Raw genomic sequence first — 144,179 nt, 5'->3', positions numbered from 1 at the left:
CAACTCGACCATTTACCGATGGCTACTGCAACTGGGGATCCGATATTTACCGATATCGAAGAAAACGGGGCCATTTATCGATGGCGGATAAAACTGGGCATTCAATATTTACCGATATCGAAGCATACAGGGCCATTTACCGATGGCGTCTCCACTTGGGGAGGAACAAAATCTTTGTGGTGTAATCAGACAAGACGTTTACCGACGACTTCTGGGGATCTTGATTTTATCAACAAGGAAACAAAGCATGACCAGACATTTACCGATGACTGGGATGAGACTCGACGTTTACCGACATCGAAAGATGATGTTTACCGACATCCAAAAACGACCAGACATTTACCGATGACTGGGGAACACTTCACTAAGGGAAAAAACAAATATTTGCAACTGGAAACCAGATAGGATATTTACCGATGACTCTACTGGGGATCTCTAGCTGGGGATTATCAGACATTTACCGATGACTGCAGAAAAGACTCGATGTTTACCGACATCGAAAGATGATGTTTACCGACATCAAAAAATGACCAGACATTTACCGATGACTGGGGAGAAACCCGATGTTTACAGACACCGAAACAATGGTGTTTACCGACACCAAAATGATGACCAGACATTTACCGATGACTGGGGAGAATACCCGATGTTTACAGACACCGAAACAATGGTGTTTACCGACACCAAACAAAGAAACACACGCGGGTGCTGGCATGACACTTACCGGTATCACAAGAACGTCATCTTAGATATGTCAAGGCAAGGTTGACCACTTGCTGGGTATCTCACTGGGGAGAAACAAACTTTCTGTCACCAACGGGTGAGGTAATAAACCTCTCTGGGGAATATCAATCCTGAGTGCTGTCAGGAGCCACTGTAGCAGGCGTGTTGCACCGATGTTGAACAAAATGATCCGCCTCTGCTGGGGATATTGTCTGATTGGGTTAACACATGAATGCATATGTTTGAATTTTTCTATGGCGTAATGCTCCATATTGAATGGGAATGCTACGCAGTTTGAGGATGCAATGATCACTAAAAATGCAAAAATGCAAAAATGATGAAAAACTCCGGCTGGGGAGCCAAAACTGATCGGGTACTCCAACTCTGCGGGGAGACTCTGCAGGGAGAGCAACGACTTCTCACTCATGTTGGAGAATAGCACTGCTGCTGGGGAAAGGTAAACTCCGCTGGGGATATCCTTCAGTCCACAAATAGGATAAATGCTGGAGATAAATTTCAATGAACCTGCCTCACTCGGGGAGGAAATCGGAAAATACAGGCCTGCTGGGGATAGGCAATCCTTAGATCTGTTGGGGAATAGAAGGCACTATCCACAGACGTCTCCGCAGGGGAACATAGCTCTGATAGCTTCCCAACTTACTTGGGGAGAATATCTGCTGAGGAAACGTCCTCACAGATGCCAACCTGAAAAACAGCACAACAAAATGCCCCCAGGGGATACATGGACAAGATACGCTCAAGTGTCCTCATCATTCAAAATGATTTTCAAATGTTTTGTCATCCTGCAAGCTATTGTTTAGCCTTCATGTTTTTATATGCAATGCTTATCAAAAATTCGGACATTTTGCAAACAAAAAAAATAAAAGCAAAAGAGCCATTTATCTGAATAACGACTTTTATTGATTGAAAATGTGCCTGAAAAGGCAAATACATTGGGAAGCAATTCCTAGAAAGAGGTAATTGCACGTAAAAGGAAAAATCTATCCTAATGGCAATGTGAACACGGCATCCACTATTTCCCAATTCTGTTATAACTCACAGATCATCAGTTTTCCTCCCAACTCCTTGCTTTCTGAGAAGAATGACTGGACGGATCACATCTTTCGAGATGGCAGACGACAAAGCTTGATGAAGTACAGACAACTCAGACTGTAGTCTTCGCTTTAATCCCTCTTTTGGCTGGATCAACCTTTCGGGTTTTCAATCCACCGGGATACCCATTTTTGCCTAAGCCGCCCTTGCGAGTTTTCGACTTACCGGGTGTACAAATTCTTTTTCATTTTATCCCTAATTTTTGCCCGAACCCTTTTTTTTCTGTTTTTGGTTCGCCGGGATGCCCATTTTTTGCCTGGACTCTTTTATTCTTTTTGTCCAGCGGGTCAATTTATGCGAAGTATTTTTTGACTACATCTGAGTTAACAGGAGACGGAAAGTCTTCACCATCCATAGTTGTAAGCATCAAGGCTCCACCGGAGAATACCTTTTTCACAACATATGGACCTTCATAATTAGGAGTCCACTTGCCCCTGTTATCTGTACCGGGAGGGAGGATCCTCTTCAAAACTAGATCACCGATCTGATAGCTTCGAGGACGCACTTTCTGATCAAAGGCTCGCTTCATCCTTCTCTGATACAACTGTCCATGACATACAGCTGCTAGCCGTCTCTCCTCGATAAGGCTCAACTCGTTAAACCTTGTTCGAATCCACTCGGCTTCGTCCAGCTTGACATCCAATAAAACTCTCAGAGAAGGAATCTCCACTTCAACAGGTAGGACAGCTTCCATACCATACACAAGGGAGTAAGGGGTTGCCCCGGTCGACGTACGTACTGAGGTACGGTACCCATGCAAAGCGAAAGGCAGCATCTCATGCCAATCCTTGTACGTAACGACCATCTTCTGCACAATCTTCTTGATATTCTTGTTCGCCGCTTCTACAGCACCATTCATCTTCGGTCTGTAAGGAGAAGAATTGTGATGTTCAATCTTGAAATCTTTACAAAGCTCTTTCATCATCTTGTTATTGAGATTCGAACCATTGTCAGTGATGATTCTCTCCGGAACTCCATAACGACAGATGATTTCTTTCTTGATGAACCGGGTAACCACTTGTTTGGTAACGTTAGCATAGGAAGCTGCTTCCACCCATTTGGTGAAATAGTCAATCGCAACCAAGATGAAGCGATGTCCATTCGAAGCAGTAGGCTCAATCTTTCCAATCATATCAATGCCCCACATGGCAAACGGCCAAGGTGAATTCATGACATTCAGAGGGCTTGGTGGTACATGCACCTTATCAGCATAGATTTGACACTTATGGCACTTCCGAGCATACTTGAAACAATCGGATTCCATAGTCATCCAGTAATAACCCGCTCTCAACAATTTCTTAGCCATTGCATGTCCGCCGGCATGAGTACCGAAGGAACCTTCATGAACTTCCTGCATTAACATGTCCGCCTCGGGTCTGTCCACGCATCTGAGCAAGACCATGTCAAAGTTTCTCTTATACAGCACATCATCCTGATTCAAATAGAAGCTTCCAGCTAGCCTTCTCAGGTTTTCTTGTCATTCTTCGACGCACCTTCAGGATACTCCTGAGTCTTGAGGAAGTTCTTGATGTCATAATACCACGGCTTCTCATCAATCACAACAGACTCGGCTGCAAACACATACGCAGGCCTCTCGAGTCGATTCACCGCAACATGTGGCACATGATTCCACCAATGAACTTTGATCATAGACGACAAAGTAGCCAAGGCATCAGCCATTTGATTCTCATCCCGGGGGACATGATACAACTTCACCTTCTTGAAGAACGTCAGTATTCTTCTGGTGTAATCTCTATACGGAATCAAATGCGGCTGATTCGTATTCCAATCTCCATTGACTTGATTGACCACTAGAGCGGAATCTCCATAAATGTCAAGCGTTTTGATCCTCAGATCAATGGCTTCTTCTATCCCCATGATACAAGCCTCATACTCAGCTTCGTTGTTGGTGACGTCAAACGTCAATCTGGCAGAAAAAGGTATATGAGCACCTTTAGGATTGATCAATACTGCCCCAACACCGTTACCGTTCATATTCACAGCCCCATCAAACATCAGTGTCCATTTGTCATCCGGATCCGGTCCTTCCTCGACAAGAGGCTCTTCGCAATCTTTCATCTTAAGATACATGATGTCTTCATCAGGGAATTCAAACATCATAGGCTGATAATCTTCAATCGGTTGCTCGGCGAGGTAGTCTGACAGAATACTACCTTTGATGGCCTTTTGTGACGTGTACTGAATATCATATTCTGTTAGAATCATCTGCCAACGAGCAACGCGTCCGGTGAGAGCCGGTTTCTCAAAGATGTACTTCACTGGATCCATCTTAGAAATCAATAAGGTAGTATGGTTCAACATATACTGCCTCAGTCGGCGAGCAGCCCAGGCCAAAGCACAGCAAGTTTTCTCGAGCAGTGAATATCTTGTTTCACAGTCGGTAAACTTTTTGCTAAGGTAGTATATGGCATGCTCTTTTCGACCAGACTCGTCATGCTGTCCCAATACACACCCCATCGAGTTCTCAGTCACTGACAGGTACATTATCAGAGGTCTCCCTGGAACTGGAGGTATAAGGATTGGAGGTTTCTGTAAATACTCCCTTATCTTGTCAAAAGCTTTCTGACAGTCATCATTCCACCTGATTGCTTGATTCTTTCTTAGCAATTTGAAAATTGGTTCACACGTGGCAGTTAGGTGAGATATGAACCTTGCAATGTAGTTCAATCTCCCTAAAAACCCACGGACTTGCTTCTCCGTTTTCGGTTCAGGCATCTCTTGAATAGCTTTGACTTTTGCTGGATCAACCTCAATCCCTTTCTCACTGACAATGAAGCCTAAAAGCTTCCCTGATCTCACCCCAAACGTACACTTGTTCGGATTCAACCTCAGCTTGAACTTTCTCAACCGATCAAACAGCTTCTGCAAATTAACCAAGTGCTCCTCTTCTGTCTGCGACTTCGCAATCATATCATCTACGTACACTTCAATTTCTTTGTGCATCATGTCATGAAAAGAGTCGTCATTGCCCTCTGATAGGTAGCACCAGCATTCTTTAGCCCAAATGGCATCACCTTATAGCAGAACGTGCCCCAAGGTGTAATGAATGTCGTCTTTTCCATGTCCTCTGGCGCCATCTTGATCTGATTATATCCAGAGAAACCATCCATGAAAGAGAATACCGAGGATTGAGCCGTATTATCAACCAATACATCAATGTGAGGTAATGGGAAATCATCTTTCGGACTCGCTCTATTCAAATCCCGGTAATCGACACACATTCTGACTTTGCCATCCTTCTTTGGCACAGGAACGATGTTGGCCACCCATGGGGGATAACTTGTAACAGCCAAAAACCCGCATCCCACTGCTTCTGAACCTCTTCCTTGATCTTAGTTGCCATATCAGGACTCGTTCTACGAAGCTTCTGCTTGACCGAAGGACATCCTTCTCTAAGAGGTAATCGATGCACCACAATGTCTGTATCCAACCCAGGCATATCTTGATATGACCAGGCGAATATCTCCACATATTCTCTCAGCATCTCAATCAGCCTCCTCTTGACAGAGTCCTCTAAAGCAGCCCCAATCTTGATTTCTCTTTTGGCGTCCTCAGTACCCAAATTAACAACCTCCAACTCCTCCTGATGAGGTTGGATGACCCTTTCCTCCTGCCTCAGCAATCTGACCAATTCTGCAGGGAGTTCACAGTCTTCCTCACTCTCCTCTTCAGCTTGGTAGATGGGATTGTCGAAATCATACTGAGCCATAACAGAACTGTTCATAGTGAATGCCATAAGATCGCTTCTGCATGTTTAATGCTTTGTTTTAGAAAAAGAGTTCAATAAAGTCACAAAAAACAAAAACATTGCCATTTTTATTGTTTTGAAAAAAGATGAAAACAAAAATAGAAAGACAGGGATCACAAAGTTTGATTGCAAAAAATGTCCTTCATTAATGATAATCATTAAAACATGATGAGGCCCTACAATGAATCACTACGCCTTGGGCAGATCGTAGGATTTTCATGCAAAATGAAAAAACAACAGAAAATTACTCTGTCAGAAGAGTAACTTGAACCACTTCTTCAGCCGTCCAGTTGTTGATAGACTCCCCTGGTGCACACGAGCGAACCCAGTTGTCCAAATCACAATCACTGTCACAGTCTTCACTACCGGTTGCAGAGACGTCGCCATGATTCATCAGCCCAGCGCTGGTAAAGGTACTCGGACCCGCTTGACCATTCTGCTCTGCTTGGAGAGGCTCATAACCAACGCCAAATTTGTCTTCTTTGACGGCAAGTCCACCATCTTGCCCCAGCCTTCAGCTTTGCCAGAATCAACAACCTCCTTAGCCTGCTTGTAAGAAGTAATTGAAGCACCTGGCTTCCTCTGCTCAGCGTACGCCACTTTCTCAAGAGCCACAGTCTCAAACGCCTGGCATAAGGTTTCGTGGATCTCGCCATCCACCTCAACATATTTGAACGAGGATAGATGACTCACCAGAATCTCTTCTTCACCGCACACGGTCACAATCTGACCGTTCCAGACATACTTGAGCTTTTGATGGAGAGTCGACGAGACTGCCCCTGCTGCATGAATCCATGGACGCCCCAATAAACAACTATAGGCGGGCTGGATGTCCATAACATAGAAGATGATATCGAATACCTCAGGACCTATCTTCACAGGCAAGGTAACTTCCCCACACACAGAACGTTTGGATCCGTCGAAAGCACGAACGATCAGGTCACTGGGAGTAAGCACAAACCCTTCCACATCAATCTTCTTCAGAATCTGCTTAGGCAACACATTCAGCGACGACCCGGTGTCTACCAATACGTGAGACAACACTGCCCCCTTGCACTCCATGGTGATGTGCAAGGCTTTGTTATGGTTCCGCCCTTCAGGCGGTAAGTCCAGGTTGGTGAATCCTACACCATGCCTGGTGCTCACATTGGCCATCACACCCTCCAGTTGATTGACAGAAATCTCCTGAGGCACGTAAGCCAGATTCAACATCTTCAGCAAGGCATTACGGTGTGCCTCAGAGCACAACAACAGTGAAAGTATAGAAATCTTGGACGGAGTTTGATTCAACTGATCTACAATCTTGTAGTCACTCTTCTTGATTATCTTCATAAACTCCTCCACGTCCTTCTCAAATGACCCCTCGGGCGCTTCCTTCTGGACAGGTTCTTCCTCAACCACAGCTTGCTTACCCTTTGCTTTGGCGAGAGCCTCAGCATTATTGTCCCTCAAAGGCTGCGGTGCGAACAGACGACCGCTTCTGGTAAAACCTCCTGGACCCCCTACATTATCCACAGCCGGACCAACAGTTGCAGGAACTCTATTCGGTAAACCAATTGTCACTGGAGCTTGATTCACTGGTCTCGTCTGACTTTCAGCCCTTCTGTTACTGCGGTAAGCATTATCATACTTCCACGGCACAGCTCTACTATTCTCAACAGCCCTTCTTCCAGACGCAACGATAGTAGTTGGAGCACTGATGGTTACAGGCACGGAAATGGTAACTGGGGTACCATTTGTTGCAGGTGCACTAACGACCCTTTGTCCACGTCCTTCAGACGGTTTAAAGTAAATGGTGATAGTTGACACTGTCCCACGATCTTTTACAGCCCTACTGAATTGCAAACAACCCTCATCCATCATACCCTGGATACCGGCCCTTAACTGGTCGCAACCATTCTCAAATTCTGCACAGCCCAAACAATCCTCATCACAGCCCAAGTAGACACCCCCATTCAGCAGACGGCCCTTCACAACTAGCAGAGAAGTCTGAACATCATCAACATTAACAACCAGATCTTCAGCTTCTTTCCCCTCAATATTGTTCACTATATGCCCACCATGCTGAGGCATAGGGTTGTTTACGACGTTAGGCACTGGAGCGAAGTTGATCGCCTTGGCATCGATCAAATCTTGGACCTTGTGCTGGAGAGCCCGACACTTCTCAGTATGATGCCCTGGTGCCCCAGAGTGAAAGTCACAACGGACGTTGGCGTCGTACCCAGGAGGCAATACTGTAGGCGGAGCCATTGTACGCAACTCAACCAACCCCAACCTGAGTAGTTCGGGCAGCAGTTCGGCGTACGACATGGGTAGCGAATCAAAACATCGATCAGGCATCCTTTGTCTGGGCTGATACGGACGTTGCTGTTGCTGTTGTTGTTGCGGTTGTTGAACTCTTTGTTGTTGTTGTTGACGAGGTTGAGGTGCCGGAATGGTCACTGCAGCAACCTGACAGCGTTGACTTCTGTTCTGATCTCTGCGGTATTGAACAGCATTAGTTTCACCCTCTCTTCGACGAGGTGCCCCAGCAAACGGCTTCTTAGAAGAAGAGGAACCAACATCTTGGATCTTCCCAGTTTTAATCAAGCTCTCAGTCCTCTCTCCACAAATGACAACATCAGAAAAACTACCGAATGGGCAGCTCCCCATCCGGTCCATAAACACACCCTGAAGAGTGCCGATAAACATATCTGTCAACTCCCTCTCCAGCATAGGGGGTTGAACTCTAGCAGCCAGTTCACGCCACCTCTGGGCGTACTCCTTGAAGCTCTCTCCGGATTTCTGACATAGACTCTGCAGCTGAGTCCGGCTAGGTGCCATGTCCATGTTATGTTTATATTGCCTCAAGAAGGCCTCACCCAGATCCCTCCAGCATCGGATCGAATCTCTCTTTAATTCCATGTACCAGTCCAAAGAAGCCCCAGATAGACTATCTTGGAAAATATACATCCACATCTTTTCATCATCGGTATACGCAGAGATTTTTCGATAATAAGCCTGCACATGGGTGCGAGGGCAAGAAGTACCGTTGTATTTATCGAAGGACGGTGCTTTGAACTTGTAAGGGATTCTCAAACCTTCCACCAACCCCATATTGGTAACATCAAAACCGAGAGAATTTTGACATTCCATAGCCCGGATCTTCTCAGCAAGGGCATCAACTTTACGATCCCTCTCGTCAACCCTTCCCAGAACGTCTTCGTCTTCACTGAGCAGAGTGAACATATCCTCTTGTCTGTCAACAATCGGAGCAGGATTACGGGCTGGGGCACAGACTGCTCTGGCATTAGCGGCATCTGGAGCAATAGGTTGACCGTTGATTCGAATACCCCCCAACTCATCACCTACAACATAGTTGTTGATGGGTACAGCAGCAGCAACATTATTATCATTGACCGGGCCTCCCTCTGGCGGAGCATGGTTGACCGGCGGAATTGCAGCCTCTTGTCTCTGAACCATGGCTCAAAGTTCTTCTTGACCTTGTGCAACCCCTTGCATCATATTCATAAACTGGGCCATGTTAGCCTTCATCTCAGCCAACTCAGCTTGAACTTGATCCATACCTCTCTGTTGATTCAGTCTTGTTGAGTAGCGGTGCGGACGTTGATCAGCTATCCTGCCTGAACAGGAACCAAGAGTGAGAAGTCACGACCAAGAACACCTGTTATGCAAAATGATATGAGTATGGTGCTAATGATGCGTATGATGCACATGATATGTTCATTCCTCAGGCATTCAAAGAGCCTGAGTCATCCTCAAAAGATGGCAACCTGCAGCAAGAACAACATAGAAGCACAGAAACAACATACACAAGAGTGATGAGTACAAGGTGAAACCAACAACCTCATCTATATGAGTAACAGGATCATACAACAAAGTCGACAAAGAAAATCCAAACAATCGGAGTACAACAATGAATCCCATCCAACAAGCCTGGAGGTGATTCTCAACATACATATCAAAGATACAAGCTAAGACAAACGGCCTCCCGGAATGAGAGTCTTCAAGTACTGACACTGGTCTATCAACAGGTCACATTCTGAACATTCTGGCAAAAGAGTGATCTTCTCCTTCAGTTGTCGTCTAAGCTCTACCACTTCTCCTCCAAGGTGGTTCTCTGATGCCTGTCTCAAGTCTACTTCCTTCTTCAACTGGATGTCTTTATCTCTGAGTTGCTTCTCCAAGTCTCTGATCTTCTTCTGATAGCTGGCCTCAACTCTCTGCAACCTCAAGCACTCCCGGTGTTCTGCATCTAACATGCTCTCCAACTCCTCGTAGGATCTCTTCTTGCTTCTCAGTCTGCTAGCATCTTCTTCTCGCACTCCTCTGAGTTGATGAGCCAAGTTCAACCTATCAGCTTTGGCTTTGTACAGCTCCATCTGGGTATCTTGCTCCTTCTCTCTCAAACGGCGATTCTCCATCAGGGCTTGCTTGTAGTGCTCCGCAGGCACACTCTCAGCAAGGATCAAAGGTGGTTGCTCCTGCAACGGCTCCATCCTATCGTAGGGTAACAACAAAGTTCCTACTCTCTCCTTGACCCAATCAGTGTAATCGGGCATAGCAACGGCAAACTTCTTCCCTAAGACAGATCCATCCTTCACACCAATAGACTTCCAAGCTCTCCCTATCTGCTCCAATCTGGCCGGGTCACTCTGCTTCTCAAAATACACACTTTCAGCTATCTCAGCCTCAAGTGGTCTTCCCTTCATCACAAACCCCAACTGGCGAAGAGAAAGAACCGGGTTGTAATTGATGCAACCCCTAGTCCCTACGAGTGGCACATTACGGAATCCTCCACAGCTCATAATGACGTTACGCACTGTTGGTGTAAGCCCTAGAGGCCAATACTTTTGGTACTTGTATCGAATTATTTATTAATAATAAAAGGCTTTTTCTTTATTACGTTTGTTTAGTAAAGTCCCTGGAATAGATAGTCCGTTTAATGTATTAAGTGTGACTTAATCATGAGAACACATTAAACATAAGGACATTATTCTTAAAGTATCCGTAGTCGAGCTTTAGTGTGAAGTGGGATAACATTAAAGCATTAAGACTATTATGTTTGTAGACTGATGATCACATCTCATGGATCATGGATAAAGAGTTATCAAGTCTTAAACATAGGTATGAATATTAGGAGTAATATTTATACCGGATTGACCCGCTATGAGAATACTATATAGAAAGTTATGCAAGGTGTCATAAGTTATTCTCATGGTGATAATAGTGTATTCCACTCTTCGACCTGAAACCACTATGGATCCTAGATTTAGAGTCGAGTGCTTTATTGCTGATCAAACGTTGTCCGTAACTGGATAACCATAAAGACAGTTGATGGGTACTCCACAAAGCATGCTGAGGGACATGAGTGCCCTAGATGGAATTTGCCCATCCTGCGTAACAGGATAAATGTCTATGGGCCCAATATTGAACTGGACAAGGATGACACGGTCTATACCTTGTGTTCAATATAGACATAAGGGCAAAAGGGTAATTATACACATAATTATTATCACAGAAGGAATTGTCAGATCACATGACATTTTCGTGTCTTGGGTAGCAGTGATGTGTTGCTAGATACCGCTCACTGTTTATTATGTTAAATACATGATTTAATATAATTGCCAACGCCGCGAAAACCTACAGGGTCACACACAAAGGACGGATTGATGAGAGATAGAGTAACTAAGGAATATCGTAAGGTACGGTACCCTTAAGTGAATTATAGAACATCGTAAGGTACGGTGTACTTGAGTAGAATACGAAATATGGTAAGGTACCATGGGCTTAAGTGATTTTGGGCATATTATAAGATATGGGCCAAAATACACTTAAGTGGGCTTTTTAGCTTGAAGCCCACACAAGTGGTTCTATAAATAGAACCCTTGTGCAGAAGCAAAAATTTGCGGTTGCATTATTCTCGTTTTCTATCACTCTCTCTCTCTCTCTCACTCAAAGCCTTCATTCGTACCAGCTAGCACTGAGATTGAAGGAACCCGTTCGTGTGGACTGAGTAGAGACGTTGTCATCGTTCGTGATCGCTTCGTGGATCTGCATCAAAGGTTTTGATCGTCACAAGAGATCTGCACCAAAGGTTTCAGTCGTCACAAGAGGTAAATATTCTATCACTGATCATGACCATTCGTAAGGATCTCTAAAGGAGAAATTTTTAATTTCCGCTGCGCTTTGGGTCGCAATTCTCCTTCACGCACATCCATCCGGTAAGATTGCCATCTGATATCATAGGAGGTAAGAGACATAACCTTCTGAGTCCACTTATGCGTGCTCTGAGCATCCACAAAAGGTCCGCTGACTGGCAGGAGAGACAAGAACCATCTGAGCAAAAGCGGGAGACAACACCTGATAGCCCCACCCTTACCATGCCTACTGTGAATGGCATAGTAAGTGTCAGCTAATAGAGTAGGAACTGGATTTCCTCCAATGAAAATACTGACTGCAGCATAGTCAACAAAATTGGGCATACTCGGAAACAGGACGATCCCATAGATCATGACGGCCAACTGAGCATGAAAGGCTTCCCAACTTCCCTTCTCTGCTTCTTCTCTAGCTACCCTCAATAGAAACTTCAAAGGCAATCCTACAACATCCCCACTGGACTTCCAACTATCACTGACTTCCTTGATACCCAAATGGAGAGCTCTGGCAACAACTCTGAAATCAACCTCCTTGGGCACATCCAAGAAAGGAACCTGATACCGGACCGAGACACTCAGCAGAATGGAGTACTCCTCAAGAGTAGGCGCCAACTGATAATCTTGAAAGGTGAAACAATGAAGCTCTGGGTCGTAGAACTGTAGAAGAGTCTGCAACGGCACCGGATCGACTACCATCTTCAACAGTGTCAGAATATCTCCATACTGGTCAACAAACCCCTTCTGGTTACCACTGGTCATAAGGTTGCTCAACTCAATCAGAGACGTCAAAGGTTCACGGTGAAAGCTGTATGAACAAGTCTTCCGCTTCAACTCTGGGACTATTGCCATCTCTATCAGTGAACAAGCTCTGGAATGTACCTGAGAAATGATATGCATGCAGGGATTAGTTTTTTTTCTTTTTTCTTTTTCTTTTCTTTTTTTTTTTGTATCCTTTTTTTATTGTGTTTCTTTTGAAAAATAAATATGCTATGATGCAAATGATGCAGACTGGACTGGTTGGCTGTGTCTCTCGGAACACAGGATCAAAGCTTCGGCTTGAACTCGGAACCACATATTCATCTGAAACCCAAAGTCATCTGAGACCCCAAACTTTTGAACCAATAGTCACCAACAGGATCACAAGTCACCAACAAGTCACCAACAAGTCACCAACTGTACCTGTAATAATGATCATTCCCTCCCCACTCACGGGTGTCATCTAGGCCAGGGTAAGGTCGAGAGAAACGCAGCATAAATAACCTTTCGCAGAATATCATCATATACACACCCGAAGTATGTAACGATAATATCCCACCAGGGTCTGAACTGCTCGTGATATCAATGTTCCGCTAAGTGGCGCAATACCACCCGCTTCCCATGAATCACTCTATTCCTAAGTATCCTAGATTTCACTCATGGCCTGGGTATTGGGCCTTTTACCTCATGTAACTCCCACCCCAACAGAGAGAAACAGACAACCAGCCAGGTGAACAGATGAATAAATGCAAACATTAATGCAGACAATAAATGCACACGATAAATGCACATATATACAAATGAATGCAATAAATAACAGCAAAAGCAACCAAACCCTATCCTAGAGAGCGCTAGGAGAGACTCGCTTAGGGAAGATGGACCAGCATAGGTCAACTTCTCTTATCTCCCCAGCAGAGTCGCCAGCTGTCGCATCACGCGAAAAACCGGCGGGAAAACAAGAACAACAGAGCCGCCACCGTGCGTTATTTATCCCAAAAGAGGGAAAGGAAACGCTCAGAGTAAACCTGGAAAAGACATGGTCTCGCGACCAAAGAGAATGGGATCGGGAGTCGGTTATGCGAAGGGAAGGTATTAGCACCCCTACGCATCCGTCGTACTCGACGGGATCCACGCACAAAAGGAAGGAAAAATGGTTGCTAAAAAACACTGCTCACATACACACAACTGGCTAAAAGAGACACAAGAAAACAAAAGAGACTGACTCGGCAGAATATCGCATCCTGGGCCTACTTAGTCTATCAGGCATAGACATCAGAGTCAAAGTAGTTCGGACTGGGGAAACGACACATGCTCGCTAGGATATCGCATCCTATGCATACGTATCTCCTCGGACGAGAGAAGAATCAGAGCATTCGTAGCTCGACTGACACGCACACAAACAAACACAGGCAAAGGCAAACGTGGAGCCTGAATGCCAATCACTGGACTTACATCAGCATCCGAACCAAACAAACCCACGATGGAACCCGAATGCCACTCGATGGACTTACATCAGCTTCCAAGCACACAACAAGACAAAACAAAGACACAGGCGCCCGGAGAGATCAGCTCATCTCCTGCCTACGTACCTCATCTGGTATGAGGATCAGGGCGACGTAGTTCCCCTACGGGGGGACAAAGGACTAGCCTAACCAGATAACAGAGGGAGACACAACACTAGGGAGACTACGACTCGAGCCTAGATGTTATCATGCAAAATCAACCCTAAGTTAAGGTTTCTAGCTAACTGGCACAGGGAGCCAGCCTATCCTAGACATGACTTGCACAGGAAGCAAGCCACACCTAACTTGCACAGGAAGCAAGTCAAACTAAACCTAACTTGCACAGGAAGCAAGCTAAAGCAATCACACAAGCACAAGTAGCACACACTATATGCAAGCAATGGGCTCAAACAAGGTCAGGTTTTAGTCGAGGGGTCATATCAACCTCAACAAACAAACCACTGGAACTGGGTAGTGTTAGCTCTTAACCTTGCCATTGAGGGGCTAAGGTGAAGCAGATGAAAGGTGAGTGAAGATGAGACTTCACAGCTCTTATCCCTGGCCTGGGAGAGCTTAAGACAAGAATGTGTGGGTTCAGAAAGTGGGAACCCTTCTACACATTTAAAATTGACTCAACTGTACAATTGTACAAGATCTTGGGTTTGTATCTGCAATGCATCAACACAGTGGTGTGAGCAAAGCAGATGACACACAGAATAGCAGGGGATAGATTGCATATCCCTTGGGTTCTGCCAATTGCCTCTTCACTTAGGAGGTCTTTGACTCTATACAAGGACAAATGTAAACAGTCACAAACATTGCCTCTTAAGGAGGACTTCAGACAGTTGCCTGGCCAAGTAACAGGCCAGGTCTTCCAGACTACATGAAGATAGAAAGGTACCTCAATGCAAATTGCTTATATAAGCAAAGCAAAGCAAAAGTTCACAAGGAACTGAGCAACTAAAAGCACCTGAAATAGTCAAGCAGACATTAGTATACAACTTCAAAACAAAGCAAAAGGAAACAGACATTAACAGTTAATCGTAAGCAAGTGAATGTGCAAGGCACAAGGCTCAAGGCATGTGAGCCAAGCCACCTACAAAACAAACAAGTTAATCAATGATATTCAAGCGAGCTCAATCAAAAAGAATTGGTCTCATTGGTCATTTGTTGGTCAACCTGAAAACATGAGCTCAAAGGTGAGTAACAGGACCACTAGGGCAAGCCTAGGGTCAAAAGAGAATGAAAAAGTTAAAACAGCAAAAGGCAAGTATCCAAAATCATGTTCAAACAATCAAGAAACAAAACCAATTGGTTTCCATTCATATCAATCATCATCATCATTTCATGAACAAATTAGGTCAAGACATGGCATATAGAAGCTCATAGAAGTCAACAGCAAGACTTAACTCAAAAGCAATCTCAAACATTTCCAAAAATCATCAAATAAATCATGATCAATCACAATCCACAGCAAGGTAAGCATGTCAAATTTCATCTCATTTGGACAAGTGGAAGGCAGTCAATGAAAATCAGAAAGTCAAAGCAATTTTGAACATGCTCAAAGAAGTCAACCAATCATGTATCAACTTGAAAAATTCATAAATCAGAGATGGCATATGATAAATGAATGGGACTAAAACCATGGCAAAGATTAAGATGTCTAGTTATCTCATGTAAAATTTCATGTCCATCTAATAAAGTATGAGCATTTCACAAAACAAATGGGAACAAGTGTCACAAAAAGTCAACATATGACCAAGCAGGGGAGAAAATCTCAAACAATTAGGAAATGCCACAAATAATTCCCAGAAAATTCACATGTAAACTAGATATCCAAGAGTACATTCATGCAAAAATTCCAACCAATTTTAGGTCAAGAAGCATGGTAATGAAAATCATCAAGTTGCACATCATTGGTGTGACACAAATTGTCACACCCTAATTCAAAAAATCATAACTCAACAACCAGATAAGATAAATTCACAAACTCTAAACCAAAATCACCATGAATGTGTCTAGTTTAAGCACAAAAAATTTGGGAGCCATTGGATAAAGTATCACCATTTCACAAATGTTTTGGCAAAGTGTACAAAATATGAGCACATGTCACAAACCATAATTCCAGATAAAATCCATTCATCACAAAAATCTGGAAAAAATATGAAAATTAAGTAGAGATCATGATGAAAAGAATGCAAAAGATCCCATGGAAATTGGACTAACAACAAAAGAGTTATGATTTTTCAAAGTTTGTGATCAAAAGTGAAATTAAAATGAAAAAAACAACATATTTCAATATGTCACATGCCACGCCAGTGGCAATTTTGTAATTCCCAGGGTCACTAATTGAAACACGGTCGTTTAGGGCAAAGGCAGGAAATGTTTCTATTGGTCATGGGGGCTGGAACAGTACCACGACATGCACACGCGAAAAAAATCTGGGCAGCGTTTTAGGGTTTTTGCTACAGTGATGTTCATCATCAATGATGAACAAAAATCCCAGAAATGGGAATTAAACATAACATTAGAATCGTCTAACATCACACAATCCAAATCCAGGCTTGGTTTTCAGTAATTTGAGCTAAACATCAAGAATCGAATCAAAAACATATTCAACTATCAAACTTTAGATCCATGTAACTTTCAGCATACTTAACCATTTTTAGTGGTTTAAGTTTCAGAATGACCAGCACAACAAGACCTAGCTAAAGCATATCATAGTTTTGAGAAATTAAAGATTTGAAAATTTACTTGATTCTGAAGAAATGAGTGCAGCAGTGGTTGTTTGCCCGTGGATGCTCCAAACAGATGTGCTAGAAGGCTTCAACTGATGAATGGTGAAGATGCTTTGGCTCAGCAACCTTTGAAAATGCTCGAATCCCAATCTGCCATGGATGATGTCTAGAGAAAACAGTCGGGCAAATGAGCTTACAGTTGGTGAAACAATGTTGGAATGAGCTCAAGATGCTGTTTGGATGATGAATCAACAAAGGCAAGGTCAAGTTCTTTGAGGTTTTTGGCAGAAATTTCAAGATGGGAGAAAAATGGATTTTGAGAGCAAGTGATATTTTCTGTGTTTGTGTGGCTGCTAGGGTTTCCTTCAGAGAGAAAATGATGAATATATACTCTGTTCAATGGTACTTAATCAAGGTTCATGAAAAAGTGGAATGGAGTTGGTGAAAAGTGTCCTTTTGCCAATTTTCAAGCAAGTTGGTAATGGGTGTATGTACTGCACGAAAATGGGCCTTGAACATGTCCAAAATATGATTTCTGAACATATTTGATTGGTAGAATTGGTTGGAAGTGGTTAATTTTGAAACTCATTTTTCAACCTCACTTGAAATTAATTCATGCAAGTCCAAAAATGCCATTTTGATTGGTAATTTTTTGGTGAATGATGGTTGCATATTTGGAAAGAGGGGATCAAATGTGACTTGTTGCAAAAAACCCCACCCAAATTGGCCAAATGGTTTGAGAGATATGGCCTTTTGAAGTTCAAAAATTTTGGAGAATGAATTGATCATAACTTGCCAACCATACATGGGAATTGAGTGTTCTTGGACTTTTTGGAAATGGGAGAACAAGATATTCAACTTTCATGTTGGGCAAAAATTCATTTGAAGCTTTTATCATGATGTAAGTTTGGGATCAAGAAGTTTCCATTTTTGGCAAGTTTCAGTTACAGGTCCAGTTTCTATTTTTGGAAATTTCTGATTTGGCTTCCAATTCTTCAATAATGGTCTTTGACATGTTATATGAGGCCTATATGGACATGAATGAGCTCTCTCAAACCAAATCCCACCATCAAAACCATAAAATCAATCACAGTTGACCAAGTTTGACTTTTTAGGGTTTCTGGCAAACTGTGCATTGACTGATGACTTCTGAACATCCAATCCTTGACCAAAACACTTCAAATGGATCCCCAAGGTCATGTGAACATGTTGGACCAATCCTAGGGCCTTGTCTCCTTGGAAATTGTACTTGCTTGCTTGACTGACTGATCTCCTGACCAGTTTGACCTAATCTGTCTGATGATCTTGCACTTGGGGCAAAGGACAATGCAATGTTATGCAGTGGACCATGTTATGTTATGACCTAATATGAGAATGTATGTACAATGATAGGTGCAAATTTGAGGTGCTACAGACCGGGGCAGCAACGCTGTTGTCTACCGTGCGTGTAGGACGACGGGTTTAGGTTTGGAGTGAGGAAATGAGTGGTGGAGAGAGAGTGAAGTCGATTGGATGTGAACGATGGTTTAGGGTGTAGATTGTATGTTCCGGTGGTGATGGTGAGTGCAGAAGATTGAGGGTTTCGTGAGTGAAGGTTTCGTGGAGTGAAGGAGGCGTGTGGAGGCGGATTGGGGGTTTAGGGTTGAAGAAGCTGAGGAAGTGTTTTTTGTGAGAGAGACAATGAAGTGAGGAAAATGAAGGTGGCGGCGGCTAGGGTTTGAGTACAGGCGGAAGAGGAAAAGGTGGATGGAGGAGGGTTGTAGTGAGGGCGAAGGTTTTTGATGAAGATCAAGGGTGGCGGATGTTAATGAGTGTGTGGAAGATGATGAAGGGTGCGGCGGCTAGGTCAAGAGGAGAGTAAGATGAAGGGTGTGGCGGCTAGGGTTTGACGAATGAAGAAGAGGAAAGACTGTTTCACTTATTTATTTTTTATATTTTTTGTCTTTTTGTTTTCAGAGAGAGGGATCTCTTAATGAGATCCTCAAGAGAGACGTTGAGAGTCCCTTTTTTGGAAGGAGAGATTTTTATTTTTTTGTCCTCTTTTGAAAAGTGAGAGAGAGGAGAGAGATATCCTTCTATTCCTTTTCTTATTTTTAATTTATTCCTATTTTTTTTATTGGTTGAAACAAAAATTACATGGATTGCAAGCATGAACCATTGATCAATTGAATCTAATGGTCAATATGAAAGCAAAGAAACACAACTAATTTAAATAATAAAAATACCCCTTCTAGATGCTCTAATTTAAAAACAAATTAAATTAATCAAAGGAAATAAAAATTCACACCTTTAAAAATAACCATAATAAAATAAAAATAAAGACATGAACAATCCTATTTAACTTTTCTGAATCTTTTGACAAAAGGATAAAAAATGGGTTTAAAATAAATAAAAATTAGACGCAAAAAATGCTCGAAAAATTAAACTGAATGCACCAAAATAATCAGTGTGAAATAAATTTATTGGAAAAAATACAGCGTTTCTTTTAATTTTGAAATAAATTTTGACCGATTAAATAGGCTTGAGCTGATCAAAAAGGTGGCCAAGAAAATTAGCTGAAAAATAAATCGAGCATACCGGATTAAACTACGCGAAACATAGATTAATAAAATTGATGTCTAGAAGCTTGATTTTAAAATTTTTCATTCACTGATTTGACGCACATCCGTTGATTAATTCAATCGGTTTATCTGTAATTTCCAAAAAAATTATTTCGACTGATATTTTAGGCACTATGCGGTATGGAATGCATGGTATGATATGTAGACATGCAATAGCTATGATTAATGTGTTGAATCAGCGATTCAGGGTCAAAATTGGGGTATGACAGTTGCCCCTATTTAAGTATCTTCAACTAGAGAATATGAAGCAGGACACTCTTCATATGATCATAGTGGGAGATAGTTAAATACTAAGAAGACCCGGATTTTGATCCTGAATCCCTATGACATGATGTGATATGATATGATATGATATGATATGATATGATATGATATGATATGATATGCATGGATGCATGATTTTTTTTGTAATTTTATCTGCTAAGGATATGGTAGACCCTTGATAGGAGATGTTACTAGACAGACCAACCTGTGGGGAATGCTGATGGTCCACAGGGAGACAGACAAATGGTAAGTAACAACTTGCTGGGGAAACAGTCCTGCTGGAGAATCAGACACACACTGGGGAGTATTCAAAATGAGATTTGATAAACGACACTTAGAATACAAGGGATTTCGGTAGTAAGTTCACATATGACTTACTAAACCCGAATAAAGGAAAAGATGCTACAACAAGTTCATATATGACCTGACAACGCTGGGGAATAATCAAGGAGAAAAAACTCATCAGAACAGGTTCATGTATGACCTGACACCGGAATAAGGGTTCAACAACAGGTTCATACATGACCTGAATGGTATTGAACAAACAGAGAAAAATCTTCAGAGCAGGTTCAAGTATGACCTGACACCGGAATAAGGGTTCAACAACAGGTTCATACATGACTTGAATGGTATTGAACAAACAGAGGAAAATCTTCAGAGCAGGTTCAAGTATGACCTGACACCGGAATAAGAGCTCAACAACAGGTTCAAACATGACCTGAATAGTATTGAACAAAAATTGGAAAAACTCTTCAGAGCAAGTTCAAGTATGACCTGACCCCGGAATAAAAGCTCAACAACAGGTTCATACATGACCTGAATAGTATTGAACAAAAATTGGAAAAACTCTTCAGAGCAGGTTCAAGTATGACCGGACCCCGGAATAAAAGCTCAACAACAGGTTCATACATGACCTGAATAGTATTGAACAAAAATTGGAAAAAACCCTTCAGAGCAGGTTCAAGTATGACCTGACCCCGGAATAAAAGCTCAACAACAGGTTCATACATGACCTGAATGGTATTGAACAAAAATTGGAAAAAACTCTTCAGAGCAGGTTCAAGTATGACCTGACCCCGGAATAAAAGCTCAACAACAGGTTCATATATGACCTGAATGGTATTGAACAAAAATTGGAAAAAACTCTTCAGAGCAGGTTCAAGTATGACCTGACCCCGGAATAAAAGCTCAACAACAGGTTCATATATGACCTGAATGGTATTGAACAAACAGAGGAAAAAATCTTCAGAGCAGGTTCAAGTATGACCTGACCCTGGAACAACAACAATTGGACTCTGGCCGTAAGCAATGGACTACAACCACCCTTTAACGGATTTTGCCAACAACAATTGGACTTGAAAATGACCGGGAAAACCGGATGTTGGTTTAGGGATACCAAAGACAAGCTGGAATTAGAGGTCAAAGGATCTAGGATCGACAACAAGACCTGGGTCAATGCAAAATGAGCACGAAGTACATTTCGGCTATGCATGATTTGAATTTCCTCTTATGCATGATATATGAATGATCATGATTATGAGAATGCTGACACTGGGCAGATTGGGAGTTTGTAAAGGCTTTTTATGGAAGCTCATGATTCCTCAACACCGAGAACTCAACCAAATATTTTATGATAGATGTTGTCAAAGGAGCATTCTATCAAGCTTGATGGCCACAGCTTAGCCAACGGATCCTTTTGGAGGATTAATGAATCGTGCTAGCATAATTTTCGGGCACTCGTCTTAAACTCAATAGTTGTTGACGTATGGCAGAATTTGTTTGAGCAGTTTGAAAGCACGAAGAAAGAGGTTCTGCCCCTCTGTGGCTCATCTTGCCCCAGTTCTGTTGGGTCTTTGAAAATGTTCACTTTGAAAGTGAGTTTGGAAACAACTTGCCATGAGACTACCTCGAGATGGCTTGCCCCAAGTGTTTGTAACTTGCAGTAGTCTGAACTTGACTAACCAAATGTTGGAATGACAGACTCTTGGTTAACTGTCCTTTAGATAGTTGGACTCATTGAGCTCTGAGGTGGCTTGCCCCAGTCTAAGTCTTGAAGCAAATTACTCTTGGCTAACTGAACCATGGAGTGATTGGACTTACTGAGCTCTGAGGTGGCTTGCCCCGGTCTGATTCTTGAAGCAGATTACTCTTGGCTAGATGACCCTTAGGGTGATTAGCTCGAATTAACTGATGCTCAAAGTGATTTGCCCCTGACTAGACTTCTTTCACTTTATCAATTCTTCCACTGTATTTGGCATTTCTTTGATGCTAAGTGTTGACTCGCAAATAAGATTGTGCATTCAGAAATGGTAATATTAATGCAATGCTTATGCAAAAATTTGAACTCAAAGTTTATTGATATGAATGGGTGAAATAGAGTGAACGGGTCAATGATAAGAACACAATGGTGATCAAGTCATTCACAGTATGCAAGTTGGTGCTATCAAATGATTAACAAAAATCGTTTGGAGTCAAGTTAACACGACCTTGTTATAGAATGCTTTCAAAATAAACCCTGCCTCAACTAGGTCTTTTAAGGGTTGTAACGTGGTCTGGTTCACGGTTTTTTTTTTTGAAACAAAAGGATATAAGACTCAAAATTTATTTTTACCCACCCCTTCTTCTTGATGATCTCCAGTTCCTACGTTCAGTTAATTCGATACACGCATTCGACTTCCAAGAGGGTTCGAAGGTGTGATGAGGATTCAAGACGAATTTTCTTGAAATGGCAGTCACCATATTTTTTTGTCGAGGATTTAATGACCTCTTTTGATTGATTTATTTTATCCCTAATTTTGCCTGGACCGCTTCTCTGAAGCTTTTGGTCCATCGGGATGCCCTAACTTTTGCCTAAGTCATTTTGTGGTATTTGACCTAGTGGGCTTTTTTTCTATTTTTTTTAAAGGTATTGATTGCCACATTATTGGTGGATAAGGATCAACCAACACTAATTTTATCTTTTCTCAACTTCTTCGACACTTCAACATGTGCACGAAGGATGACATGTGGTTGAACCTAATTGGAGGGTGTACATATGGACGATTTTTTGAAAGATCGACTGCATGATCAAACTATCCGAACATAACTACCCTGCCCTAGGTTAAGATTAAGGGTTTTAGATCCGAAATAAACACCAACTTCTAGGCTCAAAGTGGTTGTCTAGGGATTAACTCCTTATCACTCCAGTGTTTGGGGATTTGAAACAATGCCTTACATCATCGACAAGGTTTTACTCAAAAGCATACCGCAACAATTTCTGGTGTTTCGTTTTCATCATCCTCCCTCCAATCTTTGTTAGCACAACGGTTTGATAAACAAAAGTGAATGAGAGGAGTATTTTTGTTTTTTAACATAAATGAAAAACGAGTGAATACGAATGGATCAATTCAAAAGATGCACAAACATTTCATTAATCTTACCAATTCAAAGAAAACAACAATGCTTAAAAGCAAATAACAATCAACATGCAAGGAAACTACAAAAGGAATGCTGAAACAGCCAAATGATTGCCAGCTCTAGGGAATTGACTTCTTCAAGCTTGAAGGTTTGGATCAACAAGCTTTTTGACATTGACATGATGATCTTCAAATTCTTTTCCTTCATTCTCATCGTTGAACGCAACCCTCTTGGATCCACTACTCACTTCTCCTTTTCTTTCATTGGTATGGGTCGTGACATTGGAAATCCAAGACGGTATCTCAATGCTCCTACCAGGAAACAATGATAGCTCATTAGCCACATCCCTGACATCTTCCTTGTGGTACAAAACCTTGAGGGGTCTCAAGGGTCCTTTCCCTTTCTCATTACCTGGCTCAGAAATCAAGATATATGTACCTGAGCCTTCCTCCTTGAGTGTTAGTGACCTTATGTCAATTAATCCTTGCAGCTTGAGCTTGAAACTCTTGCATTCCTCGATGGAGTGCCCCATTGTCCCAGTATGGTATTTGCACTTGACCTTCGGATGATCTTCTTCAAAGATTAAGCTCTTTTTGTTAATCAATCTTCGTACCAAGGCTTTCAGCGCTAGGCAAGAATCCAAGTCATGTCCCAATGCTCCTTTATGGAATTCACATGTTGCATTTGGATTGTACCATGGCAGGTATGGTGACACAGGCGTGAGAGCTCGAGGTGTCACCAAAGCATTTTGGATCAGTTGCGGGTAGAGCTTGCTATATGGCACCGGAATCGAGTCATTGTGATCCTTGTTCCTCTTGTTCTGATTCTGATTTTTGTTTTGAACCTGGCTTGGGTGATTTTGAGGAGGAATAGCCAAAGGATGTTGATGATGACGTCTTGAGGGAGGTCCATATACTGGTAAATGAGGAGCTTCCACATGGAATTTCCCTTGACTTGGGGTAACACCGGATGGATGCGGGGTAGTAGCTCTCTTTGTTGCAGCAGTGTATATTGGGTGACCCTCTTTTCTCAACAAGACTTGCAGATTTTCCAAGACCCATCTCATTTGGCTCTTCAAAAGGTTAAGTTCCTCCTTCAGTGCTTCTTGGCTATTTCTTAGCTCGTCCATCATCTCCTGAGACATGGTTCTTTGTTCTAAACGCGTGTTGAGAATCACTTTGCTTCACGGACAAAAGATGGATGAGTTTTTTTTTTGGTATTTTGTCTGGAAAATGACATGCATTATGATGCGATGCAAATGCAATGGAATGCGAATGAATGCAATGCAAGCCATGCACATTTGTTTTTTTCATACACGGGTTCAAAAGTCTAAGGTACTGACGAATCTGATTGTTTTCCAAGAATAGGTTCTCACCAGGTATGGTCTAAGGTTTTTTTGAAAAAGTTCCTAGAGTCATGGATCCATTAGACTGTTTGCTACCTGCGGCAACTTACTTGCCGGGCATCAACTTCATCTAAAGAATCTACTCTAAGTGAGGTTCTCGCATCGATCCAACAAGAAATACATCTCGCAGACCCACACTACGCAACCATCTTTCCTAGTTGGGCAAAGAACTAAGGTTCTATAAATGGTTCCCAGAGTCATGGATCCTAAAGAAAATATCGAAGCTTACGGCAACTTACTTGCCGAGCGACAACATCTTCTCAAGAATCTACTCTAAGTGAGGTTCTCGTACCGACCCAACGAGAAATACATCTCGCGGACCCGCACTACTCAACCTCGTCCTATCTTATGTTTTTACTCGAGACTCGGGTAAAAAGTCTTTCCCACAAGGTTTGCAATCAGAGTATCCAAGCACCAAACCATAATCGAACCAATACAACAGACTCATATCAATATGACAATAGAGATAGTAAAAAACAATAAAGAAAAGCCACATAGGTAAACAAACAAAGGCACACAAACGACCTAACTAGGCTTGACTCACTTAGGGATGTTCCTGTCCCCAGCAGAGTCGCCATCTGTCGCACCTCGAAAAAATGGGGATACGACTACAAAGCGAAGCGCGGTCGCACGCTCGCAATGATGGACTGAACAGAGTCGCCATCGAACTTTATTTATTCCTAAAAAGGAAAGGGGAAATATCGATAAAACCCAAGACAAAAGAAAGGATAAGATATGGTCATCGCAACCAATATCAGGGTTCGGGAGTCGATTACGTGAGGGGAAGGTATTAGCACCCCTCACGTCCGTTGTACTCAACGGGAACCATTAGGTTAGTTGTGTGCGTTAGTGTTAGTTTAAATATTAGGCTTTTCAGTTATTAGGTGGGAAAGAAAGAATAGAAGAGAGAAGAAACGTTTTTGGATTTTTGACGAAGGACTAAACCTAAGTTTTTTATTAGTGGGCCTGACAAGATTTACGAATCCTGCTCCTACGTATCTCAAAAGAGAAATCAAGGCTTACGTAGTTCTGGGTAGAAAAATGTTTGTTTGTTGGTCGATTTTAGCGAAAGCTATGTTGTATTAATCGACAAAAACATCGTTTTACCCAAAACAGATGAGGAGTGGACGCGTACCACACATCAAACGGATTTATAAATCTACATTCGGAAAAGCGTCATTTATCTCTACTCAACAATCGTGGTCGAAACATTGTTTTATATCACTTAAGACAAGATACCTTTCGTTTATGAAAAAGGTTTTTTAATTAGTCGCACGGCGGCGAGAAAAGGGTTTGATTGGTTGGATGTATTTTGAGTGATGGCGAGAACTTGGATGAGCGAGATATACATCTCGAATCCTAGCCTCAGGAGTGCATGGTATACACCATGTTCCATTTCCATCTTCATTGGCAAAAGTATTTAATAGAGATTAAGTATTTTAAGGTTTGATTGAGAAAGGGTTTGAAGAAACCACATTGACAATTTTAGACGATGGCGAGAGTTAAGATTGGCGAGGCATACGTCTCGAATCTTAATCTCAGGAGTGCATGGTATACACCATGTTCCATTTCCACCTTTATTGAGAAAGTGTTAAATAGGAATTAGGTATTTTGGAATTTGAAAGACGAGTACTTGTGACCTACAAGCTCTTACAGCTTGGGTCTAATACTCGGGACTACGTCTGGACATTCCACCCAGGCAGTCTGTTTCTTTCCCATATTGCTAAGAAAATGATTCGAATATTTATGAATGTTTTGGAGGGAAGACGAATATTTATGGCTTGCAAGCTCTTACAGCTTGAGCCTAATATTCGGGATTACGACTGGATATTCCCTCCAGGTAATCTTTTTCTTCCAACTTTATTAAGAAGAGGTTTTGAATCTTGGAGTGTGAAAGTGAAGACAAATATTTATGGCTTACAAGCTCTTACGGCTTGAGCCTAATATTCGGGACTATGACTGGATTTCCCTCCAGGATAATCTTTTTCTTCACGTTTTATTAAGAAAATGGTTTAGATATTAGAGAGTGGAAAGGAAGACGAATATTTATGGCTTGCAAGCTCTTACAGCTTGAGCCTAATATTCGGGATTATGACTGGATATTCCCTCCAGGATAATCTTTTTCTTCACATTTTATTTAGAAAAAAGATTTGAATGTTGCACTTGGTTTAAGAGAGGTCAATTGGTACCTGATCAAGATTTAGTTCAAATAGATTGAGACAAGATTTAAATTGAAATTGGAATGGTTTAAAATGAATTGAATTTTAAAATAAATTAAAATTGAAAAAAATAATTTAATTTGTGATAAGTATTTTTAAAGTGAATTGAATTGAAAAAATAATTTAATTTTTGATAAGTATTTTTTAAAATGAATTGAATTGAAAAAAAAAAATTTAATTTTTGATAAGTATTTTTTAAAATGAATTGAATTGAAAAAATAATTTAATTTTTGATAAGTATTTTTTTTAAAAATGAATTGAATTTACAAATAAAAAAAAATAATAATAATTTGATTTATGATCAAAATGAGGTCCTGTTTATAGATCTTCTTACTACCACCACATTAATCATATCTCTTTCCTCTAAATGTTGGTATTACACAACAAAATCCTAAATTACTCCAATTTTGATTTTCTCCTTAAACCATCATTAACTCGACATCAAGAAACAAGAACGACCGGTAAAAAAAACAAAACTTGAAACAGGAGGTCGACATTCATCTACAGTTTATGAATAACATGATAACTTAAACAAAACAAACAAGGACGAATCGGTCTCAATCTCAGTGGTTTCCAAGCAAACATCATAACCTTTCACATAACAATCGACATAACCACACATCAATATTGTACGCAACATGCTACTTTTAATCTAATTCTCACAGTCATTAACTATCACACACGCACAACACAAACACTATAGCTACATTACAAATTAACGGTATCAAAACCGAACTTACTAAACCAGAACCTTCGGCAAGGAACTGGTTTGCAGAACTGACGAACCTGCAACAACAACTCTACAGAACCCTGCTCAAAAAAAACTATGAAAGACCATTTACAAACACCCAAAAATAAATGACAATAGCCACTGTTTTCGGAGTATGACGGAATTTGAACCAAAATGGATTGGATTGAATATAAGTTCAGAATGTAGAGGTTACCATTGTTTGCATCCGAGCAGCAGGTTATGTTGTTGTTGACGGTTAACTGATTGTTCAAAACCTTCCTGCTAATCTTTTAGATCGGCTTCTGCTTCTTATCGCTCCCAGAATAGGGAACCCAGTATATCCTTTATTCTTCTCATAATCCATTGAATGTAGGTCCGCCAGAATTTCCAGAATTTATAGCAGCATCTATCTGTAAACCTAGAAGTTCTGTGGAACCATGGACGTAAGATAAAATCTCAATACGTGATACAACACCACTGGTCACAGAGATAGTGTCTCCTCCAATTGGGTAGCCCACAACAGTTACTGCATCTTGAAGGGTAGGCAAATCCCCAAACTCCACAGGTGACATACCTTGCCAGAACTCAACATCATCAACGGTAAGCATGGCAATATCACACTCGGTTCCAATGGCAAGAACAGTAGCCAAGTACTTAGTGTCAGAGCCACGTTTCTTGAGCTTGACCTGCGTGTAATGCTCGACGGAATGCGCATTGGTGAGAACCCTCTTCCCACTTATGACAAACCCTCTTCCTCTGCCATGGTAACAGGAAGTTCGGCTTTGTGTGGACACAGAACACTTTCACCACCGAATCCATAGAAGGCAACTCCCTAGCCAAAATACTCTCCCATATAGGGTCCGCATCTATGGCAGTAGCGAGTCCAACATCGACCGGGGCAGCAACGCTGTTGTCTACCGTGCGTGTAGGACGGCGGGTTTAGGTTTGGAGTGAGGAAATGAGTGGTGGAGAGAGAGTGAAGTCGATTGGATGTGAACGATGGTTTAGGGTGTAGATTGTATGTTCCGGTGGTGATGGTGAGTGCAGAAGATTGAGGGTTTCGTGAGTGAAGGTTTCGTGGAGTGAAGGAGGCGTGTGGAGGCGGATTGGGGGTTTAGGGTTGACGAATGAAGAAGAGGAAAGACTGTTTCACTTATTTATTTTTTATATTTTTTGTCTTTTTGTTTTCAGAGAGAGGGATCTCTTAATGAGATCCTCAAGAGAGACGTTGAGAGTCCCTTTTTTGGAAGGAGAGATTTTTATTTTTTTGTCCTCTTTTGAAAAGTGAGAGAGAGGAGAGAGATATCCTTCTATTCCTTTTCTTATTTTTAATTTATTCCTATTTTTTTTTATTGGTTGAAACAAAAATTACATGGATTGCAAGCATGAACCATTGATCAATTGAATCTAATGGTCAATATGAAAGCAAAGAAACACAACTAATTTAAATAATAAAAATACCCCTTCTAGATGCTCTAATTTAAAAACAAATTAAATTAATCAAAGGAAATAAAAATTCACACCTTTAAAAATAACCATAATAAAATAAAAATAAAGACATGAACAATCCTATTTAACTTTTCTGAATCTTTTGACAAAAGGATAAAAAATGGGTTTAAAATAAATAAAAATTAGACGCAAAAAATGCTCGAAAAATTAAACTGAATGCACCAAAATAATCAGTGTGAAATAAATTTATTGGAAAAAATACAGCGTTTCTTTTAATTTTGAAATAAATTTTGACCGATTAAATAGGCTTGAGCTGATCAAAAAGGTGGCCAAGAAAATTAGCTGAAAAATAAATCGAGCATACCGGATTAAACTACGCGAAACGTAGATTAATAAAATTGATGTCTAGAAGCTTGATTTTAAAATTTTTCATTCACTGATTTGACGCACATCCGTTGATTAATTCAATCGGTTTATCTGTAATTTCCAAAAAAATTATTTCGACTGATATTTTAGGCACTATGCGGTATGGAATGCATGGTATGATATGTAGACATGCAATAGCTATGATTAATGTGTTGAATCAGCGATTCAGGGTCAAAATTGGGGTATGACACCCATGCCAAAAGGAAGAGTGATGACATTGTTGGCGCATAAATACAATGATAGTTTCATTCAATAGATTCATGTTAAATGTTTGTTTTTCCAATTATTTTCCCTTTTTGTTTTTTGCATGAAATTGGTGATCACATAAAACCTAAAAATAAAATAAAATCAATCTTTTCATCTGCATAATGATTGCCTTGTTTGAATTCTAAAGCTTTTCATATCCAAAATCATTACGCAGGTTGATCAAACCCATTGAACATAATGACCCAACACCATCTCCCAACTTTGAATTCCCTGTATTTGAGGCAGGAGAAGATGATGTTGAAGAGATTCCTGACGAGATTACCCGTCTACTTGAGCATGAAGAGAAGATCATTCAGCCGCATCTTGGGGTCTGAAGATTGTGTGCGAGAGGTGAAGATTGGGGCACTCCTGGAAGAGTCTGTTAAGAAGGGGTTGATCGAATTGCTACGAGAATATGTTGATGTCTTTGCCTGGTCATATGAAGACATGCCTGGTCTAGATACAGACATTGTGCAACATTTCTTACCTTTGAAGCCTGAGTGCGTGTCTGTGAAGTAGAAGCTCAGAAGAACTCATCCTGATATGGCAGTGAAAATAAAAGAGGAAGTTCAGAAGCAAATTGATGCAGGGTTTCTGGTGACTTCTACATATCCTCAATGGGTGGCCAATATTGTGCCCGTACCTAAGAAAGACGGAAAAGTCCGGATGTGTGTGGACTATAGAGACTTGAATAAAGCTAGTCCAAAAGATGATTTTCCTCTACCACATATTGATATGTTGGTTGACAATACAGCTAAATTCAATGTCTTCTCATTTATGGACGGATTTTCCGGATATAATCAGATCAAGATGGCACCCGAGGATATGGAGAAGACAACATTCATCACACCTTGGGGAACATTCTGTTATCGAGTGATGCCCTTCGGTTTGAAGAACGCCGGAGCCACGTATCAATGAGCTATGACCACCTTGTTTCATGATATGATGCACAAGGAGATCGAGGTATATGTTGATGATATGATCGCCAAGTCAAGAACGGAAGTTGAACATGTACAGCGCTTGTTGAAGCTTTTTCAGCGTTTGAGGAAGTACAAGCTTCGTCTAAATCCCAACAAGTGTACATTTGGAGTCTGTTCCGGCAAGTTATTGGGCTTTATTGTCAGTGAAAGAGGTATTGAGGTTGACCCTATAAAGGTCAAAGCAATACAAGAGATGTCTGCGCCCAAAACTAGGAAGCAAGTCCGAGGTTTTCTTGGTCGCTTGAATTATATTTCCAGATTCATATCCCACATGACTGCCACATGTGCGCCGATATTCAAGCTCCTCCGGAAAGATCAGTCCCATGATTGGACTGAGGATTGCCAGAAAGCTTTCAATAGCATTAAAGAGTATTTGTCTGAACCTCCGATCCTGTCTCCGCCCGTGGAAGGGAGACCTTTGATCATGTATCTGACTGTTCTGGAAGACTCAATGGGTTGTGTCCTTGGTCAGCAAGACGAATCGGGAAAGAAAGAATATGATATTTACTACTTGAGCAAGAAGTTCACTGATTGTGAGTCTCGATACTCATTGCTTGAGAAGACATGTTGTGCTTTGGCTTGGGCTGCTAAGCGCTTATGCCAGTATATGATAAATCATACGACTTGGTTGATATCTAGAATGGATCCAATCAAGTACATCTTCGAGAAGCCTGCTTTAACAGGGAGGATCGCCCGGTGACAGATGTTGTTATCTGAGTATGATATTGAGTATCGAGCTCAGAAGGCTATCAAAGGTAGTATCTTGGCTGACCACTTGGCACATCAGCCGATCGAGGATTATCAGTCAGTTCAGTATGATTTTCCAGATGAGGAAATTCTGTATTTGAAAATGAAAGACTGTGATGAACCTACACTCGATGAAGGGCCAGAGCCTGATTCCAGATGGAGTATGATATTTGATGGCGCTGTAAATCAGTATGGAAATGGTATTGGGGCAGTGATTATTACTCCTAGGGGCACATATTTTCCTTTTACAGCAAGGCTAACTTTCAAATGCACGAATAATATGGCTGAGTATGAAGCTTGTATTATGGGATTGGAGGAATGCATTGATCTAAGGATCAAGCATCTTGATGTATATGGTGATTCGGCCCTCGTTGTTAATCAGATCAAGGGTGAATGGTTAACGAATCAGCCTGGTCTCATTCCATATAGGGATTATGCGAGGAGGATTTCAACATTCTTTACTGAGGTTGACTTCCATCATATTCCTCGAGATGAGAATCGGATGACAGACGCTTTTGCTACACTTGCTTCGATGATTGTGGTAAAACTTTGGAACGAAGTCCCCAATATCACTGTGATGCGCTTGGACAGACTAGCTCATGTGTTGTGGTAGAAGAGGTGAAAGATGATAAGCCGTGGTATTATGACATCAAGTGCTTCCTTTAGAACCAGGTTTACCCTCCTGGGGCATCTGTGAAAGATAGGAAGACTTTGAGGAGATTGTCAGGAAGTTTCTACCTCAATGGTGATGTGCTTTATAAGAGAAACTTTGACATGGTCCTACTCAGATGCGTGGATAGACACGAAGCAGACCTGTTGATGACTGAGGTCCACGAGGGTTCATTTGGTACTCATTCCAATGGACATGTCAGGGCTAGAAAGATGTTGAGAGCAGGCTACTATTGGCTGACAATGGAGTCTGACTGCTGCAAATATGTGAAGAAATGCCATAAGTGTCAGATTTATATGGATAAGATTCATATTCCCCCGAAACTTCTGAATGTGATTTCATCACCTTGGCCTTTCTCCATGTGGGGAATTGACATGATTGGCATGATAGAGTCAAAAGCATCTAATGGACACAGATTTATTCTCGTAGCAATTGATTACTTCACCAAGTGGGTTGAAGCGGCATCGTATGCAAATGTGACCAGGCAGGTGGTCGTGAAGTTTATTAAGAATCAACTCATATGTCGTTATGGTGTGCCAGATAAGATCATTACTGATAATGGATCTAACTTGAACAACAAGATGATGAAAGAACTGTGTAGTGAGTTCAAGATTGTGCATCATAACTCTTCTCCTTATAAACCCAAGATGAATGGGGCTGTTGAAGCTGCTAATAAGAATATCAAGAAAATTATCCAGAAAATGGTTGTCACGTATAAGAATTGGCATGAGATGTTGCCATTTGCTTTACATGGATATCGTACGTTTGTCCGCACTTCAACAGGGGTAACCCCTTTCTCTCTTGTTTAAGGTATGGAGGTTGTACTCCCAGTAGAGGTGGAGATCCCATCAATGAGAGTCTTGATAGAGGCCAAGTTGACTGATGCTGAATGGGTTCAGAGTCGTTATGACCAGCTGAACTTGATAGAAGAGAAGAGATTGACTGCCATGTGCCATGGTCAATTATATCAACAAAGAATGAAGAAAGCCTTTGATAAGAAGGTCAAGCCTCGTGTGTTCCGAGAAGGTGACCTTGTGCTCAAGAAAGTCTTGTCTTTCGCGCCCGATTCCAGTGGCAAGTGGACTCCAAACTATGAAGGTCCATATGTTGTTAAGAGAGCCTTTTCAGGTGGTGCTTTGATACTTACAACTATGGATGGGGAGGATTTCACTCGTCCTGTGAATTCAGATGCAGTCAAGAAATACTTCGCCTAGAAATAAAAATAGAATAGCTCGCTAAGTTGAAAACTCGAAAGGGCGGCTTAGGCAAAAATGAGCGTCTCGGTGGATTGAAAACCCGAAAGAGCGGTCCAGGAAAAAGTTAGAGACATGAAAAATGAATATAGGTATCCCGCTAGATTGAGTACCTCATCCTGGGGCAATCTAGGCAAAAATTAGGGATTTGGCAAGTAACTGCATCCTGACAAGACTTTGTTCTACAACTGTCATCCGTCAGAGATTCTCGCCCATTCGTCATCAACCGAAGCTTTGAATACATTGAATTTAGAATTGGTGGAGAAATGGTCATTATGTTCAATGTAGCCCTTTTCCAATATATATCACCAATTTCAAATTTGTAAAGATCTATGGAGTCTTTCCATTTGCAGACTACCATTCCATCAAATAAATTTGAGACTTTTATCCAATTATTTGCACTCTTATTTGTTTCTATTCGACAAATGTTTTGCATGTTTTAATTGAGAAAATATCATTATTTTGAAGAAACGAATTTTTCATAACTTGTTTTTTAAACAAAGTGAACATTCACAACGACGAAAGGATACTTAGGAGATCCTCAGTGCTCTCCCAAGGATGGTATGATCTCCAACAGGGTAAGACATTTGTTCACATTCCTGGCATGACTGTATCTTCTTCCTCCGGAGCCTTTTGTGGTTATCCTACTGAGTGGAATGCTTGTTGAGATATTCACCACTCTCCCCTTCAGCGGAGTAGCAACCTTTCCTCCTCAACAGATGTGATCTCCTTGGTGGGTACGGTACTTGGTGGTTGATCCCCAGAATCCCTTTATCCCTTGGATAGATTCCCCAATGGAGTTGCTTATACAACAGATTTTATCTGTGCAATAAACTCCTGTCCCCAGTGTAAGACCCCAATTTTGGGCCCTAAGATCCCTCATGGCCCATAACATATCATATCATTGTCTCAAGGATCACTGCATGCCCTAGTTTCCCTCCTAGTGGGTTGGTTGCCTTGTGGGTTGTTTCTTGATCACCAAGCATACTTTGCCTTTGTATATCTTTGCTTTTCATATGTTTATTAACCAAAAAGTACAAAAATATTGTCATTCTAACCTTGTTGCTTGCAGTGGAAGCAATCATCAGCAATTAGGTCAAAGACAGTCAACAGTCAGTCAAAGCAATGGATGGTGGCCATTCTTGCAGAATTTGGGCACCATGATCAATAATCAAGAGTTCATATGACTTGGGATATCATTTGAAGTCAAGGTCTCAAGGAATTAGGGTTTGGAATTCATCAGAAATGCATCAGTCATCCAAAACCCTAGAAAAGTCAAACTTGGTCAACTGTGGATTTAATCAGTGATTTGATGGATAGAATTGATTTGAAGAAGCTCATTCATGCTCATATAAGCCTCATATATCATGTTCAACCTCATCATGGAAGAAAATCAAGTCAAACAGAAATTTCCCAAAATAGAAAGTGGACCTGTAATTTCAACTGCCAAAAATGGAAACTTCTTGATCTTCAACTTACATCATGATACAAGCTTCAAATGAATTTTTTCCCAACATGAAAGTTGAAGATCTTGTTCTCCCATTTTCAAAAAGTCCAAGAACTCTCAAATCCCATGTGTGGTTGTCAAGATATGATCAATTCAATTTCAGAAATTTGTGAACTTCAAAGAGCCATAACTCTCAAACCATAAGGCCAAATTTGGTGGGGTTTTTTCCTACAAACCACATTTTTCCTCCTCTTTCCAAAAATATAAATTTCATTCATCAAAACCTTGCCAATCAAAATGGCATTTTTGGACCTATTTCATTTAAAATTCAAGTTTGACCAACCATTGACTTTTTGATTCTTTGACTTTTTCTCACTTTGGCCAATTGGGAAAGGTTTAGAATCATTTTTGAAACTTGCTCCAAGCCCTAAATCATGTTCATACCACCATTTTACTATCATTTTGTGCAAAGATGCAAAGTTGGTATTTTTTGCAAATGGTTTGAAAAGAGTAAAACAAGGACAGCTTTTCATGTGCAAAGGTAAAACAGCAAAAACAAAAGTCTGTATGCAGCCTGTCCAAGCCCAAAACCGTGCAATGCTACACCCTCCACATTCACTTATTTCCAACTTAGCAAAAATGCAAGTGATTTCATTAAAGCTAATCAAGCTTACCATTCCCTAAACCAACTCTAAACAGACCAATAAAAGCAACTTTTCTGACATTTCCAACCCTAGAGAGCAGCCTCCACACGACAAAAATTCCATACTCTCTCATTTCACATTTTTACATACTTGCATTTTTCTGTTAAAAACTCAAAAGAACCCTTGCATCTTTGGTTTGTTCCTTCACATACAAAGCATTTGGAGGCCTTTGCAAGGAAAGAGCACTAGCTGTAACCATCATCTCGAGCTCTGTTATTTCCATGCTCCAACAATGGCAGATGTGTTTTAGAGTTGGAATCGACATGTTTGAGCTCAAAGTCTTCGAGCATTCAGCATTTGGAGCTACAAACCTCATCTGTTTCAGCACAACAGCATCAAACAACCACTGATTTACGATTTTCTTCAGAATCAAGTAAGTATCGATTTCCTTCATTTGCCAAACTACCACATGTGTAGTATAGGTCTTAACCTGCTGAAGTTGATGCACTTGGTCTCATATGAATTGGTTGACTAGGTTGTAAGAAATCTGAGATTTAAGCTTTATGCTCATATGTATTTTTGTTCGAATCTCACTCCATGCTGTGTTATACTGAAAACCATGCTTGGATTTATCATCACCATGCTTCAATGCTTCTATTGATATGCTCCCTAGTCATTTCTGGAAAGTTTCATGCATGACCATATGTTTGATGATTGATGTTCTTCTGCTTGATTCATGGACTTTGTCGTGTTTCATGAAAAATTGATGATGGATTTATGCTGCTTGATGCTTACTGATGCTATTGCCATGCTTGTTTGTCGTTTCTGGTAATTTTGTTCTTGGTCGAATTTTGCTTAAAGATGATGAATACCCTGTTGCTGTTTTGCTATCTTAAGCCGTCCAGAAATCCACATGATTCGTGTTTATTGTGTTTGGTCGTGGCTGCTTGATTGTTGCATGATTGTCATGTTACATGTTGCTGTTTAGTTGATGTTGTTTTTTTGATCGATTGCTTGAAAATGCCATAGCCATGCTGCATAAACCCTAGGGTTTATCTTGAACCCAGAATTTGAACTGGATTGGTGGGTTTACTGTTCCATTGGGTTTGGACCAATGAGAACATTTCGTTTCTCTCCACAAAACGCAGTGTTTTGAGTAAGTGGCTCGCTTATTACAAAAATGCCACCGTTGACCCCTTGTTTGACCATATGCCATGCTATGTGTTTCATATTTTGTTCAATTATTCATCAAACTTCAACAATTCATTTCTCATTCATTATTCATCCAAAAATCATGAAAATTTTTCCATCATGTTCATGAATGTGTCTAGTATTTAATTATGATTTTTAATTATTTTTTGGCTGACTGGATTTTAATTGGCATGAAGTTTCTTAACAAGTATGCATATTTGACACCCTTTGCCATTCCAATTGTGAAATTGTCATGATGTATCCATTGCTCCTGAAATTTTTTGTGGTGAAACTAGACTCACTCATCTTCATTTTGGTATAAAGATTGTGCATTTATCATTTGTGGTTTGCTAGATATGAATTTTTGAACTAGGGTGTGACAATTTGTGTCACACCAATGATATGCAAATGTATGATTTTTGTTCACATGTCTCCTGGCCTCCAAATGATCCAATTTTTTGCATGAATGATCTCTTACATGTCTAGTTTGTGTATGAATTTTCTGGGATTTAATCATGCTGTTTTCCATTTGATTGTGAATTTTCTTCCCTACCTAGTCAAATGTTGACTTTTTGTGCTACACATTGCCAAATCCTTTGTGAAATCCTCATACCATATTGAATGATCATGAAATTTCATATGTGATAACTAGACTCCTTGAGCTTTGCATTGGTGTTAATTTCATTCATTTATCATCTGTTTCCAATTTGATATGATTTTTTGAAGTTGACCCATGTTTGTTGACTTTCATTGTGCTTACTTGAAATTGTGTTGACTTCTTGATTTTAATTGACTGCCTTCCTCTCATCCAAATGCCATGAAATTTGACATGCTTGCCATGCTAGATGTTAGGATTGAATGTGATTTATTTGGTGATTTTTGAGATTGTTTGGGTTGACTTTTGAATGAAGTCTTGCTGTTGACTTCTATATGCTTTCCTTTGCCATGCTTTGCATTCCTTTGTGTATGAAATGACAATGATGCATGATTTGAATGTGGGCCCAATTGTGATTGCTTACTAAATGTTTGACCTTGACTTTGGTTGACTTTTCTTTGTTGTTTTGACTTTTTCTTTCATCTTTGACCCTAGGCTAGTCCTAGTGGTCTTTTAAGCTTACAATTGAGCTATTGTTTCAGGTTAAGCACCAATGCCTCAAAGGCCATTCAAATTTGATTGAGTTGGATTATATATATTGTGCTAACCCTTGTTTTGTAGGTGTGACTCATATGAGTTTGGCTTTGTGCCTTGGCACCTCTGTTTATGGTTGACTGTTGTTTATCCATTTCTTTTGGTTTGAACTGTTGACTTGTTTACTAATAAGTTTGACTTTTTCAGGTACACTTTAGTTGCTTTAGTTGCTTGCTTTGCTATTTAGCATTTGCTTTGAGGTATAATTACTTCTTCTTCATGTAGTCTGGAGACCCGGTCTGTTATTTGACCGGGCAAACTGTCTGAAGTCCTCCTTAAGAGGCAATGCCTGTGTGTGTTTAAAATTGTCCCAAGCAGGAAAAGTCCTTCAAGTAAGGCAATTGGTGGAAGGTAGGGATAAGTAATCTATCCCCCACTATTCAGTGTGTCCTCTCCTTGCTCCCATTACATGGTTGAAGCATTGAGATAAATACCCAAGATCTAATCGAGTCAATAATGGGGAAAGAGTTCCATCTTTCTGAACTCCCCCACTTTCTATTATTTGATGCTCTCCCTGATCAGGGATAGAAGCAATGAGGCACACCCCTCATCTCCTTTTCATCTGCTTCACCTTAGCCTCTCAATGGCAAGGTTAAGAGCGACATTTACCCATTACAGTGGACTTTCATAGTCAAACCCTCTTGTGTGAGCCCCTTTGTTTGGCTATAGAGTGTGTTGTTTGATATTCATTGATTGATTGATTGCTCCATGTGCACTTGTTTGCCTGTATGTTATGCATTTATCATCATCATCAATTGCCATTAATGCATGATCATCTCATTTGTCTTTGTGATGCTATCATTGTTGCTTACCCATTGAGGACAATTGTAAGTCCATTGCTTTGGCATTTGCTCCTATGATATGGAAGGATAGAGTGTAAGACCTCATTGGTCACTCATATCTTCTGTTTTATCTGCTTGTATGTGAGGATACAGTTATAAGTCCCTGTAAGTTGGCATCTGTTGTCCTATGATCATAATTTGATCTGTTTGATTTGTATGAGAGGTTGCAGTTATAAGTCCCTGTAAGTTGGCATCTGCTTTCCTGTGATCATAAGTTGGTTTATCTGTTTGTATGAGAGGTTGCAATTATAAGTCCCTGTAAGTTGGCATTTGCATTCCTGTGATCATATTGTTGCTTTTGTTCTTGTATGTGAGGATCCATTGTAAGTCCCTGTAATGTGGCTTTGGTTTTCCTGTGATCATCCGTGGAGTTAACCTAAGTCCAGATAGATTGGCAGTTGACTTTCGTGTTTCATCTCTTGTTTCTTCTGTGGAGATTAGTGTAAGTCCATTGAGTGGCATCTGATATCCAGTTTTATTTTAGGAGATTGGTATAAGCCCAGTGATTGGCATCCGATATCCGCTTTTGTTGACTTTCTTGCTTGTTATTATCCATTGCTATTCCAAAGGACACACTTGAATCATCTCCCATATGATTTCAAGAAGTGAACCTTCTAAGAAGTTTTACAACCCATTTTCATCCATTCATCCTCATTATGTCCTAAACCTTTTCACACTTTGATTTCAAACTTGACATAGATATTGTGCAAACATCCTCATGTTTTCAAACTAAAAACCTGGACCCAAGTCCTTGACTTTTTTCAAACTCCATTTCATAATACTTCTTTGAATCAATCTTAATCATACTTTGACTTCATTTTCATAATCACAATCAATTAACTTCACTCATTCACTTGTTTTGGCTCTGTCCATTGTTAATCTTTTCATGCATTAGCCATAGGTTTCAGTTATCATTGTGGTTGATGTAAATCTTGCCTATCCTTAGTGAGTCGACAGTAAGACTTCCGTACTGAAAACAGGGCTAACCCCTCTAGTACGTCGAAGCTATCCTCGCATGGTGGATGTTGTTTTTGGTCGAGTGTTCTCCCATTGATAATGAAAAGCCTCAGTGCTTGTGTTTAAAACTGAATCCACCAACTTTTGGAAATCTTTTAGCCGAACTACGGCGTTTTGATCCTTACCTTTGATGGAAGGTACGTAGGCAGCGGGTTCATCCGTTCAAACCCAATAACACAAAAATAAATATAACCCAATAATAAAATGTATATTCTTTTCTCATCATCCCAATCATGTTTGCACAATCTTTATGTCATAACAAATAACAATCTTTTACAACAAGTGTGAAAAGGGCTCCCTAGGAGTACCTAGGACGTAGTGGGTGCCTAACACCTTCCCATTGCGTAATTTACCCCTTACCCAGACTCTCTGATCTTTTTATTAGTTTTCTACGTGTAAAACTTCTTAGGCTTTTGTTCGCTTTTTAGCCAATCCTTTGGATAAATAAAAGTGCGGTGGCGACTCGAAATTTCAATGTATCTCTTAGCTTATGATTTAATCGATAGATCATATAGCGACGAATACACCGTCACAGAAAAGTGGCGACTCTGCTGGGGAGAGTAAACAAGAATCCTTGGTGGTATTGCCTACTTTTCACCCTTGTTGTGCTATATTGTTACTCTTTATCTGACATATTTTTGTACAATTTGGGATCACTGTATTGATTGTAATGTGTGAATTGCTTGATATACATTTGTTGTTTGCTTTGGTGATCTGTGAGATGAGTTCTATACCCGAACTCGAGTGCACTCTAGGATAGGAGAATGGCATAGTCTTGTCGACTGGTGTGGAGTAGTCCTTAGCCAGTTGACTTGCAAGCCCATTCACTTGGTGGAGGTCATGTTGAACTAATAATGTCACACAAGTTATTTGTGGTTAGGCATTATTCTTTCAATCATGTTCCGCAGAAGCCAAGGACCTTAGTTTACCAAACCCATCTTGGCCTATTTTTAGGACCGTAGTGCGGAGGTCGTTCAGATGTCAGTTCTGATACGATTGTTACGCGATACTACACTCATAAGAGTTTCTCTTGAGAATATTCTTGGAATACGAGTATTCGTTCCTCCGATAATATTCGAAAGATGGAACGATGATTATGGGAACCTCTGATAGAACATGTCTGGCAGGTTTAAACCCTAGTACACTCCCTTTGGGTGGTTCTTAACCGAGACTCCATGCTCGTGACTCTCAACAAACCCGTGATTCGTGGTTGAGTCGTTCAAACATTGTTAATATCAATGGATCCCGGATCAGGTGTAAAACCTAAAATCCATCAAAGCGGCTGGTTGATATTAAGAATGTTCGAACCGGTTCATGTACCGTTAATATCAATGGAACTTGGGTGTCGATAAGGTGAAAACCTAAATCCACCAAAATGGATGATTGATATTAGGGATACAAAGAGCTTTCCCACGACCTTTGTTTGGTGTGCTTTGTTTGATCCTTGAGTGTGCTTGTTGCATTCATGCATTCACGCATTCATCCGCATTCATGTCATCAAAAGAGAAAATTTTCAAGGAACTTAAAAGGGTTTATTTGCAAAATTTTCAGACATGGAAAGACCAAAAAGGTATACAAAGAAATACAGCTTCAAGCAGCCTGATGTCAAAGAGTTAAGGAATCTGACATCATATGTATTAGATCCCTTGGGTTTCAAAGCTCGATATGGGAAGCTTCTGCCGCTGTTGACTACTCAAGTGGATGAGGGATTGATGAGCACTCTTGCTCAGTTCTATGATCCACTCTATCATTGCTTCTTATTTCCAGACTTCCAGCTGTTGCCGACTTTGGAAGAATACTCTCACCTTATTGGGATTCCTATTCTGGATCAAGTGCCGTTCAGTGGCCTAGAGAGTATCCCATCTGCTCGAGAAATTTCCAGCTTGTTGCATATAGATGAAGATCTGATTAGAGCTAATCTTACTACCAAAGGCGGAATTCAGGGTTTTCCTTCCGAGTTCCTCATCGCCCAAGCTACCTTTTATGGGAAGGCCATGAGTGAGGATGCCTTTGAGGCTCTATTCGTATTGCTTATCTATGGATTGGTGTTGTTTCCCAACTTCGACAAGTTCGTGGACATGAACGCCATTAGGATCTTTGCAGTCCTTAATCCAGTTCCGACCTTGTTGGGTGATGCTTATGTCTCCATGCATCTGAGGAATATGAAGAATGGAGGAGTCATTGTCTGCTGTTTACCCCTGCTGTACAAGTGGTTTATTTCGCACTTGCCGCAGACAGTTGCTTTCAAGGAGAACAAGGGATGTCTACGGTGGTCTCAGAGACTCATGTCTCTCACCAATGATGATATCACCTGGTATGATCGCGTGTATGATACCGTTCAGATCATCGATTCTTGTGGTGAATTCCCCAATGTGCCTCTTCTTGGTACATGTGGTGGGATCAGCTACAACCCTACGCTTGCACGTCGTCAGCTTGGGTTCCCCCTAAAGGATAAACCCCATAACATTCTGTTAGAAGGTGTGTTCTTTCAGGAGGGTAAAGATCCCCAAGGCCTGAAAGCCAGATTCGTCCGCGCTTGGCGCAATATTCGCATAAAGAGTAGGAATGAATTGGGTCCGAAGAACTGCATTGCTTTGGAGCCATACACCTCTTGGGTCAGACAGAGGGCTGCTACCTACCTGATGCCGTATGATCATCCAAGACCTACACCGTTGGATGTGGCTGGGCCTTCAACCCTCCCTACCCAACGTGTAGAGGAGTTGAGAGAAGAAGACCTTTCGCGTGCTTGGATCCGCGAGAGAGAGGAATTGCTGCAGCAGCTCAAGGAGAAAGATGCTATGATTGAATTTCTCGAGCACCGAGTGATCGATGATCCGAACGACACTTGGACTTCTCTGCTTCCTCAGTCATCCAAATTCTGGAAAAGGAAGTATGATCGACTTGCAAAGGAGAAAGCTGATATGGAGGCTGCCTATGAGAGAGAGATCAAGAAGTTGTGCACTTCTCGTCTTCCAGCATCCCGAGCTAATAGGGATCCATAGGATGTCATTTACCTTTTCTCTTTGTAATAATTGAATCAAGAATGCTGTATTTCTTTGTCTCAATATATTTAAAAGAAATATTTTCCATGAGCAATCAAAATGTTTAAAATTCAAAATATTGCAAACACCCTAAGGGTTCCTTGAAAACAAAGCATTTGCACAAGCATTTCATGCATCATTCTTGCATAAGCAGGTACCTTTGTTTCTGGTCTTCTGGTTTTAACATATGCTCTTCATTTATTTTGAAGACAAGCTGACTCACCGGTATTATACAAGGGTCAACTCTGCAAGGATCATGGAGCAGTTGGAACAAGAGAACCAGAGTCTGAGAGATGAAGTCGCCAGACTTGGCGCTTTGATGGAGCAACTTCTTGCTGCCCAGAATCAGCCTGCTCCTCAGCCAACAACTCCGGTTCAGCGGACGGTCATTTCAGAGATAGCTACTTCAACGGTGCCTGTCAGTGCCCAGCAGCCAAATGCTATGCCTCCCGGTTTTCCTTGGGGGATGCCTCCCGGCTTCATGCCCGATCTGCCAGCTCCTACCTTCGCTCAAATGCCGGCATCTAGCCCGGTCCCTATTCCCGTTCCTCCTGTCGTGCATACCATGCCTAGGGTAGACGACACCATCTATCATTCTGAGGCATCTGAGGGCTCAGATGTTCACGAGAAGATGGATGCTATGAACGATCAATTCCTCGAACTGAGAAAGGAATTGAGGACTCTTAGAGGCAAAGATCTCTTCGGCAAGTCAGCAGCCGAACTTTGTCTAGTTCCCGGTGTTAAGATACCTGTTAAATTCAAGGTCCCAGACTTTGAAAAATATAAAGGGAACACTTGTCCTTTGGCACACTTGGTCATGTATGCCAGGAAGATGTCCACGCAGACCGACAACGATCAACTCTTGATCCACTACTTCCAAGACAGTTTGTCTGGTGCTGCTCTCCGTTGGTACATGAGCCTGGACAGTGCCAACATCCGCTCTTTCAATGACCTTGGCGAAGCTTTCGTCAAGCAATACAAGTACAACGTTGACATGGCGCCTGACAGAGATCAACTCAGGTCTATGTCACAAAAGGACAAAGAGTCGTTCAAGGAGTACGCCCAGAGATGGCGTGAGCTGGCAGCTCAGATCACTCCACCATTAGAAGAGAAGGAGATGACCAAGATCTTTTTGAAGACTCTTGGGTCATTTTACTATGAGAGAATGGTGGCCAGCGCTCCCTCTGATTTCACTGAGATGGTGAACATGGGGATGCGTCTCGAAGAAGGTGTCCGCGAAGGACGGTTGGCAAAAGATGACGGTTCTTCCTCTAAGCGATATGGAGCGTTTAAGAGGAAAGAAGGTGAAGCGCATGCTGTGCAATCTCAGCCGAAACATAGAAGACCCTCTGTTCAGAGGAAGCCTGCACGACATTCCGGTCATCAGCACCAGGTGGCTCACGTAGCACCTGTTTTCAAGGACAATGCTCCTCAACGTCAGCAATATCAACCTCAACAGTATCAACATCAACAACAATATCAGCAACCACAGTATCAACAACAAGCTCGTCCACAGCAACAGGCTTACCAGCCTCGTGGGAGTACGAGTAATCAAGCGAACATGGGCTATGAAAGGAAGAAGATCAGTTTCGATCCAATTCCTATGTCGTACGCAGAGTTGTATCCCTCTTTAATAGAGCGGAAGTTGGTGTCTCCGAGAGATCCTCCGGCTATACCTGTCAACCCTCATTGGTGGTACAAGCCTGACCAGCACTGTGTCTATCATTCTGGCGCTCCGGGCCATGATATCGAAAACTGTTTCCAGCTGAAGACTAAGGTTCAAGACCTTATGAGAAGCGGAATTCTGAGTTTCGAGGACTCAAACCCGAATGTCACCAGGAACCCATTGCCTTCGCATGGGAAGTCTGTGAACATGATCCAGGAGGACCTTGGGAAGTACAAGGTGAAGTACGTCAGTCATATCCGGCAGTCATTGGTTGGATTACATAAGATGCTGTGTCAGCACAGCTATTTGAAGCATAACCATGACCAGTGTCGCGTCTGCTCGGTCAATCGTTTGGGTTGTGATCAGGTTCGCAAGGAATTACAAATGCTGTTGAATGAAGGTATCATTGAGATTCTCCAGAATCGCAATGTTGATGTTGTTGAGCCCGAAGTGAGTGTCATCTCCCCGGTGTTCAAATTGCCTGAGCCTGTTGTTATTCGCTACAATAGCAACAAGCCCAAGGCTTCACCTGCTTTGATCATCAAACCAGCCGGCCCTGTGCCGTATTCATCTGATAAAGCCGTACCGTTCCGGTACAATCCTGTTGCTGTCCAGGATGGGGTTGAGGTACCTTTGCCTTCTACTTCCGTGACCACTATCGCTGATGTTAGCGGGTTGACCCGCAGTGGTCGTGTATTTTCTGCGCCTGCTAAGGCTGTTCCTTCTGACACTGTTGTGCACCCCGTAGGGAATGCTGTGAATGTTCAGAATCCGGCACTTGATGTTGCCAAACCCTCCTCGTCCGTACAAACTCCTGCTACTGTAGTTGGCCCAAGTGGCACTGTTGATGAAGAATCTGATGAGATGCTGAAGCTCATCAGAAAGAGCGAGTACAACATTGTAGACCAGCTTCTACATACGCCTTCCAAGATTTCCATTCTTTCTCTATTGCTGAATTCAGAACCCCATCGGGAATCTCTTCAGAAAGTCTTGGACCTGGCGTACGTTGATCATGACGTCACCCTGGAACAATTTGATAGCATTGTTGCAAACATTACCGCTTGCAACACTCTGAGCTTTTGTGACGCTGATCTCCCTGAGGAGGGAAGAGACCACAACATGGCTTTACACATCTCAATGAATTGCAAATCTGATGCATTGTCCAATGTATTGGTGGACACTGGATCTTCTCTTAATGTATTGCCAAAATCCACACTCTCTCGTCTGTCATATCAAGGTCCTCCTATGAGGCAGAGTGGGGTTGTTGTGAAAGCTTTTGATGGGTCTCGCAAGACCGTGATTGGAGAAGTTGACCTCCCAATCAAGATTGGACCAAGTGATTTCCAGATCACTTTTCAAGTAATGGATATCCACCCATCATACAGCTGTCTCTTAGGCAGACCATGGATTCACGAGGCTGGCGCCGTGACATCCACCCTACACCAAAAGCCGAAGTTTGTGAAAAACAAGAAATTGGTTGTAGTAGGGGGAGAAAAGGCTCTCCTGGTCAGTAATCTGTCTTCTTTCTCGTACATTGATGCAGAGGATGAAGTTGGAACTCAGTTCCAAGCTTTATCTATTGATAAACCAATCGAGAAGAAGTCTCCTTCATTCACTTCCTACCGAGATGCTAAGCTGGCCATTGAATGTGGTGCAGTCGCTGGTTTAGGGAAAGTGCTTGAACTTGAAGATAACCGATCCCGGGCTGGCATTGGCTATGGTTCTGGGGCATGCAATGAGCAAGGTCTGTTCACAAGTGGAGGTTTCATCCATGCCGATCAACCTGCAGAAGAGGAAGCTGCTGCTATCATTGAAGAAGAAGACGCAGAAGACTTGAACAATTTTGTTATTCCTGGTGGTGTCTGCCATAATTGGGTCGCTGTGGATGTTCCTACAGTTATCCATAGATCAGAGTAATTGTTCACTTTTGTTTAAAACCCTTCTCCCATGCCAAAAGGAGAAGTGATGACATTGTTGGCAAAGCATATATACAATGATATTTTCATTCAATTTTTGCATTGTTAAACATTTGTTTTTCTTTTGTTTTCACTTTTTGCTTTTCTTTATGAAATCAGTGATCACAAAAAACCATAAAAACAAAAACAAAAAGCTATAAAAGCAACATTTTTTCATCTGCATAATGATTTGCTTGTTTAAATTCTGAAGTTTTTCTTAACCAAAATCATTATGCAGGTTGATCCTAAAACCCATTGAACATAATGATCCAACGCCATCTCCCAACTTTGAATTCCCTGTATTTGAGGCAGAAGAAGATGACGTTGAAGAGATTCCTGATGAGATCACCCGTCTCCTTGAGCACGAAGAGAAGATCATTCAGCCGCATCTCGAAGACTTGGAAACAGTCAACTTGGGGTCTGAAGATTGTGAGCGCCTGGTGAAGATTGGGGCACTTCTTGAAGAGTCTGTTAAGGAAGATTTGATCAGCTTGCTACGAGAATATTCAGATATCTTTGCTTGGTCCTATGAAGACATGCCGGGTTTAGATACAGATATTGTGCAACATTTCCTGCCTTTGAAGCCTGAGTGCGTGCCTGTGAAGCAGAAGCTCAGAAGAACTCATCCAGATATGGCAGTGAAGATCAAAGAGGAAGTTCAGAAGCAAATTGATGCGGGGTTTCTGGTGACTTCGACATATCCTCAATGGGTGGCCAATATTGTGTCTGTTCCTAAGAAGGACGGAAAAGTCCGTATGTGCGTTGACTATAGAGATTTGAATAAAGCTAGCCCAAAAGACGATTTTCCTCTACCACACATTGACATGTTGGTAGACAATACAGCTAAATTCAAAGTCTTTTCCTTTATGGACGGATTTTCCGGATATAATCAAATCAAGATGGCACCAGAGGATATGGAGAAGACAACATTCATCACACCTTGGGGAACATTCTGTTATCGAGTGATGCCCTTCGGTTTGAAGAACGCCGGAGCCACGTATCAACGAGCTATGACTACCTTGTTTCATGACATGATGCACAAGGAGATAGAAGTCTATGTTGATGATATGATTGCTAAGTCCCGAACGGAAGTTGAGCATATTGAGCATTTGTTGAAGCTTTTTCAGCGTCTGAGGAAGTTCCAGCTTCGTCTGAATCCGAACAAATGTACTTTTGGAGTCCGTTCCGGCAAGTTGTTGGGTTTTGTGGTCAGTGAAAGAGGTATTGAGGTTGATCCTGCAAAGGTCAAAGCAATACAAGAGATGCCCGCACCCAAAACTGAGAAGCAAGTCCGAGGTTTTCTTGGCCGCTTGAACTACATTTCCAGATTTATATCCCACATGACTGCCACATGTGCGCCGATATTCAAGCTCCTCCGGAAAGATCAGTCTCATGATTGGACCGAGGATTGCCAGAAAGCTTTCGACAGTATCAAGGATTATCTGTCTGAACCTCCGATTTTGTCTCCGCCTGTGGAAGGAAGACCTCTGATTATGTACTTGACAGTTCTTGAAGACTCGATGGGTTGTGTACTCGGTCAACAAGATGAATCAGGGAAGAAGGAGTTTGCTATCTACTACCTCAGTAAGAAGTTTACTGATTGTGAGTCTCGGTACTCTATGCTTGAGAAGACGTGTTGTGCTTTAGCTTGGGCAGCTAAGCGTTTGCGCCAGTACATGATAAATCATACAACTTGGTTGATATCCAGAATGGATCCAATTAAGTATATCTTCGAGAAGCCTGCTTTAACTGGGAGGATCGCCCATTGGCAGATGTTGTTGTCTGAGTATGATATCGAGTATCGAGCTCAGAAAGCTATCAAAGGCAGTATTTTGGCTGACCATCTAGCGCACCAGCCGATTGAAGATCATCAGTCTGTTCAGTATGACTTCCCGGACGAGGAAATTCTGTATTTGAAGATGAAAGATTGCGATGAGCCTACACTTGATGAAGGTCCAGAGCCGGGTTCCAGATGGACGATGGTGTTTGATGGCGCTGTTAATCAATATGGAAATGGAATTGGGGCAGTAATTGTTAATCCCCAGGGTTCGCACATTCCATTTACAGCAAGACTAACTTTCAAATGCACGAATAATATGGCGGAGTATGAAGCCTGTATTATGGGACTTGAAGAATGCATTGACTTGAGAATCAAGTATCTTGATGTCTATGGTGATTCAGCTTTGGTTGTCAATCAGATCAAAGGTGAATGGGAGACGAATCAACCAGGTCTCATTCCGTACAGAGATTATGCAAGGAGAATTTCAACTTTCTTTACAGAAGTTGAATTTTATCATATTCCTCGAGAGGATAATCGGATGGCAGATGCCCTTGCAACGCTTGCTTCCATGATAGTTGTCAGATGGTGGAACGATGTCCCCAACATTACTGTGATGCGCTTGGACAGACCCGCTCACATATTTGCAATCGAAGACGTGAAAGATGACAAGCCTTGGTATTTTGATATCAAGAATTTCCTCCAGAACCAGGTCTACCCGCCTGGGGCATCTGTGAAAGATAGGAAAACTTTGAGAAGGTTGTCAGGCAGTTTCTACCTCAGTGGTGAAGTGCTGTACAAGAGAAATTTTGATATGGTTTTGCTCAGATGCGTGGATAGACACGAAGCAAACCTATTGATGACTGAGGTCCATGAGGGTTCATTTGGTACTCATTCCAATGGACATGCCATGGCTAAGAAGATGTTGAGAGCAGGCTACTATTGGCTGACAATGGAGTCTGACTGTTGCAAGTATGTGAAGAGATGTCACAAGTGTCAAATTTATGCGGATAAGATTCATATTCCTCCGACACTCCTGAATGTGATTTCATCACCATGGCCTTTCTCTATGTGGGGAATCGACATGATCGGTATGATTGAGCCGAAAGCGTCCAATGGACATCGTTTTATTCTCGTAGCAATTGATTACTTCACCAAATGGGTTGAGGCCGCTTCATACGCGAATGTGACCAGACAGGTGGTTGTGAAGTTTATCAAGAACCAGCTGATTTGCCGTTATGGTGTGCCAGAGAGGATCATTACTGATAATGGATCCAATCTGAACAACAAGATGATGGATGAGTTGTGCGCTGAATTTAAGATTGCACACCATAATTCCTCTCCTTACAGACCTAAGATGAATGGGGCTGTTGAAGCTGCTAACAAAAATATCAAGAGAATTATCCAGAAGATGACTGTCACGTACAAAGATTGGCATGAAATGCTGCCATTTGCTTTGCATGGATATCGTACGTCTGTACGCACTTCAACAGGGGCAACCCCTTTCTCTCTTGTTTATGGCATGGAAGCCGTTCTCCCAGTAGAGGTGGAGATCCCATCAATGCGAGTCTTGATGGAAGCCAAGTTGACTGATGCTGAATGGATTCAGAGTCGTTATGACCAGTTGAATTTGATCGAAGAGAAACGATTAACTGCCATGTGCCATGGTCAGTTGTATCAGCAGAGAATGAAGAAAGCATTCGACAAGAAGGTCAAGCCTCGCGTGTTCCGAGAAGGTGACCTTGTGCTCAAGAAAGTTTTGTCTTTCGCGCCCGATTCCAGGGGCAAGTGGACTCCAAACTACGAGGGTCCATATGTTGTTAAGAGAGCCTTTTCAGGCGGAGCTTTGATGCTTACAACAATGGATGGGGAGGATTTCACTCGTCCTGTGAATTCAGATGCAGTCAAGAGATACTTTGCCTAAAAAAAAGTATATGCAAATGAAAAAAAAAAAAAAAAAAAAAAAATGAAAAAACAGAATAGCTCGCTAAGTTGAAAACCCGAAAGGGCGGCTTAGGCAAAAATGAGCGTCTCGGTGGAGAACCCGCAAGGGTAATCCAGGCAAAAATTAGAGACTTGAAAAAAGAATATATTTGCATCCCGCTAGATTGAATACCTCACTCTGGGGCAATCTAGGCAAAAATTAGGGATTTGGCAAGTAACTGCATCCTGACAAGACTTCCTGGTTCATCAGTCGTCATTTCGTCAGAAGATTCTCGATTCGTCGTCAACCGAAGCTTCGGATACATCGAGATTCAAATTGGTAGAGAAAGGATCATTATGTTCAATGTAGCCCTCTTCCAATATATATCACTGATTTCAAATTTGTACAGATCTATGGAGTCTTGCCATTTGCAGGCTACCATTCTATCAAATCAATTTGAGATTTTTATCCAATTATTTGCACTCTTATTTGTTTCAATTCAACAAATGTTTTGCATGTTTTAATTGATAAAATGTCATTGTTTTAAACAAATCAATTTTTCAAAATTTTGTTTTAAACAAAGTGAACATTCACAAGATTGAAAGGATACTCAAGAATATTTCAGTGCTCTCCCGAGGGTGGCATGATTCCCAACAGGTAAGACATTCGTTCATATTCCTGGTTTGGTGGTATCTTCTTTCTTCAGATCTTTGTTGAGGTTGTTCCTCAGACAGAGTTGTTGTTGGGGCTGTTCCCCAGTACAATCGCAAGCAGAGTGTTGTTGAAGACTTCGTTCTCTCCAGCAGCAGTTGTCCCAGCAGGGGCATTTCTTGAGAAGTCTCGGCGAATGATGGTCTGTCATTTTGGTGCCCCGTCACTTTCTCCAGTGGGTCTAGGCCCCAGACTTCATTTGTCTCCTCAGCACAGTCATGAGTATAACTGATTGATTGATACTCCCCTCGGAGTCGCGAGTAGAGCTGTTATTAATATCCCCACCAGGGTTGCAAGTGGAGTTGTTACCGCTTTTCCCCATGCAGTGTGCCGGCGGAACTGTCTGTTTCCTCAGCATCTTTGTCTTCTTTTGAAGACTCGGTAAGTCAGTGGTTTGATACCCGGTACTTTACCCTTTCCCCGGCGAAGTCGTCTGCGGAATTATTGCTATCTCTCCATCAGAGTTATTCTCTCCAGCAGAGCAGGATTTATTTTCCTACTCAGTGGTTGATTGGGTTGGTATCCCAGTATTGCAACCATCTTTTCCTCAGCTTAGTCTGCAGATTGTTCGTTGTGGCAGTTTCGCCTGTTGAATACTCTTTCAATCCCCAATATGGTCGGATGATGGCGCTAGCCTCCAGTGAACGGATTTATTTCCTGACTGTTTGTGATCCCCAGTAGAGTGGCTTTTATTGCAGAATCTACTTGTCGTGATCAGTTCGCTGTGTATTCTCCCCAAGTGGAGTGGTCCGTTGCAGAATATATTTGTCTGATCTGTCCTCCCTCAGTGGGTTGTTCCCCAAGAGAGTAGCCGACAGTTTTCCCCAGTAGAGTTGCTTGTGCAGTTAGATTCTACTTGGATGATATCACTCTCCCTCAGTGGGTTGTTCCCCAGCGGAGTTTTGTGGAGTTGCTTCTACAGCAGTTTGCGTTTGTGCAACGCACTTTTTGTTTCTCAGTTAACACTGGGATCCCCTGCGGATATACTTTGGGATTTCTATTGTTCCCCTACAGATTCGTCTTGGTGGCTGTTTTGCTCGTTGTGACTTTCTGTACCTGGTTTGGTTTGTTTCCTGATATCTATGATTCTCTGCTTCTTCAGCAGTACCTGCAGATCTTTGCTTTACAGCATGTGGATCTCCGCAGATTGGCTCTCCAGCTGGTTTTTCCCCTGGAAGTATAATACCGGACGTTTGGTTCCTGTACCTGTTTGTGTTAGAATTGTCTATTTTGTCAGCATTCATCAAACATAAATCACGCATATTCATGCATATTCATAAACATTTAGATATTCATGTTGCATTTCTCGCCATATATCTTTTGTTTGTCGTGTCTCCTGCTATGGTGATGTAGATCTCTTTACAGATCTCCCCAAGCAGATGTCGGGTGTTTAAAATCTCTCCATATAGAGTCAACCCCATAAGCAGAAAATGTTGTCATTCCTTCTGCAGTTCCCCACTGAGATATACCCTCGTGGATGACGGTTTCTTCCGTTTCCTCCCAACACATATATTGGGATGGATTTTCCTATTTGAGTTACATCCTCATTAGGACGTGTCTTGATTCAGTCCGTCTTTTCGGATCATTCCCGAATTGGCTATTTGTCAAAGGTCTTGTGCTTCCCAGCGGGTTGTTCCCCAGCGGAATGTTTGTGGGCCTCTACCCTCACACTGGTAGTTATAAGTCCTATCTTTTCCTGGCTTTCTTGACAGAATTTGTGATTATACCCTTTTATTCTCCAGCCAGAGTTTTGGTCTTCTACCTCATACTCGGTAGTCGTAAATCCTATTTTCCTGCTCTTCAGCAGTTTGTGGTTTGTTATAAACCCTATTTTGGGTTCCCGTGCGGATTTGTGATTTGTTCTATCCCCACGCGGAGTTGTTGGTCTTCTACCCCGTATTCGGTAGATGTAAACCCTAATTTTGTGGTTATCTTCATCTAGTTCTTTGATGTTGATTTTTCTTTTGCTTGGATAAGTTGCTCAGATCAGCACTTATATCTCCAGCAAGTCTTTTGTGGATAATTGCCGTATGCTAGCAATTTTATCCCCAGTGGGTCTTTTCACCGTACGCTAGTGATTTGTTCCCCGGATCATTGGTTGTTTACCAGTGCATCCCCAGCTAGTCTTCTGTCGATAATTGCCGGATGCTTGCAATTTATCCTCAGCAGATCGCCTTTCATTTACCCTTCTGTCGGTAATGTCTGTTGCTCCTTTGATTGGTCATCATTATATACCTCTCCTGGTATCCCGATGCCTTTCTTTTCGGATTTTATCCTATAAACAACCTACAACCCGGTTCAGGATAATTTTCCTTTCGAGTATATTATTCACGTTTTGACGGCTATGAATAATATGTCTCATGCGCTCTTTGGTTGGAGTCCTTTGTTGATCTTCCCCAGTCGAGTAAGATTCGCATTCCTTGTGGAATCGAATGTCCATCCTATAAACAAGTCTGCTGTTCTAGCTTTCTTCAGGGTGATGAGTGTCTTGGAACACAAACCAATTCACGATTTCGGATTTTATCCTATAAACAACCTACAACCCGGTTCAGGATAATTTTCCTTTCGAGTATATTATTCACGTTTTGACGGCTATGAATAATATGTCTCATGCGCTCTTTGGTTGGAGTCCTTTGTTGATCTTCCCCAGTCGAGTAAGATTCGCATTCCTTGTGGAATCGAATGTCCATCCTATAAACAAGTCTGCTGTTCTAGCTTTCTTCAGGGTGATGAGTGTTTTGGAACACATACCAATTCACGCTTTTTTTGTCCATCCTATAAACAAGTCTGCTGTTCTAGCTTTCTTCAGGGTGATGAGTGTTTTGGAACACACACCAATTCACGTTTTTTTGTCCATCCTATAAACAAGTCTGCTGTTCTAGCTTTCTTCAGGGTGATGAGTGTTTTGGAACACACACCAATTCACGTTTTTTTGTCCATCCTATAAACAAGTCTGCTGTTCTAGCTTTCTTCAGGGTGATGAGTGTTTTGGAACACACACCAATTCACGTTTTTTCGGCCATCCTATAAACAAGTCTGCTGTTCTAGCTTTCTTCAGGATGATGAGTGTTTTGGAACACAAACCAATTCACGTCTTCGGATTTTATCCTATAAACAACCCAGTAACCGGTTCAGGATAACTTTCCTTTCGAGTATATTATTCACGGTCTGCCGGTAATGAATAATATGTCTCGTTCACTCTTGGGTCAATCCTTTGTTGCTTTCCCCTCAGAGTAAGATTCGTATTCTTTGTAGAATCGAATATCCATCCTATAAACAAGTCTGCTGTTCTAGCTTTCTTTCGGATGATGAGTGTTTTGGAACACACACCAATTCACGTTTTTTTGTCCATCCTTTAAACAAGTCTGCTGTTCTAGCTTTCTTTCGGATGATGAGTGTTTTGGAACACACACCAATTCACGCTTTTTTGTCCATCCTTTAAACAAGTCTGCTGTTCTAGCTTTCTTCAGGGTGATGAGTGTCTTGGAACACAAACCAATTCACGTCTTCGGATTTTATCCTATAAACAACCTACAACCCGGTTCAGGATAATTTTCCTTTTTGAGTATTCTATCCACGTTTTGACTGCTATGGATATTATATCTCGTTCACTCTCGAGTCAATCTTTTGATTGTTTTCTCCTCAGAGTAAGATTCATATTCCTTGTGGAATTGAATGTCCATCCTATAAACAAGTCTGCTGTTCTAGCTTTCTTCAGGGTGATGAGTGTCTTGGAACACAAACCAATTCACGTCTTCGGATTTTATCCTATAAACAACCTACAACCCGGTTCAGGATAACTTTCCATGCAAGGTTATTATTCACGTTTTGACGGCTATGAATAATATATCTCATGCACTCTTTTGTCGGACACTTTGTTTGTTTCCCTAACTGAGTAAGATTTGTATTCTTTACAGAATCAAATAGCCATCCTATAAACAAGTTTGCTTTCGCTCTCTTCAGGATGATGAGTGTTTTGGAACACACACCAATTCATGTCTTTGGTCGGTCACCTGTTACATACCTACAACCCGGTATCCTTGGTGTTCCCTCCTGAGTTTGTTGCCCTTATGCCGGTAATATCTCATTTTGCTTGTTGCTTCCCCAGTGGAGTTTTTCTTTTGCTTCTCCTCAGGAGTCAGCTTGTGTCTCTCCAATGGATTTATTTTCCTTTGGAAATCTTTTCCCCAGTGTGAGTCCTTCACTCCCCAGTGATTTCTCCTGTCTGTTCTCTGTTATCCCCTAATCAGAGTCGTGTCTTGTTCACGTTGTGTCAGTTTTGTTTTTCCCCAATTCAGGGTCGTGTCTTGTTCACGCATTTCTTTAATATCCCCTAGTAGAGTCCAATTAGAGTCTTGTTAGAGTCTCTGTTCCTGGTGAGCGTATTACTCCGATGGATCGTCTTTTCTTCTGTGTGAATCATATTCCCCACAGAGTTTGTGTCTTTTGCATACATACATTTGCATCATGAGGTCTCTTAGGGACCAAAATTTGTCTCATTACTGTTATTTAAGCCCATTCTACCGCGTCGAGATGAAGATTTCTAAATTTCACTTCTCCGGCTAGAATGACCTTAAATAGGGGCATCTGTAAGACCCCAATTTTGGGCCCTAAGATCCCTCATGGCCCATAACATATCATATCATTGTCTCAAGGATCACTGCATGCCCTAGTTTCCCTCCTAGTGGGTTGGTTGCCTTGTGGGTTGTTTCTTGATCACCAAGCATACTTTGCCTTTGTATATCTTTGCTTTTCATATGTTTATTAACCAAAAAGTACAAAAATATTGTCATTCTAACCTTGTTGCTTGCAGTGGAAGCAATCATCAGCAATTAGGTCAAAGACAGTCAACAGTCAGTCAAAGCAATGGATGGTGGCCATTCTTGCAGAATTTGGGCACCATGATCAATAATCAAGAGTTCATATGACTTGGGATATCATTTGAAGTCAAGGTCTCAAGGAATTAGGGTTTGGAATTCATCAGAAATGCATCAGTCATCCAAAACCCTAGAAAAGTCAAACTTGGTCAACTGTGGATTTAATCAGTGATTTGATGGATAGAATTGATTTGAAGAAGCTCATTCATGCTCATATAAGCCTCATATATCATGTTCAACCTCATCATGGAAGAAAATCAAGTCAAACAGAAATTTCCCAAAATAGAAAGTGGACCTGTAATTTCAACTGCCAAAAATGGAAACTTCTTGATCTTCAACTTACATCATGATACAAGCTTCAAATGAATTTTTGCCCAACATGAAAGTTGAAGATCTTGTTCTCCCATTTTCAAAAAGTCCAAGAACTCTCAAATCCCATGTGTGGTTGTCAAGATATGATCAATTCAATTTCAGAAATTTGTGAACTTCAAAGAGCCATAACTCTCAAACCATAAGGCCAAATTTGGTGGGGTTTTTTCCTACAAACCACATTTTTCCTCCTCTTTCCAAAAATATAAATTTCATTCATCAAAACCTTGCCAATCAAAATGGCATTTTTGGACCTATTTCATTTAAAATTCAAGTTTGACCAACCATTGACTTTTTGATTCTTTGACTTTTTCTCACTTTGGCCAATTGGGAAAGGTTTAGAATCATTTTTGAAACTTGCTCCAAGCCCTAAATCATGTTCATACCACCATTTTACTATCATTTTGTGCAAAGATGCAAAGTTGGTATTTTTTGCAAATGGTTTGAAAAGAGTAAAACAAGGACAGCTTTTCATGTGCAAAGGTAAAACAGCAAAAACAAAAGTCTGTATGCAGCCTGTCCAAGCCCAAAACCGTGCAACGCTACACCCTCCACATTCACTTATTTCCAACTTAGCAAAAATGCAAGTGATTTCATTAAAGCTAATCAAGCTTACCATTCCCTAAACCAACTCTAAACAGACCAATAAAAGCAACTTTTCTGACATTTCCAACCCTAGAGAGCAGCCTCCACACGACAAAAATTCCATACTCTCTCATTTCACATTTTTACATACTTGCATTTTTCTGTTAAAAACTCAAAAGAACCCTTGCATCTTTGGTTTGTTCCTTCACATACAAAGCATTTGGAGGCCTTTGCAAGGAAAGAGCACTAGCTGTAACCATCATCTCGAGCTCTGTTATTTCCATGCTCCAACAATGGCAGATGTGTTTTAGAGTTGGAATCGACATGTTTGAGCTCAAAGTCTTCGAGCATTCAGCATTTGGAGCTACAAACCTCATCTGTTTCAGCACAACAGCATCAAACAACCACTGATTTACGATTTTCTTCAGAATCAAGTAAGTATCGATTTCCTTCATTTGCCAAACTACCACATGTGTAGTATAGGTCTTAACCTGCTGAAGTTGATGCACTTGGTCTCATATGAATTGGTTGACTAGGTTGTAAGAAATCTGAGATTTAAGCTTTATGCTCATATGTATTTTTGTTCGAATCTCACTCCATGCTGTGTTATACTGAAAACCATGCTTGGATTTATCATCACCATGCTTCAATGCTTCTATTGATATGCTCCCTAGTCATTTCTGGAAAGTTTCATGCATGACCATATGTTTGATGATTGATGTTCTTCTGCTTGATTCATGGACTTTGTCGTGTTTCATGAAAAATTGATGATGGATTTATGCTGCTTGATGCTTACTGATGCTATTGCCATGCTTGTTTGTCGTTTCTGGTAATTTTGTTCTTGGTCGAATTTTGCTTAAAGATGATGAATACCCTGTTGCTGTTTTGCTATCTTAAGCCGTCCAGAAATCCACATGATTCGTGTTTATTGTGTTTGGTCGTGGCTGCTTGATTGTTGCATGATTGTCATGTTACATGTTGCTGTTTAGTTGATGTTGTTTTTTTGATCGATTGCTTGAAAATGCCATAGCCATGCTGCATAAACCCTAGGGTTTATCTTGAACCCAGAATTTGAACTGGATTGGTGGGTTTACTGTTCCATTGGGTTTGGACCAATGAGAACATTTCGTTTCTCTCCACAAAACGCAGTGTTTTGAGTAAGTGGCTCGCTTATTACAAAAATGCCACCGTTGACCCCTTGTTTGACCATATGCCATGCTATGTGTTTCATATTTTGTTCAATTATTCATCAAACTTCAACAATTCATTTCTCATTCATTATTCATCCAAAAATCATGAAAATTTTTCCATCATGTTCATGAATGTGTCTAGTATTTAATTATGATTTTTAATTATTTTTTGGCTGACTGGATTTTAATTGGCATGAAGTTTCTTAACAAGTATGCATATTTGACACCCTTTGCCATTCCAATTGTGAAATTGTCATGATGTATCCATTGCTCCTGAAATTTTTTGTGGTGAAACTAGACTCACTCATCTTCATTTTGGTATAAAGATTGTGCATTTATCATTTGTGGTTTGCTAGATATGAATTTTTGAACTAGGGTGTGACAATTTGTGTCACACCAATGATATGCAAATGTATGATTTTTGTTCACATGTCTCCTGGCCTCCAAATGATCCAATTTTTTGCATGAATGATCTCTTACATGTCTAGTTTGTGTATGAATTTTCTGGGATTTAATCATGCTGTTTTCCATTTGATTGTGAATTTTCTTCCCTACCTAGTCAAATGTTGACTTTTTGTGCTACACATTGCCAAATCCTTTGTGAAATCCTCATACCATATTGAATGATCATGAAATTTCATATGTGATAACTAGACTCCTTGAGCTTTGCATTGGTGTTAATTTCATTCATTTATCATCTGTTTCCAATTTGATATGATTTTTTGAAGTTGACCCATGTTTGTTGACTTTCATTGTGCTTACTTGAAATTGTGTTGACTTCTTGATTTTAATTGACTGCCTTCCTCTCATCCAAATGCCATGAAATTTGACATGCTTGCCATGCTAGATGTTAGGATTGAATGTGATTTATTTGGTGATTTTTGAGATTGTTTGGGTTGACTTTTGAATGAAGTCTTGCTGTTGACTTCTATATGCTTTCCTTTGCCATGCTTTGCATTCCTTTGTGTATGAAATGACAATGATGCATGATTTGAATGTGGGCCCAATTGTGATTGCTTACTAAATGTTTGACCTTGACTTTGGTTGACTTTTCTTTGCTGTTTTGACTTTTTCTTTCATCTTTGACCCTAGGCTAGTCCTAGTGGTCTTTTAAGCTTACAATTGAGCTATTGTTTCAGGTTAAGCACCAATGCCTCAAAGGCCATTCAAATTTGATTGAGTTGGATTATATATATTGTGCTAACCCTTGTTTTGTAGGTGTGACTCATATGAGTTTGGCTTTGTGCCTTGGCACCTCTGTTTATGGTTGACTGTTGTTTATCCATTTCTTTTGGTTTGAACTGTTGACTTGTTTACTAATAAGTTTGACTTTTTCAGGTACACTTTAGTTGCTTTAGTTGCTTGCTTTGCTATTTAGCATTTGCTTTGAGGTATAATTACTTCTTCTTCATGTAGTCTGGAGACCCGGTCTGTTATTTGACCGGGCAAACTGTCTGAAGTCCTCCTTAAGAGGCAATGCCTGTGTGTGTTTAAAATTGTCCCAAGCAGGAAAAGTCCTTCAAGTAAGGCAATTGGTGGAAGGTAGGGATAAGTAATCTATCCCCCACTATTCAGTGTGTCCTCTCCTTGCTCCCATTACATGGTTGAAGCATTGAGATAAATACCCAAGATCTAATCGAGTCAATAATGGGGAAAGAGTTCCATCTTTCTGAACTCCCCCACTTTCTATTATTTGATGCTCTCCCTGATCAGGGATAGAAGCAATGAGGCACACCCCTCATCTCCTTTTCATCTGCTTCACCTTAGCCTCTCAATGGCAAGGTTAAGAGCGACATTTACCCATTACAGTGGACTTTCATAGTCAAACCCTCTTGTGTGAGCCCCTTTGTTTGGCTATAGAGTGTGTTGTTTGATATTCATTGATTGATTGATTGCTCCATGTGCACTTGTTTGCCTGTATGTTATGCATTTATCATCATCATCAATTGCCATTAATGCATGATCATCTCATTTGTCTTTGTGATGCTATCATTGTTGCTTACCCATTGAGGACAATTGTAAGTCCATTGCTTTGGCATTTGCTCCTATGATATGGAAGGATAGAGTGTAAGACCTCATTGGTCACTCATATCTTCTGTTTTATCTGCTTGTATGTGAGGATACAGTTATAAGTCCCTGTAAGTTGGCATCTGTTGTCCTATGATCATAATTTGATCTGTTTGATTTGTATGAGAGGTTGCAGTTATAAGTCCCTGTAAGTTGGCATCTGCTTTCCTGTGATCATAAGTTGGTTTATCTATTTGTATGAGAGGTTGCAATTATAAGTCCCTGTAAGTTGGCATTTGCATTCCTGTGATCATATTGTTGCTTTTGTTCTTGTATGTGAGGATCCATTGTAAGTCCCTGTAATGTGGCTTTGGTTTTCCTGTGATCATCCGTGGAGTTAACCTAAGTCCAGATAGATTGGCAGTTGACTTTCGTGTTTCATCTCTTGTTTTCTTCTGTGGAGATTAGTGTAAGTCCATTGAGTGGCATCTGATATCCAGTTTTATTTTAGGAGATTGGTATAAGCCCAGTGATTGGCATCCGATATCCGCTTTTGTTGACTTTCTTGCTTGTTATTATCCATTGCTATTCCAAAGGACACACTTGAATCATCTCCCATATGATTTCAAGAAGTGAACCTTCTAAGAAGTTTTACAACCCATTTTCATCCATTCATCCTCATTATGTCCTAAACCTTTTCACACTTTGATTTCAAACTTGACATAGATATTGTGCAAACATCCTCATGTTTTCAAACTAAAAACCTGGACCCAAGTCCTTGACTTTTTTCAAACTCCATTTCATAATACTTCTTTGAATCAATCTTAATCATACTTTGACTTCATTTTCATAATCACAATCAATTAACTTCACTCATTCACTTGTTTTGGCTCTGTCCATTGTTAATCTTTTCATGCATTAGCCATAGGTTTCAGTTATCATTGTGGTTGATGTAAATCTTGCCTATCCTTAGTGAGTCGACAGTAAGACTTCCGTACTGAAAACAGGGCTAACCCCTCTAGTACGTCGAAGCTATCCTCGCATGGTGGATGTTGTTTTTGGTCGAGTGTTCTCCCATTGATAATGAAAAGCCTCAGTGCTTGTGTTTAAAACTGAATCCACCAACTTTTGGAAATCTTTTAGCCGAACTACGGCGTTTTGATCCTTACCTTTGATGGAAGGTACGTAGGCAGCGGGTTCATCCGTTCAAACCCAATAACACAAAAATAAATATAACCCAATAATAAAATGTATATTCTTTTCTCATCATCCCAATCATGTTTGCACAATCTTTATGTCATAACAAATAACAATCTTTTACAACAAGTGTGAAAAGGGCTCCCTAGGAGTACCTAGGACGTAGTGGGTGCCTAACACCTTCCCATTGCGTAATTTACCCCTTACCCAGACTCTCTGATCTTTTTATTAGTTTTCTACGTGTAAAACTTCTTAGGCTTTTGTTCGCTTTTTAGCCAATCCTTTGGATAAATAAAAGTGCGGTGGCGACTCGAAATTTCAATGTATCTCTTAGCTTATGATTTAATCGATAGATCATATAGCGACGAATACACTGTCACACCCAGCTTGAAGGATTGATGATTCATCCCCTGCAGAGATTTTGTTGCTTCTTGGTTTCTCTTGCCCACATCATATTGGATACTCTCCGTGGAATCTGGCTTTTTCTCTTGATGTTTGTGTGCTTATTTCTTTGAAGCTGTTTGTGTTAAGAAATGTTTGTTTGTCAACATTCATCATACATAAACCACGCATGTGTGCATAAAATTTTCAAACATTCGGATATTCATATTGCATTCTTTGCCATATATCTTTGTTTGTTATTCTCTGCTAGTTGGTAGTACATTCCCCAAGCAGATGTCGGCGTCTGATCCCTCAATATAGAGTCAGCCCATTAAGTAGAAAGTATTTATCTTTCCTTCCGCATTCCCCACTGAGTTATATCCTCGTGGACAACGGTTGTTTTTGCGTCCTCCCAACACATATATTGGGATAGGTTTCCCTATTGAGTTATATCCTCACTAGGACGAGTCTTGATTCAGTTTGCCTCTTTGGTTTGATCCTAAATTGGCCTTCTTGTGACTATTTCCTTTGTTTCCCCGTGGTATAAATGAATAAGTGCTCAGTAATCGATAATTATTCATCTTATCCTCGGTGGAGTATGTGGTTTTCTACCCTTATACCGGTAGTTGTAAACCCTATTTTCTCCCCTTTGCAGAGTTAACCTTTTGTTCATCCTAATCGATGACGGTTACTCTTCCGTGGTTTTCTACCCAGTATCCGGTAGATGTAATCCCCTCCTTGACAGTTATCATTAGCCAATATTCGGTGTTGATATTCCCTTCTTTTTGGATAATTGCTCTGATTAGGCAGTTTATCCCCAGCAAGTCATCTTTTATACCGGTTGTCGGTAATGTTTGTTGCTCCCCTTGATTGGTCATCATTATATACCTAGTTTCGGTATCCCGATGCCCTTCTCTCTCGGTCGATCTATCCTTTATTAACCCAGTAACCGGTTGTGGATAATCTTCCATGCGAGTATATTATCTACGTTCTGACGGTAATAGATAATATATCTCATGCACTCTTTGGTCGAAGCCTTTTGTTCTTCCCCAGTTGAGTAAGATTCATATCCCTGTTTGGAATCGAATTTCCATCCCATAATCGAGTTTGCTTTTTGCCCTCTTTTCGGATGATGAGTATTTTGGGAATATTCCCCAATTCACGCTTTGGTTGGTCACCTATTTTATGCCCAGTAACCGGCATCCCTGGTGTTCCTTCCTTCTGCTCCCTATTATGACTTTTTGTCCCCTGTGGAGTCAGATTTCCCTGAGTTGAAATATACCTTTTTAGGTCTTCCTCAGATGGTTTGGTTGATTTATATCTCTCACCCTTATACCGGTCTTAGATATTCATTCTTCCGGGGCATGTTGTTCTCTCACCCTTATACCGGTGTTCATATCACACGTCTCTTTGAGCTTATTACCCAGTAACCGGTAATACCTCATCCCGTTGCTTCCCCAGGAGATTTCTGTTGGGATCTTCTTCAGTTAAGTCCTTAGTGGACATCCCCACCTGAGTCCGGATTTTTTATCCGAAGTATCCGTCGCGGATAATTTTTGGATGTATTGGCATATTCCCCAATACATGCATCTTCGAGTCAGCTCGAGTCCTTCCATTTATTTATTTCATGGATTCTCTCCGTATCTCTCAGCAAGTCTCAAGTCGTGACCTGCTCACGCATTTTTACCCTTTACTCCCCCATAGTCTCTGTCTCCCTAGTGAGTGTATTACTCCTTTGGATTTTTAGTTTCTCCGGATTTCTTTTTCTTTTGTGGACGCCTATCCCCACAGAGTTTTACCATTTGCATGCATACATCTGCATCATGAGGTCTCTTAGGGACCAAAATTCGTCTCTTTGTTATTATTTAAGCCCATTCTACCCCATCGAGACGAAGATTTTAACCTTCACTTCTCTGGCTAGAATGACCTTAAATAGGGGCATCTGTAAGACCCCAATTTTGTCCCTAAGATCCCTCATGGCATCATAACATTGCATTTGCATTGCCTCAAGGATCATTAGCATTTTGGTTCCCTTTGCCTTTGGGAGGGACTTCTTGTGAGTGGTTTGAGATCACCAAGCATGCTTGAATTTTATATCATTGCTTTTCTTATTTTGTTTACTAACCAAAAGCACAAAAATATGTCACTAACATCTTTTGTTTGTAGCTTGAGCAATCACCAGGACAAGAGCTTCAAGGAGATCCTTTGTGCAATGATAAGGTCAAAAGGAGATGATAGCAAGCATGATAATGATTCCCAAAGATCTCATCCATCAAATATGCCTCCCTAGCATCTTAATTCATCATTTTGATCAAAGCAAGTTAAAGGGTTTGAGATTTGTGCCCCAAGGAAACCCTAATTCATCTGTGCACCACAATGCCTTGCTCATGAAGCAACCTCAGTCCATGATCAAATACAATCAAGGGAAGTTATTTAATTCATCATTTCATGCATATTTGAACTTATTTTAGTGTCCTAAATCATCAATTCATCAAGATATGAGTCATGGCCTTGAGAAGTTGATCAGTCAATTCATCTAACTATTTTGAAATGCACTGAGATCTAACTTTTTATGTGTTGGTCAAATGGAGATGGTTCCAAAATGAAAAATGTTCTTAAGGAAAATATGAACAATGTTCATGTTCATTAAAAATTGATTTGAATCTTGGAAGGTCATCTCCCATTCCAAGACATTATAGGTCATTTTGACTGAAACCCTGATTTTTGGTCAACTTCCCAAGGACATAACTCATCAATTCTTTATGATTTTGAGGTGGGATCAAATGCATTGTAAATCTTAAGATGTATACTTAAAATGTTATGTTGAATAAAATTTCAAAATCTCAAAGGAAATACATGTGATAATGCAAGACATTATAGGTCCTTTTGGACCAAATGCATTGAAAGGCAAAAAAGTCCAACTTCAAGTGCCCATAACTCTTTCATCAAAAATCCAAATGATGCAAAACTTAAGTCCATTTTGATTGTATTGAAAAGATATACAACTTTAATGTTGGAGGTTTTTTCTTTTGAGGCTTGCATAATTGAAACAGAGGGGCTTGAACATTGGCCAAATTTAGAAACTTTGCCTTGACATGTTTTGCACATCACACTTTAAACTCAAAATTCACCAATTTCCACACTTCAAATATATTTTTGCCCAACATAATAATTGTTCCTTACATCAAAACCTTTCCAACCATTACTCACATGCCCATGTTTGGATTTTCCAAATGGGACTTTCGAAGAAGGGAACATTTAGGTCCAAATATGGAATTCACATGAAATCTTGATACACAAGGAAATGCCCTTCAAATTACACGCCCAATTCAACTTGGTTTGTGTTCAGCATTCATTTGCATCAGCTTTTGGGCCTCACATGTGTAACACCCCAATTAAAATAAGCTAATTATTTAATTTAAATTAATATTTTATTTATTAATTTAATTGAATAATTAGAAGTTTGGATTAATAATATTATTATTTTGGAATAATAATTATTGGGATTATTATTATTGGATTATTATTTTTATTATTGGAATAAAGTGGAAATCAGTAAAAAGGTCCCATTTAGTAAGAAGGTTATTGTTTTTCACGTGAAAAGGAAAAAGAGACAGAACGTGGAAAAGGGCAAAAAGAGAACCAGAGAACGAAGGTTGAAGGAAGGAGAAGCTTGGAGCTCAGAGGCTGCCGGATTAACTCAGGTAAGGGGGGTTTATCGTTGATTGACGGGTATTATATGATAATATGTCATGGGTAGTGATAGACCTTTAATTTACCTTTGAATTGGATGATTATGATGAATTTGTGGAAATAATTGATGAACGAAATTGGGTGATAATCGAAAGAAATTCGTAAGAATTGTATGTGATAATGTTATGAGTTGTGAAATCGAATTGGGGAATGGTTCGGGTTAGATGATACGAGTGATTTCGGTGTAGATGTGGACTGTGGAAGGTTAGATCGAATAGAACTCGTAGCAGAAAAGCCATTGCAGATTTGAGAAGGCTGGTTTCTGGTCATACGCGTATGGCACTAGGCAATACGCGTATGGGATGGCTGGTACGCGTATGGCGCTAGGCAATACGCGTATGGATGAGGAAGATGAAATTTTGAACGTAAAATGGTCTCTGGTGGTACGCGTATGGGGAAGTGATACGCGTAGCATACGCGTATGGAATTGGGCAATACGCGTATGGCTGGGTCAGGATTTGGGCAATACGCGTATGGGCATAGGCGATACGCGTATGGACAGGACTGTGATTTCCTGTGCTGTTGTGGTACAGTTTTTGACTGGTTAGGCTGAGTAGTGAGACTTAGCTGAGGTATGATGTAATCGGGATCAATTCCCGTTGTTTTGAGTAGTATAGTTATTAGTAGAGTGTGCTAATACTGTATTTGATTTCATAGCATGTTGTGATATGCTTTTGTGATAAATGTATTGACAATATGTGTTGGTTGGTGTGCATTACACTGTAAATGTATCAGTTATGTATGCATCTGTGAATAGACTGTCATATGTCTATTCTTGAGTTGTTGTTGTTGTTGCATTGCTAGGTGATTAGAATGCATAGTCTAGCCGTTGGGGCTGTAGCTAATTCCCATTGTGAGGAATTAGTGAGTTGTGGATTGTTGTTGATGCTTGCATACTAAATGAGTAGCGTGCATAGTCTAGCCTTTGGGGCTGTAGCTAATTCCCATGGTGAGGAATTAGTGAGTGAGTCATTAGATCTCAATGAGTGGGACTAGTGAGCTCAGTAGCCGTATCCAGAGGGATCGGTGAGCTTGGACTATATGTTCAAGAAGAGTCGGTACCGCATGTGTAGAGTCTCATTGCATAATGAATGCATGGCATAGCCGGTGGGGCTGTAGCTACTTCCCATTGTGAGGAATTAGTGAGTTAATCGTCGTGTTGTGTTATTGGTGTGGAGCATGGGTTGAGATTATATACCTATATATATGTTGTATGTTATTATTGAATATGATGTTGCGTTGATACTGCCGTTATGGAGTGTGTAGTCTGGTTGGGGTGATTTGATGCGTCAATTACTTAACATTACTTAATGTTGTATAATGCCTGTTATATTGATTGAGGAACTCACCCTTACACTATTTTTCAGGTAACCAGCTATGAGTGAATAGAAGTTAATGCTTGGAGTCTAGAGTAGTCTCCTAAGGGGTCATGCTCTGATAGGTGTAACATCGGGATGGGATGTTTGAATATGTTTGATTTTTGTTGTTGATCAACTTTACATTTAAAGTGGTACATGATTTAAATGTTGATTTTTAGTATCCGCTGCGAATTATGCAAAGAACCTTATTTGGATTAAATAAATGAGCATGACAGGTTATTTTGATGAATGTTGTGAAATAATTGTGTGACACCCTTCGGGGCATAATTACTCTGATTAATGTGTTATTATTTTTAATTAAATATTTTGGGGTATTTTTAGAAGGGTGTTACATTAGTGGTATCAGAGCATAGTCGGTCGAGTCGAGTCATAATTATTCTGTTTCCCCTGTACGGGATAGGTGTTGTGTAACCCTATCAGTACTTATTGTTTAGCTTGTTTGGGTTTCAGAATAGAGATGGCTGGAAGAGGTAGAGATGATGCTGCGATTGCTGAGGCTCTGGGTATGCTAGCTGGAGTACTTGGAGGGAATCCGAATGTTATGGGAATGGGAGCGGCTCGTCAGTTGAGTGAGTTCCAGAAGAACAATCCTCCAATGTTCAAAGGAGCATACGATCCAGATGGTGCTCAGAAGTGGTTGAAGGAGATAGAGAGAATCTTCCGAGTAACTGAGTGTGCTGATAACCAGAAGGTCAGGTTCGGTACACATATGCTGTCGGAAGAAGCTGATGATTGGTGGGTTGCGACCCGCACTGAGTTGGAAACTGCTGGAAATGCTGATATTTCTTGGGCTGTGTTCCGAGAGAGATTTCTGAGGAAGTATTTTCCCGAGGATGTCAGAGGAAAGAAAGAGATAGAATTCTTGGAATTGAAGCAGGGTAGCAGGTCTGTTACGGAGTATGCTGCGAAGTTCACAGAGCTGTCAAAGTACTATACTCCTTATAGTGAGGCTGCGGGAGAATTTTCGAAGTGTGTGAAGTTTGAGAACGGGTTGCGTCCCGAGATCAAGCAGGCAATTGGATATCAGCGAATCAGGGTGTTTTCTGATTTGGTTGACTGTTGCAGGATTTTTGAACAGGATTCCAAAGCCAGAGCAGAGAGCTATCAGCAGAGGGTTGATAGGAAGGGTAAGAATCAGGTTGATCGTGGGAAACCGTATGCAGCTGGCAAAGGTTTTCAGAAGCAGAGTGGGATGAAGAGGCCTAGTGGGGGAGATTCTAGTGCTCCTGTTAAGTGTTACAAATGTGGTCGGGCTGGACATCGTGTTCATGAGTGTACCAGTGCTGAGATGAAATGTTTCAAGTGTGGAAAAGGTGGTCATTTGGCTGCAGAATGCCGGTTGAAGAGTGTGACTTGTTTCAACTGTGGAGAGTTGGGTCATATCAGTCCACAGTGTCCTAAGCCGAAGAAAGAGAATCAGTCAGGAGGCAAGGTTTTTGCTTTGTCAGGTTCTGAGACTTCTGCAGATGATCGTTTGATCCGAGGTACGTGTTATATTAATGGCTTTCCTCTTGTAGCTATTATTGACACAGGTGCAACTCATTCTTTTATATCCTTGGATTGTGCTGTGAAACTTAAGTTAGGGATATCTGAGATGTTGGGTAGTATGGTGATTGATACTCCTGCGAAGGGTTCAGTGACTACTACTTCTGTTTGTTTGAATTGTCCCTTGAGTATTTTTGGTAGAGCCTTTGGGATAGATCTTGTGTGTCTTCCATTAGTGCAGATTGACGTTATTCTGGGTATGAACTGGTTGGTGTTCAACCGAGTTTCTATCAACTGTTTTGATAAGACTGTGATATTTCCTGAGATTGAGGAAGGAAAGAGTTTATTTCTATCTGCAAGGCAGGTGAATGAGGAAGTGGCAGATGGGGCAGAGTTGTTTATGCTGTTAGCGACTTTGGAAGCTAAAGATAAACTGGTGATTGGCGATCTAGCTGTAGTGTGTGATTTTCCTGAGGTGTTTCCGGAAGAAGTGAATGAATTGCCACCAGAACGTGAAGTTGAGTTCTCGATTGATTTGGTACCTGGTACTAGACCAATATCGATGGCTCCGTACCGTATGTCTGCTGTTGAGTTAGCTGAATTGAAGAGTCAGTTGGAAGACCTGTTGGATAAGAAATTTATTCGTCCGAGTGTGTCACCATGGGGTGCACCAGTGTTGTTGGTTAAGAAGAAAGAAGGTACGATGAGGTTGTGTGTGGACTACAGGCAATTGAATAAAGTGACGATCAAGAATCGGTATCCTTTGCCGAGGATTGATGACTTGATGGATCAGTTGGTTGGTGCGAGTGTGTTCAGCAAGATAGATTTGAGATCTGGGGATCATCAGATACGTGTGAAAACTGAGGATATTCAGAAGACTGCTTTCAGAACAAGGTATGGACATTATGAGTATTCTGTAATGCCTTTTGGTGTGACTAATGCGCCTGGAGTATTTATGGAGTATATGAATAGGATTTTCCATCCGTACCTAGATCAGTTTGTTGTGGTGTTTATCGATGACATTTTGGTGTATTCGAAATCTGAAGAAGAGCATGCTGAACATTTGAGAGTGGTGTTGGAAGTTCTACGAGAAAAGAAGTTATTTGCTAAACTGTCTAAGTGTGAATTTTGGTTAGAAGAGGTTAGTTTTCTTGGCCATGTGATTTCAAGAGGTGGTGTTGCTGTTGATCCTTCTAAGATAGAAGCGGTGTCTAAGTGGGAAGCTCCGAAGTCAGTTTCTGAGATAAGAAGTTTTCTTGGACTTGCAGGTTACTATAGGAAGTTTATTGAGGGATTCTCTAAGTTGGCATTACCGTTGACAATGTTGACCAGAAAGGGGCAAGCGTTTGTTTGGGACTCAAAATGTGAAGAAGGTTTCCAAGAGTTAAAGAGAAGGTTAACTACTGCTCCTATTCTGATATTACCAAGTTCGTCGGAACTATTTGAGGTTTACTGTGATGCTTCATTGTTGGGTTTAGGTGGTGTGTTGATGCAGAATAAGCAGGTTATAGCTTATGCTTCGAGACAGCTAAGGGTTCATGAGAGGAACTATCCGACACATGATTTGGAGTTGGCAGCTGTGGTATTCGTTCTGAAATTGTGGAGGCATTATTTGTATGGATCAAGATTTGAGGTTTTCAGTGACCATAAGAGTTTAAAGTATTTGTTTGATCAGAAAGAGCTGAATATGAGACAGAGAAGATGGTTAGAATTCCTGAAGGATTATGACTTTGGTTTGAATTACCATCCGGGTAAAGCAAATGTAGTAGCTGATGCATTGAGTCGGAAATCATTGCATATGTCTATGTTAATGGTTAAGGAATTGGATTTAATTGAGCAGTTTAGAGACTTGAGTTTGGTGTGTGAGAGTACTCACAATAGTGTTAAATTGGGAATGCTGAAGTTAACAAGTGGTATTCTGGATGAGATCAGAGAGGGTCAGAAATCCGATATGCTTTTGGTGGATAAGCTGACTGTAGTGAATCAAGGTCAGGGTGGTGAATTCAGAGTTGATGAGAATGGTGTTTTGAGATTTGGTGATCGGGTGTGTATTCCGGATGTTACTGAGCTTAAGAAGAGTATTCTTGAAGAAGGACATCGTAGTGGTTTGAGTATTCATCCTGGAGCTACGAAGATGTACCATGATTTGAAAAGGTTATTTTGGTGGCCGGGAATGAAAAGAGAAATTGCAAGTTTTGTGTATTCCTGTTTGACTTGTCAGAAGTCGAAGATTGAGCATCAGAAGCCGTCTGGGCTAATGCAACCGTTGGCTATTCCAGAGTGGAAGTGGGACAGTATCAGTATGGATTTTGTTTCTGGTTTGCCAAGGACAAGTAAGAATTTTGAGGCTATTTGGGTGATTGTTGATAGATTGACGAAGTCGGCTCATTTCATTCCGATTAGAATGGATTATCCGTTGGAGAGACTAGCTGAGTTGTATATTGAGAAGATTGTGAGTTTGCATGGTATTCCGTCTAGTATTGTTTAGGACAGAGATCCTAGATTTACCTCGAAGTTTTGGGAAGGTTTGCAGAGGGCTTTGGGAACTAAGCTGAGATTGAGTTCTGCATATCATCCGCAGACTGATGGTCAGACTGAGAGGACGATTCAGTCGTTAGAGGATCTTTTGAGAGCTTGTGTTTTGGAAAAAGGAGGTGCTTGGGATTGTTATTTGCCGTTGATTGAGTTTACCTACAACAATAGTTTTCATTCAAGTATTGGTATGGCACCGTTTGAAGCTTTGTACGGTAGGAGATGTCGGACGCCTTTATGTTGGTATGAGTCCGGTGAGAGTGCTGTGGTTGGACCGGAGATTGTTCAGCAAACTACAGAAAAGATTAAGATGATTCAGGATAAGATGAGAATTGCTCAAAGTCGTCAGAAGAGTTATCATGATAGGAGGAGGAAGTCACTTGAGTTCCAAGAGGGAGATCATGTGTTTCTTCGTGTTACTCCGATAACTGGTGTTGGTCGAGCCTTGAAGTCGAAGAAGTTGACACCTCGATTTATTGGTCCTTATCAGATCTTGGAGAGGATAGGAGAGGTAGCCTATCGTATCGCTTTACCGCCGTCGCTTGCGAATTTGCATGAGGTTTTTCATGTGTCTCAGTTGAGGAGATACATTCATGATCCGTCGCATGTTGTCCAAATAGATGATGTGCAGGTGAGAGATAACCTGACTGTTGAGACATCACCTACGCGGATTGAGGATCGAGAACTGAAGCAGCTGCGGGGTAAAGAGATTGCCTTAGTGAAGGTAGCTTGGGGAGGACCAGCAGGTGGCAATGTGACTTGGGAACTTGAGAGTCAGATGAAGGAGTCTTATCCGGAGTTGTTCGCTTGAGGTATGTTTTCGAGGACGAAAACTCTTTTAGTGGGGGAGAGTTGTAACACCCCAATTAAAATAAGCTAATTATTTAATTTAAATTAATATTTTATTTATTAATTTAATTGAATAATTAGAAGTTTGGATTAATAATATTATTATTTTGGAATAATAATTATTGGGATTATTATTATTGGATTATTATTTTTATTATTGGAATAAAGTGGAAATCAGTAAAAAGGTCCCATTTAGTAAGAAGGTTATTGTTTTTCACGTGAAAAGGAAAAAGAGACAGAACGTGGAAAAGGGCAAAAAGAGAACCAGAGAACGAAGGTTGAAGGAAGGAGAAGCTTGGAGCTCAGAGGCTGCCGGATTAACTCAGGTAAGGGGGGTTTATCGTTGATTGACGGGTATTATATGATAATATGTCATGGGTAGTGATAGACCTTTAATTTACCTTTGAATTGGATGATTATGATGAATTTGTGGAAATAATTGATGAACGAAATTGGGTGATAATCGAAAGAAATTCGTAAGAATTGTATGTGATAATGTTATGAGTTGTGAAATCGAATTGGGGAATGGTTCGGGTTAGATGATACGAGTGATTTCGGTGTAGATGTGGACTGTGGAAGGTTAGATCGAATAGAACTCGTAGCAGAAAAGCCATTGCAGATCTGAGAAGGCTGGTTTCTGGTCATACGCGTATGGCACTAGGCAATACGCGTATGGGATGGCTGGTACGCGTATGGCGCTAGGCAATACGCGTATGGATGAGGAAGATGAAATTTTGAACGTAAAATGGTCTCTGGTGGTACGCGTATGGGGAAGTGATACGCGTAGCATACGCGTATGGAATTGGGCAATACGCGTATGGCTGGGTCAGGATTTGGGCAATACGCGTATGGGCATAGGCGATACGCGTATGGACAGGACTGTGATTTCCTGTGCTGTTGTGGTACAGTTTTTGACTGGTTAGGCTGAGTAGTGAGACTTAGCTGAGGTATGATGTAATCGGGATCAATTCCCGTTGTTTTGAGTAGTATAGTTATTAGTAGAGTGTGCTAATACTGTATTTGATTTCATAGCATGTTGTGATATGCTTTTGTGATAAATGTATTGACAATATGTGTTGGTTGGTGTGCATTACACTGTAAATGTATCAGTTATGTATGCATCTGTGAATAGACTGTCATATGTCTATTCTTGAGTTGTTGTTGTTGTTGCATTGCTAGGTGATTAGAATGCATAGTCTAGCCGTTGGGGCTGTAGCTAATTCCCATTGTGAGGAATTAGTGAGTTGTGGATTGTTGTTGATGCTTGCATACTAAATGAGTAGCGTGCATAGTCTAGCCTTTGGGGCTGTAGCTAATTCCCATGGTGAGGAATTAGTGAGTGAGTCATTAGATCTCAATGAGTGGGACTAGTGAGCTCAGTAGCCGTATCCAGAGGGATCGGTGAGCTTGGACTATATGTTCAAGAAGAGTCGGTACCGCATGTGTAGAGTCTCATTGCATAATGAATGCATGGCATAGCCGGTGGGGCTGTAGCTACTTCCCATTGTGAGGAATTAGTGAGTTAATCGTCGTGTTGTGTTATTGGTGTGGAGCATGGGTTGAGATTATATACCTATATATATGTTGTATGTTATTATTGAATATGATGTTGCGTTGATACTGCCGTTATGGAGTGTGTAGTCTGGTTGGGGTGATTTGATGCGTCAATTACTTAACATTACTTAATGTTGTATAATGCCTGTTATATTGATTGAGGAACTCACCCTTACACTATTTTTCAGGTAACCAGCTATGAGTGAATAGAAGTTAATGCTTGGAGTCTAGAGTAGTCTCCTAAGGGGTCATGCTCTGATAGGTGTAACATCGGGATGGGATGTTTGAATATGTTTGATTTTTGTTGTTGATCAACTTTACATTTAAAGTGGTACATGATTTAAATGTTGATTTTTAGTATCCGCTGCGAATTATGCAAAGAACCTTATTTGGATTAAATAAATGAGCATGACAGGTTATTTTGATGAATGTTGTGAAATAATTGTGTGACACCCTTCGGGGCATAATTACTCTGATTAATGTGTTATTATTTTTAATTAAATATTTTGGGGTATTTTTAGAAGGGTGTTACAACATGCGCCTGTACAGGCCCATGCATGGAGGATCCAATTCTCATGCACACGAGTATTGCCTTGCATTGCTTCAAGCTCAGCTATAAATACATGCTCCTCTTCATTCAATTCTCAACCTAATGGCGCCTGAGATGCTGCACAACTGAATCCATAACCATTACCAAAGAAGCAATTTCACTTTTCTTTAAATTTTTCAGATCCAAAATTCAACTACATCTGGTTGAATCCTTGGATACAAAGCTTCTAAACCTTCATCCTTCAGCTCATTGATCTTCTGTTTTGGCAAAGAAAGCAAGGAATCAAGTTCAAACCTCCAGAATTCAAGTTTATTCTTCAACTGGTATTTTCTTCGAAACTCATCATATATTGACCTATTTGCTTGGATCTTGTGTTGGCTGAAGTCCTCTCAATAGAGGCATCATGATTGTGCATTTAGTTTTTGAAATCCATTAAGTTCATGATGAACACCACAGAACTTCTATCTCTGATTTCTCTCAATATAGAGATCTAGAGTGGAATTGAGTGGCACAGGGATGATGTACATCATCCCAGCTTTCCAAAGATGTATGGATCGTGTATTTTGGTTAAGCTTTTGAAACCTGCAAAATTGGCCGGAATCTTCATGCTCACTGAAGAAGAAGGTGGCTCCAGTGGCCGTTCCATTGCCAGATGCATTGTGGATCGTTGGATTGAATTTCCAGATCTAATCCTGGCCCTCGCTTGTTATGACTCATTTTAATTCATGGTATGCACACATTGACTGAAGCGTATGGTGGAAGCGCACATCTGGAGCGCATGATCTGCCAGCTCAATTAATGAGCTCAGATCTGACGCTCCTGTTTTTTTTTAATTTCCAATTTTCTGATTTAATTTCTTTTATTCCAATAATTTTCAAAAATTCATATCTCTTTTATTATTGGCCCAAAAATTATGGGACCAATTGCATTCTTCTCTAAATAAATTCTAGTTTCTGATTCTGATTATTATTTTTATTTATTTTGTCATTTGATATTTCTTGTGAATTTTCTCTTTTCTGGTTATTTTTAATTCATTTTAAATAGTTTTTGATATTCAAAAAATACAAAAATATTTTCCTAACCTATTTGAATGATGATGGATCTATGAAAAATATTATCATCAATTTTTTAATTGATTTGAGATTTATTTGAGATTTTAGTTCAATTAGGTTATTTTTATTCATTTTTAATTGATTAAAAATAGTTTCTGACTTTTAAAAATGCTGAAAATTTTTGTCAAACTTAGTTTGACCTTGTTGAACTTAGGATAAATCACTTGGACCTTTCAAGGTTGATTTGAAGTGATTTTGAAGTTTGACCTTTCTTTTATTTTTTAATCCAAGTTTATTTTAATATTTAAAATGCCAAAAATATTATGCTCATTGTTTGATCTCCAATCTCCATCTCATTTCTGATTTCTCATTGTTTGACTTTGACTTTCAATGTCACTTAGTCAATACATATGGATTGGTACATCTTATTTCACTTTATGCATTTTGATCTTTCCATTTTCATTATCCTTCCCTTATCTTCTTCTTCTTCTTCTTCTTCTTCTTCTTCTTCTTTCTTTTGATCAATGAGTTGAAGGTTGATAAGTTAGCATTGATTAGAGAGACTTAATCTTCCTTGATTCAAATCTAATTCATCTTGATCAATTGATCAAGTGAATGGCTTTGCATTAAGGATAGGTTGTTTTCTAAATCATGCAAAAGGCTTAAACCAATACAAGATCATTTCTCTTTTCCTTTTTGGCATGGCAAGTTGTTGGAACTTGGTTCACTAATCAAGACTTCTAACTTATGTTGTTGCCTACATTACTATTGACCGGCCTCAGATAGTTTTGACTTCTACATAAGTCCAATTACGATTGCTTAACATAGCGCTAAATTTGCCTTATGGCACACTAATTACTAACACTAACCATTAACAATTAACATTTACTTTTTGTTCTTTACTTTTATGCAATTTACTATTCTTGCACGTATTATCCATTTGCTTTTCTCTTTGCTCACTTGAGCACATGTTTATGTTAATGTCATTTGCCTTTTGCTCACTTGAGCACATAATTGTGTATATATTTTTATGCTTTTGTTTTATTTTGATTGTTGAGAACCAAATGCAAAGAAGTGGACTTAGATTCTAGGACATACCCTATGCAAAGAATGGAGAAATGGACTTAGATTCTAGGACATTCCCTATGCAAAATTGGAGTAAAAGGACCTTAATGATGAATATGGACCAAATCTCTAAACTCACTCTTGTCCATCCTTGGTTTACTTCATGAAACTTTTGATGTGTGTGCTTTTGTGCTAGGGAATTCTATGAGAGCTCAAATTGGAGGGCCATTGCAATGTTCATCCAAAGTGAAAGACACAAGATACATTGGGGATCTCTTAAGAGACTTGTTTGATTGCTTGAGCTTACTATTATTGTGATTGCTTATTCCAAAGGATGGGAGCTACTTGGATCATCTATATGATCTCAAGAGAGGAACTCCATTGTGGTTTTGTTTCTTTATCCCTCCTCTCTTTGCTTTGCTTAGGACTTTAGCCCTTCTTCTTCTCTCCACTCTAACCCAGGCCAAAACTTTTTGTGCAAACATTAAACACTTCTTTTTAAACATTAGAAACCTAAGCCTTAGGCTTTTGATTTTTGAACCTTCTTTTCATAACACTTATTTTGAATTGAATCTTTAAGTCAACTTTGACCATATTTGTATATACTTCTAATTGGTAAATATAACCCATTCAAATGTCTTTTTGTGGTTCCAATGGCCACTTTCTTAATCAAATTTTCCATAACCTTTAGCTATTAGGTTTGAGTTATCCTTGTGGTAGATTTAATACTCACCTATATCCTTAGTGATGGACAATGAGTCTTCCATGCTTATTATAGGGTTAACCCCTCACTAGCATGTTGAAGCTATTCTTACATGGTGGATTCGTGGTTTTAGGTTGAGTTTTCTCCCTTGGATAACAAAAGACCTCAAGGCTTTTGGATCAATCAATTCACCATCTCGTTTTGAGATTTTTACCCCGAACTACGAGGTTTTGATCCTAATCTTTTTAAGATGGTACGTAGGCAATGGGTTTATCCATCCAAACACAAAAATGTAAATAACTTGTATATTCTCTTCTCATCTCTTCAATCATGTTTGCACAAACAAAATTTTCACAAAACAACAACCTTGCAACAAGTATGAAAAGGGCTCCCTAGGAGTACCTAGGATGTTTTGGGTGCCTAATACCTTCCCATTACATAACCAACCCCCTTACCCAGATCTCTATTTCTCTTTTACTAGTTTTTGTTAAAACTTTTAGGTTTTTGTTCGCTTTCTAACCATTCCTTTGGATAAATAGAAGTGCGGTGGCGACTCGACTTGTATGGTTTACCTTGGATTTAGTCAATATCTCTAATGGTAACGAATACCCCGCTACACTCGTCTGAATCCATTCAGCTTCATCTAACTTGACATCCAGCAGGACTCTTAGAGAAGGAATCTCCACTTCAACAGGTAGGACTGCTTCCATACCATACACAAGGGAGTAAGGGGTTGCCCCGGTCGATGTACGTACTGAAGTACGGTACCCATGCAAGGCGAAGGGTAGCATCTCATGCCAATCTCTGTATGTAACAACCATCTTCTGCACAATCTTCTTTATGTTCTTGTTTGCTGCCTCAACATCACCGTTCATCTTAGGACGATAAGGGGAAGAATTGTGATGCTGAATGTTGAAGTTCTTGCACAACTCCTTCATCATTTTGTTATTGAGATTAGAACTATTATCAATAATGATTCTTTCAGGAATCCCGTAACGACAAATGATTTCTTTCTTAATGAATCGGGCAACCACATGTCTGGTGACCTTCGCAAATGAAGTTGCTTCGACCCACTTGGTGAAATAGTCGATGGCAACAAGGATGAAGTGATTCCCATTGGAATCAGTCGACTCAATCTTTCCAATCATATCAATGCCCCACATAGCAAATGGCCACGGCGAGGACATCACATTCAGAGGATTTGGCGGCACATGCACCTTATCAACATAAATCTGGCATTTATGGTACTTCCGACCATATTTGAAACAATCATATTCCATGGTCATCCAGTAATAACCCGCTCTCAACAATTTCTTAGCCATTGCATGTCCGCCGGCATGAGTGCCGAAGGAGCCTTCATGAACTTCCTGCATCAACATGTCCGCTTCGTGTCTATCCACGCATCTGAGCAAAACCATGTCGAAGTTCCTCTTATACAGCACATCGTCTTTGTTCAAGAAGAAACTGCCTGCCAATCTTCTCAAAGTCTTTCTATCATTGTTGGATGCCCCTGCAGGGTACTCTGGATATTCTTCAGAAAGCACTTGATGTCGTGATACCAGGGCTTGTCGTCAACTACCAGTTCAGCAACAAACACATACGCAGCCCTATCAAGGCGCATAACATCGATCCTGGGAGCATGGTTCCACTGAATCACCTTGATCATGGAGGATAGAGTAGCGAGAGCGTCTACCATCTGGTTCTCATCACGAGGTATACGATACAGCTTTACTGTTGTGAAAGAAAGTCAACAGTCTTCTCGTATAATCTCTGTAGGGGACCAGATTAGGCTGGAGAGTATTCCAATCGCCATTCACTTGATTGATCACCAGAGTTGAATCTCCGAAGATGTCCAGAGTCTTGATTCTCAAATCAATGGCTTTCTCAATACCCAAGATACATGCTTCATACTCAGCTTCATTATTGGTGCACTCAAAAGTCAGACGAGCGGTGAAAGGCATGTGGGCACCTTTCGGAGTGGTAATGACAGCACCAATTCCACTTCCTTTGGAATTGACGGCCCCATCAAACATTAAAGTCCACTTTTCATCTGGATCAGGTCCCTCCTCAACAAATGGCTCTTCACGGTCTTTCATCTTGAGGAACATGATGTCTTCATCTGGAAAATCAAACTTCATTGGCTCATAATCATCAATCGGCTGCTGAGCAAGATAGTCTGACAGAATACTCCCTTTGATGGCTTTCTGGGATGTATACTAAATGTCGTACTCTGTCAATACCATTTGCCAACGAGCAACCCTTCCGGTGAGAGTTGGCCTCTCAAATATATACTTGACTGGATCCATCTTGGAGATGATTAAGGTTGTGTGAGTCAGCATGTATTGTCTCAATCACTTAGCAGCCCATGCAAGTGCACAACATGTCTTTTCAAGCGTTGAGTATCTCGACTCGCAATCTGTGAATTTTTTACTCAGGTAGTAGATGGCATGCTCTTTCCTACCTGTCTCATCATGTTGACCGAGAACACAACCCATGGAATTGTCAAGTACTGTCAAGTACATAATCAGCGGTCTCCCTGAGACTGGAGGCATAAGGATTGGAGGATTCTGCAAATACTCCTTTATCTTTTCAAAAGCCCTTTGGCAATCATCATTCCACCTGATAGCCTGATCTTTTCTTAGCAATTTGAATATTGGCTCACACGTGGCTGTTAGGTGAGAGATGAACCTTGCAATGTAGTTCAACCTCCCTAAGAAACCACGGACTTGTTTTTCTGTTCTTGGCTCAAGCATCTCTTGTATCGCTTTTACTTTGTCAGGATCCACCTCAATCCCTTTTCCACTAACAATAAAGCCTAGCAGTTTTCCAGATCTCACCCCGAAAGTACACTTGTTCGGATTAAGCCTCAGCTTGAATTTCCTCAAACGCTCAAACAGTTTCCGCAGATTCACCAAATGTTCTTCTTCCGTCTGAGATTTGGCAATCATATCGTCAACATAAACCTCGATTTCATGATGAATCATATCATGGAAAAGAGTTACCATAGCTCGTTGATATGTTGCCCCAACATTTTTCAGACCAAATGGCATCACCTTGTAGCAGAAGGTGCCCCATGGGGTTATGAAAGTTGTCTTCTCCATGTCTTCTGGTGCCATCTTAATTTGATTATAGCCAGAAAAGCCATCCATGAAGGAGAATACCGAGAACTGAGTCGTGTTATCCACCAAAACGTCGATGTGAGGTAATGGGAAATCATCTTTATGACTAGCTCTGTTCAGGTCCCGGTAGTCAACACACATTCGTACCTTTCCATCCTTCTTAGGTACGAGAACTATATTTGCAACCCATGGCGGATAATTTGTAACTGCTAGAAACCCTGCATCCAACTGTTTTTGCACCTCTTCCTTTATCTTGACAACCATCTCTGGTCTTGTTCTTCTGAGCTTCTGCTTGACCGGAGGACAATCCTCTTCGAGAGGCAAACGGTGTACCATAATGTCCGTATCAAGCCCTGGCATGTTCTGATAAGACCAGGCGAAGATGTCAACATACTCCTGCAACAGTTCAATCAACCCCTTCTTCACATCGTCTTCCAAAGCAGCCCCTATCTTGATTTCTCTCTTGGCGTCCTCGGTGTCAAGATTAATCACTTCAATAGACTCTCGATGCGGTTGAATGACCCTTTCCTCCTGCTTTAACAACCTGGCAAGTTCTTCAGGGAGTTCACAGTCTTCATCACCCTCTTCTTCAGCTTGAAAGATTGGATTTTCAAAGTCGAAGCCAGCCATAGCAAAACCGTTATCAATAGGATTCGGTGACGTGCATCTGCATGAGTGATGGTATGTGCTTATGAGTGTGAACAAGAAGTGAAAACAAAACATTACCAAATGTATTTTGATTTTTTTTTTTTTGAAAACTGCAAAAATTGAAAGATAGTGAACAAAAAATTTGAATGCAAAAAGACGTCCTTTATTTATGATAAAAATGCAGATATTCACATAGATGAGCCCTACAATGAGTCATTACGCCCTGGGCGGAACGTAAGACTTGGATATGCATGAAAAAATAAAGAAAATTACTCTTCAAGAAGAGTGACTTGGATAATCTCTTCAGAAGACCAATTGTTGATGACTTCGCCCGGGACCCTTGGGCGCACCCAGTTGTCGATGTCGCAATCACTATCCTCATCTTCTTCGTTGATTGCATATATCTGGCCATACTGAATGATGCCAGCACTGGAGAAAGTAATCGGCCCCTGACGAGTTTGAGGCGCTGAAGTTCTAGAAGTCAGAGATGGCTGATACCCACTCCTGAACTTGTCTTCCTTAACAGGTAAATCCAACAGACGTCCCCAACCGGGAGCAACACCTGAATTTACCAAGGCATGTGCCTGCTTGAAGGATGAGATAGAGGCACCCGCTTTAACCTCTTCCACCAGAGCTGCATCCTTGACTTGAACTGCCTCAAAGTCCTGACATAGGGTTTCATGAATTTCACCTTCTACCTCTACATACTTTAATGTAGACAGGTTACTGACCAGAATGTCCTCCTCACCACAGACAATGATAATCCGTCCGTTGACCGAGAACTTGATCTTTTGATGCAAAGTTGAGGAGACTGCCCCGACATTGTGGATCCAAGGATGCCCTAGCAGGCAGCTGTACGAGGGACTGATATCCATCATATAGAAGACGGTGTTGAAGGTTTGTGATCCAATCTGAATTGGTAATTCTACCTCTCCGGACACCGACCTCTTAGAACCATCGAAGGCTCTCACAACAAGATCGGAAGGCTTCAAGACCAAACATTCTACTTCTAACCTTGACAGGGCTCTCTTGGGTAGCACATTGAGAGAGGAGCCTGTATCCACCAGAACATGTGATAACATAGTGTGTTTACATTCCATCGAGATGTGCAAAGCTTTGTTATGATTGCGTCCAGTTGGTGTCAAGTCAGAATCAGTAAAACCCAACCCGTTGCTTGCATGAACATTTGCAACGATCCCTTCTAGTTGGTTTACTAAGATCTCCTGAGGCACATATGCAGCATTAAGAACCTTCAGAAGTGCCTCCCTGTGTGCCTCCGAACACGGCAGGAGTGAGAGAATAGATATCTTGGACGGCGTTTGAATCAGCTGATCGACTACCTTGTAATCGCTTTTCTTTATAATCCTCAAGAGCTCGTCCACGTCCTTCGCGAAAGCAGGCTCAGAGCCAGCCTGTGGTGCAGAGGTACCCTCATTCACAACTTGCCTACCTTTGGCCTTCGCCGCGGCATCAGCACTATCAGCTTGGGTAGCGGGTGGTGAGAACAGTCTAGCACTCCTGGTGAATCGCCCGATTCCACCAATGTTGTCCACTGCGGGATCTTTTATTTCGACTCCAGATTCAGATTTCTGATTCTGCACCTCCTCTATTTTCAATGGCTGCTCCACTCCATGATCGTGCGTGTACACACTCCCCCCATAATTCCACAGAATGGGACTTCCGCTGGTGAAAGGTAAAGGACCAGGGGTCGTGATGGTCATAGTAGATGGTCGCACTGGTGGCACTGGTTGCGCTTCTGGCACACTGATCTGAGCAGTTGGGTAGAAAATGGTGATAGTAGCAACATCACAGTCATACTCAGAAATCTTATTCATTGAAACATAAACATCCGAAACATCGGAATCAAGTTCAACAGATACATCAGAATGAAACACATTGTTTGGAATATCAGCAACAACATTGGAAAAATTAAATACATCATTGGGAATTACAAACTCAACAAGATCAACATTTGTGAATTCATCAGCAGCATCTTCAAACACCTCTTCATCAACCCCTTCCATAGACTCTTGGACAGACAAGTCTTCAACTTGGAGTATACCATCGTCAAGCAAGGCCTGGATACCCTGCTGCAGCTTCAAACAACCTCCGCTCTGCGTAGCACAACCCAAACAACCGTTCCCACAACCGGGGAAAACATCGTCCTTCAGCAAGTAGTCTTTAATCTCCAACAACGGAGTCTTCAACTTCAACACATCCTTGACAGACTTGACTTCTTCTTCCACCATGTTAACATTTGCACCACCATGCTACGACATGGGATTGTTGACGACATTAGGAGCCGACGCAAAGTTAATGGCCTTTGAGTGTATGAGGTCCTGAACTACGTGCTTAAAAGCTTTGCAGTTCTCAATATTATGGCCAGGTGCCCCAGAGTGGAAATTACACCTAGCATTAGCGTCATAACCCACTGGAAGCTGTAGCGGTGTATTCGTCGCTATATGATCTATCGATTAAATCATAAGCTAAGAGATACATTGAAATTTTCGAGTCGCCACCGCACTTTTATTTATCCAAAGGACTGGCTAAAAAGCGAACAAAAGCCTAAGAAGTTTTACACGTAGAAAACTAATAAAAAGATCAGAGATTCTGGGTAAGGGGTAAATTACGCAATGGGAAGGTGTTAGGCACCCACTACGTCCTAGGTACTCCTAGGGAGCCCTTTTCACACTTGTTATGCAAAAATTATTATTTGTTATGACATAAAGATTGTGCAAACATGATTGGGATGGTGAGAAAAGAATATACATTTTTATTATTATTGGGTTCGAACGGATGAACCCGTTGCCTACGTACCTTCCATCAAAGGTAAGGATCAGAACGCCGTAGTTCGGCTAAAAGATTTCCAAAAGTGGGTTAGGTTCAATTTTAAACACAAACCCTAGGTCTTACGTTATCCACGGGAGAAAACTCAACCTTATACAAACAACAACGTCCACCATGTGAGAACAGCTTCAACTTGCCAGGGAGGGGTTAACCCTATAATAGGCAAGGAAGGCTTACAATTCAATCACTAAAGACAAAAGGTGAGATTAACATCAACCACTAAGATAAATCAAACCTATAGCTCATGTATGAAAGCATTAATAATGGACAAAGCCAAAACAAGTGAATGAGTGGAATTACTGATTATGATTATGAAAATGGAGTCAAGGTATGATTAAGATCAATTCAAATAAGTATTATGAAATGGAGTTTGGAAAAAGGTCAAGGACTTGAGTCCAGGTTTTTAGTTAGAAAACATGAAGATGTTTGCACAACACTTATGTCAAGTTTAAAAGGTATAGTATGAAAAAGTCTAGGACATAATGAATGATGAATGGATGAATGGACAGTAAAACTTCTTAGAAGGTTCACTTCTTGAAATCATATGGGAGATGATTCAAGTGTGTCCTTTGGAATAGCAATTAATAATAACAAACAAACAAAGCAGGCAAAAGCGGATATCGGATGCCAATCAATGGTCTTATACCAATCTCCTAAAACAGAATGGGATATCAGATGCCACTCAATGGACTTACACTAATCTCCACAGGCAAAGAAATAAAAGCGGATACCAGATACCAATAGATGGATTTACACCAGTCTCCTAAAACAGAACAGGATATCAGATGCCACTCAATGGACTTACACCGATCTCCTCAAAAGAAAAACAAAGATGAAATATAGAAGTTAACTGCCAATCTATCTGGACTTAGGTTAACTCCACAGTATGCTCACAGGAAATCCAATGCCACATCACAGGGACTTACAATGGATCCTCACATACAAGAACAAAAGCAACAATATGATCACAGGTATGCAAATGCCAACTTACAGGGACTTATAATTGCAACCTCTCATACAAACAGATGAACCAACTATGATCACAGGAAAGCAGATGCCAACTTACAGGGACTTATAACTGCAACCTCACATACAAACACACAGATCAAACTATGATCACAGGATAACAGATGCCAACTTACAGGGACTTATAACTGTATCCTCACATACAAACAGATAACAGAAGATATGAGCGACCAATGAGGTCTTACACTCTATCCTTCCATATCACAGGAGCAATGGCCAAAAGAAATGGACTTACAATTGTCCTCCATGGGCAAACAACAATGATAGCATCACAAAAGCAAATGAGATGAACATGCACTAATGGCAATTGATGATGATAAATGCATAGCATATAAGCAAACAAGTGCACATGAAGCAATCAATCAATCAATGAATATCAAACAGCACACTCTATAGCCAAACAATGGGGGCTCACACAAGAGGGTTTGACTTTAACAGTCCACTGTAATAGGTAAAGGTCGCTCTTAACCTGGCCATTGAGGGGCTCAGGTGAAGCAGATGAAAAGGAGATGAGGGGTGTGCCTCATTGCTTCTATCTCAAATCAGAGAGAGCATCAAAGAAAGTGTGGGAGTTCAGAATGTAGGAACTCTCTCCACATTATTGACTCGATTAGATCTTGGGTATTTATCTCAATGCTTCAACCAGGTACTGGGAGCAAAGAGAGGACACACTGAATAGTGGGGGATAGATTGCTTATCCCTACCTTCCACCAATTGCCTTACTTGAAGGACTTTTCCTGCTTAGGACAAATATAAACAAACACAGGCATTGCCTCTTAAGGAGGACTTCAGACAGTTTGCCCGGTCAAATAACAGACCGGGTCTCCAGACTACATGAAGAAGAAGTAATTATACCTCAAAGCAAATGCTAAATAGCAAAGCAAGCAATCAAGTTCAAAGAACTTAGGCAACTAAAGTACCTGCAAAAGTCAAACTTATTAGCAAACAAGTCAACAGTCAAAACCAAAAGGAAATGAACCAATAGTCACACAGAGGGACCAATTGTGCAAGGCACAAAGACTCAAGTATGAGTCACCTACAAAACAAGGGTTAGCATGTGGCAAATAATCAAATTCAATCACATTTGAATGATCCCTTTAAGCATGGGTGCTCAACCTGAAACAACAGCTCAAATGTAAGCTCAGAAGACCACCAGGACTAGCCTAGGGTCAAAGATGAAAGAAGAAAGTCAAGGCAGCAAGCAATATTCAATCAAAGTCAAGCTCAATCATGTAGGAATCAAACACAATTGGATTCAAACTTATATCATGCATCAAGGTCATTTCATATGCCAAAGGATGCAAAACATGACAATAGAAGCATACAAAAGTCAACAGCAAAGACTTCATTCAAAAGTCAACTCAAACATTTTCAAAAATCATGAAATAAATCACACTCAATCCTAACATCTAACATGGTATACATGTCAAATTTCAATGCATTTGGATGAGAGGAAGGCAGTCAAGTAAAATCATGAATTCAAATCAAATTCAAGCAAGCATGGTGAAAGTCAACAAGCATGGGTCAACTTCAAAAAATCATATCAATTTGAAAACAAAAGAGAAATGAATGAGATTAACACCATTGCAAAGCTTGGGGTGTCTAGTTATCACATATGAAATTTCATGGACATACAATATGATTTGAGAATTTCACAAAAGATTTGGCAAGGCATAGCACAAAAAGTCAACAAATGACCAAGTATGAAAGAAAATTCTCAATCAAATGGAAAACAGCAAGATTAATTCCAGGAAAATTCATACATCAATTAGCCATACAAGGGATCATTCATGCAAAATTTGGAGTCATTTGGATGTAGGGAAGTGTGTGAACAAAATTTGTGAAAATGCATGATCATGGTATAGCACCAAATGCAACACACAACTTCAAAAAATCATAACTATCAATCCACAAATGATAAATGCACAAACTTTATATGGACATGAAGGTCAATGTGTCTAGTTTCACCACAAAAAATTTCAAAGGCATTGGATGCAACATGAGAATTTCACAAAGAGAATGGCACAAGGTATTATTTTGGCATACATGTCAAGAAAATATTTATCAGTTAAAATCCAGCCAATGAAAAATTAATTAAAATTCACCATAAAATGAAGGACACATTCATGAATATGAGGAAAAAATTTCAAGATTTTTGGAATAAAAATGAATGAGAAATTAATTTGTGAAGATTGATGAACATTGGGGTGAAAACATGAACAAAAGCAAAACAAATGGTCAACACAAGGGTCAACCGTGGCATTGTGGTAATATCAGGCTCATTAACCAAAACTGCAGCGTTTTGGGGGGAGGGAACGAAATGTTCCTATTGGCTCTCAGCCAATGGAACAGTGCACAGCCAAAGGTTCAAAAGCTGGGTTCTAAAACCCTAGGATTTAACAGCATACACCAAGCAATGCAAGCAAACAGCATGAATTTTCAAACAACATGATTCCATGAACAGAAACAACCAGCATCAAACCAACGAGCAGGGCCACGAAATCTTCATTAAGCAACAACAACCAACAAACAGAATATGAAACAAAGTGAATTCTGGACATGGAAGTTTTGCAAGACAGCAGTATGATATCATCATCAAAATCATGGTTTATTAACAGCATGGCCAAGGCATTTTATCTTCAAGCCAATCAACAAAACAAAATCAACTAACAGTGGCATGCAACATAACAATCAAACCATGATCAAGCATCTACAACCCAACACCATAAACATGCAAGTTCATGCAAACATAACCAATCATAATCAACACAAAGCATGTGAAATTTCTTGGACAAGTTTTATGGTTCATCACAAACAGCATGGCACATTCAACAACAGCAATGGTCATGGTATCAAATTCATCACCAATTGAAACTCAGCAATAGCAGTACATGTTCTTCAGCATCAAAATAACTTAGCACAAACATACATCATCATGGATTTAGCAAGCAGGGTTCATGTAACCAACATTGAAGTCATGGCAAGTTTCGAAACAGCAGCATGGCATAGCAGCAACAATTATCATGTCAAATAAAACAAACAAAAGCAACAACATGTTTCAAAATTGCAGCATGGTTTTAGCATGGCAGCATGTTCATAAACAAAACAACAGCACATGACAGTATATAAACAGCATTAGGGTTTGGCAGCATGGTTTGACAGTATGGCATTCAGCATCATGTTAAACAATACAACAGCACATAGCAGCATGCAATGTATTTCGCATGGATTCTCTAAGCATGCACACAAGTTGGAAAATAATAGGGCATAACCAGCATGGCAGCTTCATGATATCAACAATGTTCATCAAAAAAACAACAGTATGGCATTGGCATCATGTTCTCATAGCAAGCAAACCAACAACAGCACATCATTCAGCTATACACAAGCATGATCATGGGAAAAAAATCTGGTGCAGGGTAGGTTTCACACAGCAACAGGGTATGCATCACTTTCAGCATATCCAGACAACTATAACACATACACATTCATGCAAAAATCCTGGACAGGACAAGTATTTTAACAGCAGCATACCATCATCCTCATTCAAACAACAAGTAAGCAACAACATGGATTTAGCAGCAACAGCAAAATGGTAGTGGCTCATGTAATTAAAACAGACAACAGCAGTCAATATTCATCATCATGTGCTCAACAAAACAAACAACAGCCAATGTTCATGCAGCATTAAGGTGGTAACAAGGTTAATTATGACATGAACAACAAGGCAAACACAAGCAGGAGAAGTTATGGGCATGGTTTGGTTGTAGCAGCATCAATTTCATCTTCATGTTTTATCATAAACAATAGCAGGGCATATTCCTGAGATTTTCTTGGCAGCTCATGCAATTTAGGGTTTTGGCAATGCAAACAACATCAACAAATTGCAATTCAAGTTCTGGGAATTTACACACAGCATTAGGATTTAACAGCCAGGCAATTATTCAACTTCATGGTATCGATCCAAAACAAAACAAACAAAAGCAAAGGCTCATCATTCAGCTTGACCAATCAACCAGAAACAACAACAGATGAATAGCAACAACTAATCATGGCAATGATGCAACAAACCAATACACATTCAGACCAAATTCCTGGGCATGCTCATTAAAATCATCATCAATTAAAATTCTGTCATGGCAATCCTCATGGCAGCTAAACAACAGCATACAGCATATTAGCAACAGACCAAACAAAATCATAAAGAAATTCTGAACAGGGCAAAAGCTTGAACAACAGCCACATACATTCATCACCTTCAACAAGCCAAAAATTCGAAATGCCCAGAATAACCAAACAGGCACACCAATAAAATCACCATGTAGCATACATACATAATCTAGTGATGGTTTTCAATGAAATCCACAGCAACATAACAAATTGATGAAAAACACATTCAAGCATAAAAACGAAATCCCTATTTCTCACAGCATGGTTGATCATTTTGAGCAAGCTAACATTCATTAGAAACAGCATACAATAAACTATCATAAACATGGCACAGCATAGCAAATTATTGTGGTCGAATCCTTACTTGGCTGTGAAGAAAATCGAGCAGCAGCTGTGTTTTGAGTGATGCGAGCTCCAACAGCAGTTTACTATGCTTGGAAATGAAGGAGCCTTGAAGAATTTCAGCTCAAACTTGCTTGAAACTTCCCAATCCTGATTTCACCATTATTGAGGCTTGAAGAAAACAGAGTCAGCAAATACAATACAGTGGAGGTTTGATGAGGAGAAATACTTCCAAAGATGGTCCAGGTGATGGAGTGAACAAGCAATGGCTCGAGGGTTTTTGTTGTTTTGCTCTGAAAATCTCAATCTGCAAAATTGCAAGAAGGAGAGGATATGTGTTTTCTGTGTGGTGGCTGCTGTCTAGGGTTGGAAAATGCTCAGAATGAGCTCTTATACCTCTGTTTATCCTTGCTTAATCATGTGCTAACCAGGTTTTGTCAAATGAAATCAAAATGCCATTTTGCTAATTGTGTACAAATGGAAGTGGTGGTGCAAAGCTGTACCCGAATTGGGCCTGCAACCAGCTGTAAAATGACCTGGCTTTTGCTGTTTTTGGTTTGTACTTGGATTGCTAGCTTGCCTTGTTCAAATGAAGTCATTTTGCACATTTGCTAATTTTGTAACAAGTGAATGATGGAGGGTGTATGCTGCACGAGTTGGGCCTTAAACAGACTGTAAATGACCAACACAAATGCTGTTTGAACTCTGCTTGTGGTTTACTAACATTGCCTTGCTTTCATGCTTCCATTTGCTAAGAAATACCATATTTGCATTTTGGTCAAAATAGTGGTAGGATGGTGGTATGACCATGGTTTATGGCTTTGAGCAAGTCACAAATAATGTTTCCAAGCATTCCCATATGGCCAAAGTGAGAAAAAGTCAAAGGATCAAAAAGTCAACTTTAAGTCAAACTTTGAATTTAAATGAAAAAGGTCCAAAAATGCCATTTTGAATGGTAAGGTTTTAGGTCATGAAATTTATATTTTTGGAGAGAGGATGAAAAATGTGGTTTGTAGGAAAAAACCCCACCAAATTTGGCCTTATGGTTTGAGAGATATGGCTTGTTGAAGTTCAAAAATTGGTGAAAATGATTTGATCATATCTTGACAACCACACAAGGGATTTGAGAGTTCTTGGACTTTTTGAAAATGGGAGAACAAGATCTTCAACTTTCATGTTGGGCAAAAATTCATTTGGAGCTTGTATCATGATGTAAGTTTAAGATCAAGAAGTTTCCATTTTTGGCAGTTGAAATTACAGGTCCACTTTCTATTTCTGGAAAATTTCTGATTTGACTTGATTTTCTTCCATGATGAGGTTGAACATGATAGATGAGACTTATATAAGCATGAATGAACTCTTTCAGATCAATTCTATCCATCAAATCACTGATTAAATCAACAGTTGACCAAGTTTGACTTTTCTAGGGTTTTGGACTGATTGAACTTCTTCTGATGATTTCCAAACCCTAATTCCTTGATAACTTGACTTCAAATGATGTCACAAGATGTATGAACTTGTGATTATTGATCATGGTGCCCAAATTCTGCAAGAATGGCCATCATCCATTGCTTTGACTGACTGTTGACCATCTTTGACCTAATTTCTGATGATTGCTTCAACTGCAAGCAACAAGGTTAAACAGACAATATTTTTGTACTTTTTGAATGATAAACATATGAAAGCAAAGATATACAAATGCAAAGTATGCTTGGTGATCAAGAAACAAACCCACAAGGCAATCTATCCACTAAGAGGAAAGCAAAGGCATGCATTGGTCCTTGAGGTTATGATATGAATGATATGGGCCATGAGGGATCTTAGGGCCCAAAATTGGGGTCTTACAGATGCCCCTATTTAAGGTCATTCTAGCCGGAGAAGTGAAGTTTAGAAATCTTCGTCTCGACGCGGTAGAATGGACTTAAATAACAGTAATGAGACAAATTTTGGTCCCTAAGAGACCTCATGATGCAAATGTATGCATGCAAAAGACACAAATTCTATGGGGAATATGATTCACACAGAAGAAAAGACGATCCATCGGAGTAGTACACTCACTAGGAACAAAGACTCTAACAAGACTCTATGGGGATAATAAAAGAAAAAGAAATGTGTGAACAAGACACGCCTCCAAACTGGGGAAAAACAAAACTGACACAACGTGAACAAAACACGACTCTGATTAGAAAACAGAAAAACAGACTGGAGAACTCACTGGGGAGTGAAGGACTCACACTGGGGGAAAGAATTCCAAAGGAAAATAAATCCATTGGAGAGACACAAGCTGACTCCTGAGGAGAAGCAACAAAAAGTTCCACTGGGGAAGTAACAAAGAAAATGAGATGTTACCAAGCATACGGGTAACAAACTCAGGAAAATCTGACTCCACAGGGGGACCGAGGTCATAATAGGGAGCAGAAAGGAAGGAACACCAAGGATACCGGTTACTGGGTATATAATAGGTGACCGACCAAAGCGTGAATTGGATTTCACTTCCAAAACACTCATCATCCTGAAGAGAGCTAGAACAGCAGACTTGTTTATAGGATGGACATTCAATTCCACAAGGAAAATGAATCTTACTCTGAGGGGAAAACAATCAAAGGATCGACTCAAGAGCGAACGAGATATAATATCCATTACCGTCAGAACGTGGATAGAATACTCAGATGAGACATATTATTCTTTACCGGCAGACCGTGAATAATATACTCGAAAGGAAAATTATCCTGAACCGGTTACTGGGTTGTTTATAGGATAAAATCCGAAGACGTGAATTGGTTTTCACTTCCAAAACACTCATCATCCAAAAGGAGGGCTTGAAAAAGCAAAACAACTTACTGGATGGACATTCGAATCCACAACGGGAAAACGAATCTTACTCAAATGGGGACACAAACCCAAAGAGTGCATGAGATATAATATCCATTACCGGCAGACCGTGGATAAGATACTCGCATGAGATATATTATCTATTACCGTCAGAACGTAGATAATAAACTCGCATGGTAAGAAACACCAGAGATACCGGTTACTGGGTATATAATAGGTGATCTACCGAAAACGTGAATTGGTTTTCACTTCCAAAACACTCATCATCCAAAACACAAACTGGTTAAAGGATGGATATTCGATTCTGCAAAGAATACGAATCTTGCTCAGTTGGGGAAAATCAACAAAGGATTCCAACTAAAGAGCGCATGAGATATATTATTCATTACCGGCAGACCGTGAATAATACACTCGAAAGGAAAAGACACCAGAGATACCGGTTACTGGGTATATAATAGGTGACTAACCAAAAAGAGAGACAATCGATACCAAGCATACGGGTAAACGAAAGACAACTCAAAGGATAAATTGCAAGCATCCGGCAATCATCCAACAACAAGAATATTCGACTCCGCAAAGGGAAAAACGAATCTTACTCGACCGGGGAAACACAAAAGGCTTCGACTGAAGAGTGCATGAGATATATTATTCATTACCGGCAGACCGTGAATAATATACTCGCAAGGAAGATTATCCAAAACCGGTTACTGGGTTAATAAAGGATAAGTCAACCGAACAGAAAGGCATCGGGATACCAAATTAGGTATATAATGATGACCAATCAAAAAGAGCAACAGACATTACCGACAAAAGGGTAAATGAAAGGCAAACTGCTGAGGATAAATTGCAAGCATCCGGCAATTATCGACAGAAGACTAGCTGGGGACGCACTGGTAAACAACCAATGATCCGGGGAACAAATCACTAGCATACGGTGAAAAGACCCGCTGGGGATAAAATTGCTAGCATACGGCAATTATCCACAAAAGACTTGCTAGGGATATAAGTGTTGATCCGAGCAACTTATACAAGCAAAAGGAAAATCATCATCAAATAATATTGAATGAAGATAACCACAAAATTAGGGTTTACATCTACCGAATACGGGGTAGAAAACCAACAATTCCACGTGGGGATAGAACAAATCACAAATCCGCACGGGAAACCAAAATAGGGTTTATAACAAACCACAAACTGCTGAAGAGCAGGAAAAATAGGATTTACAACTACCGGGTAATAGGTAGAAGACCAGAAACTCTGGCTGGAGAATAAAAGGTGTATAACCACAAATTCTGTTAAGAAAGCCAGGAAAAGTAGGACTTACAACTACCGGTTACTGGGTAGAGGCCCGAAAACATTCTGCTGGGGAACAACCCACTGGGAAACCACAAGATATCTGACGAATAGCCAATTCGGGAATAATCCGAAAAGACAGACTGAATAAAGACACGTCCTAATGAGGATGTAACTCAAATAGGAAAATCCATCCCAATATATGTGTTGGGAGGAAACGGAAGAAACCGTCATCCACGAGGATATATCTCGGTGGGGAACTGCAGAAGGAAAGACAAACTTTTTCTGCTTATGGGGTTGACTCTATATGGAGAGATTTTAAACACCCGACATCTGCTTGGGGAGATCTATAAAGAGATCTATATTACCATAGCAGGAGACACGACAAACAAAAGATATATGGCAACAAATGCAACATGAATATCTGAATGTTTATGAATATGCATGAATATGCGTGATTTATGTTTGAGGAATGCTGACAAAACAGACAATTCTAACACAAACAAGTTCAGGAACCAGGCGTCCGGTATTATACTTCCAGGGGAAAAACCAGCTGGAGAGCCAATCTGCGGAGATTCACATGCTGTAAAACAAAGATCTGCAGGTACTGCTGAAGCAGCAGAGAATCAGAAATATCAGGAAACAACCCAAAACAGGGTACAGAAAGTCACAACGGGCAGAACAGCCACCAAGACAAATCTGTAGGGGAACAAGAGAAATCCCAAAGTATATCTGCAGGGGATCCCAGTGTCAACTGAGAAACAACCAGTGCATAAGCACAAACTGTTGTAGAAGCAAATCCACATAACTCCACTGGGGGAAAAACCCACTGAGGGAGAATGATATCATCCAAATAGAATGTTACTGCATAAGTAACTCTACTGGGGAAAACTGTCGGCTACTCTCTTGGGAACAAACCACTGAGGGAGGACAGATCAAACAAAAAGATTCAGCAACGACCCGCTCCACTTGGGGAGAATATACAGCAAATTGATCACAACAAGTAGATTCTGCAATAGGAACCACTCTACTGGGGATCACAAGCAGTCAGGAAATAAAATCCGTTCACTGGAGGCAAAAGCCATCATCCGACCATACCGGGGATTGAAAGAAGTATTCAATAGGCAAAACTGCCACAACAAGCATCCTGCAGACTAAGCTGAGGAAAAGATGGTTGTAATGCTGGGATGTCAACCCAAACAACCACTGAGTAGGAAAATAAATCCTGCTCTGCTGAAGAGAATAAACTCTGATGGAGAGATAGCAATAATTCCACAGACGACTTCGCCGGGGAAAGGGTAAAGTGCCGGGTATCAAACCACTGACTTACCGAGTCTTCAAAAAAGAAAACGATCGTGCTGAGGAAACAGACAGATCCTGTTGGCCCATTGCATGGGGAAAAGCGGTAACAACTCCACTTGCAACCCTGGTGGGGGTGTTAATAATAGTTTTACTCGCGACTCCGAGGGGAGTATCAGACAATCAGTTATACTCATGACTGTGCTGAGGAGACAAATAAAGTCTGGGGCTATACGACCCACTGGAGAGAGTGACGGGGCACCAGGATGACAAACCATCAACCACCGAAACTTCTATATGAAAACAACCATGCTAGGGGAAACTGCTGCTGGAGAAAGCAAAGTCTTCAACAATAAATCACTTGCGACTGTACTGGGGAACAACCCCAACAACAACTCTGCTTGAGGGTTAACCCCAACAAAGATCTGAAGAAAGAAAATACCACCAAACCAGGAATATGAACCAATGTCTTACCTGTTGGGAATCATGCCACCTTCGGGAGAGCACTGAGATATTCTTGAGTATCCTTTCAATCTTGTGAATGTTCACTTTGTTTAAAACAAAAATTTTGAAAAATTGATTTGTTTAAACAATGACAATTTATCAATTTAAAACATGCAAAACATTTGTTGAATTGAAACAAATAAGAGTGCAAATAAATTGGATAAAAAGCTCAAATTGATTTGATAGAATGGTAGTCTGCAAATGGCAAGACTCCATAGATCTGTACAAATTTGAAATCAGTGATATATATTGGAAGAGGGCTACATTGAACATAATGATCCTTTCTCTACCAATTTGAATCTCGATGTATCCGAAGCTTCAGTTGACGACGAATCGAGAATCCTCTGACGAAATGACGACTGATGAACCAGAAAGTCTTGTCAGGATGCAGTTACTTGCCAAATCCCTAATTTTGCCTAGATTGCCCCAGAGTGAGGTACTCAATCTAGCGGGATGCAAATATATTCTTTTTTCAAGTCTCTAATTTTTGCCTGGATTACCCTTGCGGGTTCTCCACCGAGACGCTCATTTTTGCCTAAGCCGCCTTTTCGGGTTTTCAACTTAGCGAGCAAATCTGTTTTTTCATTCTTTTTTCTTTTTTTTTTTCATTTGCATATACTTTTTTTTTAGGCAAAGTATCTCTTAACTGCATCTGAATTCACAGGACGAGTGAAATCCTCCCCATCCATTGTTGTAAGCATCAAAGCACCGCCTGAAAAGGCTCTCTTAACAACATATGGACCCTCGTAGTTTGGAGTCCACTTGCCCCTGGAATCGGGCGCGAAAGACAAAACTTTCTTGAGCACAAGGTCACCTTCTCGGAACACACGAGGCTTGACCTTCTTGTCGAATGCTTTCTTCATTCTCTGTTGATACAACTGACCATGGCACATGGCAGTTAATCTCTTCTCTTCGATCAAATTCAACTGGTCATAACGACTCTGAATCCATTCAGCATCAGTCAACTTGGCTTCCATCAAGACTCGCATTGATGGGATCTCCACCTCTACTGGGAGAACGGCTTCCATGCCATAAACAAGAGAGAAAGGGGTTGCCCCTGTTGAAGTGCGTACAGACGTACGATATCCATGCAAAGCAAATGGCAGCATCTCATGCCAATCTTTGTACGTGACAGTCATCTTCTGGATAATTCTCTTGATGTTTTTGTTAGCAGCTTCAACAGCCCCATTCATCTTAGGTCTGTAAGGAGAGGAATTATGGTGTGCAATCTTGAATTCAGCGCACAACTCATCCATCATCTTATTATTCAGATTGGATCCATTATCAGTAATGATCCTCTCTGGCACACCATAACGGCAAATCAACTGGTTCTTGATAAACTTCACAACCACCTGTCTGGTTACATTCGCGTATGACGCGGCTTCAACCCATTTGGTGAAGTAGTCAATTGCTACGAGAATAAACCGGTGTCCATTGGACGCTTTCGGCTCAATCATACCGATCATGTCGATTCCCCACATAGAGAAAGGCCATGGTGATGAAATCACATTCAGGAGTGTCGGAGGAATATGAATCTTATCCGCATAAATTTGACACTTGTGACATTTCTTCACATACTTGCAACAGTCAGACTCCATTGTCAGCCAATAGTAGCCTGCTCTCAACATTTTCTTAGCCATGGCATGTCCATTGGAATGAGTACCAAATGAACCCTCATGGACCTCAGTCATCAACAGGTTTGCTTCGTGTCTATCCACGCATCTGAGCAAAACCATATCGAAATTTCTCTTGTACAGCACTTCACCACTGAGGTAGAAACTGCCTGACAACCTTCTCAAAGTTTTCCTATCTTTGTTTGATGCCCCAGGCGGGTAGACCTGGTTCTGGAGGAAATTCTTGATATCAAAATACCAAGGCTTGTCATCTCTCACATCTTCAATCGCAAATATGTGAGCGGGTCTGTCCAAGCGCATCACAGTAATGTTGGGGACATCATTCCACCATCTGACAACAATCATGGAAGCAAGTGTAGCAAGGGCATCTGCCATCCGATTATCCTCTCGAGGAATATGATAAAATTCAACTTCTGTGAAGAAAGTTGAAATTCTCCTTGCATAATCTCTGTATGGGATGAGACCTGGTTGATTTGTCTCCCATTCACCTTTGATCTGATTGACAACCAAAGCTGAATCACCATAGACATCAAGATATTTGATTCTCAAATCAATGCATTCTTCAAGTCCCATAATACAGGCTTCATACTCCGCCATATTATTCGTGCATTTGAAGGTTAGCCTTGCTGTAAATGGAATGTGCGATCCCTGGGGATTAACAATTACTGCCCCAATTCCATTTCCATATTGATTAACAGCGCCATCAAACACCATCGTCCATCTGGAACCAGGTTCTGGACCTTCATCAAGTGTAGGCTCATCGCAATCTTTCATCTTCAAATACAGAATTTCCTCGTCAGGGAAGTCATACTGAACAGACTGATGATCTTCAATTGGCTGGTGCGCTAGGTGGTCAGCCAAGATACTACCTTTGATAGCTTTCTGAGCTCGATACTCAATATCATACTCAGACAACAGCATCTGCCAACGGGCAATCCTCCCAGTTAAAGCAGGCTTCTCGAAGATATACTTAATTGGATCCATTCTGGATATCAACCAAGTTGTATGATTAATCATGTACTGGCGCAAACGCTTAGCTGCCCAAGCTAAAGCACAGCACGTCTTCTCAAGCATAGAGTACCGAGACTCACAATCAGTAAACTTCTTACTGAGGTAGTAGATAGCAAATTCCTTCTTCCCTGATTCATCTTGTTGACCGAGTACACAACCCATCGAGTCTTCAAGAACTGTTAAGTACATAATCAGAGGTCTTCCTTCCACTGGCGGAGACAAAATCGGAGGTTCGGACAGATAATCTTTGATACTGTCGAAAGCTTTCTGGCAATCCTCGGTCCAATCATGAGACTGATCTTTCCGGAGGAGCTTGAATATCGGCGCACATGTGGCAGTCATGTGGGATATAAATCTGGAAATGTAGTTCAAGCGGCCAAGAAAACCTCGGACTTGCTTCTCAGTTTTGGGTGCGGGCATCTCTTGTATTGCTTTGACCTTTGCAGGATCAACCTCAATACCTCTTTCACTTACCACAAAACCCAACAACTTTCCGGAACGGACTCCAAAAGTACATTTGTTCGGATTCAGACGAAGCTGGAAATTCCTCAAACGCTGAAAAAGCTTCAACAAATGCTCAACATGCTCAACTTCCGTTCGGGACTTAGCAATCATATCATCAACATAGACTTCTATCTCCTTGTGCATCATATCATGAAACAAGGTAGTCATAGCTCGTTGATACGTGGCTCCGGCGTTCTTCAAACCGAAGGGCATCACTCGATAACAGAATGTTCCCCAAGGTGTGATGAATGTTGTCTTCTCCATATCCTCTGGTGCCATCTTGATTTGATTATATCCGGAAAATCCGTCCATAAAGGAAAAGACTTTGAATTTAGCTGTATTGTCTACCAACATGTCAATGTGTGGTAGAGGAAAATCATCTTTTGGGCTAGCTTTATTCAAATCTCTGTAATCAACGCACATACGGACTTTTCCGTCCTTCTTAGGAACAGGCACAATATTGGCCACCCATTGAGGATATGTCGAAGTCACCAGAAAACCCCGCATCAATTTGCTTCTGAACTTCCTCTTTGATCTTCACTGCCATATCTGGATGAGTTCTTCTGAGCTTCTGCTTCACAGGCACGCACTCAGGCTTCAAAGGCAGGAAATGTTGCACAATATCTGTATCTAAACCCGGCATGTCTTCATAGGACCAAGCAAAGATATCTGAATATTCTCGTAGCAAGCTGATCAAATCTTCCTTAACAGACCCTTCAAGAAGTGCCCCAATCTTCACCAGGCGCTCACAATCTTCAGATCCCAAGTTGACTGTTTCCAAGTCTTCGAGATGCGGCTGAATGATCTTCTCTTCGTGCTCAAGGAGACGGGTGATCTCATCAGGAATCTCTTCAACGTCCTCTTCTTCTGCCTCAAATACAGGGAATTCAAAGTTGGGAGATGGCGTTGGATCATTATGTTCAATGGGTTTTAGTATCAACCTGCATAATGATTTTAGTTAAGAAAAATTCAGCATTTTAAACAAACAAATCATTATGCAGATGAAAGAATGTTGCTTTTACAGCTTTTATTTTTGTTTTATGGTTTTTTGTGATCACTGATTTCATAAAGAAAAGCAAAAAGTGAAAACAAAGGAAAAACAAATGTTTTGACAATGCAAAAATTGAATGAAAACATCATTGTATATATGCTTTGCCAACAATGTCATCACTTCTCCTTTTGGCATGGGAGAAGGGTTTTAAACAAAATGAACAATTACTCTGATCTATGGATAACTGTAGGAACATCCACTGCGACCCAATTGTGGCAGACACCACCAGGAATAACAAAATTGTCCAAATCTTCTGCATCTTCTTCTTCAATGATAGCAGCAGCTTCCTCTTCTGCAGGTTGATCAGCATGGATGAATCCTCCACTGGTGAACAGACCTTGCTCATTGCATGCCCCAGAACCATAGCCAATGCCAGCCCGGGATCGGTTATCTTCAAGTTCAAGCACTTTCCCTAAACCAGCGACTGCACCACATTCAATGGCCAGCTTAGCATCACGGTAGGAAGTGAATGAAGGAGACTTCTTCTCGATTGGTTTATCAATAGATAAAGCTTGAAACTGAGTTCCAACTTCATCCTCTGCATCAATATACGAGAAAGAAGACAAGTTACTGACCAGGAGAGCCTTTTCTCCCCCTACTACAACCAATTTCTTGTTCTTCACAAACTTCAGCTTTTGGTGTAGGGTGGACGTCACGGCGCCAGCCTCGTGAATCCATGGTCTGCCCAAGAGACAGCTGTATGATGGGTGAATATCCATAACTTGAAAAGTGATCTGGAAATCACTTGGTCCAATCTTGATTGGGAGGTCAACTTCCCCAATCACGGTCTTACGTGACCCATCAAAAGCTTTAACAACAACCCCACTCTGCCTCATAGGAGGACCTTGATATGACAGACGAGAGAGTGTAGATTTTGGCAATACATTTAAAGAAGATCCAGTGTCCACCAACACATTGGACATTGCATCAGATTTGCAATTCATAGATATATGTAAAGCCATGTTGTGGTCTCTTCCCTCCTCAGGGAGATCAGCGTCACAAAAGCTCAGAGTGTTGCAAGCAGTGATGTTTGCAACAATGCTATCAAATTGTTCCAAGGTGACGTCGTGATCGACATATGCCAAGTCCAAGACTTTCTGCAGAGATTCCCGATGGGGTTCTGAATTTAGCAATAGAGAAAGAATGGAAATCTTGGAGGGCGTGTGTAGAAGCTGGTCTACAATGTTATACTCGCTCTTTCTGATGAGCCTCAGCATCTCATCAGATTCTTCATCAACAATGCCACTTGGGCCACCTGAAGAAACAGGAGTCTTTGGTACAGAGGAGGAAGGCTGGGCAACAGCAAGTGCCGGATTCTGAACATTCACAGCATTCCCTACAGGGTGTACAACAGATTCAGAAACAGCAGGAGCTTTGGCAGGTGCAGAAAACACACGACCGCTTCGGGTCAACCCACTAACATCAGCGATAGTGGTCACGGAAGTTGAAGGCAAAGGAACCTCTACTCCATCTTGGACAGCAACAGGATTGTACCGGAAAGGTACGGCTTTATCAGATGAATAGGGCACAGGGCCGGCTGGCTTGATAATCAAAGCAGGGGAAGCCTTGGGCTTGTTGCTATTATAACGAATAACAACGGGCTCTGGCAATTTGAACACCGGGGAGATGACACTCACTTCGGGCTCAACAACATCAACATTGCGATTCTGGAGAATCTCAATGGTACCTTCGTTCAACAGCATCTGCAATTCCTTGCGAACCTGGTCACAACCCAAACGATTGACCGAGCAGACGCGGCACTGGTCATGGTTATGCTTCAAATAGCTGTGCTGACACAGCATTTTATGCAATCCAACCAATGACTGCCGGATATGACTGACATACTTCACCTTGTATTTCCCAAGGTCTTCCTGAATCATATTCACGGATTTCCCATGCGAAGGCAATGGGTTCCTGGTAACATTCGGGTTTGAGTCTTCAAAACTCAGAATTCCGCTTCTCATAAGGTCTTGAACCTTATTCTTCAGCGGGAAACAGTTCTCAACGTTGTGGCCCGGAGCACCGGAATGGTAGACACAATGCTGGTCTGGTTTGTACCACCATTGCGGGTTGGCAGGAATAGCAGGAGGATCCCTGGGTGAAACCAACTTCCTCTCCAACAAGGAGGGATAAAGCTCTGTATATGTCATCGGAATAGGGTCGAAGCTGACCTTCTTCCTATCATAATTCATGTTTGCTTGATTGGTTGTACCTCCACGAGGCTGGTAAGCCTGTTGCTGTGGACGCTGCTGTTGCTGTTGATATTGCGGTTGTGGATATTGCTGCTGATGCTGATACTGCTGAGCATTATCCTTGAATACAGGTGCCACACTAGCCACCTGATGCTGATGTTTGGAATGATGTGCAGGCTTCCTCTGAACAGAGGGTCTTCGATGCTTTGGCTGAGACTGCACAGCATGCGCTTCTCCTTCTTTCCTCTTAAACGCTCCATATCGTTTAGAGGAAGAACCATCATCTTTTGCTAACCGTCCTTCACGGACGCCTTCTTCAAGACGCATCCCCATGTTCACCATCTCGGTGAAATCAGAGGGAGCGCTGGCCACCATTCTCTCGTAGTAAAATGACCCAAGAGTCTTCAGAAAGATCTTGGTCATCTCCTTCTCTTCTAATGGTGGAGTGATTTGAGCTGCCAGCTCACGCCATCTCTGGGCGTACTCCTTGAACGTCTCTTTGTCCTTTTGTGACATAGACCTGAGTTGATCTCTGTCAGGCGCCATGTCAACGTTGTATTTATATTGCTTGACGAAAGCTTCGCCAAGATCATTGAAAGAGCGGATGTTGGCACTGTCCAGACTCATGTACCAACGGAGAGCAGCACCAGACAAACTGTCTTGGAAGTAGTGGATCAAGAGTTGATCGTTGTCGGTCTGCGTGGACATCTTTCTGGCATACATGACCAAGTGTGCCAAAGGACAAGTGTTCCCTTTATACTTCTCAAAGTCTGGGACCTTGAATTTGACTGGTATTTTCACACCGGGAACCAGACAAAGTTCGGCTGCTGACTTGCCGAAGAGATCTTTGCCTCTAAGAGTTCTCAATTCCTTTCTCAGCTCCAGGAATTGATCGTTCATTGCATCCATTTTCTCATGAACATCTGAGCCCTCAGACGCTTCAGAGTGATAAATGGTGTCGTCTACCCTCGGCATGGTATGCACGACAGGAGGAACAGGAATAGGGACCGGGCTAGATGCCGGCATTTGAACAAATGTAGGAGCTGGCAGATCGGGCATAAAGCCGGGAGGCATCCCCCAAGGAAAACCGGGAGGCATGGCGTTAGGCTGATGGGCACTAACAGGCACCGATGTAGTAGCTATCTCAGATATAACTGTCCGCTGAACCGGAGTTGCTGGCTGAGGAGCAGGCTGATTCTGGGCAGCAAGAAGTTGCTCCATCAATGCGCCAAGTCTGGCGACTTCATCTCTCAAACTCTGATTCTCTTGTTCCAATTGCTCCATAATCCTTGCAGAGTTGACTCTCGTATAATACCGGTGAGTCAGCTTGTCTTCAAAATAAATGAAGAGCAAATGTTAGAACCGGAAGACCAGAAAAATGGGGGTACCTGTTTATGCAAGAATGATGCATGAAATGCTTGTGCAAATGCTTTGATTTTCAAGGAACCTTTAGGGTATTGTTTGCAATATTTTGAATATTTAAACAATTTAATTGTTCACGGAAAATATTTCATTCAAAATATTAAGACAAAGAAGTACAGCATTCTTTTAAATATTACAAAGAGAAAAGGTAAATAACATCCTATGGATCCCTATTAGCTCGGGATGCTGGAAGACGAGAAGTGTACAACTTCTTGATCTCTCTCTCATAGGCGGCCTCCATATCAGCTTTCTCCTTTGCAAGTTGATCATACTTCCTTTTCCAGAATTTGGAAGACTGAGGAAGCAGAGAAGTCCAAGTGTCGTTCGGATCGTCGATCACTCGGTGCTCGAGAAATTCAATCATATCATCCTTCTCCTTGAGCTGCTGCAGCAATTCCTCTCTCTCGCGGATCCAGGCACGCGAAAGGTCTTCTTCTCTCAACTCCTCTACACGTTGGGTAGGGAGGGTTGAAGGCCCAGCCACATCCAACAGTGTAGGTCTTGGATGATCATATGGCATCAGGTAGGTAGCAGCCCTCTGTCTGACCCAAGAGGTATATGGCTCCAAAGCAATGCAGTTCTTTGGACCCAATTCATTCCTACTCTTTATGCGAATATTGCGCCAAGCGCGGACAAATCTGGCTTTCAGGCCTTGGGGATCTTTACCCTCCTGAAAGAACACACCTTCTAACAGAATGTTATGGGGTTTATCCTTTAGGGGGAACCCAAGCTGACGACGTGCAAGCGTAGGGTTGTAGGTAATCCCACCACATGTACCAAGAAGAGGCACATTGGGGAATTCACCACAAGAGTTAATGATCTGAACGGTATCATACACGCGATCATACCAGGTGATATCATCATTGGTGAGAGACATGAGTCTCTGAGACCACCGTAGACATCCCTTGTTCTCCTTGAAAGCAACTGTCTGCGGCAAGTGCGAAATAAACCACTTGTACAGCAGGGGTAGACAGCAGACAATAACTCCTCCATTCTTCATATTCCTCAGATGCATAGAGACATACGCATCACCCAACAAGGTCGGAACCGGATTAAGGACTGAAAAGATCCTAATGGCATTCATATCGACGAACTTGTCAAAGTTGGGAAACAGCACCAATCCATAGATAAGCAACACAAATAGAGCCTCAAAGGCATCCTCACTCATGGCCTTCCCATAGAAAATGGCTTGAGCAATAAGGAACTCGGAGGGAAAACCCTGAATTCCGCCTTTGGTAGTCAGATTAGCTCTAATCAGATCTTCATCTATGTGCAACAAGCTAGAAATCTCTCGAGCAGATAGAATACTCTCTAAGCCACTGAACGGCACTTGATCCAGAATAGGAATCCCAATAAGGTGAGAGTATTCTTCCAAAGTCGGCAACAACTGGAAGTCCGGGAATAAGAAGCAATGATAGAGCGGATCATAGAACTGAGCAAGAGTGCTCATCAATCCCTCATCCACTTGAGTAGTCAGCAATGGCAGAAGCTTCCCATAGCGAGCCTTGAAACCCAAGGGATCTAATACATATGATGTCAGATTCCTTAACTCTTTTACATCGGGCTGCTTAAAGCTGTACTTCTTTGTATGCCTTTTCGGTCTTTCCATGTCTGAAAATTTTGCAAATAACCCTTTAAGTTCCTTGAAAATTTTCTCTTTTGATGACATGAATGCGGATGAATGCGTGAATGCATGAATGCAACAAACACACTCAAGGATCAAACAAAGCACACCAAACAAAGGTCGTGGGAAAGCTCTATGTATCCCTAATATCAATCATCCATTTTGGTGGATTTAGGTCTTCACCTTATCGACACCCAAGTTCCATTGATATTAACGGTACATGAACCGGTTCAGACATTCTTAATATCAACCAGCCGCTTTGGTGGATTCTAGGTTTTACACCTGATCCGGGATCCATTGATATTAACAATGTTCGAACGACTCAACCACGAATCAAGGGTTTGTTGAGAGTCACGAGCATGGAGTCTCGGTTAAGAACCACCCAAAGGGAGTGTACTAGGGTTTAAACCTGCCAGACATGTTCTATCAGAGGTTCCCATAATCATCGTTCCATCTTTCGAATATTTTCGGAGGAACGAATACTCGTATTCCAAGAATATTCTCAAGAGAAACTCTTATGAGTGTAGTATCGCGTGACAATCGTATCAGAACTGACATCTGAACGACCTCCGCACTACGGTCCTAAAAATAGGCCAAGATGGGTTTGGTAAACTAAGGTCCTTGGCTTCTGCGGAACATGATTGAAAGAATAATGTCTAACCACAAATAACTTGTGTGACATTATTAGTTCAACATGACCTCCACCAAGTGAATGGACTCGCAAGTCAACTGGCTAAGGACTACTCCACACCAGTCGACAAGACTATGCCATTCTCCTATCCTAGAGTGCACTCGAGTTCGGGTATAGAACTCATCTCACAGATCACCAAAGCAAACAGCAAATGTATATCAAGCAATTCACACATTACAATCAATACATTCATCCCAAATTGTACAAAAATATGTCAGATAACAAATGATAATATAGCACAACAAGGGTGAAAAGTAGGCAATACCACCAGGGATTCTGGTGAGGTCTTCCCCAGCAGAGTCGCCACTTTTCTGTAGCGGTGTATTCGTCGCTATATGATCTATCGATTAAATCATAAGCTAAGAGATACATTGAAATTTTCGAGTCGCCACCGCACTTTTATTTATCCAAAGGACTGGCTAAAAAGCGAACAAAAGCCTAAGAAGTTTTACACGTAGAAAACTAATAAAAAGATCAGAGATTCTGGGTAAGGGGTAAATTACGCAATGGGAAGGTGTTAGGCACCCACTACGTCCTAGGTACTCCTAGGGAGCCCTTTTCACACTTGTTATGCAAAAATTATTATTTGTTATGACATAAAGATTGTGCAAACATGATTGGGATGGTGAGAAAAGAATATACATTTTTATTATTATTGGGTTCGAACGGATGAACCCGTTGCCTACGTACCTTCCATCAAAGGTAAGGATCAGAACGCCGTAGTTCGGCTAAAAGATTTCCAAAAGTGGGTTAGGTTCAATTTTAAACACAAACCCTAGGTCTTACGTTATCCACGGGAGAAAACTCAACCTTATACAAACAACAACGTCCACCATGTGAGAACAGCTTCAACTTGCCAGGGAGGGGTTAACCCTATAATAGGCAAGGAAGGCTTACAATTCAATCACTAAAGACAAAAGGTGAGATTAACATCAACCACTAAGATAAATCAAACCTATAGCTCATGTATGAAAGCATTAATAATGGACAAAGCCAAAACAAGTGAATGAGTGGAATTACTGATTATGATTATGAAAATGGAGTCAAGGTATGATTAAGATCAATTCAAATAAGTATTATGAAATGGAGTTTGGAAAAAGGTCAAGGACTTGAGTCCAGGTTTTTAGTTAGAAAACATGAAGATGTTTGCACAACACTTATGTCAAGTTTAAAAGGTATAGTATGAAAAAGTCTAGGACATAATGAATGATGAATGGATGAATGGACAGTAAAACTTCTTAGAAGGTTCACTTCTTGAAATCATATGGGAGATGATTCAAGTGTGTCCTTTGGAATAGCAATTAATAATAACAAACAAACAAAGCAGGCAAAAGCGGATATCGGATGCCAATCAATGGTCTTATACCAATCTCCTAAAACAGAATGGGATATCAGATGCCACTCAATGGACTTACACTAATCTCCACAGGCAAAGAAATAAAAGCGGATACCAGATACCAATAGATGGATTTACACCAGTCTCCTAAAACAGAACAGGATATCAGATGCCACTCAATGGACTTACACCGATCTCCTCAAAAGAAAAACAAAGATGAAATATAGAAGTTAACTGCCAATCTATCTGGACTTAGGTTAACTCCACAGTATGCTCACAGGAAATCCAATGCCACATCACAGGGACTTACAATGGATCCTCACATACAAGAACAAAAGCAACAATATGATCACAGGTATGCAAATGCCAACTTACAGGGACTTATAATTGCAACCTCTCATACAAACAGATGAACCAACTATGATCACAGGAAAGCAGATGCCAACTTACAGGGACTTATAACTGCAACCTCACATACAAACACACAGATCAAACTATGATCACAGGATAACAGATGCCAACTTACAGGGACTTATAACTGTATCCTCACATACAAACAGATAACAGAAGATATGAGCGACCAATGAGGTCTTACACTCTATCCTTCCATATCACAGGAGCAATGGCCAAAAGAAATGGACTTACAATTGTCCTCCATGGGCAAACAACAATGATAGCATCACAAAAGCAAATGAGATGAACATGCACTAATGGCAATTGATGATGATAAATGCATAGCATATAAGCAAACAAGTGCACATGAAGCAATCAATCAATCAATGAATATCAAACAGCACACTCTATAGCCAAACAATGGGGGCTCACACAAGAGGGTTTGACTTTAACAGTCCACTGTAATAGGTAAAGGTCGCTCTTCACCTGGCCATTGAGGGGCTCAGGTGAAGCAGATGAAAAGGAGATGAGGGGTGTGCCTCATTGCTTCTATCTCAAATCAGAGAGAGCATCAAAGAAAGTGTGGGAGTTCAGAATGTAGGAACTCTCTCCACATCATTGACTCGATTAGATCTTGGGTATTTATCTCAATGCTTCAACCAGGTACTGGGAGCAAAGAGAGGACACACTGAATAGTGGGGGATAGATTGCTTATCCCTACCTTCCACCAATTGCCTTACTTGAAGGACTTTTCCTGCTTAGGACAAATATAAACAAACACAGGCATTGCCTCTTAAGGAGGACTTCAGACAGTTTGCCCGGTCAAATAACAGACCGGGTCTCCAGACTACATGAAGAAGAAGTAATTATACCTCAAAGCAAATGCTAAATAGCAAAGCAAGCAATCAAGTTCAAAGAACTTAGGCAACTAAAGTACCTGCAAAAGTCAAACTTATTAGCAAACAAGTCAACAGTCAAAACCAAAAGGAAATGAACCAATAGTCACACAGAGGGACCAATTGTGCAAGGCACAAAGACTCAAGTATGAGTCACCTACAAAACAAGGGTTAGCATGTGGCAAATAATCAAATTCAATCACATTTGAATGATCCCTTTAAGCATGGGTGCTCAACCTGAAACAACAGCTCAAATGTAAGCTCAGAAGACCACCAGGACTAGCCTAGGGTCAAAGATGAAAGAAGAAAGTCAAGGCAGCAAGCAATATTCAATCAAAGTCAAGCTCAATCATGTAGGAATCAAACACAATTGGATTCAAACTTATATCATGCATCAAGGTCATTTCATATGCCAAAGGATGCAAAACATGACAATAGAAGCATACAAAAGTCAACAGCAAAGACTTCATTCAAAAGTCAACTCAAACATTTTCAAAAATCATGAAATAAATCACACTCAATCCTAACATCTAACATGGTATACATGTCAAATTTCAATGCATTTGGATGAGAGGAAGGCAGTCAAGTAAAATCATGAATTCAAATCAAATTCAAGCAAGCATGGTGAAAGTCAACAAGCATGGGTCAACTTCAAAAAATCATATCAATTTGAAAACAAAAGAGAAATGAATGAGATTAACACCATTGCAAAGCTTGGGGTGTCTAGTTATCACATATGAAATTTCATGGACATACAATATGATTTGAGAATTTCACAAAAGATTTGGCAAGGCATAGCACAAAAAGTCAACAAATGACCAAGTATGAAAGAAAATTCTCAATCAAATGGAAAACAGCAAGATTAATTCCAGGAAAATTCATACATCAATTAGCCATACAAGGGATCATTCATGCAAAATTTGGAGTCATTTGGATGTAGGGAAGTGTGTGAACAAAATTTGTGAAAATGCATGATCATGGTATAGCACCAAATGCAACACACAACTTCAAAAAATCATAACTATCAATCCACAAATGATAAATGCACAAACTTTATATGGACATGAAGGTCAATGTGTCTAGTTTCACCACAAAAAATTTCAAAGGCATTGGATGCAACATGAGAATTTCACAAAGAGAATGGCACAAGGTATTATTTTGGCATACATGTCAAGAAAATATTTATCAGTTAAAATCCAGCCAATGAAAAATTAATTAAAATTCACCATAAAATGAAGGACACATTCATGAATATGAGGAAAAAATTTCAAGATTTTTGGAATAAAAATGAATGAGAAATTAATTTGTGAAGATTGATGAACATTGGGGTGAAAACATGAACAAAAGCAAAACAAATGGTCAACACAAGGGTCAACCGTGGCATTGTGGTAATATCAGGCTCATTAACCAAAACTGCAGCGTTTTGGGGGGAGGGAACGAAATGTTCCTATTGGCTCTCAGCCAATGGAACAGTGCACAGCCAAAGGTTCAAAAGCTGGGTTCTAAAACCCTAGGATTTAACAGCATACACCAAGCAATGCAAGCAAACAGCATGAATTTTCAAACAACATGATTCCATGAACAGAAACAACCAGCATCAAACCAACGAGCAGGGCCACGAAATCTTCATTAAGCAACAACAACCAACAAACAGAATATGAAACAAAGTGAATTCTGGACATGGAAGTTTTGCAAGACAGCAGTATGATATCATCATCAAAATCATGGTTTATTAACAGCATGGCCAAGGCATTTTATCTTCAAGCCAATCAACAAAACAAAATCAACTAACAGTGGCATGCAACATAACAATCAAACCATGATCAAGCATCTACAACCCAACACCATAAACATGCAAGTTCATGCAAACATAACCAATCATAATCAACACAAAGCATGTGAAATTTCTTGGACAAGTTTTATGGTTCATCACAAACAGCATGGCACATTCAACAACAGCAATGGTCATGGTATCAAATTCATCACCAATTGAAACTCAGCAATAGCAGTACATGTTCTTCAGCATCAAAATAACTTAGCACAAACATACATCATCATGGATTTAGCAAGCAGGGTTCATGTAACCAACATTGAAGTCATGGCAAGTTTCGAAACAGCAGCATGGCATAGCAGCAACAATTATCATGTCAAATAAAACAAACAAAAGCAACAACATGTTTCAAAATTGCAGCATGGTTTTAGCATGGCAGCATGTTCATAAACAAAACAACAGCACATGACAGTATATAAACAGCATTAGGGTTTGGCAGCATGGTTTGACAGTATGGCATTCAGCATCATGTTAAACAATACAACAGCACATAGCAGCATGCAATGTATTTCGCATGGATTCTCTAAGCATGCACACAAGTTGGAAAATAATAGGGCATAACCAGCATGGCAGCTTCATGATATCAACAATGTTCATCAAAAAACAACAGTATGGCATTGGCATCATGTTCTCATAGCAAGCAAACCAACAACAGCACATCATTCAGCTATACACAAGCATGATCATGGGAAAAAAATCTGGTGCAGGGTAGGTTTCACACAGCAACAGGGTATGCATCACTTTCAGCATATCCAGACAACTATAACACATACACATTCATGCAAAAATCCTGGACAGGACAAGTATTTTAACAGCAGCATACCATCATCCTCATTCAAACAGCAAGTAAGCAACAACATGGATTTAGCAGCAACAGCAAAATGGTAGTGGCTCATGTAATTAAAACAGACAACAGCAGTCAATATTCATCATCATGTGCTCAACAAAACAAACAACAGCCAATGTTCATGCAGCATTAAGGTGGTAACAAGGTTAATTATGACATGAACAACAAGGCAAACACAAGCAGGAGAAGTTATGGGCATGGTTTGGTTGTAGCAGCATCAATTTCATCTTCATGTTTTATCATAAACAATAGCAGGGCATATTCCTGAGATTTTCTTGGCAGCTCATGCAATTTAGGGTTTTGGCAATGCAAACAACATCAACAAATTGCAATTCAAGTTCTGGGAATTTACACACAGCATTAGGATTTAACAGCCAGGCAATTATTCAACTTCATGGTATCGATCCAAAACAAAACAAACAAAAGCAAAGGCTCATCATTCAGCTTGACCAATCAACCAGAAACAACAACAGATGAATAGCAACAACTAATCATGGCAATGATGCAACAAACCAATACACATTCAGACCAAATTCCTGGGCATGCTCATTAAAATCATCATCAATTAAAATTCTGTCATGGCAATCCTCATGGCAGCTAAACAACAGCATACAGCATATTAGCAACAGACCAAACAAAATCATAAAGAAATTCTGAACAGGGCAAAAGCTTGAACAACAGCCACATACATTCATCACCTTCAACAAGCCAAAAATTCGAAATGCCCAGAATAACCAAACAGGCACACCAATAAAATCACCATGTAGCATACATACATAATCTAGTGATGGTTTTCAATGAAATCCACAGCAACATAACAAATTGATGAAAAACACATTCAAGCATAAAAACGAAATCCCTATTTCTCACAGCATGGTTGATCATTTTGAGCAAGCTAACATTCATTAGAAACAGCATACAATAAACTATCATAAACATGGCACAGCATAGCAAATTATTGTGGTCGAATCCTTACTTGGCTGTGAAGAAAATCGAGCAGCAGCTGTGTTTTGAGTGATGCGAGCTCCAACAGCAGTTTACTATGCTTGGAAATGAAGGAGCCTTGAAGAATTTCAGCTCAAACTTGCTTGAAACTTCCCAATCCTGATTTCACCATTATTGAGGCTTGAAGAAAACAGAGTCAGCAAATACAATACAGTGGAGGTTTGATGAGGAGAAATACTTCCAAAGATGGTCCAGGTGATGGAGTGAACAAGCAATGGCTCGAGGGTTTTTGTTGTTTTGCTCTGAAAATCTCAATCTGCAAAATTGCAAGAAGGAGAGGATATGTGTTTTCTGTGTGGTGGCTGCTGTCTAGGGTTGGAAAATGCTCAGAATGAGCTCTTATACCTCTGTTTATCCTTGCTTAATCATGTGCTAACCAGGTTTTGTCAAATGAAATCAAAATGCCATTTTGCTAATTGTGTACAAATGGAAGTGGTGGTGCAAAGCTGTACCCGAATTGGGCCTGCAACCAGCTGTAAAATGACCTGGCTTTTGCTGTTTTTGGTTTGTACTTGGATTGCTAGCTTGCCTTGTTCAAATGAAGTCATTTTGCACATTTGCTAATTTTGTAACAAGTGAATGATGGAGGGTGTATGCTGCACGAGTTGGGCCTTAAACAGACTGTAAATGACCAACACAAATGCTGTTTGAACTCTGCTTGTGGTTTACTAACATTGCCTTGCTTTCATGCTTCCATTTGCTAAGAAATACCATATTTGCATTTTGGTCAAAATAGTGGTAGGATGGTGGTATGACCATGGTTTATGGCTTTGAGCAAGTCACAAATAATGTTTCCAAGCATTCCCATATGGCCAAAGTGAGAAAAAGTCAAAGGATCAAAAAGTCAACTTTAAGTCAAACTTTGAATTTAAATGAAAAAGGTCCAAAAATGCCATTTTGAATGGTAAGGTTTTAGGTCATGAAATTTATATTTTTGGAGAGAGGATGAAAAATGTGGTTTGTAGGAAAAAACCCCACCAAATTTGGCCTTATGGTTTGAGAGATATGGCTTGTTGAAGTTCAAAAATTGGTGAAAATGATTTGATCATATCTTGACAACCACACAAGGGATTTGAGAGTTCTTGGACTTTTTGAAAATGGGAGAACAAGATCTTCAACTTTCATGTTGGGCAAAAATTCATTTGGAGCTTGTATCATGATGTAAGTTTAAGATCAAGAAGTTTCCATTTTTGGCAGTTGAAATTACAGGTCCACTTTCTATTTCTGGAAAATTTCTGATTTGACTTGATTTTCTTCCATGATGAGGTTGAACATGATAGATGAGACTTATATAAGCATGAATGAACTCTTTCAGATCAATTCTATCCATCAAATCACTGATTAAATCAATAGTTGACCAAGTTTGACTTTTCTAGGGTTTTGGACTGATTGAACTTCTTCTGATGATTTCCAAACCCTAATTCCTTGATAACTTGACTTCAAATGATGTCACAAGATGTATGAACTTGTGATTATTGATCATGGTGCCCAAATTCTGCAAGAATGGCCATCATCCATTGCTTTGACTGACTGTTGACCATCTTTGACCTAATTTCTGATGATTGCTTCAACTGCAAGCAACAAGGTTAAACAGACAATATTTTTGTACTTTTTGAATGATAAACATATGAAAGCAAAGATATACAAATGCAAAGTATGCTTGGTGATCAAGAAACAAACCCACAAGGCAATCTATCCACTAAGAGGAAAGCAAAGGCATGCATTGGTCCTTGAGGTTATGATATGAATGATATGGGCCATGAGGGATCTTAGGGCCCAAAATTGGGGTCTTACAGAAGCCTGCCAACGGGAGGAGCCAGAGTGCGCAACTGTACAAGTTGTAATTGTTGAAGGCTAGGAAGCAACTGAGCGTACGACATCGGAAGAGTGTCGAAACGTCTATCCATAATCTTTTTCCTCTATTGATAGGCGGGTCTGTTACCCTGTTGCTGTTGTTGGTATTGATTCTGTTGACATTGTGGTTGCTGTTGTTGTACCGGTGCTGCAGCCGGAATGGTCACAGCTGCAACATAAGGCTGCTGATGGTAGTTCTGAAAACTGTTCCTTTTGATACCCATGCTCTGATATGAAGACAAAGAATTAACATCCCCCTCTCTCCGCTTCTGTCCTCCAATGAACGACTTCTTTGTCCCTGATGAAGATCCACCTCCACTTTGGATCTTGCATGTCTTCAAGTAGTTCTCCACCCTCTCACCGGTAGAGACTACGTCAGCAAAGTTGGAGGCGTTGCAACCCACCAGACGCTCCAAGTAAGATATGGGCAGAGTGTTCATGAACATGTTGGCCATCTCCTTCTCCAACATTGGAGGCTGAACACGGGAAGCTGTCTCTCTCCAGCGTTGAGCATATTCCCTGAAGCACTCATTGCTCTTGAGAGACAGATTCTGGAGTTGAGTTCTGTCAGGCGCCATGTCTGCGTTGTACTGATATTGCTTCACGAAGGCCTCAGCCAAGTCTCTCCAGCAACGGATATGGGCTCTGTCAAGCCTCATATACCATTCCAGGGATGCCCCAGCTAGGTTGTCCTAGAAGAAGTACATAAGCAGCTTCTCATCATCAGAGTATGCAACCATCTTGCGGAAGTAAGCTTGCACATGAGTCTTTGGGCAAGAGTTGTCATTGTATTTGTCAAACACAGGGACTCTAAATTTTGGTGGCACCCTCACACCTGGGACTAGCCCCAAATCAGCAACATCTACTCTGAGAGCATTCTGTCCCTCCATTGCCTTCAGCCTCTCCTCCAATCTTCTAAATATGGGGTCCATGCCATGGTCCATGCCAAAGTCCTCCTGCAGCAAGGTGAACTGATCCTCCTGATCATCATGGATGGGTTGTTGATCAGGGTTGGCACATGGGATCGGGATAGGCCCCGGTCCACTGGGTCCGTTAACTTCTCCAACTGGAGGATCAATTGCCGTCTCTGGTTGAGTAGTGGTGGGATTCCTCTGTATCATCTGTCTAAGCTCCTGTTGTCTTTTGGCTACTCCTTGAACCACATCCATGAATTGGTTCATGCGGATCCTCATCTCGGCGAGCTCTTCTTGTAGGCCTTCCATTGCTCTCTGTTGATTTCTTCTAGTACCGTACCGGTGAATGCCTAAATCAGCTATCCTGCTAGTGGAACACCAAACAAGATGAGAACACCGCAGCGGTACCTGTTATGCAAGACATGCAAATGAATATGTAAATGCAATGACATGTTTATCAATTCCAAAGGGTATTCTACCCCCTTGATTCCAGTCTCATGAGAAGATTGGGCGATGGATAAACTTCGGAGACCAAGATGCAATAAGGAAAACCATCATATAAATGAGTTCAAAGGGGAGGGCCTTAGCCAGCAGTTCATCAAGAGAGGATTCCCACAACAAGCCTGTGGGTCATCACTACAAAGAGACAAAGAACACGACAAGTAAAAAGAGGAACAAAAACCAGGAATCAGCCTCCTGTATGCAAACCATAAGGACTGCTCCTCACTTCAGCCAGTAGTGCCACCGTGTCAGGATGATCTGGAGATTCTGTCAAACGCCGAATAAGCAAATTCCTCTTGTGAATAACCCCATCCAGTTTGTTGATGTGCTCTATGTAGTAATTCTCATCATCCTCTCTGAATACCTCTTTAAATCTAGATTTCTTCAAACCTGCCAGCACTTTGAGTTCTTCAACCTGTTCTTGAGCTTTGTCAAGTTGATCTGTCATGTAACCATTGGTTGAACGGGCACACAGGAGCTCATTATTCTTCTCTTTCAGCAAAGTCTTCAACTTCTCCATCTGACCAGTTAATTCGGCCACCATCTCCTCCTCTTTTGCCTTCCGAGAAGCTGAAAATGCATCCCACTGTTCTTGCCACCCAGCTAACTTACCACGGGCATCTGTTAACTGCTGCTTGACTCGCCTTAACTCAGAACTGGATGACCCCAAGGCTTTGTCAGTCTTCCTGAAGAAGTCCACCTCCACAGCTAATTTCATCTCCGCTTCCTCTTGCAATCTGACAGCTTCCCCCTTCTGATATTCCGCCTCATGGTACAAGTACATACAGTCTTGCAATTTCACACTTAACTCTGAGTTCTCAGTTTGAAGTTCCTCCATGGCATTCTTCAATTTGTCATACTCCTCTCGGCTCACCGTTGTTGACTGCTCAGGAATTGGTGGATACAAAGGTTCTTCGATAGGAAATGGCAGACCAAACTCTTCAACTCTTCCCTGAAGCCAATCTTCATACTGGGGATAAGTCCTGCAATCTCCTTTTCCAAGCGTAGTTCTTCCTCTCTTGATCACCTTGAGCCAGGCCTTAGCCGCCTTGACGAATGGAAAAACAGAGATTCTTCCACATCTTTTTCCAAAGGCAGAGTTCTTAAAGCATATCCAAACTGCCTGACTGCTAGAGAAGGATTATAGTTGATTCCTCCTCTTCTTCCTACCAATGGTACATTCGGAAAGTTCCCACAACTGTGAATAATATCCACCCGAAGCAAGTTCTGGTCAGACCACCAAGAAATATCTTTAACTCTTATCCTCATCAGTCTCTTCGACCAACTCAACGAGTCCTTGAGATCAACGAACACTCCTGACTTGGGTAGGTGAGAACTGAACCACTTATAAAACAAAGGTGTACAACAATTTACCAATCCTCCTTTTCTATTCTCATTCCTGTGATGCACCGAATGAAAGAAATCTCCTAGCAAGGCCGGCACTGGATTTCCCAACACGAAGAGGCGTATTGCGTCTACGTCCACAAATTTTGCAACATTAGGAAACAGGACAATCCCGTATATGCAAAGAGCCAACACAACATTGAAACCCCTCCAATCACCATCTCCAAGCTTCTTCTTGGCTTCTCCCACTAAGAAACTCAGATGAAAACCACTAACTCCTCCTTTCTGACACATATTAGACTTTAAGACTGATTTCCCCAAATATGTGGCCGAAGCAACCATGCTGAGATCGGGCCGGAACTGTAGAATAGCAACTGCGACTTGATAGAAACTCTGAGAAAACTAGCAACCTCCTCCAAAGTAGGGACCAAGACATAATCCGGGAATGTAAAACACCTCAATGGAGGGTCATAGAACTGCAGCAGTGTAAAGAGAGCATCATGTTAATCTTTGGAGAGAACCGTGACAAAACTTAGAATCAAACCGTAATCCTCCCGGAATCTTTCTAGAGAATCGTGATCCATTAACTTCATCAGCTGTTGAATGGGATCCAAACAAACCACAGGAAACTTGTAGGCGACATGTCTCTTTCTGCCAATATCCATCTTAAGAGAACCAGAAAACCCAGACCGGAATTAAGAAGAAGATATAAACCCCTAGAAATAGATAAACATGTATTAAATGATGTGAATGCAAAATGATGTGATGCAATGCAGTGACATGGGAATCAGGGTTGTTGTATCTGCTTGAACAGCTGTCGGGTCACACTGTCTGAAGAGAAACCCACTGAGGAATATAATACGAAATCAAAGCTCTGCTCCAGAAAACCGGGTTGGTTGAAGGTTAAGGTTTCCTGAATTTAGCCTGCCCCTCACTGGTAGGTTCTAAGAACAAAAGTTCATCAGCTTCTTGCCCTTCAGTCGAATAATACGTTTACCACTGAAGGTTTGGCATTATTACTAGACAAAAGACCTCCACTAACTCCCCTCAACAGGACATCCTAAAACAAGTTCCCAACCTCGGGGTCCTCGGATTGAGCAGCGAGAATGCGCCCACCAGAGCTAACATAATCACGTCTCAGAGGAGAGGCCTCGACTGAGTTCTCAGGAAATGGTCACCAGAGTCGACGATTTCTAAAGGAACATCTGTCGTTCTGGAACACCCATAGGACAAAATATATCCAAAAGAAACCTCGTCTGGATGTGGGTCTCATGAACGACTTAACGTAGCAACATGCCACGCAAGCCTCATAACTGTCCACTCTAACCTGTGTGTACGCTCAAGCCTGGGTAGTGGGCTTATCTCTCATAGAACATCCCATCCCAACAAACAACCAACCCAACAGCAGATACAACAAATACAGTAATGATATGTACACAATGCAATAAGATAAGGCAGATAAACGCTGAAAGTAAATAACTGTACAAAAGAATAAACACCCAACAAACAAGAAACCTACAAAAGCTAGAAGGGACTCGCATAGGGAAACCAGCGTCCCCAATGGAGTCGCCAGCTGTCGCAACGCGAAAAACAACCGGCGAGAAAAGAAAGACAGAAGAGTCGCCACCGTTCGTTATTTATCCAAAGGGAGGGAAAGGAAACGATCGAAGAAAACCTGAAGAGAAAGGAAAAGACAAGGTCTCGCAACCAAATCTTGGGTTTGGGAGTCGATTATGCGAAGGGAAGGTATTAGCACCCCTACGCATCTGTAGTACTCTACGGGATCCACTCTTGTTGTTCTCGTCTAAAGGGTGTGTGTTTATCTAAGGTACTATTTACTAAAACAGGGTCAAAAGAAAATGACTCGCACGGATGTCGCATCCACTACATACGTATCTCATCTGAGTATGAGAATCAGAGTCTTCGTAGCTCGGCTACCTGTGGGTTAAAGAGAAGTGTGCTCGGTAAGACATCGCGTCTTATGCCTACGTATCTCATCTGGAATGAGAATCAGAGCAAAACATAGTTCAGCTAACTACGGGAACAAAGGTCTCGATTGCAACTAGGGCAAGAGAAAGGGAATGTCTCGATCGCAACGAGGGCGAGAGAAAAGAATCGCAATAAGGGCGAAAGCAAGCAAGGATTAGTTGTTAGTCGTCAGTCAAAAAAAACTCGGCAAGACATTGCATCTCGTGCCTACGTATCTCATTTGAACATGAGACTCAGAGTTATCGTAGTTCGGCTAACTAGGGGGTTAAGGATTGCCATCTGAACATGGACTTACAAAGGAGGACACTAGTTGTGTCAAAGGATAGTGGGCAATGTGTTCACTTCCTAGCAGTAGGTGTCGCAGCTCGCTGAATCAAGTCTTAGGCAGTTACCTCTTTGCAATAGGGCGGATTGACATGCCACAAGATCGGAGACGCACGGAAGGTCTAAAAGTGGGGAAGCTCTGCCCTAGAATTGTCATGCAATATGGACCTATGTGTTAGGATTTACAAAGGGGATATCTACCTAATGTTAGCATGCAAAGAATAAAGGAATTCTACCTATGTTATCATACAAAGAATAAGGGAATTCTGCATATGTTATCATACAAAGAAAAAGGGAATGTTACCTATGTTATCATACAAAGGGCTCTACCTAAAGGGTGCTACCTAAACGGAACAAGAGTCGACGGATGGAGCAAGGAGAGGAGCCATGGATGAGGGTAGATGGCGATGCATGAAGCAATCGACTTACAAGAGAAATGGCGATGCCTGAAGCAATTGACTTACAAAAGGATGGATGAATACGTGCTGGTTCTGTTAAGTTTTGAAAATGATTACTCGACGTTGGATCGAGCTTTTGGTCTTGTTTTGAAATGGTTGATCGGATGTTCGTTTTACTTCTTATATTAACAGATGAATAAAGAAAGAAAGAATAAACATTATACACTTCATGGGAAGGGGGTACATTTGTTACGAATGGGGGTTGTTCATGGCAATCAAACAATAAGAATATATGTTTCATACATCATACAAGTAGGCAACAGATATTAATCAGATCAGACAAGTAAACAAGCATATGATCAAGTCAAAGAATCAAAGAATGAAATAATTGAGCATTAGACAATGCATGAGAAGTATAAACATGTTAAGCAATCAAACAATAGAAGCATGGATGAAAGAAACAAGTATAAAAGATGACAGATGAATCAGACAGATGAAACTATGCACACAAAGGATCACTGAATAATTTAATCGGGAAATGATGCAAGGATCAAATAAAATCAAGATGAAAGGCCTCTAATACATGGCATATGAGATGAAAAAGGGAGGATCAAAAGATCTCTTCAATTGCCCTAAGCAATCCCAAAGTCAAACATCAATCATAGAAAAGTCGACTAAAAAGTCAAGTCAACTTGAAAAATATGAAGTAAATAGTAATTTAATCAAAAAAATTATGAAAAATTAAACTAACTAAGGTGGGGTCAGGACATCATCATCACCCAAAAAGATTTCAAAAATAATGAAAATTAGTGTATAAATTAATTGAAATAAAACAGAAGTCAAATGAAAAGTCAACCAAACAAACTAGGTCAAAAATAAATCCAAAATAAATTGAAAATGGGAAATAAAATTCCAAGAAAAGGTCAGGTTGACCATGAGACATTTGTCAACCTTCATCCCAAAAATCAGAACCTAAAAATAATTCTAAGTCATGAAAATAAAATCAAGAAATAAATGTGTGTTAAAATGATCCACTTGAAATAAATAAATGAAATAAAATATTAACATTAAATAAATATGAAAATAAAAATTAAATAAAATTAAATAAAACATTAAGAAATGTGAAAAGTATTTTTTGGTATTTTTATGAATAAATAAAATATTTTTATTAATTAAAAACAAAACAGAAAATAAAATGAATTAAAAAAGAAAAATGAAATGTGAATGGAATAATGGTGATGGGCCTGGTGTGGAGGTATGGATAGCGCGTTGTGCAAGGAAGCCCAATCCAAACAATAATCAGGCGTGACATTATATGCAATAACACTTTATAAAATAAAACATGTCACTTGTTATCCACCGGTCAAGGCATCACTTAAGCACTACAGGACAAAAGAAAACTGGGCGGCTAAGATTAAAAGAAACGCGCATGATCCAGCGGTTTACAGAGTGACACGGTATTGTCTCCTTCATGTAACCTTGGAAAACCCTAACAACATGCAAGCATACGCGAAAACAGCGGTATCTTGCTCATCTTCCACAACGAAATGCAAACAATGTAGTGCACCAAATGACAAGGTATAAAAAGCAAAGTTCAAGTATGCAATGAGTAGAACATCATGGTATTTTATTTTGAAGGAAATGAAGGCTCAAACATGAAGAAAAATGGACAGCAAGACGGCCACATGCACACGGATACAACAGAAAACAACATCATAAATTCAAACTTAATGACAAAGCCTCATGTTGAGGGCTTTATGAACAAGCATTGCATAGTATTTACATGGAACACAACATGATGCAAGCATGGCATAATGGAAAAACAACATGAAGCAAGCATGGTAAGCATGGTAAACATGATGAACAAGCATGGAATAAGCAAAGCCATAGTCATGGAAATGGAATAGTAAAGGTACCTAGTGGAAAACAGTCCACTGCCTCTTGGTATTGGAGAGGAATGGAAGGAATGCTACTGCTTTAAAACTTCAACTTTGAGCAAATGAAAAGGGATGAAAACAGATCTTTAATGCTTGCCTTGCTCGAAAGTAACAACCACCACCTTCAGATTAGGGTTTCAATGCTTTAAATATATAGGGTTTAAAGTGTCTAATGGGCTGAAATGTTTGGTCTTGGTTATGTGCACTATGATACAAAAGTGAGGTGTATTAGAAGATCTCTTGTTTTGGCAAAACTTAAGTGAGTGGACAAGAGAGTAAATGGCCAAATGAGGTAAGGAATGTGAGCTGGTCGATTTTGCAGCTAGACTTGGCTGTCTTGGTCTGGCAAGGAAACAACCCAACAGGGTGACTTTGAGACTTTGTATCTTGATGAGAACATGACCAAATGGCAAGGCAATGCAAACAGTAGGAAGAGTTCATGGAGCTTAACATCTTTCATGTTGGGCACAAGTGGAAATGATGAATGGAAGAATGTGAAAAGTGGCCTTAAAGTTCAGGTTTCATCATCTGCAAAATGGTTGGGCCAGTTTGGCCTAAATGCTGCCTAGAAATTCAGTTCATGGTGCCAACTTTAGATGAGTGTATCTTTCAAACCAATGATCCAAATGAGATGATTCCAAAAGAATGTGAAAGAGGACATGTCAAGGTGTAATTGTTGTGAAGAAATTATTTTCAAAAGATGCCTTGAAATGCAAGAAAACTGGCCAAGAAGTCTTGACAAACTTTGAAGATTTTGGACTTAGAAAATTTTCTAAGTGTCCTAAAATAATGTCTCACTTTGACCAAGCATAACTTTCTCAATATTGATCCAAATGGGGAAAACTTTATATCTCTAGAAAGCTTGGAACAAGAGGAACAACTTTCATGTTGGAGAAAGTTTCAAATTGAGCTTTCATATTGATGGAAAATGGGCTTAAAGTGGGTGCAACAATCATGAAAACTTGCCTTAAATGGAAAGTCAACCATTTCCAAATTAAGTAACTTTTCCAATTCCTGATTAAATGATGAATCCATGATCCAACCTTGATCAAATTTCACATGTAGGCTCCCTTAGGCATGGATTTTGAGATTCCACCCTCAAAATGTCAGTAGTTGACTTTTCTGGCCCCACAGTTGACTTTTCCCAAACTGTCTGATTCCCGATTCCATTGATCAATTGAAGCACTTCTAGCTCAAATAAAGAGCTGATTTTTTGTATGTGGACCCTTGTGGACATATGGAGGGCCATGGAAAAGAGTTTCACCCAAAGAATCAGAAATAAACTGATTTTATACCAAACCCTAGTTTTTGGGCAAAATTGATTGGGAACTGATTGCACTGCTTGCCAATGGATCTTTCTGAGATAGTTGTGAGTCTTCTTAGGCCAAGATGCCCTCCAATCATGACATGGATGAGCCCCCTCTACTTCCAACCAAACATTTCCTGTTGCAGGTTGCCATGAAACCCTAATTTCTGATTAAATCCAGATGCACACTCTGGGAGCTCTGAATCCTCCATTGATGAACTGTGGACCACAATAGGATACTTGGACCCCCTTGAGACCCTTGAGACTTGCATATTTAGAGGATGAAGTCCAATTCCCAATCTTGCTTTGTGTGGGCTCCTTCTGTTAAGGAGTGATCAATCAAACCCTGATTTCCATGTCACTAATGCAGTACGCAATGAGTATGACCTAGTATGATGCTAATGAAATGTAAAACATAATCCCATGCTTTCCATGAAAAAAGTGAAGGGTAAATTTTGGGGTATTACATAGGTCTTATGGAGATTTTATTCTGAATTTAACACGTTGTATTTACTACTTCAGCCGAAAAGTGCTTAGCCACATTTGTTTCATTGATCATGGTTCTGGCCATCTCTTGGAGTGTCCTATTCTTCCTTTCTACAACTCCATTTTGTTGTGGAGTTATAGGACAAGAGAAATCATGGGATATTCCATTAGAATCAAATAATTCTTCAAAAAATTTATTTTCAAATTCTCCACCATGATCACTTCTGACTCTGATGATTTTAGAGTCAAATTCGTTTTGCACTTTGGAACAGAAGCTAGTGAATACAGAGTGAGACTCACTCTTGTGCTTTAATAATTTTACCCATGTCTAGCGACTAAAATCATCAATAATAACTAGTCCATATTTCTTCCCATTGACTGATGTTGTTTTAACAGGACCAAACAAATCAATGTGAAGAAGTTCCAGAGGCTTAGAGGTAGAAACAATATTTTTCTTTTTAAAAGATGATTTTGAAAATTTTCCTTTCTGACATGCTTCACATAGAGCATCTGAAGAAAACTTCAGCTTAGGTAGACCTCTGACTAACTCGAGTTTATTTAGCTGAGATAGCTTTCTCATGCTAATGTGGCCCAAGCGTCTATGCCATACCCATTGCTCTTCATGAACAGACATTAAACATTTTACATTTTGTTCTTTTAAGTCTGAAAGATTTATTTTGTAAATATTGTTTTCCTCTTGCCAGTGAATAGGATTGTTCCATTGTTCTGATTAATTGCTTTACATGTTTTTTGATTGAAGATTACGTCATACCCGTTATCACTCAATTGACTTATTGATAATAGATTATGTATTAATCCTTCTACATAGAGAACATCAGATATAGAGGTAAGAGTACCATTACCAATAGTTTCGGAGCCTCTGATCCTTCCTTTTTGATTTCCTCCGAAACCTACGAAGCCAACATCTTTAAGTTCCAGGTTTTGGAACATATACTTTCTTCCCGTCATGTGTCGCGAGCATCCAGAGTCCAGGTACCATGACTGGTGTCTTAACTCTGCTGCATAAGATATCTGCAACATAAACAATCGTATCCTTTGGTACCTAGAATCTTTTGGGTCCTTTATGATTAGTTTTCCCAGAGTTTCTTAACACTTTGGTTTTTCTGGCATTCTCAAAGCGTTGTGCTTGTATATGTGTATAGTGATAAGAAAACAGAGATTTAGGTTTGTCATTAGTAGAAGATTTATCTTCACTAGGATCATACCCAATTCCTCTTCTATTGTTCTGACTGACCCCATAAATCATGGATGTCATTCTGCTTCTCTCTATCCCATTCTTCAGAAACTTTTGAAAAGATTTTTAATATTCATAAATTACTGTGTTTGAAGTTTGTGGAGCTTGACATAACGCTTCTTCAAGTTTTAAACATTGTTTATTTGTGGAATCTCTTTCTAATGTCAAAATTCGGTTTTCATCTTTTAGATCTGAAACTATTATCTCAAGTTTACCACATTCTTCGAGGGTTTCTTCAAGGACCTCTTTTACAGCTTCAAATTTTTGTTTAAGTTTCTGATATGAGTTTAGAGTTTCAGATATGCATGATTTAAGGTCAGAGCGAGAAAGATCAGAAAATACCTCTTCAGATTCAGATTCTCCATCTGATGTATTCCTGGAGGTGGTAGCCATGAGTGCCACATTTGCCTGTTCATCAGAGTCTGATTCTGATGAGTCAGATCCACTGTCATCCTAGGTAGCCATCAGTCCCTTTTTGGTTCTGAAGGAACTTTTCTTGAAATTTTCTCTTCTGGAGCTTTCTTTTTTCAACTTGGGACATTCGTTTCTGTAATGACCTGTTTCCTTACATTCATAACAAGTTATATCTTTGTTAGATTTACCTTTTGAAGTTGGTTCTGATCGATCTCTTTTGGATCTTGGTTTTCTGAAATTATTATTCCTTTTTCTCCAGAGTTGTTTTACTCTTATGGTTAAAAGGGATAATTCTTCCTCATCGTTAGAGTCTTCCTTTTCAGAGTCATCAATGTCTTCTTCTTCAGCCTGGAAGACTTTTTTTCTATCAGACTTGCGTCTTTCTGATCTGGATTTTAGTGCTACAGACTTGATCTTCTTCTGAGGCTCATCTTTCTCCAGTTCTATCTCGTGACTTCTGAGTGAACTGACGAGTTCTTCAAGGCTGATGTTGTTCAGATCCTTTGATAGTTTTAAGGCTGTGACCATAGGTCTCCATTTCTTTGGCAAGCTTCTGATGATCTTTTTGACATGGTCTGCAGTTGTATATCCTTTATCTAGCACTTTGAGTCCTGCAATTAAAGTTTGGAATCTAGAAAACATTACCTCTACAGCTTCATCGTCCTCCATTTTGAAGGCTTCATATTTCTGGATTAGAGCCAGAGCCTTTGTTTCTTTGACTTGAGAATTTCCTTCGTGAGTCATCCTCAGGGAGTCAAGTATTTCTTTAGTTGTTTCCCTGTTGGTGATTTTTTAATACTCATTGTAGGAAATGGCATTGAGAAGTATTGTTCTAGCTTTGTGATGGTTCTTGAATTCACGCTTCTGATCATCTAACATTTTGCTTCTGGGAATAGCAACTCCAGCATCTACCACAGGTGGTGTGTAGCCAATTTTGACAATGTCCCAGAGATCAGCGTCGTAGCCCTGAAAGAAACTTTCAATTCTATCTTTCTAATAATCAAATTTCTCTCCATCAAAGACTGGAGGTTTAACGTTGTAACTATCTCTTTCATTGGTGTTGGCCATAGTTTCTCTCACTCTAGATCTCTCTACACAGTTAAGTGTTTGATTAGAAAATCAATAACAGAGCCGAAGCTTTGATACCAACTGAAGGTGAGAAAAACAAGAAAGGGTGAGAAAATCAATAAAAGCTTTTTCAAAAAATAAGAGCACACGAAATTTTTATACTGGTTCGCTTGAAACTCAAAGCTACTCCAGTCCACCCGGCCAAGGTGATTTCGCCTTCAAAAAGGACTTAATCCACTAATCTTGAAAGATTACACAACCAATCGTCTAAGAGAATAATCTCTTAGCTCTCTCAAGTATACAGACTGCGCAGAGTCACTTGAGGAAAAGATAATTCAAGCAAAACAGAGTTGTAATGTAAAGTGCTTCTAACAGTAAGCAAGTATTACAGAAAAGTATTAGAGCAAGAGTTTTTCACGCAAGAGCAGCAGCTCGTGAAAATTGAGAGAGAATGTGAATGATGTTTCTGTGCGTCTCAGGTGTGTCTCTCTATAGAAGTAATCTGTCCTTTATATAGTAGTTGAGAAGGACCGTTGGAGTGATGGTCGAATCTTGGTCAATGATGAGTATTTAATGTCATTACTTATGTTGTTTCTTTCTATAACCATTTTGTCTGCCTCTTAACGTCTTTCTTAAAATATTTCCTTTCCATAGTGAGATTTCTTTCCGTTATGCTTTCTTGACTTGTGAATCTTCATCAGAGTCTTGATGTGTCAGAGTCAGTCTTCAGAGGATGATTACGTCTGACTTCATTAGAACTTCTCAGTGTTCTGGTCTTCTTAAGTATCAGAGTCTAAGGCCAGTAGTTTGTTGGACCTTCTGATTATTTGTTGTCTTTCTTTGATCAGAATCAGAGCTTCCTGGACGTACTCCTTTCTTAGCGGCGTCTGATCATCTAATACTTTGTATCTGACATACGTTTGCATCTGATATATGGTCAGAATCCTCTATAAGTGTTCAGAGTCCTGCATGAATGTTCAGAGTCCTGCACACTTAGAAAAAATCTCGTTAGAGTGCCATTTTTGGTTTCATCCTTTGTTATCATCAAAATCTTAGAAATCTATTGTAGAACCGGTTTTGTTCTTACATCTAGCATTTCCTTGAACTTTACAAACATCACTGTTTCAACCTCTTGAACTGGTTTCTTCTTAATTATAGGGAATGGTAGTTTAATGTAATCCAGTAAAGGAGGATTTGGTTCAATCAGGATTTGCTTCTTTGTTCTTCTCCAAGGGGAGTTTTTATTAATGAAATGATCAATGGTGACTCCCCTTTCCTCTTCGTCACCTTACTTCTCACTCTCCTCCTTTTAAATTTCACCTTCATTTTCCTCAATTTCATCCTCTTTAAATTTTTCATCTTCCCCTATTCACTACTTACCCCTAAACTTGTATCAACAACCTTGTATGTTTCATTCTTAGGATTGTCTACAGTGTTACTCGTGAATCCTCCACTTGAGCTAGGAAAAGCTGTTATTTATCTAGATAACTTACCAATCTTCATCTCCATATTTTTGATAGACGCATCCTAGTTTCTACTCATTTCCTCATGGTTCTTATTTATCTGATCAAAGCTACTTTGAGTGACTTTAATGAAATTCTACAAGGTCGCCTTTAACTATGATGACTTCCTTTGAAACAGGGCTTGTTAGCTTTGTTGCATCCATTGGTTGGCATGAATTTGGGTTATTGCTCCAACGGAAATTGGGGTGATCTTTCCAACCCGAATTGTATGTGTTGGAATACAGGCTGTTCTTTTGAAAACCTGCAAATTGGACTTCCACACTTGTCCCTTCCAATGAACACCTTTCATTCGCATGTTCTCCGCCATACAAATCACACCTAAGTGCTTGTACCTGGCTCACATTAGCTCTACCTGAGCTGCTTTCAGCTAGCTTTCTATTCAACAATTCAATTTGAGCTAAAAGAGCAGTATGGGTATCAAGAGGTAACATTCCTTTAAGCGTGTCAATAGTTTCAAGCTTGACTGACCATTCACTTTTTGAACAGTACTCATTCATACACATCTTCTCAATGCGGTCTTTTACTTGTGGTTCAGTCATTTGGAGGATAATACCTCTCGTGGAAGCATACAATAACATATGAGTTTGACTCTTGAGACCTTTGATGAAGTTTTGCATCTGCTCCATATTATTTATGTTAAGATTTGGGCATCTGCGTAACAAAAGCTTAAATCTTTCCCAAGCGTCATAGAGTGACTCGGTTTCATGCTGCTCAAAATTAACAATTTCTGCTCGACGCTCGATAAACTGAGTAGTATTAAAAAATCTTTCAAGGAATTTATCTTCCAATTCCTTCCAAGTCTAGATTGTTCCATTCGGAAGGCAAAGTAACCAATCTTTCTCCCTTCCAATCAATCAGAACCGAACAACCTCAATTTAACCTGGTCTTCAGTGACATCAATAGGTTTGAACATTGAACTTGTTTCATAGAAGTGTGCAAGATGCGCCCATGGGTCTCTAAACGTGTTCCCATCTAACGAATTTTCTCTTAAACCTGAAAGTACATAATTTTTAATATCAAATTAGCAGGGTCTTGTCATACCCTGATTTTGGTCCTGAAAACTTTCTCAATCGATCATTCGTTTGCATTCTTTTTCTCATGACCATTTCATCTGGTCATGATGCTACCCACAAACATTATTTGTTAAACTTGCTACCACGGTCGTTCCATGTTTTTTTTTGGATTTGCCTTTTGTTTTGGTACAAGATAGTTAATTTCCATAGTTAAGTAAGATTTGAAACCTCATTTCATTTGATGGAATCGAGTGAGCCTCATGATTTTTTTCCTTGTATCCGACTTCAATCCATGCTATGTCTCCCTCACAAAACATTATCCATCTTTGGTTCCAATTTATCGTATGTTTGACCATTCACTTTTCATTTGTCCTATTACTAGTTTGCACCTCCCTTCAAAGAAGTTATATGTCAAGTGCAAAAACGTTGTTGGTCATCATTCATATTCATTTTCCCATTCATTCATAATTCAAAGAAGTTCCATACATATTCCATCATTCAAATTCATATTCACTATTTCATATTTCTACATTTCATATTCAAAATTTGCATTCATATTTCTTCATTCACATTGGAAAATTTCCATTCATGTTTAAGAAATTCCACGTACTCATTCATATTTCGATTACTTCATTCATTCATTCGATCATAATCACCCATTTACATGCATAATCTTAAAGTACCTTACATGAATGCTTGGAAGTTCTAAGGCAAAGAACATATATGTTTTGCTACAAGGACACTACTTTTCATTTCACATCAAGTGATATAGTCATTTCAAACCATGAGATGTTTCTAAGCATTACAAATTTACAAAAATTTAGCATTGGGACCAAGTTCCTTTCATCTCTGAACATGAACAACTTGTTTCCGTTAATGAAAGCTCACAATCAACTCCCAAGAAACCCGATGCTTCTGAATTCTCTGAGTGTGGTTTGGATCCTGAGTTCAGCTTCGGAATCACCTCTCGCAGAATAGGAGTTGGACTGCATAACCTTGGAAGCACCTGTTTTCTCAATTCAGTTCTGTAGTGTTTAACGTACTGAGCCTTTAGCTGCTTATCTGCAAAGTGGCAATCATCAAAGTTCATGTTGCATTGCTGAGTTTTGTGCTCTTTATGCAATACAGACTCATGTTAATGGTGCACTCAAATCAACTGGACAAATATATCACCCGCGAATATGGTTGTAAACCTGCGGAACATATCACACAATTTCGAAAAGTTGCCAAAGTAATTCAGGAATATGGTGAGAGGAATGAACATAAACCAGTTGAAGAGTTTTCACATACCAAAAGTTAGAAAGAAGCAAACCTGCAACCATTATTTTCTTGATCCAACCATAGGTTGGTGAGCTATGAAGCAAACCATCGCAACCCTCCAGGCTATGCCATGACCGAGCTATGCATTTGTCACACCCAACAACGACATAACAGTAGTGACAGCAGAAGAACCCTGCAACAATCCTTACCAAAATCATAGCAACATCAACAGACCAACCAAATCATGACCGAACGAACCTTGTAGTACTTGAGTTTTTAATTGAAACATTTACCAATTTTCACAGTAGTGGAATACCTGTTACCCGCAGTAAAAGAGTAAGATGAGAGTTGAGAAGAGGGAACACCAGGTCGGATGAGGACAAAAATTTCCCAAACATTTTCCATACGGACTCGCTCCACTACTCAGAAGGAGCTAATGGTTAGAAGGACAAATGGAATATTTTCGAAATAAGAGGGAAGAGAAGAAAACAACAACAAAAAATTCTAAGAGAAGTGGAGGATAACCTAGAATCGACGCTTTTTTTGGGAGAGAACACCAAGGCTTTGTTTTGACGCCGCTTGTGGAAGAAATCCTACTGATACCCAAGAAGATGAATCAGCGCACGCCAGATTTTGAATCGCCGGAAGAGAGAGCAAAAAACTCTGGAAAAAAAGCAAGAAAACACACACTAAGAGCCGACAACAAAATCACTCGGAGTAATTTTTGGAGAACAGTAACGAAGCTGTAAACAAAGGCGTCGATTCCCAAAGGAGAAAGCAAAGAGGAGGTCGCGTACCTGTTCATTCGCTTCCGAGACATCCCGATCCAGTAGAGTTCTCGCCTTTTCGTTGTTCCACGTTCAGATTCGTGAAGGTGTGCTTATTTCCTCTCTTCCAAACATGATGTATTTCTCTGCAATTCGATTTGTTTTCGTTTGATGATTCGAGTTTGATTTCGTGGACTAGGGTTTGGGTTTTGGATTGTCATTTGCATTTTGTTTTCATCTCAATACTTAGGTTTTGTTCCTGTTAGGAGAGTGTGATTTTGTTTTATTTTGGGATTCGTTTTTAAGCTGAGATGAGAGAGGATGAGGCGGAGCAATTGCTTCATATTCAATTTTGTTTTTGTTTTAAAACGAATCTTTGAAGGCCAAAGGTGATTGTTACCTTTCCCACTGCCCAATGTTCTACTTTTTCGTTTTCCCCCAAGGCTTTAATGACCTTCTTCCTTGGTTCCCCCCATATGACCGTTGGGGTGGGAGGATTTTGTCTCCCCACTTGTCTTCCTACGGAAGGGGGAGAGATTGGCAGGATCCGACCCTTTTGGGGTCTCCCGGGTTGATGACCCACCCCATTGTCTGGTGTTGCGCCCTGATGAGCCTAAGGTTGTTTAGGTCCCATTCTTTTTTTTTTGTCATTGTTGGCATTTAGTTTATTATTTTATTTTTATTTCTTTTTCCTTTTCTTTCAAAAACAAATTTGTTTTTTAAAAGGAAGTTTTATTTATCAAATAGATTTTTTAGTTATCCCTTTGTTTTTTTATAAAAAAAGGGGCATATAATTTATTATTATCATCATCATTAATTATCTAATGTAACTTAGACATTGATTTATTTATTTCTAGGGATTTATATGGAATATCATATTTAGTTTTGTTTATTCATTTGCACAAGTGATCGATTTTCTTGTATGTGTGTGGTATGTCACAATCATAACAAACTTTTCAAATTTAAAAAAATAATAATAATAAAGAGAAAATCATTCAGATGAAAAAGATCATCTAATTCTTGATTCAAATGTACCCCCATTTCCCTACCATTGTAAGTCGTTTTATTCTAAGCATCGCCATCGACCTCACATTGCTTACTCTTGGACCTTCTTACAATGAGACAGTTCTCTCGCACCTACACTCATGCGTTGTTTATTCATTGATTGGGCCCGATTTATTTGTTTCATTATTTGGAATCCCCATTTGACAAAATGTACCCCCACTCCCATGACATTTAATAATTTTACTGTTTTGTTTCTTTATTTGCTTGAGTGTTTAGCTAATTACTAACACAAGAATAAAATCAACTTCTTTTCGAAAATATCAAAAATAATGACTCGATCCAACGTCGAGTATTTTCTTAATAAATAAATCAATTAATTTCTATCCATTCCGCTTATTTCAAACCATTTCTTTCAAACCATGTTATTCAAATCTTTCTTAATCGCTCATCAAATGCTTGATCCAACGTCAAGCCATTTTCACAATAAAAACTCAAAAATACTTAATTCCTATTTAACACTTTTCAATAAAAATGGAAATGGAACGTGGTGGATACCACGCACTCCTGACACTAGGATTCGAGATGAATATCTCGCCTATCTTAGCTCTCGCTATCATCCAAAATTGTCAATGCGGTTTCATTAAACCTTTTTCTCAATCAAATCTCAAAACACATAAAAATATCAAACCCTTTTTCAAATAAGATGGAAATGGAACGTGGTAAATACCATGCACTCCTGAGGCTAGGATTTGAGATGGATATCTCGCTCATCCAAGTTCTCGCCATTACTCAAAACACATTCAAACCAATCAAACCCCTTTCTCGTCGTCGTGCGATCGATCCTTAAACCCTCTCTCAAACGAAAGGTTTTTTGTTTCAAGACGATGCAAAGCAATATTTCATCCACTTGAACGTGTGAGTAAGCTTGCGACGTTGCCCACGAATGTTGATTTGTAAATCCATTCGGCTGTGATGCGAATGTCCCCTTCTCCACTTGTTTTAGGTAGTCTAACAATGTTTTCGTCGACTGGCACAAAGTAGCTTTCGCTAAAATCGACCAACAAACAAACATTTTCTACCCAGAACTACGTAAACCTTGAGTTCTCTATTACACCCGGAGATACGTAGGAGCAGGATTCGTAAATCTTGTCAGGCCCATTGATAAAAACTTAGGTTTAGTCTCCTTCGTTGAAAATCCAGAAAAACACTCTTCTCTCTTCTATTCTTTCTTTACCACCTAATAAATTGAGAAGCCTAACATTTCAAACTAACACTAACGCGCATAACTAACCTAACGGTTTCCGTTGAGTACAACGGACATGAGGGGTGCTAATACCTTCCCCTTGCGTAACCAACTCTCGAACCCTGATTTAGTTGCGACGACCATAATCATTGTCGTTCCTTCTTGGGTTTTATCAATATCTCTCATTTCCTTTTAGGAATAAATAAAGTTCAGTGGCGACTCTGTTCAGTCCATCATTGCGAGCGTGCGATTGCGCTTCGTTAGGTCGTGTTCTCATTTTTCGAGGTACGGCAGGTCTGTCGGTACAAACCCCCTAGAAACATGTCCTTTATCAGTTTGTTTATAATAGTCCCCCATAGTGGGGGATTGTGTAGTTGCCATGACTTCTTATACAGAGTCAGGAGAACTTGATAATTGCTCTTCTTCTGGTATTCCTCCGTCCATAGCTGCTTCTCTAACTGCTTTTCTAAGAGCCAATGCGGTTCTTTCAGTTTATGGATCCAATAGAATTAATGGTGATCCAGAACTGCGCATACACAAACAGAAAATACCTCATTAGCACTATGATAAACAAGAAAATGAAAATAAAAATTAAAAAGACTACAAATAAAATGAAAATTGCACAAACGTCACCTTGTTGAAAAATCAGTGGTCCCTAACAACGGCGCCAAAAACTTGATGACTTCTCGCCAAGTGTACAAACGTCACCTTGTCGAAGTAATAAAAAAGATCGAATCCATAGGGACTGCCTCCAAGCAAGAAAAAATATGTGCAATTTATAAAAACTAGTAAATAAATAAGAAAACAATGTCACAAATGTGATCATGTTGTGTTGTAGAATACTATATTCCTCTATTGTCGATGTTTGATATCTTGTATGAATTATCTATCATTATAACCTCACAGAGAATTAACAAAACCGTTATAGTCGATCCCTCATGAAATGACTCATTAACCACTACTCAGAGCTTTCTATTTCTAGTCCACCAGCTTTCTATTCCCTATCCCACTACTCGGGGTCACATATCCTTATTCATCCAGCGTAAGTACGACAATTGACCTAGGTCCAACACATAGACTAATGGTCAGTATTCCCTATGTGCCCAAAATCGGATTAAAAGAGTATCTCACATAAAAATCATTACGAATAAGAAGAAACTGAATAAGGTTATAGATCAATAGGTTCATACAATGGTCAAATCAACATAGAATCCAACAATTGAGAAATAGGTTCATTATAACACAACCTAACCTAGAAGAATTTAGCTATTCATAGTGTAATTAAAAATACCACAATTGATAAACAATGATAACATAAGAAGTCCCTTGAAGAGTTGACCTCCAATGCTCCAAAAATCATCACTTGCACTCTCAAATTCGTGCTTCAATCTTCCGAAATTGTAACCCTTATGAAAGTGAAGAAATCCCCCTTTTAAAGGTTTAGAATGGATCATAACACGTGAGGAAAAGGTCCAGAAAAGTGACCATTGTGCGCGTGATACCCTGTATTATGCATGTGATGCAACTTTAATGCCATATCGTGTGCACGGTGGTGGATGTGATTATTTCCTAATCTTCACTCTTTTTTGCTGCTTTTTCACTCAAATTTTCACTAAGTCCACAATTTTCACACTAAGTTATTTTTCCCTCATGACTGGTCATTCTTCCTCATATTTGCTCGATTTTCACTTATTTTTCTCCGATTCTTCAACTAAATATATGCGATGAAAGATTGTCATTAGCAGTCCCTTAATCATTAATATTATTCATCATCCTTTTGGTGATGTTCATCATCCTTTTGATGATGGAAATCTTTGAGATTTGGTGTAACCATCATCCTTTTGGTGATGACGATCTTTGAAGTTATGATTTAACCATCATCCTTTTGGTGATAGCCATCTTTTTCAGTTGTGATCTAACCATCATCCTTTTAGTGATAAAGGTCCTTGAACTTAACCATCATCCTTTTGATGATGGCGATCTTTTCAATCATGGTGACTTACTATCATCCTTTTGGTAATAGAAAGATATATTATAGATCTAACCATCATCCTTTTGGTGATGATAATTTGTATTGTTATTGCTGATCTAACAATCACCCTTTTGGTGGTGGCGATCGTTAAAGTCAGTTTGATAATCGACATCCTTTTGGTGATGGAAATATTGGGAATTATGGTCTTACTGTCATCCTTTTAGACCGTCATCCTTTTGGTGTCGACGATCTTTAAAATCAGTTTGGTCTAAACATCATCCTTTTGGTGATGACGACCTTTGTCATTGTGATCTAACCATCATCCTTTTGGTGATAAAGATCGTTGATGTTTGGTTTCACTATTGTCCTTTTGTCAATTCTAATCCTTGGCATTGTGATTTAACCTTCATCCTTTTGGTGCTGGTGATCGTTGAAGTTGATGAGCTAACTATAATCCTTTTGGTGATAGCAAACCTTATTCTTGATCTTACTATCATCCTTTTGGTGATGGAAATCTTTGTCATTGAGTGATTACCATCGTCATTTTGTCAATGGCAATCTTTGCAAGCCGTGGATCTTACTATCACCCTTTAGCCATAACAAGCATTGTTGTTGATCTTACTGTCATCCTTTTGGTGCCAATGATCTTTGCAGTTTTGATCTCACCATTTTTCTTTTGCCAATGACGATCTTTACAAGTTATTTAGTGTCCACTCGAAGGCCGACATTGATCTGATATCCTACCCTTAGTATATTGTTTCTCTTAAAAACACATTACCATTTTCTTTATCTTAAGATAAAAAAAATTCGGTCTTTGTATCTAATTGATTTGTACCCTGAAAGTATGAATATTGTAGCAGTTCATCTTCACGCGTTTAAGGCAATTAGGTATGGGCAATTGTCATACCCCAATTTAGTCCTACTTAATTTGCATATGCATTTTACTTTCTCAAATCATTTCCATCTGCATCAATATAACCATTTCATCTGGTCAGGTATTGCCATCATTTTAAGATCATTCAATTGCATAGCAGTTGGTTATTGAGTCCCGCATACCTCCATCAGTTGAAATACAATAAAAGTATACACGTAATCAGAGGTACAAGTAGAGGAAAAGTTAAACAATTGACATGTTTATCTGATCTTTTCTACCTTTAGGTATCATTCATATCATGTTAATTTAAATCAAACATTTCATTTTTAAATAGTCGTTTTTATTTTTATAATCATATCATGACCATTTCTATCTCATTTCACTAATAGTCGTCTTTATCTCACTCCAATTCTTTTTATATATCCATTTTTTAATACCTCGTCCCATAAAAATAATTATTTCTTTTTTTACTACTCTTTCTCATTTTATAAATACTTCATTTTTTCTATTATTATTAAATTCCATAAAAATATTTATGTCTTTTTTACTACTCTTTCCCATTTTTATAAATAATTTATTTTTCTATTATTATTAAATCCTATAAAAATAATTATTTCTTTTTTCATACTCTTTCTCATTTTATAAATATTTCATTTTTCTATTATTATTAAATCCCATAAAAATAATTATTTCTTTTTTACTACTCTTTCTCATTTTATAAATACTTCATTTTTTATTATTATTATTAAATCCCATAAAAATAATTATTTCTTTTTTAATCTTTCCAATTTTTATAAACTTCACTAAGTTTTAGGTAAATCTAAATTGTATCAATAAAAAGGAAGTTGGCATCTTGTATCACTAAAAGAGTTAACAATTTGCATCAGTAGTAAAAAAAGTTATTGCATCCACGGTAAGAAATTGCATCACTAAAACTTAGTTAACCATTTATATTAGAAAATTTAGTTTGCATCAAATGAAGGTAACTGCATTAGCTAATCAAACTCAGTGCATCAATAGAAAGAAAACTAATTACATTAGTTGTAATTAGTTACATCGGTAATAAACCATGTTACATCTAAGTAAGCAAATTCATTGTATTAGTAAATACCACACCAGTAAAAAGAAGAGGAAAAATTTACAGTGCACAAGAGGACAAAAATACACAAAAATATCTGATTGAAGACCTTCACATGTTAAACAATTTTTTTTCACGCGTTACTCCTCCAAATTCCACTCACTTGCACAAAATCAGAGATCCTCTCTAACTAATTTCTTCTCATCCAAATTTCCACCTGATTTTTTTCTCTGGCCTCAAATCTCGCTATATACACATTTATTGAGGTCTCTCAAAAGGAACCCAATTTTCACATTGTTACTCTATTGAAATTCTTTCCCAACCTTGTCAAAAGCTCAATATATGCAAACTATTCAAAGTTTCTTACCAAAACTCCGAAGTAGTCGAGATAAGCCTTCCACAACAAGCGTTAACAACCACACAGAAGTTTCAGTAAGAGAAGAATCAAATGAGACGAAGAGAACATAAGCGAGCAGAAACGGACGAGAAGAGAGGAAAGCAGTAAAGCAGAAAGTAAACTCACTTGAGGTATTATCTTCACCATTGCTAGAAACTTGCCAGAGTTTCAGACTCTGGCAAGGCCTTTTTATGTTGTTATATATCATTTCCTTGCTTGATGGTCGTTATTCTGTGGATTATGTGCCTCGAATCATATTTAATTGCTTGAGTTTTTTTATGATTGACTTGATTTTGAAAACTAGGGTTTAGGCTTGGTTACTATCCAATTTGCTTAAACATATTGTTCGATTGCTAAATTTATAAGGGATTTGGGTTTAGGTTATGGGTTTGGATTTTTCTTGTGTTGACATGATTTTGGTTTGAAGCCGGTTTAATAAGATCTAGGTTCTTGAGGAAGAACACATTTGTGTTCATCCATCATGTTCACGACAGGGGGGCTTGTTTGATACATTTTGCTGAACCCTTGATTTGCTTTTCGTTTTGTGAAATATGTGAGAGGAAGAGTCATGGCCGATGGAAGTTAATACACACACACACAGAGAGAGGTCAGTTTTTGAGGGAGAGGGAAAAAAGATGATTTATGAGTAAAGTGAGAGAGATGGCAAATTTTATTATTCTGGTTATGACTATTATTATTTGTCATGTTTAATAATACATTTCCATGTGTATCTGGTCAAAAGCATTTGACATCTTGTTGGAGAGGGTCATTTTTTGAAAACCCTACTATCAACATTTATTATTGGGGTTTGAATTGATCAATCAATCAATTCTTGCAGTTGTACACGCATGGGAGGGGAGGCCAGTAGGGCCTTTTGAGCTTCCTCCGTTTTTTTTTCTTGTGGAGCTAGGGTTTGGAGTTGTGTTGGGCCATGTTACATTTCTCTTACACGAGGCCACACCTCTCCAGATTGCTGCATCCCCAACTGAACTCGATTGGGTCCTTCTTGGCAGCCAGTCTTTTATTTGTTTTTAATTACCCTATATTTTCTTGTTCCTATTTATTATTTCATTTTTTTTTCATAATTGTTTTTACCTATTAATTAAAATCTATTAATATTAGCGGATTATGTTAATTAAATTAAATTAGTTTGATTAAATAGTTGGATTAAATCTTCCAAATGATTAATTAAATTAGTTAATTGATTAATTTAAATAAATATTAATTAATTAATATCATTTGTTTCTACTATGTGCTTCACCTCATATCTTCCATGACCATTGTATTTCATTTTTGCTTCTTAGGATTATAGTTGTTTCGTTTTTATTAGCTTGCTTATTCGTTTAATAAATTAAAACTGAACGAGCTATTATAGTAGCTAAATAGTTACTTTCAAGTATAATAAATTTTTTGGCCCAAAACCAAGTAACATTTTCAAAATCGATTAAATCATTCTCAATTCAATTCAAATCTTTCCCCTATTAAATATAATGTAAAAAATATTTTCTTAAACAAATACAAAAGATGGGGATCCTTAGAGTCTCGCATTCCTTGAATCCTCAAATGATAGCTCCCGAGGCACACGTCTTGAGCTAGCCTTTTATTCATTCTTTCATTCCTAAAACACTTAACTTAAACTTGAATAAAAGAGGGACCGTTGGAGTATAGAATTTAATAGAACCTTTGAACAATCAACTTCGAGGTACACGTCTCGTTCTTGTTGAATGTCTGTTGTCCATCAACAAATTTCATAAATACATTAAATAAAAAAGGGATCGTTAGAGTCTAGCCTTCTAGTAATACCCCGAATATTTGGTCTCAAGGCTCACGTCTTATTCTCACTGAGCATTCGTCATTCATTTAAAAAATACTCAACACATCAAGTTTATTTTCTCACCCCCGTGCGATCGAAAACCGTTTCTTCAAAAGAGAATTTGTCTAATCATTTCTAATGTGTATACAAACTAGCGCTTAAGTCTCCACCGCAAGCATGAAAGTCAATGTTTAACCGTTAGAATACAATCTAAACATGTGTTCAATCCATAACCCACTTTAATCAATCAAACTCTTTTTCAAGGGAACATTGGTTAATCCTTTCTAATGCATATACAAACTAGCGCTTAAGTCTTCACCGCGAGCATGTAAGCCAACGTTTAACTGTTAGAATATGATCTAAGTACTTATTCATTAAAACAAACAAACCAATAAATTGTAGCATTCTCCCTGAACTACGAAGCTTTGAGTTCTTCATTGTACCCGAGGATACGTAGGAGCGAGACCCGCAATCTCGTCAAACACCGTAATAAAAACATTTTTGCGACCCCTTTTCTTTTCTCTTTACACTTTTTATCATTCGAAGAAAAAATTAACATAAGCTAACAATCAATCGCAAGTTTAACTAAAAGGTTCATGTTGAGTACAACGGACGTGAGGGTGATAATACTTTCTCCTTGTGTAACGACTCCCGAACCCGAATTTGGTTGAGACAACCATCTTCTTTTTAAAGGAGTTTTATTGAGATTTTCACTTTCCTTCATTGGAATAAATAAAGCCCGGTGACAATTATGTTTGAATTATTTTTTCAATAACTTCGTGAAAGATTGTATTTTTCGAGATGCGACAGAACGTCATATGTGCGTAGACTTTCTAATACAAATTACATTAGAAGACAATTTATAATATTGTTGATAAAGGATTGTTTTGTTGTGTTTATCTACATTTGCTAAACTATTGAAATATCATGATGTTTTAAATATTATGCAAAATATGTTTTTATACGCATACATGTTAACTTTTTATTTGATGTTAATTTCTTTATGTTATAGAGATATGATATTTAAATTTCATGTAAATTTTAAGCGAATAGTTATTAAAAAAAAATATATAATTTTAATTTTCAAGAATTGGTCGAGTATAAATATTTGGATTTTGAGAATAATTTCTCTCAAAAAATTTAGATTCAAATTTTGTTATGGGTATGCAATTTTTTTTAATTTAAATTTATATAGAATTTTACTCTGACTTTAAATAGAATCTCATAAATAGATCGGAAAATTAACTTCTTTAAATGAATAAATTGCAAATTAAATATTAAGATTTAAAAAAACTTTAATAAATAAAATTATGATCTCAATCATGTGTCTGTGTTATGTGATTATCACATATAGGGGTGGTAAAACGGGTCCGACCTGTTGGGCATGTCCGTTTTGCCTGCACTTTAGTGCAGAACGGATCAAGGATCATGCTTTCACTCTCTAATGTGTTCGTCCTGCTCCGTCCCGTTTTTTTCGCGGGCTTTTGAGGGCATGTGCATTTACATAATTTTTTGCATTTTTAGACTTAAAGAGTGCAGTGTCTGCAGATTTTTCTTGTTTCGCCCTCACTTTTTTGCGGGACGTGCCTAAGTTTTAAACCCACATCCTCAACTATGATCGTCCCGTCCCGCCCCGTTTTTTGCGGGCTTTTGCGGGACGAGCCTAAACGGGGCGGACATGCCCGTTTGCCACCCCTAATCACATATATGTTACTCATCCAATCTCACAATGAAAGATTTATTTGAAATAATAATGTGTCTCAAAGACCCATCTCAATTTACAATACAAATTAATTCATTTTTTTTCATTTGTACCCTATAATTATTATCACTTTCATCACTTTTAATATTAGTGTCTGAAGTCTACCTTCTTTATTTTTATATTAATACAAAAGTTGCATCAATTTTACATATTAATACAAAAGCTCAATGCATTTATATGTTTTGATTTTATTATAATTCAAAAACTACATGAATTTATATGTTTTGATTTTATATTCTATTATTTTACAAAAACGGCATGCATTAATATCATTTATTATTTTATAAAAGTTACATACATTAATTTCATTTTATTATTTTACAAAAATTATATATATATATATATATATATATATATATATATATATATATATATATATATATATATATATATTAATTTCATTTTATTATTTACAATGTCTGACAATTGTTTTCATGTTTTGATTTTATATTAATAGATTCATTTTATATGTTTTGATTTTATATTAATACAAAAGCTCCACCCATTTATATATTTTGATTTTATTATAATACAAAAACTACATGCATTTATATGTTTTAATTTTATTATTTTACAAAAACTACATGTATTAATATCATTTTATTATTTTATAAAGGTTATTTTATTTTATTATTTTACAAATGTTATATATATATATATATATATATATATATATATATATATATATATATATATATATATATATATATATATATATATATATATATATTAATTTCATTTTATTATTTTAAGAAAACTACCTACAAAAGTTTAAATCTATGTACCCAAAGAATATATGTATCACTATACGAATTCAAAAATAAATAAGATTTTTTTTTTATATAATTGATTGAAATTTATAATTGGCTCCCAAATTAAGTTTTGTTCTTGACAGTATATTGTAACCCTTAAATTTTATTTAAATTTTTTGTTTATAAATTTTGGATACTATTTATAAATCACACTTAAATATTTAAAAATTCAATTTATTTATTATCATAATTAAATATTTAAGAGTGTGTTGCACAAAAAGCAGATAGCGAGGATCCACTTCCATCATTTATGTTTGGTCTATTATTTTTCTTTTGATTAAAGACGTGTATATTGTTAAAACTTATTTTATAATAATATATTAAAAACATCCGTGTTAATATTATCTTTAATTAAACTATTATTTTTTGAAAGGGGCGTATATGAACTTTTTAACTGACAAATATTCCCGTATACAACTGGATAGGAGAAAAATAGATATGTAGGCTTGACTCAAGTTTTCCCACTTATGAGATTAAGAATTGAAGGTTTACTGTGAAACATGCGGTACAAAAAGTTGTTGCGAGTTGAGTAGTTAAACATGAGAAACCTTGTTCTAAAAGTCAACATGTCTTTATACCATTTGAATTTGACTTTTTTAACTTCCTAATATCCGATTGTTCTTGCTAAAAAACACTAAAGGTTGACTTCCTTATTTTCAGTCAAGGAGAGTCTAAAACGACTTATTGGAGTGTCTTTTATATGTTTCTTGTCTCGTATTTTGCTTGCCTTTTACCCTCCAAGCATTCTCATATTTATAGATTCCAACCTCATCCTCTTCTTCGTTTTACTCTCCATAGTCTTCATAAATACATCTGTCAGCAACGTCCACCATCCCTATAATCACTACGCCAAATAAGGGAAAAGAGGGCGCTTATTTTGGCCTATAACAGCGCTTTTAAGCGCCCTCTAAAGTGACGCTGGCATAGGTAAAGACAGCGCTTTGTTTTCCTGGAGAAAGCGCTGTCTAAAGTGGCCCTTTAAGGGCCACATTATAGTGCGCTTTCAGAAAAAAAGCGCCCTCTGGAGTGGTCCATAAAGGGCCACCTTAGAGGGCGCTTTCTGGACAAAGCGCCCTCTAAAGTTGTCAATGTAAAGTGTTTAGAGGGCGCTTTCTGGACAAAGCGCCCTCTAAAGTTGTCAATATAAAGTGTTTAGAGGGCGCTTCCTACAGAAAGCGCCCTCTAAAGTGTTAGTTATTTTAAAAAAAATTGTTTGAAAAACAGTGGATATTTAATTGGGAACCTGTTCGCATGCTGCAAAAGTGTAAAATTCATATTGATTTCATCCTTTAATCCAATGTTATACACCATTAATCCATTGATATATACAACATGAATCCATTTATATACAACATTAATCCTCCATATATACAACATTAATATATGATTCTTTGATCAACAATATACAACAACATATTCATGATTTAGTAAAAGTACAACAACAATATACAACATATATACAACAACAGCATACAACAACAACATTCCATACATATATGTACAACAATATACAACCTAGCTATATGATTCTTTGATCAACAATGAATTGACACAATTCATCCTTCATTTCATCCAAATGAGCTCTTGAGTAAGATTTGTATTCCTCAAAGTACTACAATTAAGAGAATAAAACATATTCATGATTTAGTAACAAATTAGATGAAATATCCGATAATATTAAAATAAACCCTAAGTTATTATTCCATACCATTTTTGGGATGTCTATACGATTCAACGCAATGATATCTCTCATAAATCTCAATACAAAAAATCCGCAATCGACCGAATTGTTTTGCTGAGGACACTACACAGAAAAACAAACAATATATATATATATAGTTAATTTCTTACAAACACTATTATAAGCAAAAAACAAACACTATTATAAGCAAAAATAAGATACTTAATATATACCTGAACTCTGATCCAGGTAATGTCCTTCCTATTACGATAATTCTTTTTCGATCTAAATTTTAGTATTGCCCTAACAAAATAAAAACGTATATTGAGATCAATCTGACAGACATAATTAAATATACAAATACACACGAATATTTAGGGGAATTTCACTTACGCGTCAACCGTCTTCTTCATACTCGGATATTTACTCCAATCACCCGATAACGAATCGAGATAATACACCATTAGTCTCGAAAGATCCATAGCAACCAACACCCAGTGACCACTGTAAAATAAAACAAAAATTTAGATGCATGAAAATTTTCTACGTAAAAGATATACATAGATTAGAATGAAATTATTAGAAAGAAAATCTAACCCGTTGCCAGAATTAAACGGTAAAAAATACAAACTGGGTGTAGTATTATCGCCTTCCGCCATGAATCTATCGACTAGTTCATTCTTTACGGATGTTGGATTTTTCGTTATAAACGTTGTGTTGATACGGGAAGCAGCAATAAAATTGAATCGGTTACACAATTCAGTTCCCCGCATCAATGTTACATACATATACCTTAAATAGAAACATAATAAACATTAGACTACTCATTGAAATGTGTAAATAAATTGTTCAACTAAGTAAATAATAGATTGATCGGAGTACCATATGTATGTATGAATGACAGCGATGCCCAATTCTTCGTGTTCAAAAAGTTGTTGCATGTCCTCCTTTGCAATTATTTCGGAATGAGCAATTCCGAAAACACCTTCATCAAAATCTACACTACGGATGGCGTCGTGCATAATATCGGACTCTTCCACCATTTTCTCAAGACGCATCATAATTTGAGATTTTGTCCCGGACGTCGTTGGAATATCCTTACCAGCTTTTTTCAACTTTCGACCGGGAACCTAAAAATTCATATAAATTAAATCATGACTTTTTGTGATGCAACAGAATCGTTGCGTATATAATTCAATGGGTATATATATTTGTACCTCTTTTTGAGATGCAACCGACTCGATGCGTCTTGAAATCCCTTTACCAGCTTTATGTGTGGGTCTTGTAGGAGTCTAACATTACCATGTAATAAGGATTGATTAAATATCATAATTGTAGCTGAATTGAAATGTGAATACTAAATATTCATAATCATTTAGAACATATATACCTCGGCATCTGGGAAAATTAGATCTGACGGCCATCCAACAAAGGATCCGACTGCATCTCGCATCAACGTTGTCTCTGAAACAACGTCAGGTAATGGTAGAAGCGCGTCGGTATCTAATACAAGGTCAATCGAAACTTTCATATATCCCACCGGAAGGGGATTATGGTGAAGTAATTCACCCGAAGTGTTGTGCACTTTTCCCTTGCCAACCATGCGATAAGTTGGTGACGATAGATACAACTGACAAGGTGTAATGCCCTAAACCAATAATAAATGTTATTGTTAACGTGTATATGTGTCAAGTAAAAAAGTGCTATTTTAATTTCATAATAACATATATAATTACCTCGGGAAATTTCGGTTGACAATTGATACTAGCTCGGTCACTAGTATCTTTTGCCTCGAAACCGCACCTTTCCTCTCTATACCTTGCATTCTCCTTTTGCAGTTCGAGTACTTGTGCCCTTAACTCCACCAAGGTCTCCATCACCTCTTTGTTGGTAGGATTTTTTGTTTTTGGTTTTTTATAAAATGACGACGGAGTCACACCAAAACCCTTACCCCTCACACGACCGGAATACTCAGGAACATTTAGTACTCGACTAAGTACGCTCCTGCAATCCTGGACCTCGGTTGAAGGTAAGGTTTGGGATAAAGTCTCCTGAAATATTATTAGAGGAGATTAAAAATGAATTATATGTCTAACAAAATTTTCGATATAATTAAAGAAATAATGTTTCATATACTTACACATTCGTCATAAACATTTTGAACCGCTTCAACGACAACCCCATCCTTCCCAACCCGAGCAGCCTTCCACAATACGTGCTCCGGAAGAGATGTTGCGTCACTTTTCTCCTCGGCTAGCTACAAATTGAATCAGATTATAAGATCATCAATTATAACATATTGTGACAATGTATAAGCTCATAGCATTTGAATATACTCACAATTCTTTGTTGTAACCGTGCATATCCCGTACGTCCTTTTTTGTACGGATACGCGGGTTTTTATGCCCTTTTCCGATTTTTGTCGCTTACTTCCTGGATAAAAAAGTTTAAGGCATATTAGAACCAAGTAACTTAACAATTTTATAATACCATAATTAATAGACATTACATGGAATTTTTCGTTTCTTCGTTTGGCGACAAAGTTATCCCATTCTTCAGCTGAAATAATCTCCGC

General features: G+C 39.8%; 1 pseudogene; it reads right to left on the bottom strand.

The window, feature by feature from the left end:
* Positions 1 to 27,747: 27,747 nt before the first annotated feature.
* LOC127079218 (protease Do-like 9) lies at positions 27,748 to 125,913 on the bottom strand (annotated as a pseudogene).
* Positions 125,914 to 144,179: the final 18,266 nt, after the last annotated feature.

The sequence above is a fragment of the Lathyrus oleraceus genome, chromosome 5 (assembly GCF_024323335.1).
Source record: "Lathyrus oleraceus cultivar Zhongwan6 chromosome 5, CAAS_Psat_ZW6_1.0, whole genome shotgun sequence".
NCBI classification, from domain to species: Eukaryota; Viridiplantae; Streptophyta; class Magnoliopsida; order Fabales; family Fabaceae; genus Lathyrus; species Lathyrus oleraceus.
This window is presented reverse-complemented; position numbering and strand designations above follow the sequence as displayed.